The sequence below is a fragment of the Drosophila montana genome, unplaced genomic scaffold (assembly GCF_035044405.1).
Source record: "Drosophila montana isolate Dmon_TW-CO22-7 unplaced genomic scaffold, ASM3504440v1 contig_2081_1, whole genome shotgun sequence".
Taxonomy (NCBI): Eukaryota; Metazoa; Arthropoda; class Insecta; order Diptera; family Drosophilidae; genus Drosophila; species Drosophila montana.
In genome coordinates, this window is record NW_026996991.1 from 491,726 (window position 1) to 624,166 (window position 132,441).

General features: G+C 39.9%; 11 protein-coding genes across 16 annotated transcripts; 6 read left to right on the forward strand and 5 right to left on the reverse strand.

Moving 5' to 3' along the window:
• Positions 1–4,406: 4,406 nt before the first annotated feature.
• On the reverse strand, positions 4,407–5,558 carry LOC135426747 (uncharacterized). The gene has a single exon (XM_064680023.1). It carries the CDS (start codon positions 5,433–5,435, stop codon positions 4,482–4,484), a length of 954 nt encoding a protein of 317 aa, XP_064536093.1. The 5' UTR covers positions 5,436–5,558; the 3' UTR covers positions 4,407–4,481.
• A 24,054-nt stretch (positions 5,559–29,612) lies between these two features.
• Positions 29,613–30,986, forward strand: LS2 (Large Subunit 2). The gene has a single exon (XM_064679998.1). It carries the CDS (start codon positions 29,698–29,700, stop codon positions 30,982–30,984), a length of 1,287 nt encoding a protein of 428 aa, XP_064536068.1. The 5' UTR covers positions 29,613–29,697; the 3' UTR covers positions 30,985–30,986.
• Positions 30,987–52,551: 21,565 nt separating this feature from the next.
• On the forward strand, positions 52,552–84,132 carry side-V (sidestep V). 2 transcript variants are annotated; one of them, XM_064679900.1, is made up of 13 exons: positions 52,552–52,720; positions 70,015–70,150; positions 73,895–74,103; positions 74,170–74,414; positions 76,291–76,363; positions 77,091–77,242; positions 77,312–77,519; positions 77,579–77,709; positions 77,791–77,944; positions 78,057–78,809; positions 80,038–80,337; positions 80,472–80,869; positions 82,551–84,132. In XM_064679900.1, exons 1-13 carry the CDS (start codon positions 52,567–52,569, stop codon positions 83,124–83,126), a joined length of 3,489 nt encoding a protein of 1,162 aa, XP_064535970.1. In that variant the 5' UTR covers positions 52,552–52,566; the 3' UTR covers positions 83,127–84,132. The 2 variants fall into 2 exon arrangements, with proteins under 2 accessions (XP_064535970.1, XP_064535971.1); XM_064679901.1 differs by lacking the exons at positions 52,552–52,720; positions 70,015–70,150; positions 73,895–74,103; positions 74,170–74,414 and adding an exon at positions 75,220–75,380 and having other exon boundaries at positions 82,551–84,131.
• A 1,673-nt stretch (positions 84,133–85,805) lies between these two features.
• On the reverse strand, positions 85,806–90,052 carry LOC135426741 (RNA polymerase-associated protein CTR9 homolog). Its single transcript, XM_064680006.1, has 5 exons — positions 89,866–90,052; positions 88,228–89,795; positions 87,956–88,172; positions 87,399–87,856; positions 85,806–87,338 (listed from the first exon to the last, which is right to left on the reverse strand). The coding sequence occupies exons 1-5, from the start codon at positions 90,007–90,009 to the stop codon at positions 85,862–85,864; spliced, it is 3,864 nt and encodes a 1,287-aa protein (XP_064536076.1). The 5' UTR covers positions 90,010–90,052; the 3' UTR covers positions 85,806–85,861.
• A 1,047-nt stretch (positions 90,053–91,099) lies between these two features.
• On the forward strand, positions 91,100–91,543 carry LOC135426792 (cuticle protein 16.5). Its single transcript, XM_064680086.1, has 2 exons — positions 91,100–91,105; positions 91,165–91,543. The coding sequence occupies exons 1-2, from the start codon at positions 91,100–91,102 to the stop codon at positions 91,423–91,425; spliced, it is 267 nt and encodes an 88-aa protein (XP_064536156.1). The 3' UTR covers positions 91,426–91,543.
• A 5,680-nt stretch (positions 91,544–97,223) lies between these two features.
• Positions 97,224–98,012, reverse strand: LOC135426648 (uncharacterized). Its single transcript, XM_064679875.1, has 3 exons — positions 97,858–98,012; positions 97,708–97,803; positions 97,224–97,649 (listed from the first exon to the last, which is right to left on the reverse strand). The coding sequence occupies exons 1-3, from the start codon at positions 97,910–97,912 to the stop codon at positions 97,498–97,500; spliced, it is 303 nt and encodes a 100-aa protein (XP_064535945.1). The 5' UTR covers positions 97,913–98,012; the 3' UTR covers positions 97,224–97,497.
• A 10,288-nt stretch (positions 98,013–108,300) lies between these two features.
• LOC135426640 (mitochondrial cardiolipin hydrolase-like) lies at positions 108,301–109,254 on the forward strand. Its single transcript, XM_064679868.1, has 2 exons — positions 108,301–108,387; positions 108,444–109,254. The coding sequence occupies exons 1-2, from the start codon at positions 108,374–108,376 to the stop codon at positions 109,225–109,227; spliced, it is 798 nt and encodes a 265-aa protein (XP_064535938.1). The 5' UTR covers positions 108,301–108,373; the 3' UTR covers positions 109,228–109,254.
• Positions 109,255–113,135: 3,881 nt separating this feature from the next.
• LOC135426761 (uncharacterized) lies at positions 113,136–115,624 on the forward strand. 5 transcript variants are annotated; one of them, XM_064680046.1, is made up of 6 exons: positions 113,137–113,341; positions 113,400–113,465; positions 113,862–114,260; positions 114,325–114,632; positions 114,800–115,049; positions 115,143–115,624. In XM_064680046.1, exons 1-5 carry the CDS (start codon positions 113,271–113,273, stop codon positions 115,042–115,044), a joined length of 1,089 nt encoding a protein of 362 aa, XP_064536116.1. In that variant the 5' UTR covers positions 113,137–113,270; the 3' UTR covers positions 115,045–115,049; positions 115,143–115,624. The 5 variants fall into 5 exon arrangements, with proteins under 5 accessions (XP_064536119.1, XP_064536116.1, XP_064536115.1 ...); XM_064680049.1 differs by lacking the exon at positions 115,143–115,624 and having other exon boundaries at positions 113,136–113,341; positions 114,325–114,717; positions 114,800–114,941; XM_064680045.1 differs by lacking the exon at positions 115,143–115,624 and having other exon boundaries at positions 114,800–115,093.
• Positions 115,087–115,518, reverse strand: LOC135426763 (uncharacterized). Its single transcript, XM_064680050.1, has 3 exons — positions 115,376–115,518; positions 115,237–115,317; positions 115,087–115,176 (listed from the first exon to the last, which is right to left on the reverse strand). Exons 1-3 carry the CDS (start codon positions 115,458–115,460, stop codon positions 115,148–115,150), a joined length of 195 nt encoding a protein of 64 aa, XP_064536120.1. The 5' UTR covers positions 115,461–115,518; the 3' UTR covers positions 115,087–115,147.
• Positions 115,625–126,755: 11,131 nt separating the features above from the next.
• Positions 126,756–129,035, reverse strand: LOC135426742 (facilitated trehalose transporter Tret1-2 homolog). Its single transcript, XM_064680007.1, has 5 exons — positions 128,884–129,035; positions 127,911–128,819; positions 127,185–127,470; positions 126,938–127,130; positions 126,756–126,878 (listed from the first exon to the last, which is right to left on the reverse strand). The coding sequence occupies exons 1-4, from the start codon at positions 128,923–128,925 to the stop codon at positions 126,997–126,999; spliced, it is 1,371 nt and encodes a 456-aa protein (XP_064536077.1). The 5' UTR covers positions 128,926–129,035; the 3' UTR covers positions 126,756–126,878; positions 126,938–126,996.
• A 1,437-nt stretch (positions 129,036–130,472) lies between these two features.
• On the forward strand, positions 130,473–132,071 carry Gpdh2 (Glycerol-3-phosphate dehydrogenase 2). Its single transcript, XM_064680051.1, has 7 exons — positions 130,473–130,779; positions 130,831–131,037; positions 131,098–131,286; positions 131,346–131,529; positions 131,586–131,739; positions 131,806–131,898; positions 131,962–132,071. Exons 1-7 carry the CDS (start codon positions 130,558–130,560, stop codon positions 131,990–131,992), a joined length of 1,080 nt encoding a protein of 359 aa, XP_064536121.1. The 5' UTR covers positions 130,473–130,557; the 3' UTR covers positions 131,993–132,071.
• The last annotated feature ends 370 nt before the right edge of the window (positions 132,072–132,441 follow it).

Below are 132,441 nucleotides of genomic sequence, written 5' to 3' on the forward strand. Positions count from 1 at the left end.
ACTTTGCATACGTCCCTCTTTCTGTTGCACGCAGTACATATGGTATGTCGGAACCGGGTGGATCGGACCACTATATCATATAGCTGTCATAGGATCGATCGGTCGAAAATGAGGTTCTTGTATAAAAACCTTTTTTGTTTTTGCAGATATCTTAACCATACTCGGATTAACTATTTTCCCTGTACTTCTTGGATACGTTCGGTTTGCAAGGGTATTAAATCTTCCGCGTGCCGAAGATAGCACATATTACTCGTTTTTCTTTTTGCCAGTCGCAAGCAGCTTTTATGTGTGTTCCACACGGTTTCCGAATGCCGCAGTCTCGTGCTCTTTCATTGTCCCTTTGCTTCGAGCTTTTCGAGTTCATAAAATTTCAGATTTATTTATGTTTGAGTTTTGCTGTGGCTTCTTCCGTTCGCCCGAGCCGCCGCCCCCTTTTTCTGTGGTCTCCTTGCATATAAAATGTGTTTTAAATTAAAAATTTACTTGCAAAAAAAAATTTTAAATTTTTTTATTTTTTTTTTATTTTTGGTTTTTTTTTTTTTCGAAAACAAAATTTATGCAGATACTCTTAATGCTGACAGCAACAGAGTCGGCTGTCGGCCGGACAGTTTCAGAGTTTCCCCCAGTTCTGGGTAGCCCTCGTTTTGGGCGCCAAGTGGCAATTTAGCTGGTCAGCCAGTCGGCCAGTTCTTCAATACTTCTCGTACCGAGTGTATCATAAATATTGTGCCGGCTTGTCTCTCTCTGAAATTGTCGACATTTTTATGAGCGATGTCCAGAGTGGGGCGAGTTGAACATTTTAAATGCCAAAATGCAGCTTAAACGCTGTCCGAAGCATCGGAAATCTGAATGCAAATGACATTACAATTGGCTGGGAGCTCCAGCGAATCATTTAAACTGCAAAAAAATCGAAAATAAAAGATTTTTATTGCACAAAAGAATTCGACTTATTGCATTTCAAGTTGAAAGTTGCATGGTTTATATATTATTTATTTTAATTAGCTTCAATTTTAAGTCCTTTTGTTGGACATATGATCATTTGAACACATTTCTATACTCGTTCACAATGACTCCTCTCACGTGACTGCAACATTTTTAGTTTTTCTTTTCCACTTACTTTTAAATAATTCTATCATAACTCTACAAAGCACCACATTACTTATCATACATTGCCTTTCTACGAAGCCCTCAAGCTCTAATAACTATTGTACGTATAGTATGGCAGCAATTTACACACACACACCCGCTACTTGACTGTGATTATGCAATGAAAATGAAACGACCTTTTGATATACGATCGATATGCATTTTAAATGTTGTGCTAAATGGCGTATTTAGCTTGTTCGCGACTAAAATTATGGGACAACTCCATTTGAAGCTGCACAGGAGGTCGATGCGGCAACGGCACCGGCGACGATAAATATCCAAGTGTAAATGGATACGAGCGCCAACAAACCGGCAAGAGCCAAAGCAGCCAAGCAATGAACTAATAAAGGACAGTCATGACAACAACGCCGACGCCGACGCTTTATTAGCTACACCCTGTTGTAGTTGTTGTTGGCCAAGGCATTATGTCCGTAAGCGCGCGCCCGCTGCAAATGCGTTGCCATAAATTTCAAGCTTTAGAGCGACGCGGAGGCAACTCCAACAATGTCTATGAAGACGTCGGCGGCGCCGCTAATGAAGATCAACGATTGGCGCACGACGGCGACGACGACGATGACGACGGCGACGGCGACGTTGCCGAGATTCCAGACAAAACTGCGCGGCGCGATTCACCTTTCCGGTCCGTTGTGGGTGGCCGCATTTCTATGCGTTGCGCGCAAATAATTCATAAATTTCATTCAATTTTTATTAAACGCGCAAGATATACGAGCCGCACGGGGAGCTGCCCGTTTGGGCACGTTCCGGAAATCCGCTCATTACGCAAGGCTTGTAATTAATCTGTAAAAGGAAAAAAAAAAACAAAAATAAGGAAGAACTTCTGAAAAAACTCTTGAGCCCGACTTTGTGTCGGGGTTGCGCACCTGTTACACGTTTCGGATTCGGGATGCGCAACTGTTGCGAAAGGGTTCCTCGATTTGTGTGTAAATATTTGCAAATGAGTTTGAAATTAAGCCGGCTCTTTTTATTTATGGGAGGGGCTCACCCACTGCTGCAGCAGCCCTGCCAGCTTACGCCTTAGTCGTGGACATAAAATACAGGGTCGCACATTGGTTCGAGACGGCGGCAAGTAATTGAAAATATTGACAAACGGGTCTGTATATTGTTAAGTTGTTAATTGTTAAAATATATCAAAAAGGTATATCAGACCTACATTCTTCCATAAATCCCTATCGTTTTTTAAGCGGAGCTTAAAACATGCAAGGTTTTCGGAATGGCCAAGCTTTTTGCAACCCTTTGTTTTAGTATATATTTTGAAAAATTTCATTATTTTTTTAAAGAATCCCACACATTTATTGTTGTTTCAATTGTCAAATTAAAAAAAAAAAACCAATTCAAAAATTTAACAATATTGCTTTCAACCGGCGACCTTTCATTTTTAGTCCGGTGCACAAACACCTAAGCTAAGTATAGGACTGTGTTGCTGATGATGCCCAAAAGGAAGCTTCTTTTAAACATTTTGCTTCCAAGCTCTTTCGGTTTGGGCATTGCGTTGATAACACGTCAAACCCTTTTACATATATAGACATTTTGTGTTTAATTAATTTTTATATTAATAAAGCATGCTCTGTAATAGACACCAATGTGCTCCAACTAAGGAGAAGGCTAAGATAGAGAAGCCGACTGCACGCCGCAGATTGAACGGTCAGGCCAAAGAATAAAAATATACATAAATTATAATAATTCTGTTTTCTTTTTTATGCCGGCGTGTTTCGCATGTCAGCTCATGCCATGACAGTGGAGGAGCAGATCTGGCTGCCATTCCTCATCGTCCCCGGAGCTGGTACTCGGCCAGCAGCAGCAGGAGCAGCAGCAGCTGCGTCTTGCCTGTTCGCCTACTCCTTCGTTTGCTCTAAGCTGGGCGGGCGACACTTGACTGACGCCTCGCTGGCGCCATCTAGCGGCTGCCGACTGCGCGTGCATAACTTGCGTTTCATTATAATGAGATTATCCTTTTTGCTTGTAACTGTAACTGTGTGTTATTGTGTAAGGATTTGTGCGTATGTGTGTGTGTGTGTGTGTGTCTGGCACATTTTCATTCCCAGCCGGGCTCTGAACTGCAACAGCTGTTTGTGTTTTCTTATTTAAATTATTTCTCCCTTTTGACGTGTTGTTATTTTGTTCTTTTCGACTCTCGTCTTATTCTATGTTTCGCCATTAGCTGTTGGGATTTGGGTATTTAACTTTGCTCGTATTTAACTTGTGCAAATAGCTTTATAGAAAGCACAGTCAGCAAAACTTTTTACTTTCCGATAATGCAGCATACAAAACATTTCGAACATAATTGAGTTCAGCAGGGATTCGAGAAATAACAAATGTGCTTGGACAGAGAAAACGATTATTTAAAATTTAAACAGTTTTCAAATTAACAATTGTGTGACAATTTTTATTTATACAGTTGAACGAAAAGTAGAAAATAGAGATGAGATGGGCCGCGTTTTACACCATGGCACGATGGGCCCTTGCTGTAAAACTCTATTTCGTACGGATTTCGTGTGGATATCGTGCGGATTTCATGCGGATTCCGTGTGGATCCGTGCAACTAGAAGATCTCCCTTAGAAAATTCTAATTTTGTCCAAAAATATGAACTATATTATATTGAATGCTATCTTAAGCCCAATGTTTTCTTACTAAATTAGAAAAATTCTTCTCTAACCTTGGCCTGTGCCTTGCTATAGTTTTTCCGAACGTATTTTACAAAGTTACTTTCGTGTTTTTGGTTTACTTTCCCCATTTCTCAATAAAATCTTTATAATTCGATGGCTTTCGTCTCCTCAGACTTAAAGCAAGAATTTCAATTGAAACGAAAAAAGCGTGTAACATTTCAAGAGTCATGAGACCTCCAGCAGCCTTCATAATGTGGAAAAGGTGTTTAAATTATGCAAAAATGTGTAAAACATGGAGATAAATATAATGACATATGTTGTTTTTTTCTTTCAAACTCTTTCGGCTAACGGTGTGATATTGATTGGAACACGGCAAGGCCGAGCCCATGTTTGAAAACCAATTAGAGCCGTAACAACAAGATCAACCATGGTAACAGCTAACAATCTGAAATCGTGTAATGTGGCTCATTACAACATCATTTTGTACAAATATGTTTGCATCTACCTTAAATCAGATCTCTCGTCGTTGTTTTCATTGTGAGCACGCGACAACAACATGAAACTTAAGGCGTGAGCGCAATTCAAGGTAATAAATTTGAAGAAGCCCGCATAAAATATCAGATCGTTGGCAGGGGTTCCGTTTATATAAATATACGCAAAATTTTATTCAAAAATAAATTGGGCGTTCGCTACGCCTAAAGCAGAAATTGTCAAGAATCTGAGCGACGATTGGGCTGAGGATCAAAGTTGAGCACATCAAATGTGAGAATCTTGTAAAAAGACACCGACCAGCCAGGATCGTTTAAGCGCGACAAAACGCGTCCCATCATCAGGTTTTGCGTTGATGGTGAAGATGGTGATACCGGTGGGTCCAACGGATGAGCATCATCTTGCTTAATGTTGGAGGCGGTGGTGGGATTTTTAGAAGCTTCCTGCTTACGCCTCCATTCTGCAGTATAATCGCGACGAAACCGTATAAAAATCTCGGCAAAAACAATGCGATGTGGCACAGACACAACATCTGATGGCGTCTTCAGTTCGCTATCCATGCGTCGGAGGATCTCATTGATTTCCACCAGCTCGGTGGGCGAATCAAAATCCTTCGTATTGCGCAGACCGACAAATAACATATCTATGAAAGCATACTTTCGGCCAAAGTTCTGACGTGTTGCCACCTTCATAGGTATGGCCCGCCGCAGATGCTCCTTCTCGAAGCGTACCAGTTGAAGCCTTGAATCGTTGCGCGAGAGCAGCATATCCCTTGTGATCTGCTGGAAGCCCACTGGCGTCGTATACTCGCTAATTTTGTCGGCACTCTGCTGTCGTATGATGTCTGTCATCACAATGGCCGCCTGCTTGGAGCCCTCAATGAACTCGGTCTCATTAAAGCCATAATCCCACAGCCACTTAAGCTTCCACATATTGAACTTTGTAATTAGATATTTCCAAGGATTGTGCAGATACACCAGTTTCGGTATGACCTTTCGCCTCTGGTCGTTAAGGGCATTTTGGCGTTTCCATCTACTACCGTGCACCTGGCGGGTGTTCAAAGGTGACTCAGTTGCCTTTAAGTTAGGATGGCTTCGACATGAGAGGCAGGCGATGCAGCCATCCAGGGTGAATGTACGCACTGCGCCGTTGTTAAGAAATAAATTAATTAGCATATCGACTTCAGGTGTAAAGTCCTTTGCATTTTTCTGCAATTTGATTTGACCAAAAATCGTTTTAATATTTTATCCAATTTATTGATTGTGTGTGTAGAAACACAAGAAATTTTGACAAATAATTCGAATGAGTTAAATTTAAACAGAAACATATAGAGAGGCAGAGAAGGAGCGAAATATCTGTGGCTGAGATTCAACCCGCTGGGCAAGGCAAATGCTTTCCCAACAACGTGAAGATCGTTAAAAATTATTTGGCCGATACATAAATTATATTCGACTTGGGTTGAATGCGTGAGTGTCTGAGTATCTGAGCGCTGCGTGGGACAAGTGCTACGGGTTGCCTTTTTTTCAGCGTTCCGATCACACGCAAACGACACAAAAATGAACAACGATCAGCTGTAGAAATGAAATAAAAGAAATGGAAAAGCTTTAAATGCAATTGTTGCGCTTGCGAGATGTGTATTTAAATGGCGAGGCAAATTTAATTATGTGTAAGATATTTAATGGAAAATTAAAGAGAAGCTGTTTAAGACTTTTAAGGTAGCAACACACAAAGAGAAATGTTCGTAAAAGCTGAGAAATCAGAATAAAGTCTGTTTTTTTATTTCTTATAAATACTATCAGCATATGTTTTTAAATCAAATAGAATTTTTATATTCAAGATGGCATATAATAACAGTATACTAGAGGAAATTGCTCAGCATTGACCGGGTCAAATGAATAATGTTGAAAATCGAATTAAAAAATTCTTTTGACCTCAAAGGAAACATTTGTGATATGACAAATTTCTAGGCTATTCGTGCGTTACTCAAACCAAGAAAAACCTCAATTTACTGCCTCCAAATCACATTTCGTTTGCTATACCAACATTTCATTGCAGGTCTAATGCTCTGGAAATGGGCAACTATGGAAACTCGACTGTATATTTTTTCCACCAACAACTTAAGCTAACATTAGTTTATCAATTCCCAGCCCCGTTGACTGGTTGACACAAAATGCGTGGTCGTCATCAACGACGTCACATGACGGGGCAAGAAAAACGCCGCCAGAGTTTCAGTGCTACCAACGATAAGCATCTTTTATGAACCGCCGTGTTACAACTATACAATAGCAACACAACTAACAGATACTTATTTGAACGCTATGCACACTTGTGAGTGTGCCTGTGCCTTGAGATTCAAATTGAAATTCGAATGAAAATAAGTAATTCATTTCGCTGCGGTTAGCAGGCCAGCATCGGGCATCGGGCATCGGGCAACGGGCATCGTTTATCTTGTTGCTCATTAAATCATTCAACTGTCAATCAACTTCCCCTCACTCAACTCATTCGTCTCCCATTCGCTGTGCCACTCATGAGCTGCATCTATGATTCGAGTCGAGTCGGGCTTAGTTGAGTGGTGTGGAGTGGAGTCGCGTCGGGTCCAGCCTGCAGCTAAAGACAGTCGTCAATTGTCTTCGGCACATAGCCAAAGGAAATATCTTTCTTTTTCAAATCGTCATCATCGGCTAGCAGTCTAGCTGTCCAATATAATTACTCACATCCACTGTTTAAAACTGCACGCATTTCGTTCTTTTCATTGACTCAACAATGGATATAGCGGTAAAGTGATTCCTATATAAACTGGTCAACTATTTAGCTTTATGTGGATTGTTTGGCTGTTGTTCTATGCATGTCAAACATGGTTTCATGTATAAATTTTTATTAATGAGTGGAAATACCTAACAAAACTGAAATTTGATGTCATTCCTGGTTTCTCTTCTTTCCACACGCCCTGCTCAAAGTTTTATATTCTTTACGCTGAACAGGACGCCCGCCAGGGCAAATTCCTTGATACTTAAAACCGAGTTAGCACATAAAAATATTCTGTTGTAATTATAGATATACGATATAGAGCAGACAATGCGAACGATTTGAAGTATTTATGAATATGTACATATGTGGTTTCGTATACACTTTGCTCTGCATAACTCCGCAGTTCGTTTTGATTGTCGCACTTTTTTTTCTTCTGATCGACAGTTCGAGTTTTGAGTTTCAAAAATGGAAGTTGACATGTGTACCAGCATTCATGGATTTCCCTCCCAAGTGGTTGGACTGCGCTTAGCATAAGTATCCGTAGATTTCCATATCTAAAGCTGTTGTTGTGCGAGTATCTCGTATCTCGTGACATGGGCATGCCAAAATGCTCTCGTACCTGTCAGGCGATTCAGGTTAAATCAATCAAACGAGAGTTGGAAAAACGAAACCTGTCAACACGGTTCATTGTTTGCATGCGCCGCGTTTAATGAAAGAACCGCCCCGAAACCAAAAGCAAAACAAAACAAGTAAGAGACCTCTAGTCGGGAGTCCCCGACTAGGAGATACCTAAGCCCCGCGCCAAATGTTCTAGCTTCCTTCTACCAGAACATAAATGCAAAGTTTTGCTTCTAGTTTACTTGGCCCCACATTATGCTTAAATGTATTCTTGAATAGCTTCGGTGTTAATAGTCCGGTCTTTGTCAAATTTGAAGGGCATAAACACTTTTTATCGCCGAAGATAATTTTGTTCTGCATGTTACATACATTTGCACAAAACATGATACCCCTTTTAACACATTTGAAATGGGTTTGGGGTATAACAAAACGAATCGAAAGCGAACCCAACTAGGCTTTCGATGCGGGAGTGAGGGTCTGTAGGGGGGCGGCACTATTGTAGATTTATGCGCGTATTTCACAGATACACACACACACACATACTTGCACACAACTTGCTGCATTTGCCATTCGTGCAGTTATTTGCATTTTTAGTTATTTCCATCTGGTGAACTATTGTCTAGTTCATACGGGTGGTCATTTAGCATATTTTGATATTGAGATTTATTGACAAGATAGAAACGTGTGCGACGTGCTCCACTGTTGCTGTTGTTGTTGTTGTTGTTGCTGGTGCTTTGTCGGTAAATGCTGCAAAGGCCGGAAACGTTATGGAAACGCATATTATGTCAAATGTTACTTAGAGTTAAATTAATTGAGTTTTGAATCAAATTCGTATCGAATTTCAAGAGACCTGAAAAATGGTCAGAAGAAAGGGGCGCCCACTTAAACGAGGTTGACCACAGAAATCATGAGGCGCTCTGCGTGCCACAGTGGAACAATGCCAAGTGGAAATCCATATCAGAGTTTCTATGGAAACCCTGCAAAGCGCGGAATGTGGTCGTGCCATTGAAATGCGATACGCAAGGCGAGGGACTAAACGAACGAGTTGCGGGGATCATGAGGTGATCTTACTGTCAGCCGCAAATTGAGGAATTGCTCACGGTTGCCAACTTCTAGGGTTTCAGTTGTCAGCAATTGTCAGTTTCTTTGCGGTGGAGGTCGTGGCTGGTGCTCAATTTGTCATGCAAATTGATCGCCACTTGCAAAATTGATGCTCGCTGCGGAAGCAGCAGGTTCAACTAAGTCCCTTCAAATCCGGTCGGACAAATTGCAAAGACTCGGTTCAATGCACAGTTCGATGCAACTTGGATACCCCTGGTAATTGAATACTCTCACGCATGCGGTGATCCTGACGATTCGATTGTCATTCGCGGCGGCGTTGAGTCATTTAAAATTCCAGGGCGCGCTTTGGCTGCCAAGCTGTCAGTGCGACACCTAGCGACCAACACCTGCAACTGTCAGTGCCACACCACGTGATGTGCCTACTTTATGGCCACTTAAGTCCAGCCACTGACAGTTGACACTCGTCCACTGCACGCGGTCGGTGCTGGTGTTGGCGTGAAACCGTCTTGAGCTTCCAAGAAAATCGCCTGGGTGTGATATCAGCATAAACTAACCCCCGCCCAGCGGCCCCATCCATTCGAAACTGGGCGAATCGCCTAATTTATGGTATTAGAGTTTGAATGCACTTTTCCGCGGCATAACGAACTTTGCTTGACGTTTGGTTTACGTACGCATAAGAATTAATTTCAGTTGAGACGTGTTTTCCATGCATTTTTACAGCCTGAACCCATTTAAAATGGGCTAAGAAATAAAAAGGTTTGTGCAAATTTATTTAAAAGTCAGAATGAGGCTTTCCGACCCCATAAAGTATATATATTCTTGATCAGCATCAATACCCGAGTCGATCTTGTCATTTCCATCGAACTTGCTGACATAAGAGCAAGCACTCTTACTTGTTTTTTTTTGTCTTGCAAATTTCTTTTATTTATTTACATTTGGTTAGGCTAGAGCATTACCACGTCGTTGCTTCTAATATTTTGTGTTTTCTTGACCGTTTTCAATGCGGTTTGTGTGCCCGCGTCAGTTGTCAGCAAAAAGTGCCACCCAATAGATGTGGGGAACCTGTCAAGTAGCTTGTTTACGCGGCCATAATGCAAATGTGATCGACTTGGCCCGGCCAGCAACATCATTCATCAGCTGAGCTAGTTTTCTCGCTTGGTTACCCAAATGCATCAGTTGATACTGCATTACCCAGTAACCCAGATAGAATAACTGAGGCATCAAAGCAGAGCCAAGCAAAGTTCAGAAGAGTGCGGGATTTAGGTTGTTTTTTTCCAGGCACATGTGCAGTTGCCTTTCCGAGAGGTATAAGCATATATGCAGACATATATATATATATATACATATATATATATATATATAAATATATATAAGCTTACCTCTCGCTATCAACTTGCTTTCAAAGAGCGAAAATAAAATGCTCAACCAGAAGTAGTGGAACTGGAGCAGGATGCAAACAAACCCGGCAACTGCCAGAGCTGACAGTAGCCAAAAAATATGTCATAAAAAGATATGGTCTGCGTCAATATTGACACAAGCGCTGAGTGGGGCGAGGGGCAAGCTGCACAGGTACAACAAAGTAACGTATGTGCGGGTTGGGGAGAGGGGGTAAGGGGCAGCTGTTCACCTGTGTGGCTTAGAGATGGCTACGTTGTAGTCGTTGTCATCATCTCTGTAATTTTCATTGTTTTGCGGTAAAGGCCGCAGGCCAAGCAACGTGCCACACGCTGTTTGTCAGCAAACCAGCGTCAATTACTCACTGTGGCAACAAATAAGTTATAGCTAAAGTAATCCTATGTCAAGCAAGGCTAAAAAGTGGTTTTAAACTGAAACGTTTAAAGCTCAGAACTATTATTTGCTTTTACTATGAAGCGAACCTTAAACCAAACCAACTGCCCACCGAACCACATCTTCTTGGCTTGGCCTTAAAGTTGAAAGCTGTTCGAACAGTCAGCCCCAAATTACCATGAATCTATCTAACCATATTTGGACGATGCCAATTTTTTGTCAAGCCTTTTAGAAATCTTTCAAACAACATTTTAGCTTCGGGGTATTTTACAGATATTATTGCATACTTTCAAGCTTATATGAACATAAAAGCAAATTCTAGCACATCAAATTTTCCTATTAAATGAAATTATTTCCTAACCTGACTTTTTTGATATCGATCTGTCCACCCTATGCTAAGTTATACTATTTTAAGAACTTTCTTAGTTGCTAGGAATTCGAGCTAATGCTTACATGCATAACTCTTATGCGGGGACCCCCTTTATAGCTCTTTTGGCATTTGCACTCTATGCTAACGTATTCTATGCTTTCGCTACCGTGCCTCATTTCGAACTGGTTTAGGTTAACCAAGTTAAATTGTGCTATTTATATACCACGAAAATAACCCAAATTCTTTTATCGCTGGATAAATATTTATGTTCCCAATGGTACCGCAACTAACCCCAAAAATTCGATACGCTCGTAAACAATGAGGGGAGACTGCTAAGGCAATGCTCCCCCTTTAAAACATTTGCCACTGTCCACTGTGAATTACAGAATTGTCTCGTGTCGCATGTGGGGTAGAAAATTGTAGAAGGGACTGAAATTGGGGTTGGTTGAAAAATTTTTGTGTGAAGAGTGTTGAGCAGATGTGGCCTAGAACCAAATTGTTATATGCTAACTTAGTCGTCAGTCGTTGTATTTAACTACCTCAGTCCAGTTGTTGAATTATTCAAATTATAACGTTGGCAAAAATACTAGTAAAATGACTGCACACACGTGTATCAAAAGTTTTGGAAAGGCGAGTTAACAAATGGGTGGGGTAGGGTGCTTTCAGGTAGTTGTATATAGTTGTATATTTGTGACAATCTGTTGTAATTGCGCTAATTGCAATTTATTATTCAGAGTCGCACTTGTTTTATGCTCATCGTCATTATCACCAACACAATCATTATGTTGATGACGATGATGAGGCTGAGGATGATGGGTACAGATTGTGGATGCTAGTGAGTGACAACGTTTCCACTGAGAGCCGACAAAATGTTGGGCAAAATATCCGCAGGATATATGCTTGTTGATTTCGCTTGAGACTTTGACATTTTATCTGCATTGGCAGCAGGGGCGTGTCGGGCGGGGGTGATGGGGAGAGGTGGGTTGGTTAGGGTGTGAAACACGACTAAATACACAAACAAACAGAAACGATATGGCGTATAAAGATACAAATACAGATACAGATACAGATACTTATTATTAATAATGAAACCACGCATTTATTATGTCTGTTTGTACGCGCTGCTTGTTTATTTATTTTGTATTGTATTTGCACTGGCATATCACACATATAAACACACAATATATGCCTGCTACGCGAATATATTCATAAAAATTCGTAGCTAGACTCTATAGTGTGAGTCGATATGCGTAATATGTAATATTAAATTTCACATGCCAGATGAAATTCACGTGGCGATGCTCCTCGAATAGCTGTCGTTATTCAATCACTTAAATGAAGTGCGGCATTCCATATTTAATATGAAAATTATAACGCAAAATTTTAATTTGATTAAGTGGCCTGCATTCCTTTTTGGCGCTTCCTCTGCTCTGATCTCAGTTCACCCATTTCCAGAATTCACAATGTGCAATTCAATTTACATAAGAGCTGGCAACGATTATGGTTTGTGTCCTTATAATTGGCAACCATGTACATTATGATATTTAATTTCGAAATAAGCAATTCTCGCTTAAGCAGCAACTGCCTGGGTGTTTGCCAGTTGGCGTATTAAATATTCTCAATGTCTGGCCAACTGAAATTTGTGCAGTTAATCAGCTGAATATTAGTTGAGTAACTGATAAGTGCCCAGCAAAAATAATCTTTATATAAGCGACATCTTTAGTAGCTCTTTAAGGATTTTTCAGTTTAAGCTTGAATGTGTCTTATTGCCACGCCCTCGCCCAAATAAGTTTCAGTCAAACTTTTGTCGGCAGGTGTAACAGGTTTCTTTGTCAACTCTTAGAAAGCACTTGACCCAATTAGCGTTTGCATGGAAAATTTAACCCTACACACAAAAACACACACATACCAAGCAAGAACGTCTAGCCTCGGGATGCCTCAGATTAAATACCCTTTAAGACATGTCGCTTACCGTTAAGCTCGTGATTGCCGAACTTAGTTAAAAAATCTTGATATTCTAAATGATAGAGTAGTTCGATTTTGACAAGAATCCGTTCATACGTAAGGAGCATGGTAGAATTTGTAAATGCCAACGCAAAGATATCTTCAAAACAAAAAAAAATTCTTTATAGAGGAACCTAGTTTTCGACGAAACATTCCTATAGCAGCTTTATGATATAATGGTCCGATTAAGCCGATTCAGGTTTTATACGTTACACATTTAATGAAAAAATTATAATAACCTCTAACAATCTCAGCAAAAACTACAATAGAAAGAAAGCAGCGAGAGCAGGTGAAAAAGAGAGCGAGAGATAGAGAGAGAGAGAGGGTCGCAAGAACATGGGCTAAATAGTTGCAACACTAACTTAACCTCATTTAAATATTTTGCTGTAACCACTGCTGCTGCTGCCATTGTTGTTGTTGTTGTTGCGGTAGTTGTTATTGTTCTTACTGCTGCTCGGCATCATCTTGTTATTTTTGGGCTCCCCATGCCCCACCACAGGTGCATCAACACACACAAACACATTTTGCCTTCTCTTAATGCCTGCGCACTCGCATAAAGTAGCACACGAGACGTACGCCATGCGGGGCGGGCGGGAGGTATGTTGCATTTTGTATTCAAGTACAACGAAAATTGTTGTAAATTAGTAAAAATGTAAACACGCATACTCACACACAGACACACATGCATACACAAGCTGGAGAGAAGCAGCAGCGTCCACAAAAAGGTGTGTGAAGCAAAGATGAGCAGGCGGGTTTGAGACGGGGGCGAAGGCGAGCTTTGGAAGGTTAAGGTGCTTGGCTTGTTGAAGGCAAATGGGGGGCCTGGTCCAGAGGCTCGTTGAGTGCCCAGTGAAGTAGCTGCTGAAGAGCAGCGTCTCCACGGCTACCAACCTACGCAATTAAGTGACGACGATGATGTTGGCGATAGCAAAATAAGAACCTGCCACCAAGTGAAAGGCCTCACTCTATATAAATACTGAGCTGCCACCCCTCCACCCAACTAGCTCTACACCTCTGTGCAGCACTCTCACTCTTTCTTTCATTCTTTCTTTCTCTCGCTGACTACGCAGTTAACCTTTTTTGTTTGCATTAAAGTCGCAACAGAAGCAGCAGCTGCCCAACTCCCGACCCCCTCACAACAGAGCACTTGAACGGCTGCTTTAGCTTTCAAAAGGCTTTGAGTAACATTGTTTCCGACAGCGTTTGGTTTTTGAATACACTCACAAATTGTGCTTTTGATATGCCCGTTAGTTGTAAGCGAATTCTAGCTAAACACGTGTTACCATACCAATCGTACTATTCAATTAGATATTTTATTATGAGTATTATCAAGAAATTCTAGTATTTTTTATTCTTAGAAAGAGAGAGAAAAGATTATGTAACAGTTGTTATTCAATAATAAACAATTACGAATCTTGAAGTAATATCATTACTTTTCAATGGCCACTGTCTGTTTTATAGTAAACTAGTCTCTTTGTCATAAAATCTTCCATTGATTAGTCATTTCAGGGAATCAGATACGACCAGCTGTTAAATAAAATACTTGTATAAACTTTTTTTTTTGAAGATATCTTATTAATATCGGACTACTATATCATATAGTTATATTGTAAAAAGAATACGAAAATTATCAAAATCAACAATTACTTCACTAAAGTTGTTCTTTTTTGTTTTAACATTAGTTCTAACAACTTCTCTAGAGTATTACAGTTTCGGCTGACCATAGAGAATATGCTGTTGCTCTCTTTCTTGTAAGCTACCGCATGTTTGCATTTACCTTGGTGCTTGCTCCACAAGTGGGTTGTCAAGCGCTCTGCCGGATTTCAAGCAGCCAGTCGTTGTCAAGAGAAGTTGTAAAATGCGTTTCATACCCGCAATGACAACAAAAACACACAACAATAAACAACAACAACTACGACAACAATACAAATTGTAGATGCAAGTGGATTTGTTAAGTAAGAAAAGCTGCGTACAAGTAAAAATATTTTGTTTACCTTTATTTGATTATTTATTTAAATTTACAAACGTGAGCTCAGAAAAAAAATGCAGCAGCTTTGAGTAATTTCGTCATATGAACAACATAAATAAATGAAAACAATAAACTTAACAATAAACTTTAGCAAGAGGATTCTCATATGCTTTAGAATTTGATATTTGATTCTGGTTAGACTTTAATAAAACCCAGTTTGACTTTATAATAGTAGAAATGTTTGTGACAATTGCTAATCTTCAACTTACATCTTTCATTGTTATTTCCCAGTGCTAATCCTCTTAATTTTATGTGGAACTTATGCTTAGCTCTCTATTATGACGCATCATCTAAACCTAACCCCTTATAGACAGAAATCAAAAATTTATTTTATCATTTCACGCAGCTTACTGCAACTACACTGAATGCAAGCTTGGCCAGTAAAAAGATGGTCCATTCAGTAAGCCGTTTGTAGTGTTATTTTATCTATTCTTTTATTTATTCAACTTTATGATATCTTCGAAGCGAAGTCCACCAGTAATCCCAGCTGGCAAACAATTGGACTTCTGGAAATCAGAGTTAAGTCGTGTTATGCGCTGGGCTTTTGTCGGCTAATGCAGCTGATTAAACTGGCCCGAGAGCAAACCTAGGCTGAAAACGAAAGTATCTGCCTTATCTGCATGGAACTTTAGCTTGGACGTGTTTTTCATCTGTCCGATAAGCTGCAGCAACAACACCAGCGGCACTTATAAGGCCAAGCTGTGTAAATCGCGTGGTCGATTTATGACTGTATTTATGGCTGATCTCTACATAAGACTGAACTTTACATTGATCCAAAAAAAAGCCCGAAAATGCGTGGCGACAGCCAATAAACACCCACCCAACACCAGCATTTGGTGCGAGGTGTCAAAATGTATTTGGATTTGGTAATATAATCAGATAACATTTTTGATAACTCTGTTTAAAGTATTTTAATGCCATCTTGGGTAATTTTTGGCATATAAAGTGTTAAAAGTGGCTTTGATTAATGTGCATAATTATAGTTTGAGAATTTTTAAGCTATTGGTCCCAAACGTGCTCTTAGCACTAGAGGATGATCATCTTGGCTTTTCATCTGCGTTTTGTTTTTATTATAGGGCGTGTATGCTCTCCTAGGAATTTTCCACGATACTTGTAAGTCCAGACCGCCCAATTGCCATAAAAAAAAAACTGTCGAATTTATGCGATTTTAATTTTTGTGCACATTTTCGAATTTGGTCATAAAAGTTTTCACCCACCTCTTGACAGGTAGACCATAAAATGTTAAGAAACCGAATAAATAATTCAGATAGCTATAAATATCGTTGAATATACAAACAAACGTACCCAAGGACTGGGCAATCTTTTAATTAAGGCAATAAAACGGAAATCGACCACGTAACCTAAGGAATACATAAAGTTTACATTAAATCCACTTAATGTTCGAACAAAGTGCCATGAATGTCTTCTTTATCGCCACGTGTCCAGGCCAGGGACCTGAGAGAGACTTTAAAAGATGCAAGTCCTTGTCGTAACCTCAACGTTGTCAGAGGCCACTCATCGGAGTGAGACAGCTTCTAATTCAAAAGAGCTGCCCACCCAACTGAGCAGCAGCTGGGCAACATTCTTAGCCTGCACCTGCGCTGTTCCTCATATTTGATTTTTATTAGCCGCTGGTGGCAACGTGGACACCAGAGCGCGTCAGAAAGTGGCGCCTCTGGCGTTTGGTTTTTACCTGCCAAGTCGGCTGACCAGGCCAAACTCACATCAGCCCTGGCACATAAAAACACTTACAGATGAATGCTGGCCACGGCCTTTTTCACGTTTAGGTTTGGGTACTGCATAAGTACGTATAAATTAAATATCTTGTACATTAACGCTCGAGTGTTTATTTTAGCTCAGGGCCAAAGCTCAAAACGTTTGAGCGAGTAGAAAACTCATTTAATTAGCAATGTCGATTTTAATGTCCTCGACAAGGAATTTGAGCGCACTGAAATCATGAATCATTCAGGGCTGTCAACTCTCCGGATGCAGTTCGTTCTCGCATGATTGACATTTTATTTATATCGCATTTGTGCTCAATTAAAGAGAGGCCTTGTCGTCACGCACAGACCATCATGAAAGTCTATTCGAATAGTAGTGATATTTTACCCAGCTAATCTATGTACATAAAAGTGTTTGCTCTGACTGACTGGTTAACACACAGTCTAAGCCGTGTTCTTAGTTCGCAAGTAAGCTCTAAGACGAGGTCTTGCAATGTCATGAGCATATGTGACTTAGTTGTCTGAGCGTCGAACATGTACGAGGGACTTCGCCGGTTTAAAGCGAGCTGTTGGATGTTTTCCTATTCATTCAATTAAGTGCAGAGCATTCAGAGTTCGCTGCATTGGCTGGCATTTCCCAGCGGGCGCTGGGCAGCGCCTGCCACTGCCTCAGTCAGTGATTGTGACCGTTGTCTACCTGATGGTGGCCAGCGTTTCATCGTGACCCAATGACACTTTGACTAATTGAAAACTGTCAAATTGCAAGTAAAATGCTGCCGGGATCATGGTGGACCTTCCACCCTCTGGCTGTCTGCTGTGTGGTTTTCTTAATTGAATTAACTCATTAGCAGTAAATATCTGTACATTCATCTAACTGCGAGTACCTTTGCATCTGTGTTATGCACATCTCCAGCTATATTTGTGCCTGTGCATCTATGCAGCTGTCAGTCGGCCTGTCATACAAATATTTCGAGAATTTTTCATGTGTGTTTGGAAACATTTTGGGCAAATGTCATTTGTTTAACATTGGCACAAACACAAAATTTGCTCGTCTGGGATTTATTAATGACATTTCGAATCGAGGCTAACACTCATTTCATTTATTTGGCTAGGGCGAAATCTCTAATCTCTGCTCTGTCTCTGGCTCTGGCCATGCATTTTGAGTGCTTTCTAATTTTAAGTGGCAATAATTTGTGCATTTCATGTCCTGTGACAGCTGAGTATTTCAGCTTCAGATTGAATATCTTTGGTTGTTTGTGAATTGCCAGTGCGATAATTAATTTAGAGAGCCCATAGAGAATGTTACACTAATGCTGCTGTCAAACCAATTGAATTGAAATTGAGCACAGGCTGCAATTTAAATTATTTAGTTTAGGCAAACTTGGATAACTCGACATAAGCGAAAACTTGTTAGCAGAGCCGTGCACAAATCTATTTAAAACGGCAAAAGAGACATTCATAAATTCGTTTTGACCGCTCCGAAATTCTACTTGCTTAAACGAATATAACTAACTAAGCATCATACTGACACTTGCTTAGACCAGATGCATGCTTAGAATTTAAATTCCAGTTCGTACAGGTGTGTGTGTTGAACGAACAGAAATAAGTAGGCATTTGAAATGATTGCTTGTATCAAGAATTGTTTGTCGAATTGTTTTGTTCGTTTGTTTTGTTTCACTGTGGTCGATTTTTGTTGGAACAAAGATAGTATTTTGGAAGCAGTTGCTAGCAAATGTATTCGTTCTAGGCTCTACTTGTTAGTTACTAATATCTTAAGTTTGACTTAATTCACTTAAGCAGTAATCCAGTTAATCTGGAAAATCTGTTAGCACAGCCCTTTATGAAGCATATACTACATTCTATTGAATTTCAATGGTTGTCATAAAATCTGTGCACATTATTCACATAAATGAGCTTTTCTTTTATTGCCAGTTCGCAGCGGATATTCCACCCACTCAACCCCGAGAAAAATACTTACATATATGTATGTCTGTCGTTTGTCTGTCTCTCTGTCTGTTTGTCTGCCTGTAACTGCGGCTCATTCGAAATCCCTTTAGCTTCAGTTCAGTGTAGTTAAGTGCGTGTATTACGATGCTTGGAAAGGGAGCGATAACTGATGATGATGATTCCATTTGTGGTTTGAATAATTTTCATAATTTAAATAAGAGCCAAAACGGCTTCAATACTTTGCCGCAGTCTGACAGTCTGTCAGTCTGTCAGTTAGACAGTCAGACATACGCTAACCAAGGGCTCGACGAGAAAACGAGAGTGTAAATCACAGTCAGTAAGAGCAAGAAAGATAGATATATATGTATATATATATACTTAAAGAGCGGGAGAGCACACGGGCAAATGATAAATGGAGCAGCGACTTGTTACGCATAAATTTTGGCGGGTCCTGGCAAGTGCCAAGTGGGCATTCGGGCTCCTGAGTAACTAAGTAAATCCTTGACGTCATGTGCGAAAGTCGTCTCAATGCTGTCGCTGTTGTTGTGTCCTTTGCCAGCGAAAAACAATATTTCATTACATTTACATATTTTCACTCAATTTTCATATTTTCGCATTCGCGCCGTTGCAAAGAAGGGGTGCTGCAGCGGTCTGTATAAATTTTGTGGGGCTGTTGTTGCCCCGGCTCCAATTCGCGCCTTTTGTTTTTCATTTTATGGTAATTCGCTCGGTCCCACGGCTCGTCGCTTTCCCTAACTACACCACGTCCACACCCACACCCACGCCCGTTGCCATTCCGTGCATTGCACTATGGAGCCCTCAAGTGTTGGTCGGCTCAGTTCATTCGTTCGTTCGCATTTCGTATGTCAGCATTTTAAATAGGCTTTTCATGTTCGAATTTTATTGTATTTTTTTATGATTTGCCTTTAGCTTGGTTTTTTTTATTTTCACATTTTTTGTTGTTATTGTTGTGTCGAGGACCGAGCACCGTAGGCTACATTAAATTCCGCAAGTCGTATGCAAAGTGAAGCGACCCATCGCTGCCACTTGCCCTGGCTTTATTAAATACAAATATTTTGCTTTTGGTGGGGTTAACAGGCGGACACTTGGATACTGTTTGGTCTGCCTGCTGCCTTGGTGGTCTTTATTGAAAGACAACGGCAGAGCGTGTTGCTTAAGTCAAGGCCACTCGAAAAGGGCTTATCATTTGACAGGAAACGTGCAGCTGTAGTGTGTAAGAGGACACCTTACAGTCACAACAACAAGTAGTAACAGTTTGCATACGGACCACTTCAACTTAACATGCATGTTAAGCTAGCTGATAATATGACTATTTTACGAATAACATACCAATTAGAACCCACATTCAACCAGAGTTGCCAACTGTCGCTTCAAAAAAGTAGCTGACTACAATGTTAAAGTTAGCTTAGAAGTAAAGATTTAGCTTTCTGAGCTTAAGTCGGTTAATAAGCAAGGGAAATGCTAAAAAATAGTTAAAGCTTTTTAATATATTAACTTTAACTAAAAAATAGCTGAATTGGTATCACTGCATCTAAAAACATTCAATCTAGACATTCAATATAATAGTATAACATTCAATATCGTAACGTTTCCTTTGCCTGAAAGGGCATTGCTCTCGTGTATTTGCGAGTTTTATTTAAAAACAAATAAAATGCCCAAAGGCTTAAAAATTACCATGACATCAGGATGGCATCAGGGCAAACACAGTCGAGTACGACAACAATAATAATAACAAATACAACAACAACAACAAACACCATTGCGAACAATCTGAAAAAAAAAGGAAGCAGCAAAGCGGAAAGTGTGAGAGAAAAACAAAAAGCCGCATAAAAAGCGAACAAAAAAAAGAGAGCACTGAACAAATATTTCGCTCGTCATAAAAACATTGTGCAATAATTTTTGCATTTCAGGACCAGAGCCAGGATCGGCATGAAAATAATAAAAAAGTAAGGCGGAGTCAGTTTATAATGTACACAATATCGCAATGTTAAGTAAAAGTTGGAACGAGTACATGAACTGGAGTACCTCAACATTATAGAAGTTGGCCTCGTATTATTCCTATTGTTGTTGCTATCATATAATAAGCCGTTGCCCAGGCAATGCAATCCTTTATAAGCCGTGTCATCTGACATTATCCAGCCAATTGCCCCTTAACAAGTTACCTTGGTTCCGATTTTTTTGCTTCTGGACAGAATGCCTGTTGGGGGGTTTTTCTCGAGTGTCGCAACTTAAAACGCACTTCAGTTGGCATAACCCGAATAGCCCAACAGCCGGGCAACAATTTCATAAATCCAGTTTACTACTGTGCTGGCCCTTTGTCTTTGTGCCGTTAAGCATTTCATTTGTATTACAATATTTGCCTGTTGAGCCACAGCCAACAAATCAACCCGGCAATTAGTCCAATTGTGCCCTTTCATAGGATATTATTATTTTGTCACCGAGTAGGTGACGCATTATAAGAAAAAGATAAAATATTTTCCCTTTTTAAGGATATCTTGACAAAACCTTTTTTTTTAAATGTTATATAGATTTTTTTGCGATGTTAACAATAAATAATGAATGAAACATATGAATATTTAAAAATTGTTGCAGGACTTGAGCCAGCGACCTTCTGCATGGGACTCCGACGCTCATAAACCTATTCCAGGATGACTCATCACGCCACGTTAGCGGCTGATGATGTTTTCGTACCACCTCCCGTCTCAGTATATCAGTAAGAAATCTCTATATTCTACACGTTCAGATATGCGCTGATCAGCAATAGGTCAGTCAGTCCGTCGAAACAAGCTCTTAAATATATATAGATAGTGTATTTAATCCACGTTGCTCTGTAGATACCTTTTTAATTAGTTACTCTTAATTGGTACTCTGCCCCACTTCAAGTCTCTCTTCACGTAGCTCTCTGATTTCTATGCTAAAATTCTATGCCTTATTTTCTGTATGCATGAGAATTTTTGAAAAATATTTGTTTAGTGAATATAAAGTACTGCTCCTTAGCATTTATTTAACTACCAAACAACATAAACTTCAACTGCGAATTGGGCCACGCGTCTTTTGTTCGTCTGTCGTTTCCGAGCCATTGATTAGACTTTGCAGTCCCATTGAAAAGTCTGCCTCTAATCGAAACGGAAACCACAACGCAGGCAGCTCGTTAAATCTACCATTGACCGAACGGGATTTGGGATATCGAGTGAATGCGTCACTCGATGCGCCTAATGAGTCCGAATCCCAGCGAATAATAACGCAGACAAAGGTGTGTGTCCAGTGTCTAGGAACTGCCGCCAGTGTAATTTGGCTAGCCGATATGATCTCAATTGACACGGGGACAGCGAAAATGTTTTGCCTAATTGAGGGACGCTCACTGGACCACACCGGATGGTGCCAAGTGGTGCCTGTGTCTGTGCCACATGCCGGGCCTAAACAAAAGATTAGCAGCACTTTTTGCGAGCGCTGAAAACGACACGAACTGCAGTATGGAAACAGTGTGGCAGTATAGGATGAGGAGGATCTGTTGCCAGTTTGGAACCAGAGTTGGTCAGCATGTGCACACGCGTTTAATGGCAGCAAACAGCGCAAACGTTGCATGCTTCATTCAGGGGCAAAAACAATTGTCAACAGACGTGGAAACGTGACCAACGAATTTTACGCACAATTTCACTTTATGCGGCGACTGCAGCGGAACAAAGCGAACAGCGACCTGGAGAGCCATTGAACGAGCGCTATGAGTGTGGTGTGTGTGGTACTGTGTAGTCTGTACTAGAGATGGGCGCAGCCAGTGATTCATGGGTCACGAAGCTGGCACGACGAGCTCCTGCTATGAAATTCATCTCGTGCGTACACCAAAAACAAAGGCACGATAGAGCTGGGAAAGCCTACATCAAATATTAGCCAACATATGAATATCGCAGCTCATCGCAGCCGATGCTCGGAAAATCAAATTCATTAAACAAAAGCATAAATATATAAATCAAAAAATGTAAGAATACACTGGTCGCGAAAATTCAGAAAACAAACTTATATTAATTTTAGTGTGTTTTGGCCTTATGTCGAGCCGGGCTGGGCTGGTTCGTGCTCATGCCAGACCGGGACGGGCCTCGAAAATGAAGCACGCACCCATCTCTAGTCTGTACATTTGAGTCACATTTATTGTTTAGTGTTGCCTCCTGCTGGCTAGCCACCACCTACAACCCAATACATATGCTGACCAGTCTACAGTCAACAGTCGAGTCGAGTCGAGTGGGCAAAAATCCAATTAGGCGTCGCATGTGCGCCGTTTTGCGCCTTAAAATCATCGCTTTTTCTATTGTATATTCTTTGCTCCCTCCATTGGTTTCCTCTCACTCAGCATTGTCCCGGGCACCAAGGAAGTGCGTACTCATAAGTATTATGCGCGATTCACACAAACTCGATAAACAAATGAATCATGCGCACATTCAGTTGATTTATTCGACCGTTGCATTCTAATCATAAAAAATGATTGTCCAGGCGCTTAGACAATGACGACTTCGACGTCTGCTAAGAAATCAAATGGATACTTTGTTGTGGCGCTTGTTTATGTGCTAGGACTTCCGCAGTGTGTCTGTATGCCTGCCAGCTCAACGGATTTATAATTGTCATGGTCACGATCCATTGGAGCCAGGCGTAAATCATCAACAAAGGGGTCGCAGACGACATGGTCTAGCTCAGAGAATTCATTACCTTTAATAATGTTAATCACTACTGATTAAAGCTTCAAGCTGAGAAATCATCCATTCAATCTTTGGCCTTTGTGTCAGTTTGTTGACATCAAACAGACTATTTCAATATGCAACTAAAATAATGGGGAAGAATGTGAAAGCTACACTTAAATAACTACATTCTCATTACCCATTCATGCTTAGTATCAAGCCACTTCTTTGAGGAAGTATTCGTATATTTTCCAGTTCAAATAATATTTAAGAAATAATAGTTGTCTTTGAAGAACCGAAGGTTAAATACCCTTGCGCATATATATATATATTTTAAGTTGTATGTTCCTGTAAAAACTATATAAAATTAAGGTCAGATGTTGAAATGATTTCCCCATTATTTAAAATCATAATTTAAAATCCGATCCCACCCAAAAGTTTTTATCTGCCTGCTTAAGATAAAGATTCAAGTTGGCTTTAAAAATCACAGACTTGCTGTCACAAATTTCGCGACAAATGTATAGCACCCTCTGCAAGGGTAATGCAATCCGTAAGGATTTACTTTAGAGGTTTTTTGAAGCAGTTGATTCCATTATCATTGCAAATGTTCTCAAGTATTGTAATACATACATGTTTGTTTTTAGCAATTCCCATTGGCCAATAGAAAAGTTTCATTTGATGTCGTCGTATCTGAGATGAGTTTTTCCTCGTGTGTTGTTGCTGTGTTTGTTGTTTGGATGTGTTGTTGTTAATGATCATGTTGACACAAGTTGTTAACAAAATAATTTATGCGATTTGTGACGCTTTAAAAGTTGGAGAGAAGCGTGCAAAAAGCGAATTCTATTGCATATTTAATGACAGCCTGTGGTTGTCTCCTACTTAGTCCACTCCCCACCCTGTCCAACTGTTTTGATTCTTACACTGACTGAGCCTGCCCGGATGCGCGTGCTGGATAAAATTAAGAGCAGCTTGTATCCCAGCGGGCAGAGAAGCCCACAGCAGCATAAATGGACGGCGACGCAGTTTTTTGTCATTTGTCAACGTCGCCAGTTCCAAGATTTTTCCAGTTTCGGCGAGAGAGTAAAAAATGATAAACGCATTCGCTTATGATGTGTAGAGTTTCATAAATCATGTTGAAGCTTGAAGTTTGCGTGTATTTCCTTGTTGTTGTGCTGCTGGTGCATTGGTAAAGTTTTTGGGGGAGATCACGAGGTCGCTAGCTGGCATAGGTCTCCAGCCAGAGCCACTAAGGTCGCCACGCGACAGCGTTTAGACAAACAAGTGTCACTGAAGATGATGAAGAGCTGCCAGCAAAATGTGAGAGAAAAGAGAGAGAGCGACGCTGAGCGGGCGAGAGTTGTCGCTGCGATTTATGCAGCTATTTGCCAGCGCTGACCAAGTGCGTCAGCCTCTCTGGACATAAACTGTGCCACCAAGCGGCTAGAGTCAAGGCTGACATACAGCAGATGTGCCCAAATGGAGGTCAGAATGCAATCAGGGGGGCAAAAAACTCGTTTTTTTTTTACCCTGAACCCATGTAAATGTAAATTGGTAAAAAGGGTAAATTGGTTTTGTGCATATGTACGTACAAACAGCAGGAAACGTTTATGACTTAAAGTATTTCAATCTATATTTATGCCTGGCTATCTGTCTGTTATCTCGAAACCTACAAACGTTAAAGATTTGAAATTTTCAATATATATTCAACTATACTATACCGTTCTAAGTATTTTCATAATTTTTCATAATATAATCCGGATTGAAAGAATGCTTGTTACGGCAGCCCGGCGCGTGGTTATAGGGTATTTCCTAGCTGGGAACTCTGCATATTTAAGAGACTAAGGAAAACAACAACAAGTACTTCAAAAGAGCCTGTTCTCGTTGCACAGTAATTGCCCCTCAATAAATGCTCATTATTAATCAGCTTTCACTTACACAATTCCCAGACGCCACACAAAGCTATAAGCCCGGGGCTACCATTCATTTTTTTTTAAATGCCTGAACAAACTTGGAATCAATATCGTTAACTTGAAAGGGCGTCTAATAATGTGCTCAGCATGTCAACTGCTGTCGCCCCACTAGCTAATGCAAGGGGATGGGGCGTCAAAGCTCAGCTCAGCTCTGAGTCAACAATGGACAACAGTCGGTGCTCCTCTGGTTGGCCTCCCTAGTGCCACTTATGAAATTGAATGTAAACAAAATGAGCGTTCAGTCAAATGTCCCTCAGCGACACCCACTATTCAAGGCCCCCATGGGCACCGCAGCAACAGTGTTTGACTGACATATCGGCGCCAAGCAGGCAATTAACATGCAATTGTCATAAATTTACCCAGTGCACAGATTATTAAACATTCATAAAATAAATTACAAGCGAAATCGCATAAATTCTGAATTGATTTTAACGCATTCTGTGGAAGACCATGAAATGGGAATCAGAACAAAGCACATTGCAGGGGCAAGAGATTTCAGAGCCAAGAATCTTGTTATTGAATTATAACAATTTCTACCATAATGGCTAAAGGAAAAACATAAATTTTCCGTTAAAGTTTCTAAAGGGGGAGCAGCAACAACAATGCATAGAAATCAATTCATGAAGTGCTTTCAAGGGTTAAATTTTAGAGAGGGGAAGACCAGCAAATAAATAGAGAGTGAAAATGCAGCTAGAGAAACAAAACCCCAGTAAAGACCACAGAGGGTAACTGCTGCAGGGTGGATTGCTTTTGTGTGGGTGTGTGTGTGTGTGGAGACCAGGAAGGGTGTGTATTAGTTTGAGTACTTAGAGAACTTGTGGGTTTTCTTCTTCACATAGAAAAGTTTGTCCTACAGTTAGAAAGTCTTTGATATTGACAACTTTGAAGATGCAGTACACAAGGCCAAATCCTAGTCAGGTTTTGCCAGTCGTCATAGCCTCTCTTATGTTGAGGCTGAAACGAGCCTGCAAGCTTTGCAAATGCAATTACTAGCATGCAACTACAAGTAAGACACAAGTTCAAGATGCTGCCTTGAAGTCGTCTGTGAATATTATTGGATTACTGAGTGCTCTGATGGCATTTTGTCGCATTTCGCTGTCGGAAGGTTCAAAAGCTCTAAGCAGATAATTTTGTCGCGCTCCGAATATCATTAGAAATTCTCTCTAGAAGCGCTTTAGTTTTAATTTTTCGCAGCAAAAACTGAACAGAAACTGACAAAAAACTGAAATGAAATGATGATAAACTACAACAACAATAATAACAATGATGATGATGATGACGTCGACGTGGCTTGCCAAAAAATGAAAAAAGAATGCAAACAAAAAGAAAATATTTTATGACATTGCTGACAATTTATGATGCAAATTCCACGCAAAAAATATATATATACATGAAATGAAGGATGCAGGCAGCTTTTCGGGTGCAGCGACGACAAATTGTCGAGAAATTGCATAAAAATACATATCAAAATAAATTGTTATGCTGAAATCTGTAATCTGAAGTAGTTGCGGATGCACTCAAAAGATATTTACGAGTGCGCAGCCAAAGCAAAGCTGCAAATAAGAGCAAAGGGCAAGCCAACAAAAAAATAAAACAACTCAATGCGAATTGTTTTTCTGTTGATTCATCAGAAAATAAATTGAAATTTTCTTGTTGACATTCACCAAAAAAAAAAAGGAAAAAAAAAGAAAAAACAATACAACATGCAACAGCAGCAGAAGCAGCAAACTGCGTCCTGTGTCATGATTCAGCCAAGCTGTCGTTGGCTGTGTTTGCTCTGTTGATTTATTTAATTTACTAAAACTAACAGCATAAAATATTTGATAATAAAATCACGTTCACACGCCTATGGCCACAAATCAATTGAAACACGCATCAACCGATAGACCAACCGAACCAAAAAGCCCAACCAACTAACCAACCAATCGACCCATCGACCAATTGACCAGTCGACTAACCAACCAGTTCATTAAAACTTTTATTCATATATTTTTCGAAAAATGAGTCCCATTTTCGTGGAACACAGTAACCGCAACCAAATATCTTCAAATTCGTTGTGACGTTTTGGTTAGCCCCTTTCTATTCGGTTTGCCCCTGGGTACAAACAGACATTCATCTATCGTTCCCATAACCCCAATAAAAAACCTCTGTGTGCGGTCAAAAACTTTGCATTTCATGCGATAGTTAACCGTCGCCGAATAAAAAGCATTTATAGCATAATATTTATGAACATTTCAATATAAATACCCCTAAACGTTGGCAATTTCAACAACATCGATATGTGTACGTAATAAATTCTGGTGGCTAACCGACATGAAACCGTGAATAAATGTCAGCAACAACCAAACAACATTATTAGAAACCGAAACGTGAACATTTTAATCCTAAAATTAGCGCATCGGATTGGCAATGACTAATGTGATGCAATAGACTATGGGAACAGGAACACAAGCAAATACGAGGAGTTTCTTAGAATCTAGAGGATTCTACAACTTTATAAAACTTTATAGCTATGAAATTCCAAAGCGAATCATTGCTTAGCGAGAATGCAACTGAAATTAGAGTATTCAATTAAGAATTGCCCGTCCGACTGGAAATATTACAAGCCATAGATATTTTCATATAGAAACTACCTAAATTTACATCAGCCAAATATGGTCAGATAAATCTACTGACTGGGGCCTAAGTTATTTACGCTTCAGGTCTGAGTACCCCACTCAAAAGAATTTATTTTAAATCAAATCAGTTTTGAAAATAAATAAATAAAAAAAAAATATTGTAATTAGTTTTTTGTGCTCTTTTTTCTCGTTTCCATTCTGTGCACTTTATTATGAATTTTTATTGCGTCCTATCATATTATTATTATTTTCTTTTTTTGTTCAAAATTAATTTATCGCCTTCAAATAATAACGAACCGAAAACCATCGAAATCGAAGCGAGCGATCGAAAAATGTTTCGTTGGCTCCGTCATCGTCAATGTCTGCAGAAGCGTTGCCTGAATTTAAATGGACAAATTAATTGCGTTTGTCATGTGGCTGGGACGGGTTCTGGTTTTGCGTTCGCAGGTCATGAGACCTAAATAAAAACCAAACAGTTGAAAAAATAGGAATTAATTGGATTTTGAACAGCGCCGAAATGTATTTAATTTAGCATTAATGACAATACACAACAGAGATTTTGTCCTCTGCATTGCACTTAACAAGTGCCAATTGGCATTGAATTATTGGAATCTTTAAAATCGTTATAAATCTTCTTATCTGTGCGATCGGCGTCTGATCATCAAATGTCCATTAAACGGTTGCTAGCACGGCCATTATCCTTTTCTTTCTGCTCGTATACCAAGCGCATTAAGTGAGACCCAACAGAAAATCTCTTTTGGAACCCCCAGAACGCACAGTTGATGATGATCACGAACCCTGAAACTCAAGGGGATCCCAATTCTCTGGACATTAATAATCACACAGTTTGAGTTTTTCGATCGAATGCCTTTTTGATTCACGACCAAGTTGTCGTTGTTGTTGTTGCTACGGGCTCTCTTGTAGGAGGACCAATCGTGCGACCCTGCTACACAACTTGGACTCCTGCTCCTCCGCCTCCAAAGTCGTGTCAGTTGACATTTTGATTGTGTCGCCTTTGGTGAATTAATTGAGCCTCGCTTTTTTTGGTTGCCTTCAAAATGAAGTCGTTTCCGTGGAATGCTAAACACCTAAGCTACGTCCGTATCTATCAGGGACCACACATAGCGACCCACCACTCTCACAGTGGGACTCAATAAGATTCAAATTTTTGGGCCTGACACACGCAGCTTCATCGAAAATTTGAAAAAAATCTCGATTAGCGCGGCCTGCGGGCCACATTGCCAATTAATTATAATTGATTAGCGATATTAACGGATATTATTATGATGATGATTCGCATGAAATGATTGTGTTTGCAACCGCAGCTACATTTTTGTCTCTGTCGCTGGCCGAAACATTTCGAGTGTAGCCCATTATGTTAAATTCTCCATAAATGATAAATGACTTAATTGCGGCTTTCAACAAACTGTAAGACTTTCAAATTAACATTTCAACAAATATTTGATTTGATTAGAAATATTTAAATCAAATTAATGTTGCATATTTACGACGTCTGCTTGGAATGTTGATGCCAGAAAGGGCTATAAACAGAACGTGAAAGGAATTTTGAATTTATTTCATACTTAAACTTAAACGTGTGTTTAATTTTTGGTGTTATTACTATTAGAGCTAAAAGGATTTAGTGAAAATCCCCTTTCAAATCATTAACATTAAATTTCGATGAAGAAATTTGTGTACACTCACAATTAAAATACAACCCTGGGAGAATGCTTGACCAGATCCGTAAGTACAACATAGTCGCCTTTGTTCTCCAAAGAGCTGTCACAAAAAAGGAATTAAATATAAGCCAAAATCTAGTTTTATTTGTTTTTATCGCATTGTTACACCGTGCTGCGAGCTTTCAAATTTTTATTATGGGTCGTGGTCGCAAAGAAAAGCATCAATCACGTTGTCGCAATCGAAGATCTCGTTCCCGGTCACATTCCAAGCATCGTCCGACACGCTCCAGTTCCATAACAAGTCAATCGATCCAGGTAAAGCGCCGCAAGGAGCGCGTAAACTCCTCATGGGATATACCACCGATGGGTTATGAGCATCTCTCGCCCGTACAGTACAAGGCGATGCAGGCAAGTGGCCAGATTGCCTCCAGAATTGTGCCGGACGCACCGCCCACGGGTGAGTCGGCGGCCATTGCGACGGTCACGCGACAGGCCCGTCGGTTGTATGTGGGCAATATTCCCTTCAGCACTACCGACGAGGATATGATGGCGTTTTTTAATGAGCAGATCCACCGTTTAAATGGAACACAGGGTCACGATGGCAACGCTGTGCTCACCTGCCAGACGAATCTAGACAAGAATTTTGCGTTTCTCGAGTTCCGTTCCATGGATGAAGCAACCCAGGCCATTACCTTTGACGGTATCAGCTATCGTGGACAGACGCTCAAGATACGACGACCGCATGACTATCATCCGGTTGCCTCAATAACCACCGCGGAGATAGTTGAAATAGCTAAGGGAGCGGCGCAGATCCATGCCAGCAGTCTGCCCATTTCGCCAGTGGTGCCAGATTCGCCGCATAAAATTTACATTGGTGGTCTGCCCACCTGTTTGAACGAGGAGCAAGTGAAGGAGCTGCTGGTGACCTTTGGCCAGCTGCGGGGATTTAATCTGGTGAAGGATACCATCACGGGCCAGAGCAAGGGCTTTGCCTTTTGCGAATATCTAGATCCGTCTATTACGGAACAGGCCATTGCCGGTCTCAATGGCATGCAGCTCGGTGATCGAAAGCTTGTCGTGCAGCGCTCCATTGCCGGCGTACGGAACATGGTGGCCAGTCAGTTACCCGTGCTGCAGGTGCCTGGTTTTCCCATCGATGTCTCCACTTGCAAGGCCACTGAAGTGCTATGCCTGTTGAACATGGTCTTGCCCAGTGAGCTGCTGGACAATGATGAGTATGAGGACATACGCACGGATATTAAGCAGGAATGTGCCAAATATGGCAAGGTGAAAAGTCTAAAAATTCCACGTCCGATCGACGATCCACCCCAAACCGGCTGTGGTAAGGTTTTCGTGCGCTTCGAGTCGATCGAAGACTGTAAGAAGGCATTGAACGCATTGAGTGGCCGCAAGTTTAGCGGACGCATTGTGATGACATCCTTCTACGATCTAGACAAATACAAACGCAAAGATTTTCATTAATATTGTGGTTTTCTTCGATTTTAACAGTCGAGCCTCATCTTTTATTAGCGAATGCTGCGAAATGCTGAAAAAGATGTGAAAACTAGGTAGCTAACACAGCTTGCTTTAGACTTTGCTGGCTTCATAACAGATCAGCGTTAGAATCGAGACTGTAATTTTAGCCTGTGATGATCATCTCGTTCCCAAAGAGCTCAGGTTTCGCTAGTAGCCGAATGCAATTGAGCTGTGCACACAGAACAAGCATGGTCGAGAGTACTAAACTAGGCAATACTGTATATCCAGCCACAATGGGCTGCCATTCAATCGATACTTATTGATTTTGGGAACTCGAGCATTGTCGAAGATATGAAATATTGCTCAGTTAAGATCTTTACCTCTATTAATTCATAATAACAACAACTTTATACTACCCTTCATTATCAATCTACTATCAATTTTTCATACAAATTGCAGATACCCTAGAACTATGTCTGAAATATTATTGACCTGTTTATGCCTTTAACGGCATAGTAATGACCATCTTCCATCCATAATACCCTTTGTATTTTCAGTACAGGGCATGAGCACGTCAGACGCTGGTACGCTTCAACGCCTTGTTGTCATATCATCAGCAAAGCGCTTAAGATTTTTGCCTTGGTGGGCAAGCCAGGATACGCCTTCACTCAAATTGTAGGCTGATTCAATAAGGCAGGCGACTTAAAATGAAATCCTTAAAGTCTCAGAAGCTTAATTAAAATTTTTAGTGTCGCGCCTTATCGCGAGCATTTCTCACATATTCACACCTATACCCCGGCGAGGCTGCCTTCACAAGCTGTGAAATACCTTCAAGTTGAAGGCAAACAGGCGGGCAGCTCATTACAGCCAAGCAGCACATTGTTAATGCTTTTTCAATTTCCGAACCCAAAATGTGTGGACAGGCGGGAAGTTGAGGTAGCAGCGCTTATCGCGGCCAACGGTTGCATTTTCTCAGGTTCCAGAGCCAGGTTGGACCCAAGCTTATCTTTATTTTGGTCATTTGCCCGACAGCCGGTCATCAATAATGAAATGCAACTGGCGGGCAAAACTGCTGAAGGCGAAGCTTTAACAGACTTCGATTTATCAGTGGAGAGACGACTAAAACTAAACGCTTTATCGAAAAGCCTCGTCAAGAGATACGCGTAAATGTGGACTTCGGCTGCGATTCCCCTGGACACAAATTAATTCAACGCCTTGGATTTGTCATTTGGAGGCTTTTAGGTAGAGGCTCGTGATAAAAGCGCTGCCGCCGTCGCCGACATCGCGAGACTCCTCTGAAAATCAATGCCTCGATGGGTAATTAATAAACGCCCATAAAGATGCGGATACAATAAAAATTCCAAGCGAGAGGATTGAAACTGGAAAAATCGTTCGGCTTTGTTTCGGTCACTCAAAAAGGGTTTCTTTCATCGTGGTTTTTTTTATGAGATGCAGCTGCCATGTCGGGATTAACTGGATTGTGTGAGACTTTCCCCCTCCCCCCACCCCCACTCTCTCAACTCTGACCGGTTAGGCAACTTCTCTGATTGCTGACCAAGTGGTGTCTTAGGTTAGGGCTCTGTCGATTGTCGAACTCGGTTCTGAAATTCGAACCCGTTCGGATGTTAGGTAATCGACGCGATAAGAAATTAAGAAATCAAATCCATGACTCTGAATAGTTGAGTGAACTCGTCGCGAGCCGCTTTTACGGCATCTTTAATTGCATTCTCATCATTTATTGTTTTGGGGCGAGAATTTGAATATGATGTAGTAGATAATTATAGGCTACAGGATGGACTTGATGTTGAGGGCGTAATCTTGATGGTGGTCATTAAAAGCAGCTACCTACCAATATACTATGATTACAGCTAGGAAACCTTAAGTTAAATGCGACCACTTTTCGAATAGTCTAAAGCGCTTCATTGGACAATTCGTGCAGTAAAAACACAAGCAGACTTAATTAGCCTTCGGTTTGCTTCATTTGGAGATCACTTGCGTTTTGTTTGTCTTGAATATTTGTATTTTAAAACTTACTGTTTTTTAATAATACCTTTAGAGCACCCACAACAAGGTATTCATTTTAATGTCCACTAGATTCGTATCTATGCTAAATGTATCTTTTAGTCGCTCAAGCTGCCTTGCCTTGATAAACATATTAGGGAATCATAAAAATTTGTAGTTCTAATGATCAACAAATTTATCTGATGCTCAGATATCTGATCAATTTGTAAGGTCTTAATGAAGAAATATTAGACAATACCAACCGTAATAAAAACCAGTTTAGGCAAAATGTTAAGATTTTTTGTGGAAGTGATTTGAATACCGTAATGATACAATCTGCCAATGAACTTTGGCATTCTCTATTTCTATTTATGCAACGAAACTCTTTCTGACCTTTTCCGTCAATCCAATCAACTTTCTTCAATTAGAGCCTATTAAAAAATGGTTTTTGTGTTGTTTATACACCCAGAAGCGTAAATATTTTGATAATAAAAATAAACTTCGAGGGCCTCGAAAGTTTGCACAAATACGATGCAAAAGAAGAATATTCAATTAAATGAAACCTGTTGCTGTATGTGTAGCTTTACGATTGCTAACCCCAATTCAATTTTGCATTTCCTGTTGACTTCCCCCATGCTTAATAAAATCAAATAAACAAATATTGCACTGAAACAGAGAGAGCAAAAAAAAACGTTTTGTAATTTGCCTTTCTCTTGGTTCAGGCCGTGAACAAAGGCGAAAACAAATTACACACAAATACTCGTAATTTCGGCGAAAATGTTCGAGGGGTTGGGTGCCACAGGGGCAGAGTCAAGTGACGTTCCTGTCTCTGACTCAGTTCGTTAATGGCAGCGCAATTAATTCGAGCAAATCATCTGTGAACCCTTTTTATGACCCCCCTCGAGGGTGGGGTCGGCGACGGCCCAAGCGTCGCTCTCAGATAAAAATTCATTAAACGGTAAGCCCGTCAGTTTTGTTTGGCTTTTACGTTGGCTTTGAACTGTTTGCCACGAAAATAATAAACGCGAAATAGGCGCACAAAAATATAAAATTTGTTTAAATGCCAACCAAATTGATGCGCAATTTGTGAATGAATGAATAGGGTTGGCTCAAACCCAGGGACTGCAAGGGACCCCCGAAAACAATGGTCGGTGGTTCGGTTTTCCACAACCATAAACACTGGATGTGCTACAAGCCTTAGTTTCTGAAATATTTTAAAAATGTTAATAGAGCAATTTGCAGTTCTACTGAAAATATTGTAAAGCTTTTCATAGAGAGCTCACGGGCTAATTTTGATCTCTAGATAAATCAAATGCTTGAATTTTTTTTAAGACTTTGTTATTTCGGGCTTGGTTTTCGATTCAGCTGTTTCTTGAGCAACTGCTTTGGCTAAGGCTTCGGTTCATATTAAAAATAAAATATCCGGGTTCAAATCGGTTCGGTTGAAAACCGTTTGGCAACCTGCTTAATACCAAACTGGTTATTTTTGAAAACAATTTATGATAACTCTTCAATTCCACTTAAATCGCCTGCTGATATCTGAATAAATCAAACTCAATGGTTTACTTGGGTAAAGATTTTGTAAGAACTCTAAATTCCGGTATTCGCTCTCTGTGGAGCCCGTTCGTGACGCCCTATGAAGAAAAACGAATAAAATGAAAATGCTAAACTGAATGAATTTTCCGCATAAGAAATACCTGAGAGCGCAGCACAGCATTTAATGAGGGCCATAAAATCGAAGCGCCGGGCCAGTTTCGAGGGCCTTCAAAAAAGGCGAAATGCCCCAGAGAAGTGTAACAGGTGCGATAACAACAAAAACCGGTGAATGTCTGGACGGCAGCCAAAAGACAATGAAATTATAATGAAGATTATGTGTAAAACAAAGTGCGGCCTCTCGTTTAGGTAGCAGGCGAAGGACATTAGGTAACATGTTGAAAGCATTTTAAAGCTGCGACGACTTGAAAGCAAAACCATTCTCTAATTTCTGGTATTTGCTTTGATATTTTACCGACGCGACGGATACCCTTTTTAAATGGTTTGTTGTGCAAATGGAAATTGGTCTAAAAGAAACCGAAACCGAAAAGAAACAAAATCCCAGGCAAAGAATTGGTTCGCTCTATGCAAATGTCAAAAGGGTACTACCGACGACGGGGGCGTGCCAAGCTGAACTAAGTGAATGCATAACGCATAATCTTTTGAGAGAAACAAAAACCATAAGCCGAAGGATGCACACAAACAATAAGCGCTCAAAATACAATATGAAAACAATTTAAGCTGTTTGCTCAACTCGACTCGCAATCGTTATCCGAATTAAACTTGAATTGTTGTAAATACACAGTAAGAAAAGTTGAGCTTGATGTAAACTGATTGTTCTAATGATTGTTTTGTTCAGGTAGTTAAAAATTATATAAACTCGGTGCAACTAATTTGAAGTTATGAAAGCATGCAAAACTTGTAGTATTTCCACGGCCAGAGAGCTGTAAGTAGTTAGAGGGGATATTTCCACCTACTTGGTGAGCTTCCTTTTGGAGCGCTTGTCACTCCCATCATGACTGACAAGTTTATCCTTTCTGGCAGTTGCATCTTTTCATTATAGCGGAGCTACCAGGGCCTGGGCAAGGCCAAAATGCCACTTGCTGGCTATCTATGCGGCTGTCAGTTGCACACCAATTGGGTCAACGACCTGCTCTAGCTAGAGGAGCGGTCGGGAGTGGGGGGCAACCCTAGAGTTTTGTGCCATGTAACGCGCATTGTTGCTGCTGATGAATGCTTCATGGTCGTCATAGTCGTCATAGTCATCCTCATCTCTATACATTTTGCCTATTCATTTGTCCTGTTGTGTTGTGTGTCCGGCCCTGGACCCCTCGACCCTAGCCACCTATCCAAGAACTTCAACTTGTGATACCCATCTGAATTTGCATTATTTTCTTTCGCTCTTCATTTCTGCTGTTGCCGCTGTTTACTGTCATTCTGATTTTAATCTTTACTGCGATGCCTGCTGCTGCTGCCGGCTGCCTGCCCTCCGCCTGATGCTGCTTCTGCATTTGTATACCCTTCACGCACTGAATATGGGTATATTAGTTTTGAAAAAATTTATGTAACCAACGGAGCGAAGCATCTCCGAGCAATATAGATTTTTATACATCGTAATCCGAGTTTAGAGGAGCAACATTCGTCAAACCTGATTTAATAAATTTCACATTGTAAATACCTTCACCATTCTCTCTAAATTTTTGAAGGTAGAATCATGTCCTGTAAATCACATATATATCGGACTATAAGCTTTAAAGTAAATTAAGATTGTATTTCCAACACATGGTGTGAGACAAAGGGTTTGTGTGTGCGTAGATGCCAGCCATAACGTTTATACTGGCAGCTTAGCGCTGGATTCAGGTTACCCTCCAGTCGAGCACTCCCGGTTGAAGCACTCTTACTTGATATATTTAGTTTTTAATTTTTTCCACTGCCCTGCAGATTTGTTGTTGTTGTTATTCTTGTTGTGCCTTCGTACCTGCCGCGTGCCCAGGTGAACAGGTTCCATTTCTTTAGGTTTCCCACTGCACCTCTGTTGTTGTTGTAACTGTTGTTGTTGTTACTGGACGTACATTTCCTTCGCCGCCCTGGCCAACGTCCTCTTGACGTTTCATTCGCATTTCATTTGCTGTAACCCGATTTAAGTCTGAAAAAGTATCCTAATTGGTATTAAAATCGCTGTTATTTTTTCAACCTTTGTTGCCCTGTCTGGACGTGAATTTGTTGTATTCTGATACTTTAAAAGGCAGATTCCAACGCATTTGCTGCTTTATCCTTAGCCGTATTCAAATTGCATTCACCGCCTCAAAACAGAACTAAACAAAAATGAGAGGTTCAGGCTCGGTTGCGCATTTTCTGATTTAATCACTTACATTCTGATAAAAAATCAAAATAATATCGCTTCTGTTTTGCTTTGCCAGCGATTTAAGTGTCCGATTACTTTCCCGGTATTTGGTAAATAAGGTATTATAGGAAATTCTCATTGAAAATAAAAGTAAGCACACATTTAAATACGGCACGTGATTAACTCATGTCAAAAAATAGTTGAAAATAAGTATTCTATAAAGCTGCTTCCATTAACTCAATTATTTCAAATGTCAGTGCTCGACCCACAATAATTAAAATAAGTTATTTTAAGCCCGTTTATTAAGGGATCTAATTACCAAATTTTACACCTAAAATAGAGAATTAAAATGACTCTGACATCATAAAGCAAAATGAGGTTTGGTCTGTAAATAATACCCATCCGTTACATGATTTTCATTGTGTAGGTCAGTTTAAATGTAAGTTATGTTAACTATTGTAGTCTAACATTAGTCCGAAAATTAGCTCTACAAATTACTCTCTGTCATTAACAGCGCTAAAATCTCTTTGGTTACATGTGGATTTCATTGCTCCGAATTTTCATGATAATGAATAGCGGGTGAATTTATATAGTTCTTTTTAAAAACGATCCTCCAAAAGCTTTTATTTTGATTATCTATAATTTAATAGATAAAAAATTTGCCAAGGATTAGTATATATCCATTATTCTATATCTAATACTATGGATATCGGTAAACAATTTTGTTAACATTTAAAAATGCATTTCCAAAACTCCTAAAAATTCAGCCAATGCTGAACTAGACCGTTAGCATTAACAGTCACATATGATCCACAAAAAGAGATGGAAAGAACCTAATAGCAGAGTGGTAACACGAAGTGAGCGCCATGTTTATCCTGTGGACTGCATGCAAGAAAGTATGTCATGCTGTAAACTCCAAGACATATTGCCAAGACCCACAAAGTACTTCCATGTAAGTAGATAACAATTTAATCAAACTTTATGCAAACAACGGACACATTACGATTAATGGCAGCCAATTAGTCGAAAATATGAACCTGATGACATTGATTTATGATAATTATGATGATGATAATAATGACAGTTTTATTGACCCACTTGTTAATGACATGTATTAATTAAAAAGGACTAATGTGCATGCCTTTGTATAGTCGGCTGCATAATTTTGTCCAGCTCTGCACCACAAAGTTCTTTTGCCAGTTAACAGAATGAATTTACCGCTGCCGCATTAACAGCTCCTGCACTCAGCAGTTAACAGCCGCCGCGCTCAGCAGCGCATGCGAGCATACCACAATCCACATAACATGCTGAGAGAAATGCGTACCACACACACAAATTCTGTTAGTTAACATGCGTGCGTGTTGGTAAACTAAAAGTCCACTCAGTATTGCCGAGAGTTTCAAGCGTGCTGGTTGTGGACGCGGCTGGTGCTACGTTTAAAAACCGATTCGCGTTCGTTCGTTCGTGCGTACGTTCGTCGCTATCGTCGTCGTTATATCGTATTATCCGACTATATATTCGTCTGCCCAGATAGCGATTTAAAAGCCAAGATATTTTGCGGCAACCAGTTGACCAACGCGTGCATCAGTTAGCCCAGTCCTTTTGCGATCGTTTTAATTTTAAGCAAAAAACAAAACAAAAAGTAAACAAAAAAACTGTTCCTCGGGCCCTAAAACAACAATTGAGAAATATTCAAGATTTAAAGCCAACATCTTTATGACAACAAAGCAAGCAAATTGAGAGCGTGTCCTTTTTATGTGTTGCCTTTAAATTAAATGCAGCTAATAGACGCTGCAGCTGTGCTGCTTTCAAAAATTTTGTGTGGGTGTATGTGAGTGTGCGTGTGTGTGCAAAAGTGTAAATTATTAAATTAGCGCTCAGCAAGAGCGGGACAAGGAAAACAAAAACGAATTCTATAAAGCGAAAACGAAGCGAAAGAGGAAAACGAAATCGGGATAAAAGCGGATTACATCAAGGATTAAATAACAAAGTAATTTGCATATGTTGAAAATAAATTAACATTATGTATGCCCTCCACTTGCATAACACTAATTTTACATTAATTTATGCCACCCACCCCCCATTTCGCCCAACTGCCCACTCACGCACACACCCGCTGTGGGTCAGCCACAGGCGGATGTCCGTTCATGTCCATGTTTTGAGTCAATGAAAATTTTTAATTGTGCACGCGTGTCGCAAGTGACCCCCAAACGGCGCTACGCCCAAGTCAAGCTGGAAGGGGTGGTTAAAAAAAGAGGGGGCGTATCCTGTATGCCGTGCTTTTTACGCCCCCGTCCAGACTGCATGTTACCCGCATATTTATCATGCGTAATATATATACAATACCTGAGTAAACTTGCAACCGTTCCTGGTCAATCCCCAATCAACCCCCGTGCTCTCTGGTATCCACCCTTTTGAGTGCTTAGTTAAATGTGCAGCGCGATTAGAAATATAGTTCGCGAATGCGAACATTTTCTTTAAACATTTTCATTATTTTTATTCCTTTCAGGAGAGCTTCTCTTAAATAAGTTGATTCACAATTTTAGACAATCCTGTCTAATGATATTTTTATACTTTCCCTGGCCAGACACACTATGCAAAGTATTTAAGTAAATATTTTATTTAAATAATATAATATAATAATATAAAATTTAAAAAGTTTTTAGAACCATACCCAAGTTTATAAGTAATGTAGTGTAAGCTTTGGTATAAATAAATTGATTTACCACATATCCGTGCATAGGACGCTTTACCAGCTTTTTATTATTTCTTTACTCTTCCACTTTCAATTATCCCTAAAACTGTTTATAAATCTTTGTCGGACAACTTCATTTCTATCCCTAACAGCTCTTAAGCTATGCTTAACTCACATCTTAATTTCAATTGGAGCTTGCTGTTTTTTTTTCGTTCTGTCGTTTCATTTTGCCCCAGCTTAATTTCAAAATCCCCACACCAATTTTAGTATGTGCCACGCTTTGCTCCTTAGCCACCAATTTCCGAACCACTTGAACGCTTCAAGTTGGCTCCGTGCCATGCGTCTCTTTGGCATTGCTCTCCTTTTTTGTTGCGGTCAGTTTGCCGCGTGCCGATTTTTGGCGTGCACGTGAAAAGGACATCACCAACCCACACACACACGCGTGTATGAGCATAGAAAGCCAAGAACCAAACACAAAAACCACTAGGTTAGGTTTGGCGGTGCAGAGTGCTGGAAGGGAGGAACCACGGGAGCACAGCTCGTCCACGTTGACCTCGTGTCGCCTGCAGCGTTAATTTATAATTTACTGTGCTCACTGAAACCGTCAAAACCAACACCCACCACCACCTGCCACCCACTCGGCGGTGCTCTGCCCACTTTTATTATTATTATTTCTGTGCGTTCTACGCGCTTTTCCGAGCCGTGCGCGCTTTCCATGCGATTTCCCGAGTTTTGACTTTTTTACATTTGCCGACGGCGCGACGGACTCTTTGTCGCTGTCCTTGTTGTGGTTCTTCTTGTTGCTGTTGTTGTTGTTGTCCATGGTGTTGTTATTGTTGCGGTGTCCCTTCATTTACTGGTGCTTGGGGTTGGGGTCCTGGTCCTGGCTAGCGGCTCCTATTCCATGTTGTGTGCCACAGCCAGACGCTTGTGAAAATTGCCTTTTCAACTACTCACTGACATTTGCGCGCTGTTGTTGTTTGTTGTTGTTTTTAGTGCCTTAATTTTGTTTTCGTTTTATGAGTGTGTGTTTGTGTGATTTTGTGTGGCGTTGCTGTTGCTTTTGGTTTTGGTTTTGCTTTGCGGTTTTGGTTTTTTTGTCGGCACAGTTTTTTATTTGAAAATTTGTTACCTCTGGCCCATACCCCGCGGAATCGCGCGACTGTTGCTTGTCCTTTTTTGTCGCCGTTTTGTTTGTTGTTTTAATTAATTTGTAAATTTACTTGGCGAGATTAAAGTAAAAATATGGAAAAGGGGAAGCAGGAAACAAATTAGCTGTAGCCCAAATGGCAAATCACATGCATAAATTCAGTTCAAGTATTTTGTTGTGAATTTTATAGAAGTTTTTACTTTTGTTAGCTTTTTACATTTTTGCAGGCGTGCTAAGCCCGAGGATTACGATAGGATTTTCTTTAGTGTGAAATCGTACAGCAGTACAAAAAAAAAACAAAAATGTTAATAATATTTCAATTATGTATGTGATAAATAATAGGAGCAATAAAAATTGATTATTCATATAAATGGTACGCTCATCGGAAATATAATTTAAAATGTTTAATTTAATTATAAAATGTAAAATTGAAAAAAATACCGAAAATAATCATAAAATTCCATTTTAATGGGTATCATTTTTTTTCCAGATCCTCAAAAAATAAGCTTAATGCATCATGTAAACCCTAATTCATATTTTTACTCAGCAGTTTTTAAAGCCAGCGCAACCGCAAAAGTGTGCTAATAAATTCAATTTCCTTATTCACGCAGAAACAGCAACAGCAACAACGACAGCACAAACATAACCCAAGCAAGCACACACTCACAAGCAAATTGAGGAAAAGCCGGTGAAAAACATTTGCCTAAAGGCCATTAATCGCTCATTTTTCGCATAAACAAAAAACCGCCTGACGATGTTTGCCCAGTCAAAACAAAAGCAGCAACAAAGAAAACAACAACAAGCATTAACAACAGCTGCTTGTTGTTGTTGGAAGTGTTTAACTTTTGTTTCACTTTCGAGCACCACAAAAACAAAAAAAAAACTTTGTCATTGTCTCGTGACAAATTTGAATGGTAAATGTCGATGAAGTCGTTTTACTGCCGCCCGTCCGTAAAATGCGCTTAATGAAAACATGCCAAAAATACGGCAAGCATAGAAAGTACAAGAAAAACGTTAGCATCCCGTGCTTGAATTTAAAATTAAATAAACAAAGACAACAACAAAAAAAACTCCCAAATGTGCAATTAAAAAATTTTACAGTCATAACTTTTTATTATGGTACATAATTCAGTTGCCTCTTTTATGCACAATGCTGCGCGTGCTTTTCCTCGTTTCATTTCATTTTATTTCATTTCATTTCATATTCTCTTTCGTCCTTTTTTCCAATAAATTGGCTTCAGCCACCCAACTGCCAGCCCTCTCTCCCTCCTTTCTCACTCTCTAAGAAATTAATTTCATTTTCGCAAGTTGAATTTCATTACATTTAACCTGCTTTCTGTTTATTTCATATTATATAATCTTTTATTCATTTTTTTTTTATTTATATTTTTTTATCAGATTGCAAGCTAGTTATGCTATAACAGTTTCGTTTAATGGTTTTGCCAATTATAAACCTAAGTTAATGCTCTTTAGTTACGGATTTACGATTTTTACTTTTTTCTATTATAATTACATTCCCATTGGGTTCTTTATAAGAATTCACTTTTCTATACCCACAACCATGCTGGAATTATATTCAACTTAGCGTGTCAGTTGACTAATAATGTGTCTGACAAAAGGGTTAAAAGGCCACGCCTTTGACGGTCGGTCTGTTTGTCAGTCGGGGGTGTGTGCATCCTCGGGGACCCCTTGCATAAGTTATGCCCCACACATGTCTTACATTATCCTCTGGGCTCATAAAACTTCCTAACAACCAATAATTGTCGCTTCAACTAAATAATGCATAAATAATAAAAACTCTTTCGACAACAACAAAAACTAAACTGAAGCGCAACAACACCAGGCACAGACGTCGGCAACGGCGGCGGCGGGTGGTAAAACTCTCTAATGGGGATCGGGAACTGGCTGGGGATTTGTTGTTGGCCAACAAAGTGAGAAAAACCGCAACGTCGAGCATAAAAAATGCATAAAACGAGGACAAAATAAAGTCATAAAGTAAAAATTGCTGGCGTAATGTAGCCCCGTGAACCATAGAAAGAATAAAAGAGTGAGAGAATGAAAGGAGTAAATATGTTGCACAACAAATGACGGAATGAGTCAGGGCGCGTAGGTGTTGTAATGCTCTATGTGGTGCTCTCTCTTGTTGTTGTTGTGCGACTTGTTTGAGGTTTCAATAGGTCATAATTCACGCCTAGTCGCCCCTTTTGCCCAGACCTCAGTGGTGAGGCGCCAAAAGGGATTGCAATGGTTAAAGGGGACATGCCGACGAGAGATTCTAGCTAGGTGGCATGCACATGACGTTGGCGCCACACTCAAAGGCGCACAAAGCACACACACACAACAGATGTGTTGTGCGGCTACAACCAATATTATAAATGCAGAACAAGAACGAACTACTGTGGAATACTGTGACGCAACACTCAGCGCACAGTGGGGTAATGTTGAGAAAAAGGGGTGCGTGGTTATCATAGGAAAAAAATACAATTTTTCTACATAGCTGTTATCAGATTATGAAAACATAACAATTATATCTATCAAGATATTGAAGATTCGAGATAATTTTCCATGCTGACGAGATTTTCTTATCTATGAGGAGCACAAAGATTCTTGTATGTGATAAATTTATTGAACATATTTTGAAAATAAGTACAAGAAGTTAATTTTCGACCGATGACAGATATTATTTACTAGTTCCTTCTCTATATATACTCGTTCCATGCATTCATATAAGCTACCTAAGAAAAGAAAAACATATCTAATATATTATTAATCATAGCAGCAGACAGACAGAAAGTCGGACATGACTATATCGACTGTAAATACTAGAAGCACCTGCCCGAAATTGCCCGGGTTATATAAATAATGTTGAAAATGCAAGAGGTATGAATTTTCTTGTATTATTCACGCAAGGCAAATGCAAAGCCAACAAAAAATAATATTTACAAGAGAATTTTTTTTAAACCTTGCCCATTGTGGCTCCAATGACAGCTTTGTTTGTTCGCACAGTCTGCATAACAATTAAATTTTGCACTAAATTTTTGTAAATTATTTATAATATATGCAACCCTTTTTTAATTGTTGTCCGTTCAGCAACTTCGACAACAGCCACGAGGCACAAAGCGCCCAAAGCAGTTGCCGACAAAGGGGAGTACGTGGTTCTAAAAAGAAAAAACAGCAATCAAGTTTTGTTGTAGTTGTAGCTGTTGTTGTTGTTGTGGTTGGCAGTGTCGCTTGTTTTGTTATTAGCACCCGCTGCCTGTGTGGGTTATCTTGCATTAAATCTCTTCATCTCCCTTTACCCAATACTCTATGGCTCTCCGTCGGGCCACTGCGTCTCCTTTTTTGCAAGGTATGTGTGTGTTTGTGTGTGTGTGCATTGTGCAAATTTGTTTGGCCGCTGTGTTTGTTTTTGCATTAGCTGCGGTCTGGCCCTGTCCCTGCCCCACCCCTGTGGCAGACTCTGGATAGCCACTTGGCTGTTAGCAGCCACGTTGGTTTTTGCCTTCTTTATGGCTGTTAACGATGAAAAATTTGTGCCCTGTGCGTGACCCAGCGCCTGTGACTCCCGCCTCCAACATCAGCAAGTTAGCCCCATCTCGCCTAAGCGGATCCTCAGCCTCAGCTTTGGGCTGCGTGTTGCTGTTTCGTGTGCCTGTGCATATGTCAAAGTGAGCCGGAGACACAAAAACGCAATATAAACTGTGCATACCCTGTATATGTGGTAATAATGTGGGATATGATGTGCTTACCTAATTACCCTAATATTTTCCTAATAAATCGTATTCTTTAAACTTAAATAATTCACTGAATTTGTAATTTAAATGTTACTATTTAATTGATTAAGTTGATTGCTGAACTTAGCTTGAAAATTACTGTTATTAATAAAAATATACTTTGTTGATTAAGCGCTAATTAAAGGGTAACTCAGAGAAAAGCAAACCGAACACCCTAAACGGCGTATTTATATGTTGTCGTTGTTGTGGGTTAAGGTTAATCTCCATTAGAGAGAGTGTCCGGGGGCTTGGTTGGCGTCAGCTTTGGGGCAGAGCGTCTGGCCGGCGAATTAGGGAACTTTCCGTAATGTCCAAAGTGCCGTCGGCGGTTGCTTATGTGTGTATGTGTACGTGTGTTATTTACAGGTATTGTTCTAGTTGCTGTGGTGGTTGTAGCGTGCCATACGCATCATAATTCATAGTACATTACTGCATAAGGCGTGGCTGCAGGAGGGGGCATATGATAGTTAATGGTCGCCAGATAAAGTTGTTGCTGCTGTCCATTTACTTACAAGTGCGATAGGGAAAATCGATAACTAAATGCTCAATTAATGCAGTTTGTACCAGACAAAATGCTAAAAGTAAACAATTGTGTTACACTATCCATCCCATTCAACTGGGCACAGCAACTGGCTGTGTATATTGCTTACAGTAGCTGCGATTGTTAACTTGTGGGCGGTAATTAAAAACAAAGATAAAGTGCGTAAAAAACCAATTAATTTCACACCGCAGCCAATTAAGTTGACAGTCGGCAGAGACGCCCACTTGCTGCCATGAGTAGCAGATCCTGTTTGCCTGTACGCACACCCGTATACTTAGATATATATATATATATGCTATAGAAACCATCAATTAATACGCACACACACACATACACATGCAGGCGCAGCTAGCCAAACTTGCCTTCGGCACGTGCGTAGCCTATGAAAACCGCAAAACGCATTCACAGCCAGACAAAGAGCTGTAGGCAGTTGCCCCCTTGTACACATTTCCTTTTATACCACTCAGCAGCTTCCTCCTTACCCCCCAAAAGCAACACAGTCTTCACCCACACAAGCCGCACTGCTTCTAGTAAGTCACTTCCTTTGCCACGAAATAAATTTTTGAAAACATGCGAGTGAGCCAATAAAACATCTTTTAACCACCGTCGGAGCTATTGCAATCACCGCCCCCCGCGACTACCCCTCCATAACTCTTCCTCTTGCTGGCAACCACAGTTAACTGCTGAGTTAAAGGGCTGCAAAATGCTGAACCAGGCCACGAAAACTCTCTGGCGGCACATTCGAAAATACTTTTCCAAGCATTTTGTAATCCATTTGAAAAATGCCAAGGATCCCCAGAGTACCTACTCGAGTGTGTGTGTGTGTGTGTGTGTGTGTGTGTGTGTGTGTGTGTGTGTAGGTGGGCAGGTGTATAGGTGCAGGTGTAGGTGTCCTGGCACACTTCTCGGCTTGTTACACGGCATTTTTCGGTGAAAGCCCCATGAGCTTCGCTTTGGCTGCTCCGTTTTTTTCAACACTGCAGCGACAAAAATAAAAATCAGTTTCGTTTTTATAAGTAAACAAAGCGACAGCCAAACAGCGAGAGCGAGATAGAGCGAGAGAGAAAGGAAAAGATACATAAAAAAAATGCAACAGTTTTTGTGCCACATGAGCGAGAAGAAGTCGGCGAGGGCTCGATTCCATTTTTATAAACAATTTTTGTTATATTTATAGAGAATACAATTACATAGCAGCTATAAGCACATATGTATATGCATCTTTTATGGCTTTCAGCTGTTGCGGTACAGTATACCCTGTATTCCATAAAGAAAAATAGTAATCAGACCGCTGATGTATTGAGTTATTGTTTTTGCCCATATATTTTAGAAAATATCACATGCGGAATTGTAATGCTTAAATGCTTTATAATAATACTGTAATTATTGCAGGGTATAACTTAGTCAAACACAGCGACTCAACATTTCTTGTTATTTTTAATTCCTCCTTTTGTTGGCATTGACATTTTACGTGCTCTGTGGTCGCTCACTGTTTCGTGTCCTGTGTCCATGTCCTGCCAGCTGATCCCTCCAGGGGAAATGACCGACAATGCGCGCCGCGTTGACTTTTTGATATTAATTTAAAAAAACTCGTTGAAATAATAATAATATGTATGCCGTGCATATGTGTAAAAATAAAAATATACACAAACATTTGTTTTTTTATCAAAAAATATGCAACAAACGAAAAATGTTAAAAATTGTTATGTTTGCCATTGCATTTTCCATGGCAAATATTTTCACACCGAAAATTTTATGCAATTTGAACTTATTTGCTTTTCATTTTGCTAAATATACAATGCAACATATGAAACGCAATTTGGTTTATGCACTTTTCAAGTTTGTATTTTAGTGCAATAAATTGTTGTGGCCAACGGACAGAACAGACGCGGCAGGACATTTAACAGCTGCAGTTGGCAAAATGTAAGAACGTTTCGGAAATTCTTTTCGACTTTATGTGGCTTTTTGCCAAGCATTTTTGTGTCTAAAGCCAAGTGGCTTAGAAAGTTTATGCAAAAGTTCTACATTTTGTGATTTTCAGCATAAATTTATTAGCCAAAATATTTGCTTTGCTTAAAGGAATACCGAATATGTAAAGCAAAGATTCCTAAAAAGATTTAATTAATTATCTAATAATACACACATATCTTAAATTTTGTGGTAAAATGTACCCTTTATTTGATGTGGTGAAAAGTGTGCAGGAGCAAATTCAAAGAAATGAAACTCTGGAAAATACTTGCGTATTACCTAATAAATACAATTATCTAAATGACAAGCCGCTTCCCCAAAAAGATTCGCTAAACACTTGTGCCCATTACTCAGCTAGAAAAAAAACAGGGAATATAAATACATAAAAAAAGAAATTATAAAGAAAATACTTCCAAGTGGCAAAACAAAAGTTATGTGAAATGAAATGAAAAATCGCTGAAACTGAAACTGAAACAGAAGCAGAAACTGAAAGAGCAAAGTAACCTCTTTCAAAGGAAATTCCCTGCAGACTCAAGTGGAAACAAAATAAAGAATAAGTGTACTCCTTGTAGTTGTTGCTGCTGCTGCCAGTTTGTAACGCGAAACAAGCAGAAAAAATAGAAGATTCTATTATTAACAATGCGCCCGCTCTAAGGCGACGTGCAGATATCCTGGCACTTCATAAACAGCAGAAGGACGGCGAAGGATGTCGTCGTTGTCGCCGACGATGAGAAGAGCAATATGAAACAATGACAGCCAACAATGGACAGCATAGCAACAACAACGACAACGACGACGACGACGTCATCATCTTGAATAAAGTGTTGACATCTTTTTGCCCATTCATTGTGTGTGCCCAAGTCTGTCCTTTGTCTCTACTGTCTGGCACAGTCTCTGCCAACAATCCTTGACTAACGCTATGCGTCCTTTTTAATTAATTTTACGTACTGCAGCCAAACACCCTGCCCCCCACCAGCCCCCACACCAGTTAAACAATAGCTACAAGCTGCCAATGTGACATGGTCCAGTCTCAATCTCCCGGAGCAAGCCGGACCGGTGTCTCGAATTCGTTTTGCATGTAGAGTTTGTGTTCATAATTTTGTTGGCGTCACGTTGTCCCATTTTGACGCAGTTTACCTCAATGAAGGAAAGCAGCATTTTGATGCGCCGCAGGATGTGAATGAAGAGATCATGGGATGCGAACTAGAATCCAGTAGACATTACTCAGCTGTAGAAGAAGCAGCAGCATCAGCAGCAGCAAATCACTTATGCAAATTGGCTCGGCATGTAGAATTTCATGAGTCTGTGGGGGTTTGCGGGAAACTAAACAATGACTACCTCAAAAATCAACAAAATGAATTGAGCAGCTTAAATAACTGACAATTTAAAGGCAGACATACTCAGGAAAAACTTTTCTTTTAAAAAATGGTAGACAATAACTAGGAAATTTTACGGCAAAGCAAACCAAGAAAATATTTATTCGCAGCTAAGGAAGCAGTTAAAACCGAATGGAAAATGTTGGCAATATTTAAATGTTAGGTTTGGGCAATTTTTTTTCTGTGCATGCAAGACCTTGCATTACTTTAAAAGTTTTATACATCTACACTTCTCTATTGGAAAATAGAAAGAAAAAGGAAAACAGTGTATCTCCCTTTGCCAGATTCAAGCAGTATATACTGTACTCTCTAGAGGTTGCCTTTGCTCAATACGATTTCTATTCCAAGGCTGCACAAATCGACAATAGTAACATAAACAATTGGCCATCTCTCTTGGCTACTGCCCATACTATGGGTATATAGGATATATATAGCAAAGGAAATATATTTGGCCTCTGCGTCTGCCACTCTCACATACTCCTGCCACGGGCAATAGATGCGTAAACCCAAATTAAATACCCATGTGAAGGTTCGACTCTATGCCAACCGCCTGACTGGTGAGTTATATGCATGAGATGCTGCGTGGGTGTTTGAAGTGTGCGAGGAACCTGTCTCAGATCGGTGAATTTGTGTATATTTACACGTTGGGATTCATGGGGGCCTTTTGCCTTGGCCTCGTTGTCGGCTTCGAGGCGTGCATGAAAATTAGATTTTCAGCCAACAGGTTTCCATTATTTGGCAACGTCCCGAATATTCAACTCGATGTATACGACGAATTTTGCTTTGCATAATACATAAATATTTTCTATTTACGCTAGATTCTAATAGGGCAGACAGTCCTGGTATCCAGGTTTGGGGTCTGAGGTCTGAGGTCGGAGCTCTGGCCTCTCGGGTCTCAAGTGGAGCCAATAGGCGCAGCATAAATAAGCAGCGTGCTGCGAGGACTCCCTCGACACGAAGTGCGGCCCTCTCAGTTCTGTTATCCTTGCCAGCCTGCCAGCCTGCCTGCCACTCACACATTTACCATTCAGACATCATTCATGCGAATGTTGTGAGTGCTATACAGAGGGGAGCCGGTGGCAGGTGGCATGTGAAGGAGGTGACTGCGCCAGCAACTCTCATTTTTATTATTTATGTTACTCATTCGCCTCGTATCCTGCTTGTTGATTGCTTTGCGTACACGTGTAGTTTGTGGCACTCCTGCCCCCAGCTGCTGGCCTCTATATATATTTGCCAATGCGATGTTGAGCCCACAACATCGTCCTTGCACATGGCTCGAGCTTTTGTTTGTTCCAGCTTGTCTCCGTCCTCGTTGTCATCGTCATCGCCTCGACGCGCTAATATTATGAATGGCAACTCATGCATTGTAGCCAGTTGCCAGTTGGAAGTTGCTCTCCACTGCCAGCTGGCTGCTACTTTTCGTTGGCTCCAACAAGGCTCACCTTGGGCTCACCACTGCGAGCTAAGCACGCGAACAGGAGCGGTTCATGGGGCAAAACCCAGAAGGGCAGCCAGAATAGGCAAACTGCGTATCGTTTTTTTCATTTGAAAATTAACTCAAATCGCTTAAAAATAATTCATATTTTTTCACTTTGAGTAGTTTAAGAATAAAATAAATGTTATTTAGAGCAAAACATTTATTCTTGTATGGCATTTACTTTTCTTAACTTGTCCAGACGAGATTTTTATAAATTATTAAAATTTTTTATGCAAGAAAATGGATAAAACTAATGAAGAACTGGACTGTTGCGCCTTTTGCCTGATGTCAAAGAAAGATGAGGTAATCCTCCTGTGCAAGCATTCGTTTTGCTTTGATTGCATGGAGGCGTATTGCGAGATTGTGCGTTACAATCGACGATGTCCGGTGTGCCGAAAAAGCTTTTCATATTATGAGAAAATGTACGGAAAACCGTTGATTGTTATTGTAGACGAAGATGAGGACGAGTCTAATGATGATGATGAATCTGAATCCGAAAACAGTGATTATGATGATGAGCTAATGGTGGAAGAAGAGGAGGAGGAGGAGGAGGAAGAACAACTAGTAGAACTGGAAGAGCTACAATGATTATCACTAGAAAATGTCTATCTTTCAAAAAAAGTTAAATTTTTTAGTTATATGTTTATTTTTATAATGTTAATATATTTTCTAATTAACATTATTAGTGAATAGGTAACATTTTCTTCGGTAGCGCCCAATTTCACCGAGCACTGATGCCGACCCTGTTCCTATTCACGCACCCAAGTTCGTTCTCTTGGCCTGTTAAAGTGTCAATGCAGGTGTATGCGTATGTGTTTCTGTGGGTGTAAGTGTGAGCGTGTGTATTTGTGTTTGAATTAGAAGAATCACTGGAAGGCCCCTTGGCCAAAGAAAATCTTGCGAAATTGCTGAAAGCAGAATAAAGGAAATAAAGTAGAGCACATAGGTAACAAGTCGAGGGGAAACTTTGCTGCAGCCTGATTGCTACTTAAATCTTTGTATTTACTTCATATTAAGCAATATTTCACCTGCCCACACAACAAGACTTTCACTGTGAATGACAGCCCCCCCAATGCGGTCGTAACTGTGTGTGAGTAGTGAATAAGTTGTGCTTACCCGGTGAGTTTTTATTTGGTTACATTTGCAACCTTTTTGGCCGACTTTACGACAATCCTGAGTTATTTGTTGTAAGAAAAAAAAATCGAGGTCAATTTGTTTTGTCATGTTGAAAGCTTCACAAAATATTCGTTATATGTATGTTCAACCCCTAGCGACAGCTCAGCATTCTTGTTGTTGTTTAATATTAAAATAAATATTTATTTATTTATTATTTACTTTGCCTTCGGCGTTGACCAACAGTAACAATAACAACAACACCAAATACAACAAGAACGAAAGTAAATGCAACCTGGTCATTTGGCTGCTCAGGGCACGGCGGGAATATACTCCTATCAGATATATTGCTCCCAGGCTGTGCCTGTCGAGCATTGAGAACGCTTTCAGGCATTTTTAATATTTAAATAGTTGCCATCAAAAATGATTACTTCAGTCTTGGGCAGAGGCCATGCATTCCAAATGAGTTATTTTTCCTAAAGGGACCCCCATAAACTCTTGCTTCTGCTGGCTGCTATTGCTTAGCCAAAGGCATTTCGTCTTTTCTCAGTTGATGTGCGTGTCAAATTATTATTTCAACTCTTTGTTGATGCAATTTCAAGGAGGAATATTTAACCATATAAGCAGAATATTATATATTGAAGTTAAGGAAGTGAGCAAATGACGAGTAAAGTAAGAAAACTTTAAATATCTTAAAATTTGTATATTATTTTTTGAACTAATTGCAATTGATATGCATATTCCGTGGTGTCGGAAATTTATAACAGATATTTACTTACATTTCTTATGTTATTCAAATTTAAAGGGTCTTTTAAACAAAAGCTTATATCTATGAATACGTATTTATTATGATGATGACTCTATCAAATGCAACTTAAACCCTTTTATTTAAAATGTTGTGGCATCTACCTTAAAAGTGAAATGTTGGGATGGAATTTCGCAAATCGGATTGAATATAATCTCTAACAATAAACTAAAATTCGCAAGCAAATAATCCTCTCAAGTCGTGAGAACCACAGCCACAAAATGCTTTTACAAAAGAAGCAACTAAAATATGTGTTGCATGCCAAAACATCAAAATATAAATTTTACATACATTCTTTGATACAATCCAATTGCAATTCAATATTTTGCTGTCGTTGTTGTTTTTGTTATCGCTCTTGTTATGCATAAATGAAAACTAATTCGTGAAAATTCTCTATTTTCTATTTACAGTGGAGCATAGCAGTGGCAAAAACCAAAATCCAAATTAAATCAAATTGAAACAGCACGAAAAACCACATATTCAGAGCGAGAAAACAACTGTTGGTGAAGAGACAGAGAGGTAGTGTGAATAAATACGATGAGCATAAAACAAACTTCAACTGCAACAACTCTAGCGAACTCGGAAAAGCAGCCTGGCGAAATGAAAAACTTATGAAAAACGTTAAATTAACAAAAGTAGAGCGAACAACGTTAAACTCAGACAGCGCATACGGACTCGAAATTTGGGGCCAGGTTAGGGCCAGTACCCGCTAACCATCCTGCCAGCCAATAAATAAGTCAGCCACATTAAAGTCAAAATAATAGATAGAGCAACACAGCCTGCCCCTACTCAGTAAAAGCCGCAGCGCAGCCACGATGTGCACAAGTAACAGGAACAACAACAACAGCAGCAATCGCAGCAAGGAGCACTGTTTCTTGCCAATCTTATGGGTCTCCCTAGTTGGCGTTGTCCTGACGCTGAACCTCCCTGGCAGCTTCGGCGAACAGCACCCCGCGACGGCTGATGAAGGTGAGTGTAAGATACCATTTCACATATACCTAACCCGAACTGATAGGGTTGCAATGCATCGCATCGTTCTGTGCTGTAAGCCAAGCGCTGTTTAGGCAGGGGGCGGCATAAATAAAACATTGGGAGCCATTGACGAAATTGCGTCAAAACCTCAATTGAAAAATAAACAGCGTAACCACAAAAACACAAGTCGAAATGTTTGGAAATGGAAATGTTGAAAACTACGCAGGGTTACACAACAAAACCGTACCAAGCCAAACCGAACAATACAACAGCAACAAAAAAAAAAAAACAATTTAGACATTAACACTTTTGTGGGCAAGCGCAATGGAGGGGTTGTTGCTATATTGTTCGGAACTTCTATTGTATTTCGCTGTTGGCTAGAAAATGAGCGTTAAATTAAAAAGAGAAAATGGGCATAACATTTTGACAGGTTTTATTTTAAGGTTAGTTTGGGTGCAGCAGCCCATAATAGAGAACACCATGTGGTTCAATCAGGGGTGGCTATTGACTTGGAGCGGTAGGTGTAAGGGTCATATATGTGTAGGAACAAATGCTAAATTTGCAATTAAATACGGTTTAAAATTCAAAAGTAAATTTACTAATAAATGGAAATTATTCTTGTATTCTAAGAGAATCTTTTTAATTTAGTAGTACGTAGGGAGTTTGCTAGGACAAAACTATAATAAATAATAAAAATTATTTGATAAGAATTAAATATAGTCACAAATAAATAAATCGAATTTCTACCAAGTGCTCTACACCTCGATTATCAAGACTTAAAGTAGGCGCTGCAGTTTTTGATGCTTAATTAATAGTCCTTTTTTTGTTTTAATATTTTGTTCTATTTTGTTTTTTTTTTTTTTTATTGTTGTATGTATGTACATTTATAGGTATGTATTTATATAAATATATGTATGTACGTGTATACCTTTGTATGTATGTACGCGGGTACCTCTATATGTATGTATGAACGTGTGTACATTTATATGTATGTATGTACGTGTCTACATATGTATGCATGTACGCAAATACGTGTGTACGTATGTACATATGCATGTAATTATGTATGTAAGTACGTATTAATTCATGCATGCATGTATGTATGTATGTATGTATGTATGTATGTATATATGAATGTTATGTATGTGTGCATGTTTATGCGGCACAAACAATGAAACTTAAAAATTCGTCCAAAAAATCTTTGAATCGCATTTCTACCAAGACAGCTTGGATTCTGCGAAAAGTGTCTAATACCTACCAAATCCTTGACCCCCATTTCCACCAAGGAGGAATGCATTTTTCGAAAAGTGTAAAACACCCCTCAAATGAATTTGAACAAAGATCTTTGAAAATGAGTTTGAGGACGATTGCATACAATCGTTTTTCGCGATTTTCCAAACATACTACGAGTGGAACTTTCAGAAACCGCGTCTTAACGTTCAACTTGATTGCATAAGGTAACTACCCTACAGTATGGGTTATGCATTGATCACCAATCAGTCAGTTGTTTTTATATAAAGAGATAATAATTAGTAATAATAAAATAATATCTAATAACAATCGATAAATCTAATAGTTATCTCCCTGGGATCAAACTTTACCGAAGTACTTTCCGCCACATAACCTATGACTCTTTAATACAAAATGATTTTATCCCATTTGATTTCAATGTATTTCGTGCACATTAAATGAATTTCGAGAAAATGTCAATGGGTTCTTTAGGGTTTTTGGTTTTGTTGTTGTAAATTGTTATGATTATATAAGGTATGTCCGGTTGTGTGTTGACTTTATCGTTTGTGTACTTTCAAACGGAGGCGTAACCTTTCAGGTCAAACATCTGGCATCGAAATTCAACCATCGCACACACACATACGCACACTCACATTCAGCGTTAATTACTAGGGGATTTCAAATGGAAATGCACTTTTCGAGTTTGTAATGTTGTGCTTGGATGGAAAAGCGATTTGTTGTTGGTGACAACTGCAACTATGACCGGGATGTGACTTAGATGCAATTGCGGGGTGGGCTCTACATTTTCATACAAATCGCCTGTCGAATGCCCCTTCGAATCCGAGGGCGAATTGTGCCATGTGTAATTGGATTTATGCTGCTGCTGGTGACAAACTGTGACACTCGCTCACCCCAGCCTCAGTCCGCGCTCCATTGACAACAGTTGTCGTTGTTATCGATGCCGTCTACAGCTGATCATCATCAGCGTCAACCAAATGTGATTTAAATTCGATTATTCTCAATTATTTTGTAACATGCATTTCATTTCAATTTCATTTTAAGAATGCTCAAACTCGGTTCCACTTTCATTCTCAAGCAACCAACCCCTCGCCGTTTTCATTTTTTGACTTTTCCTGCTCGATTTTTTCATGTATTGTTTTTTTTTTTTGGTTTTTATATTGGTTCACTTGAGTGGATTCGATGCCTGAGCCGCTCCTCGGACGGTTGCATTTGTTTGATTGAAATTGATTTTTTGTCTCGCTGGGGATTTGATTTGACTCTCTCCTTGTTCTTCTTGTTGTTGTTTCTTTTTTTAAGAACCATAACCATATTGCAGTATTATTTTCAAGTGCCCAAGCTGACTTCGCTGCGGCTTAAGTGTTAAAATTATAAGCAGTATTTATACAAAAAGACGTCGCCCTTCAACTCCACTCTTTCCCGCCGTTCGTTATGTTTTTTGAGCTCTTCATGCCTGCTTTAGAAAAGATTAAGTTTTTGAGACTTATGAAGTACTTACTTTTATGTGTGGGAAGAGCGTTGCATATTTCCTCATTCATTACGCTGAATCGAATTGTCTTTATCTTAATTATAAGTGCATCTTCAGTCTACACTCATATCAAATAAAAAGTCCCCCAATCCGTTCCATTCCAAATATAGCCAAGTATCAACTTCAATTAGCAATCAGGCAGTCAAACAAACAACAAAATGCAAAAAGCTTGGACTACATTAAATGTAAAATAGAAAACACACTGTCCTTTTTTCCAGGTTCGGGGTCAACAGACAGCCAGCGGCCCCCCAATAGCTCCCAAACAGCTCGACGGCCTTGCTGTCTAATCAAATATTCAACCTTTTTTATTTCGCTGAACTGATTTCATGACTGCGATAAGCAAATATCTGCCATTGCCCGACAAATTACTTGTTAACAAGTGCATTTTAATGCGAACGGGGCAAAAAAAACTTTACAAGCGCCTCGATTTTCCTTTGGCCAATTTGTGGCATGTGTTTAGGTGCCCAGTTTAGCTGTTTGTGTGTGTGTGTGTGTGTGTGTGTGTGTGTGTGTGTGTATGTGTATGGTAGTGTGTGAGTAGCCGCAATTGGAATGAATGCGGCCAATAAAAATAAAAAGGGCCTACGAACTGTATTTGCCAGCCCATTCGTACCCCTGCCCGACCCTTTTGTATGTTTGGGCAATTGGAATAGAAAATTGACATGGCTTTTTGCGCTTTGCTCTGCTCAGCTGTGATTGTGGCCTTTTTTTGGCAAGCGCTGCTTTTTATTTTGAGGTTTTCCCCTTAATGTAATTTAAGCATGCAACAAACTATTTGGCAGCATTGCAGCTCAAAAGGGGCAACAATTATATCGTTGCTAACGATAAAAGCGAAAACAGGCTAGTTTCTAAAGAATAGCAAGGCATGTAAAAGTGAACACGAGAAACTTTCGAACTAGCAGCTATAAATAATTTACAAAACATAATACATTTCCAAGTGGAGTCAACTCTTGAAATGTGGGCATTAAAAATTAACAATGACCGTTAAGAATGTATCCTCAACGATTTGTTGCGTGGCGACACCCTCTTGTCAAGGTCCCTGCCAACGCTTTGTAATGAGCATTTAAGCTGCAATTGGATTCCAGGAATTCTTTGCAGATTTAATTGTTAATTTCTATGTAATTATTGACGCTAACTTAAATTTCAATTCCGAATACGAGAACAATTCCGAAAAGTATGTATATAAATAAAAAACTTAAACGCCCACCAAAAAAAGGAAAAACAAGTAAATAAATAAGCCAAAGGCCACTGTGTTTTGAATAAATAATAAAAATAAATATAAAAAACAACACAAATATAAATAAATATAAAATAATACGTGTAGAGAGCGCAGATGTTTTGACACAGAAATAATCCATTAATACAATAAATACATAGCGAGAATTTCGCTACTGTTTTTTTTTGTCCCTTCTGTTGGTCAGAGGTCCTCCCATTGTTTTCTTTAGCAGCCAACTTTGAAAGCCAAATATTTGTACAATAATTTGTATAAATGCTGGAATTTTTTGGGGTACCCGCAGCTGAGTAGCATCCTCTCTGATGAAATCAAAACCCTTGACAGCATTAAGCGCGAAGGCAAATAAGCAAAGTCCTTGCGGATGTTGCTCATTTTAATCCTTGATTTCGTGTCCCAATACATATTGGAAAAACCATAAAACACACACAGGGAACATCCCGACCCTTCTACCGCTGCTCTCGAGTCACAGAAGCTAAGCAAACAACACATTGGAACATGGCACCAAGTACTTGAAAAATTACCCACCCGCAACAACATCCTGCGAATGGATATGGGTATGTGAATGTATTTGGGAATGAATTGGTGTGCCTTTGACGCTGTGCGGCATGAATGAAAATGCGGAAAAGCCAGAAATATTTTTAAAACAAATACTCACACACACACACACACACGCACGACAGGGGAGCTCGGGCCAACAGAAGGATACGCTCAACTCAAAAATCAATGGGCTCAATTTTAAAGCGCTCGAATTTCATGTTTCGGGTTTGGCAAGCCACCTATCGATGTGCCAACCATGCCACGGTTGTGTCTGGAGTGTTAGCTCGTGTGTGTACGCTATGCATGTGTATTGATGCGGTCAAGGTAGGGGAGAGGGGTTCGGCTTTGACGATACCGCTTCATCCGCCTGTTGGCCATGGCCTGCGGCATGGGAATTGAGGATTGCGCAATGGCGTCGGTTGCCTTTTCGATTTGCAAATTGTAAATTGGCACTCGATGATTTTCGATTTTCGAAAACTGAATGATTGTCGATTCGGTCTTATGCAAGTCCTGGGCAGCTTGTAAAGTTCTACCGATGATGTTTATGTAATAAAAAAATATTTTATTAAAAATAAAAACACAATCAATACATAGGACAATGATCATCATAACATCTTCAAACTCAAACGGATCGTTAAAAATCGACTGAAAATACAAAACTTAATTCGTTTTTCTTTTAAACAAATATCAAAAGTATTTTAATTCAAAAAAATAAAAATATTTTAAATGCAGCATCTGTCTAAATTTGATTGATAAATTGATCATAAAAATCGCTTATGTTTTGACAAAATTATGAACAGGTAACACAAATTCTTAAACCGCCCGTAGACGTATATTTAGTCAGCTGTTAGACTTTTGTGTATTTTAAGGGCTTTTTGCATGTGCTTCACACATGTGTGCAGGGATTTTCAACAAATTTGGCATTCGTTTTTAATGTACTTGACCCGTCAGCGATAAATGCGAGCGAGCTATGCGCTTAGAAGCGGAGAACAGAGGCCACAGCCAGACGTTTGCCAGCAGCAATAAACTGGAAAAGTGCAGCTTGGTCCTTTGGCTCCTGGCGGCATGTGGCCGTGACTGCCGACTATGTGAGTGTTTATTTCTATGTGTGTGTGTGTGTGTCACTGGCATGCTCCATTTATGCGCTGATATACGGAATTATGCTGAAATCACGTTCCCACACAAACCAGCAGCACTCGCACATCGGGATAAAGAGCCCGCAGAGTTAGAGGATAAGAGCTCGGGCTCTTATCCTTTGCAGCAGTCGCTGCCGCCGCGTAGAAAATCTCAGCAGGAGCCCCTAAGAAAAGTGCTTCCTGCATAAGCGATTTTCTCTACTTATGTGAATGTGTGCTGGCGTGTGTGTCTGTGTGTATGTTTGTATGTGTATGTGTATGGTGCGTCCTTTGATGTCTGTTGCTCTTGTCCGTTGTTCTTGCCACTGCCTCGTACTATTTATTTTCACTTGAAATGCTTTTACTATCCTCATGCCAGTGTCCTTTGTCTCACCCTTTTTCTCTGTCTATGCACACAGCGAGTGGAAAACAAATTGTCTGTTTTGCTTACTTATAGCAATCGATATTATATCATTTCACCAAAAACAATTTGCCCCCTGGCACTCTCATATTTTAAAATAATTCCATTGAATAGAATAATAGGGATTTATTTATACATACAAGTTCGTGTGTACATGTATTTAATTAGCTGTATGAATAATTATCTGAATTTAAATAGTAATTTGAGGAGCTTGTTGAGTTGAATAATTGGAAATACCGCAACGAGAGAGCTGTGATTATAAATTGCATTTAAATTTTATATTCTGTGATATTTTAGTCAGTTAACCAAATGAATAACTTTCTCCCTTTCGGGCTTATCTATGAGTAGAAGATATTACCCGGAGAATAATGTGTGTTTCAAATTAAATTAATAAATATCCATATTTAACCTTTCTACTAAATTTGAACCAGCGTCCTGTTTATCCACGAAGGCTTATGACGGCACGTTCTCAAGTGCACTTTTTAATGATTTTTATTAACACTTTACCCACTGTTTGTCCAAATTCCAGGTCGACTTTTCCAAAACTACGTCCTATTGCTCACTTACGACCCAATAATATGCCTTTGTAAAGCGTTATGATTCCTAGCCCTAGTCAGTGAATTAGTGCCAGCTTTGCCATTTTTATATATATAGAATCTCTTAGTTATTTGTTATTATTGTTGTTTTAATAATGTGTCTCATAATGAGTTAATTTTTTTTGCAAGGACTTTGAGTTATTCAATGGTAACTCATTTCAGCTACTATCAAGCTGATATACATAAATCGATTTATGCTCCTAGTTTTATATGATGACAATTGGCCACAGACAGCTTCAGTCGATTGTAGATGAAACTTTATGACTTTGGTGGCCGGTTTAACGATGACACTTTGAGTTTTGCGGTCTGTCGCCCAGTAAAGTTGTCAGTCAGCCCATCTGAACTAGGTATCTGCTGTAAATGCGTCTGTGATTTGGTTAAAATATCATCATTGATGCCAATCAATCGACTATTTTATGGCTCCAGCATTTTTTCCTATTCTCAATCACTTTGTGCTTTCTGTGTGAGCCCATTCGATGTCTACCTTGTCTTCGGGTCATGACAAATGAAGAGGAAGTTGGCTTGGCAGTTTACCAATGGTTGGGCGTGTCCACAAATCACCTTGCTAAGGATGACAATGACACTGCCAAAATCGAATCATTGTCTCACTGCCTTGAAATTAACTCTCAACGGATGGCAGGCAGCAAAAGGATGCTACGTAATGGAGATATATCAGTCACATTATCTATCCATCAATCTTGTCAAAAACCTGTGTAGTCTTTAGATGAATGTGCGTGTGCGTTGAGTTTGATATTTATAAATTACAGAATTTCCACCAAATTTTGACAGATTTCCCATCAACATGCCGCCCATGCCGCCCCCGCAATTAAGTTGATAAAAAACAAAAATAAAATACAAATCAACTTGTTCCGGACACATGAAAGTGACGGCAAGGCAATAAAATAAATGTATACAAATTTAAATATCAGCTTGTGTGCAGCCAAAGGCGAATTTAATTTTCATGCATATTTAAAAGGCAGTGTCGGAAAATTTACGAGTTTCATCAAGTGTTTGGGTCCGTTGAATATTCATGAGCGTGCACCGAAAAAAAGACTTAATGCATATTTCACAATTTTCGAGAAGAACTAAAAACTGTTAAACTGACAAAAGTCTCAAAGGCCCATTTGATAATTAAGTTAACAGCGATTAAAGTGAGCACCCTCGCTTGACTTATATTTTTTCTTCTTCTTTTCACTATTCAATTTGCATATTTTGGTAGCTGCAGTCATCTTTTTCTGTCTGCTTTTAAATAAATGCTATGTCGTTTAGTTTATGTTTATAAGTCTGATAATCTGCTTTTATGGTTTGTTTACTCAATTTTGTCTAGCTTTTTGACATTTCTCGCTCCAAATTAAACGCAAACAAAGCAAAAGATGCACACGCCATATTTTATAGACCCCGCCAGAGAGCAACTTTTTTTTTGTGGGGGAGCGCTGACGTATAAATATTCCCTTTCCTATACCCTATGCTAGTTCGTATTCCCAATTGCAGTGTTCAAAAAAAAGCGTGGCCGTAGACAAAAACAAAGCCAAAACTTGGGGCGGAAGTGGCCGCGATGCCGAAAAAAAAGAAACCTCCCAACATAACAACACTAACAAAACACAAAGGCAAAACGAAATGCAGCGAGAACAAAAATAATAATAGAAAAAGGCGAATACGAAATTGGAAAATTGCTGTGCCAGTTTTGAATTGAGGGAGTAGGGCAGATTCAACGGAATACATAGTATGTGAAATGAAAAACCCAACAAAAATATGCACATGAATTCAGTTTCAATTCCATATAAATCGCAGAGGCTTAAAAATGCCATTGAGATACTATAAATAATTCAAAATACCAAAGAGATATTTGAGTTAACATTATAGCTCTATTCAGAGACGTTTAAAATAGAAAAGAACAAGTGCGAGAAATTATTTTTATTATATTAATTGTTTTTTATGATTGATCCCTGATTGAAGTGCAATGGAATTGATTGAGATTGTGAATGGCCTTTTGACCTATTTGATTGATAAGAATTTGATTGAGGATTCAGTTGTGATCGCTTGCAGACTATTAGGGAGTTAGGTAAAGGTGGATTTCAAGCTAGTTTAAATGCCAAAATTTTGATTGAGGATTTTAATTTTGTTGACAACAATTTATTGCTTGATCAATCAAACGTTTTTGATATATATAGTTTATTAAATCAACTATTAATAGTCGAAATTTTGATGAGTAACGCGCTTCTGATTGATAATCGTCACAACTTGTACATAACTTGCCTCATCAACTCAAACATATGCATATTTCCAAAATCAAATCTGGCTCTCGCACACTGGAACCACCCAAGGGAGTAAACAACAGCTGATCTCAGACATACTGTTAGCGTATTTATATACTGGAAGGTGTCTTGTAACCGGCAGCGATTGCATTTTTCATTCATTCCGACCGCTGTGATTAATTTTTGCCATTCCATTTTTATGCCACAACCGCTCGGGGTTCACCCCGGCATTTTTATTACGTATTTCTGCTGCTCCCTCAGAGTATTCGAGGGCCAACTGACAACTGGCGACTGCCGTGCGTCGCTGTCTCTAGACGTACGCCCATTCATGGCTCCTAAGTGGCCCAATGCGTTCTTTGTGTGTGCGTGTTTTTGTGTGTGTGTTTTTGTTGCTGTTTTGTATGCGACGTTATTAATGATCTACAAATTCCCCAGACATTTCATTTCATTTGAAGTTGACACACAAAACGCATGACAACGAACAAAGGCATTGGAACGTGTGTGTGTGGTGGAGAGGGGAAAACTGAAACCAAATTTTAAAACTGTCCAAACACACTATGCTGCCGTTTTCCGCCGCGATCTCCCAAAAACTATACAATGTCTATTCCAGTGAATTTTTGTTCTATCTGCTGTTCCATAGCGATAGTAAAATGATTTTGAGTAATTTATTTTATAGTAGCGCTGAAGTATTTATTATTTTGAAAAGCGCTGAACAATGCAGTGATTAATTTGACAAACCTCCAACTCCAGCTCCTCCTCAACGCTTGAGTTGAGCAAGTGGCGCACTAATCCCTAGAAAATTCCTTGTGGCCACGCCTGCAACTAAGCGCAGCCAAACCATCTCATTTCGTTCATTCTATATATACATATACTTTTTTTTGGCTTCGATAGCGCAACATATTTGATTTTATGTGGCCCGTGTTATTTATTCGAATCGGTTTTGCTTTGAGCCCCACAAACATATTGCGGCAAAGTGGCCTTTGAAGGCGGAACCTTAGTACCCCACCCAGCACGGAAGCGTCCCTTGCGCTGTGACTCCTGGCTATAATTCAGAATCAATCGTTATGGTTTTGGCAGCTTGCAAATTTTTCTTTATTATATCATATTAATTTTATGAGTGTTGTTTTTGCCGCTCTACACAGAGGCCGCTGCCTCGCAGCTACTTTATGGCATTTAAAAGATATTTTTCATATCAATGAAGCTTTATTTGGGCAGGCCCAACGAGCAGTGAGGACGAACTGGCAGGCATCGAGCCCAGAGGCAGCGCACACAAAAAAAAACAGAACTTTGCTAAATTTCCTAAAGTCATGCAAACATTTTTTACATATATCGATTTTTTGTGGGTTGTTTTTATTGTTGTTGCGATTTTTTTTTCATTCAGAAATTCTCTTGCGTGCCTCAACGGGATGTGGGGGGTTAGGTCGGTTTGGTTATACATATTCAGGACTTGTTTCAGCACATTTGTTATGACAGGCTCAAATTGGGTGCTATCAAAATTATATATTATTTTACATAATATCTTCTTTCTGGCTCAAATTGTGCGCTCCGTGCCTGTCAACGACGTGGCTAGAAGAGCTAATTCTATGCGGCATGAATTTCATGTTACCCAACGATTAGTCTCCATAAGCGGGTGTACTAGACAGCCACGCGTAAGATGCGTCGAAAAAAGACACAGTCTTAGTTTTGCTATCACCTTTTAGCTCTGAAGACGGACACAGCTTAACGAGTTTACCCGACAACAATACACGCAGCACTTAGACATTTTATTGCAACTATTTGTCAAAAGGTGTCAGTCCACGTTCAAAGCAAACTTCCATTTGCAACTGCTTTTTAGCACTGCCATCAATGGCAACCCGGACAGAAGGAGGCCAAGACTTGGCAAAGATCTTAATGTGCAATGTCTCGGGACAGCCTTTGTACCTGGAGATTTGAGCCAACAATAACGTAAATTTGCAACTTACTTAACACTTACCGCCGGCCTGGACTGAACTAAACTGGAAACTGCGACCCGTTGAACTTCCCTGTGGGGCGAAGCAAACCCATTTATGAGCTGCCATAAACACGTGTAAATCCCGTTCATAATGAAAAAGTCACGATTTCTAGTGTCAATATCGTAAAAGGAATGGGCAAACTGGCTAAATAGGGAAAGAAGTCGTTGCCATAACCATATCATTCCATTCTCATGCCCATTTGGGCAATAAAATCGAAACTAATTGAAGCTCCCACATATTAGAACTTGCGCATACTTCTATGGAGCCCGCCCCTAACAGCGGCTTAACTTATCTATCCATCCGCCATTCGGGCCTGCCCTTTGGCATGATCTAATCACTTTGAGTGATGCCTCTAACCATTGAGACCTCGGTTCGTGTCCATATCCGCGTCCGTATCCGTGTCCATACGCGAGGTTATCTATCGCCTCTGCGTGTTCTGTTTGCATTTTACAAATGTCAACAAAAGAAAATGCACTTTGAGGTTTCTATTAGCGCAAAGGAGGTGGAGAGGCAGTCACACATTCGTCGCGGACGCTAGGAGTACATGTGTGTATGTGTGCATGTGTGCATGTGATAAGCGTGGCAAGCCTCACGCTGCGCTGCATTTGATGGACAGCAAAGCGAGCACGATAAGTGCAACCTAGTGGAACCACCTGAAAACTGGCGACCGACCACTGGCAAACATTCAGTATCTGAGTTTTTCGATTGATATTCCCTTGCGTTCGGGGGTAGCCTCAGGTAATCCATCATAAAATTAGTTTTGCTGCGCTTGCACAAAGATTTTTCATAAAAGATTAACGCAGCGAGCTGCTTGTTATAAATAAAATTCGAAATAACTGTACACGACTATAAAAATACTAGCTGGTATTTCCCGGCTTTGCTCGGTCCAAGTTTTTTGCCTCGAACTTAAGACTTGACAGGAAACTCAATTGTTAAATGTTGGTAATATCAAAATATTTTCATAATGCAGTTTATTTAATAAAAGTCAAATTTACCCAACGCCTTTAAGCTTTGATCCAACCATTTACTTATTTAATTTTCGCCAGGAAAAGCTTTAACAGATAATATCAATTTAAAATTCTATCTAATGGAACCTTCTTTGCACAAAAACCTAGCATGATAATTTTCATTGGCCAACTCAATCTAATGAAAATCCAATCAAATTGCCAAAGCCTGCCACACACATGCGTATATTTTTCATATTTTATAACTTCCTATGCCGGCATATAACAAAGGCCAGTTTATTGAAAGCCCAGGCATTTCTGGTAAATTCAGAAAATCTCTTAAAGGCCCAAAATGGCTGGCAATCAAAGCACTTGGCTAATTCTGGAGTTAATTTAGGTGAGATTGTCACTGGAACGGCATTTGGCCATAAGCAATCGGAATCGTATTATGACTACGCTGGAGCTCTCGGGGCTCGTCAGCTCCAACAAGTGAATGGGCTGCCAGAGCAATTTGAACTTCCGCCAACGCTTTGATGTTGGGGCAGACCCTAAAACTCGACAAATGTGCCTGCAGGAAATATTAAAGCTCAAATGGACGACAACGAGTAAACTTCTTGACTGTGTGCGGCGGTGGGTAGGTGGCCAGGCCATTTGGCCCAGAGTCAAATAAACGGCAACGAAATAAAATACAAAAAAACAAATACACTCAGTTGGCTGCAGGTTGGGGACGACCAGGACGGAACAGGGGCGGGTCATAAATGGCCAACAACTTGGATCGCAAATTGTCAATGGTCACGTGCAGAGCTGTGAGCATTGCTGTCGCTGCTGTTGCTATTGTTGTTGTTGCTGTTTGAAAATATAGAAATAAAGGAAAAATCAAAGACACATTTACTGCACAGCCATTGTCGAGTGGCGCCTATTGAATGGATGGAGACGTTCTCTTGAGTCATTGCCAATTTGTCGCCAGATACTGTCGATGTTACTGAATTGTGCTGACATGTGGCTCAAAGACAATATAAAATCTTGGCTAAAGTTCAATTGGCTTAGGTGTTTGAGCGCCAAAGTAGCAAGTGGGAGGTCGTTGGTTCAAATTTAGCTTTTATTTAAATTTTTCGCTTGTTTATCAAATTTATTAATATTATTATTTACAATTTTAACGGATTAAGTTATGCCTGAAGTTGGTGCCAATTACTGTTGTGTTTTTACACAATCTATTTTGGTACGAATATTATTCATTTGAATAATGCGATGCCGGTGGTCATTAAAGGGAACATTTAATGTTTTTTTTTAAATCAAATAATGAATTTCAATCATGTTGCTATTAATATGTTAATTATTCCCCCAAAAAGAAATAATCCTTTTTATATCAAAGTACAATTCTTAAATTTATATGAAGAAACGGAAAAGATATCTAAAGAACGATTTAATAAATTAAAAGCTTGCATTTTGAATATATTCTTAAGCAAATGTTGCTTAAAACGCATTAATCATAATGGCAAGAGCAGCTTTTGTTTCTCCCATTAATTGTCAATACCTTATATTTATCTTAGCCATATATCACTTACAGATCTCGGTATACACTCAAGCTTTAGGTTAAAATAAAAATTCCATTTACAAGCTCTTACCTAGTTTCATGTCCCTGTGCCACAATCTATTTCCTTTCCCTTTTTTTTATAAAATACAAACATTCTATTTGATTTATTTGGTGATCTGTTTGGATCGTTGCTGTTGCTGCTGGTGTTTGTTTTACGAGAGGCGCCAAGTTGTTGTTTTTTATTTATGAATGCGGCGAAAAGCTCTCGAGGCCAGTCGCCTCTGCTGCTTTCTCATTTCCCATTGCCAGTGGGGCCCCCGAGGGCGTAGAGCAACAAATGATCTAAATAATTACCTCCAAGTGTACATGGAGTTTTAGGCATAACTCGCCACATGCAGCTGATTGTCAAAATATTTTCATTTCAATTTCAAGCTGCAGGCAAAATAAATAAATAAAATGCTCGTTTACGTTAGCAACGGGGAGAAATTGACTGAATGACTGATTGACTGAATAATTGGACTGCACTCAACATTGATTGTTTTGCCAAGTGGTGTAAATGAGCTGAGGATTTTGGATGCAGCGTTGCTCCAAAGATCAAAATGTGGCTATTGGGCAATGGGTGGATATATGGGAAAAGGAAATAGCTGGTGAGAAGTAGCATATGTTATATGGAAATCCAATCTAAAATTTAGACGATATATAAGTTTAATATATTGGAAAGATGTGAGAGCTATTCTACAACATAAGCTCATAATAGAAACCCATATACGATAGATTAATATATTGGAAAGCTTTCAGAGTTCTTTTATAATATAAACTCATTGAAAAACCGTCGCCCTTAATGCTATACGACAAATTTCAGTTACCAAATTCTAAGAATCGCATGCAATTGACATGCATATTGATGTTCGGAGTTCATAAACTGAGTTTCTGGAACCCTATAGTAGTATCAAAGTGTTCTTCGCCCTCATATTGAATAGTATACAATATTATTATTGTTCATGTTTTACATATAAAAGCAGCTCTGTAAATGCCTAGGAGAGAGGCAAAGGGAATTGAAAACAACTTGGATGCGTCATGTTGACGCCCACATTAAGTGGCACTATTATGAGGCGACAACATCGGACCAAGAAACTTTTCTGGCCCCCAAAGACTGGGGCAAAGACTGAGATCCATGTCGCTGCTTAATTATAGAATACATCATGCAAGAAATTTGTTGCATGCGCCATTAGCAGCATAGTGTCCGTCAGCGAGAAGGGTGTGGTGGGGTGGTGTGGGACTGACAATGGGACAGGCGCAGGCGGAGACCAAGAAATTTGTCAAAATATTGTTGACTAATAAAAATAGGCCCTATGTCTGGACTAGAGCAGATCAAAACAGATCAGAGATGAACCCATTACGATGCGACACAACATTGAAACGCACTTTCAGCTGAAACTCATGCATTCATTCATTCAATCAATGCGTCCAATTCAGAGCGTGTGACAATAAATCTTCTCGTTTGGTTGTTGGGTATGGAGAGGATTCCCCCGTCACCTAATTTCCGCTACGTATCAAAGCCAAATTGATCGGTTGACCTACCCGACAAATGACAGTTGCAAAAGCTCGCAACGGATCATTTGAATGCCCATTCGATTCGATTTCATTTCGATTTCGATTTCGGAATGTTATAGAGTGTGTGAACATTTGTTGTTCGACTGCAATTAACAATTGAACACTTTGCTTGGAGCCTTAGCCCCAACTTTTACAGATGGCTGACCCGTCTTCATCCGTAACTCATTTAGATGCGGCACCAATTGTATCGCTTTGATCTGTTGACCTCATTTCGCTTTAATTCTGAAGACAAACAAATTGCATTTGCCCTCAATGAATTAAATCATTCGTTCAATCCCAATTGCGGTCATATTTTTGGCGCCTCCAACCCGTGGCGCATTGGTTAAGTGGACTTATGTATATAAATTTTTAGACAAGTAGAGGCTTTCGATTTGTTACACTGATTTGACACATCTTTCTCGATTCGTCTATGGCTATAACTAATGGCCATGCCCATTTCTCATGTTCTAGTAATGGCGCCCCAAATCGGGTTCTCTGCTGCAATTTGTTAGTGGAACTTTGAATGAATGTGAAGCAGATGGTAGGGACGGAAGATGGTTCCGTTTGTGTTTCATCAACTCGAAATAAATCGATAGATAGGAGATGTGTGCATATAGAATAAATTGCATTCCAATTTGGGTTTATTATAAGCTAGAAAAAATTATATGGCGTCGTCCTGCAGAGACTGTAGGCAGTCAAATGCCAACATGCTATGCACGCCCTTGTGATTTGTTTATTTGTGAGTAAAAACAAATTCCATAAGTAAATATAACTACTACTAATTGCTGCGGGATTTAAGCCAGCGACCTACGGGTTGTTAGTCCAGAACAAATATCTCTCATTCTTCCATTTATGCTTAGATTTTCCTAAAATGTTGAGCTGGAATTCCAATTCTCTTCGCCATGGTTTTATTTATAAGTATATTGCCATTTTTTGCCACAGCATTTTAAATTTAAATTGCTTCACTTAAACTTTGGAGCTTTTACTGTGCCATTATTCAGTTAATGTCTCAACCGAAACTCATCATATTATTAAAACCACAACAATTTATGCCACAACATTCCATTCACTGCACGAATATTCATTAGCTAATAATAATTCACTTCCAAACGTTCCGCCCTGCCCCGCCCACTGTAGCTTCTCCCTTGACATATTCATTTCATATGCAAAGCGTGTGGTGCTTATTACAACAATTAATCGGGCATGGATATAAGTTTGTTAGTTGGTTTACTTTTGCATGGGGCGGGGCTGAAAAGTTTACAGTTATATTACGAATATAGCGCCAATTAAGAGAAATAAAAATGCATTAAGTTAATTAAATTGCAGTAACGAAGAAGGCGGAAAAGCTACGTTTTCATAATCTACTTAATAGATAAATATTGACTAATATTTTTAAAAGCTTAACAGCAAAGCAAACAATAACAAAAAAAATAACTATTTACATTGCCGAGGCACTAAAAAATTTGATAAGCTTGCCATAGTGGAGCAAAGGAAAGAGTGGGGCTTCAGACATACATACACATATAGGCACGTACGACACGCCCATTGCCTTTGGAAATATGGGAAATATAATTTGTATAATTACAATGCTTTGATAATACCAAATACCAATCAACAAGAAAAGCAACAATAACAATATCGCTTCAATTGTCAAATGGCCTGAGCTACACCCAGTTGCCCCGAACCGCCTGGGAGGAGGGCCACAACTAATTGCCCGCCAGCCGAGCGGCTCATTGAGCTCCACAGCGGGCGGCACGCACAGCGCGTCGCCATCGTAGAAGCCATCGATGTCGACACCACGTCGCGAGCTGCGAGTTTTGAGGCGCCACACGACACTCCGAGGCTACGCACTCGCTGTGCATTGACACTACCACGTAGTAGATGCATAGATGATGACGATGATGACGACTCCATATCTGAATCCCAATCCGCACAATGGGCCCGCCCGGCCAGACCGGTCCGTGCTGTGCGCCCTTCGCTTACCCTTTCAGCGCCAGCTTATCATAAAAGGAAATCAAGCTGTCAGTCAATTTATAGTTATTGCAGAGTATACAAAGCAAGTTACAGATACGCACGCACCACTGCCACGAAGCGCTGCCAGCGGCAGAGCGCCTCACGCACAATGTCAAAGTTCACATATATTTCAATTAAGTGCAATCCCAAACAATAGCTAACATTACACTAGCCTAGAAGTCACAATTTCCCTTGAATAACATACGTCATTTGCATTTAATTTCGTGTAATATTTATAATTGATATCCATGCTCATTCCCAAATTATTTTCTTGCCTTTCAGGACCTCTATCGGAGGTACTCACAGCCGTGGGCTCGGAGGTGGCGCTGCCATGTGATCTAATGCCCGGCACAATGATCGCTGATAAGGTCCAACTGGTCATTTGGTATCGTCAGGGAAACGTTAAACCCATCTATACGTAAGTACCTTGATTATAATCTTAATTATAATTGTAAGTAACAAGAAGCCTATTTTCTATAATACTATCCCAAAACTTCCCGGCCTTGCCCGGTGCACATATTTTGCTATACATTTTAGAAATCATTTTTGTATCCATTTCCCGCCCGTGGGTTTTTATTTATAGATTTTTAGCTTTTTACACACATGTTATTACATCAGTTAATTAAGGGATTTTTTACCATTCTATAAAATGTTTGCCATCTTCTCAAGTACGTTAAGACGCCTGGAAGCCTCTTAAATATAATTTGATTATAAGGCGTTCAAATCTCTCAAATAAGTTGCCATTAAAGTAACACCCCCTTAAAAGTTAACTGGCAAAATTGCCAAATATATTTTGATATTTTCGATGTTAAAAACGGCGACATATTTAAGAACTCACCCCAAACGAGTGTATGTCAACTGTTTTGGTTTGATTCCCAGGTCTCTGGGCCAATTATGAAAATCTGAAGACGACGACACTCGCGACTAGGTGCGCTCATTATAAATTCTATTAACGTTGGGCATTTATGTTGAATTTGACGATATAAACATTACTTACGAACACACATTCATAATCGTATATAAAAAGCGCCATGTACACGTGAGTACGTGCATCTGTTGGCCTGATATTTTGTTGTTTTCGTGTTGTTTTGTGGGTGGACAGGGGCAGGTGTATGTAGCTGCAAGCTTCAAGCCAAATGGTTTTTAACAAGCAAGGCAATCAGAAGTATGTACCGCGGTATGCCAAATGTTGGCAGGTGGGCACAAGATGGGTGGCATGGGCTAATACATATGAATATCGTATATATATAAAGGTTTATCTACATGTCGTGTGATGTTAACCAACCAGAAAGTCGCTGAAAATGCTTTACCTTGAGCTCAAAGGCACACAGCGTCGCTTTAGGAGGGTAAAAGCTGATGGACTGAGGCGCACTAGACCAGAAATTGATTTTGCATACGATGGTAACCTTGGCACAGCCACACACCTCCCTCGCATCTCAAAGACTCGCAACCAGAATCGATTATGCCCAAGTCAAAGTGTCAAAGTTAAATGTGCATTCATGTGGTTCGATTGATTTTACAGTATAGACTCGCTGCGGTGACTGCAATTACAGTTGCCAGTGCCGCTTTTATGGCCACATAAATTTTACGGCCCTGCCCATCGAAATGCACTCATCACACCTCGCGTCTCTACAAAAGATCTGGAGTGCTACCAAATAAAGCGTTTTTCTCTCGTGCCCGCATTCATTTTATTGTTTTCCATCAATTTTAATTTGCTTTTTCTACACTTCATAAATTTTCGTTGGGACTGTTGTTCTAGAGCTTTTACAGCACGAATGAAATTTCCATATGCCAAGAAGGTCGGAAGATTAATTACATGAGAAGTTTGTTGCCCAATTGCAGGGCACCCAGGTACAACTGTCTGAAGGCCCTAGCCCCAATCAATGACCTTTGGCTGCCCAGGGCGCATGTACTTATGAATTAGGCATGGTGGCAATATATGTACATCGAGTCCGACTGTTGTGGGTGAAGCAGGGCAGCTCACATTTTTGGCTGTTGAACCTAATTTAATTATCTTAAAATCCATTAACAAATAACCATCCATCATGCGGCACTTACTCGTACTCCTGTTATTGTTTCTGCTACACATTGCAGTCGCTTTGGATTTTTTTCCTCTTTTTTTTGGGAGTCTGGGTTACTTATGGGTGCATTTGAATTTTTCTAGTGATAAATCAACAGCGACATGAGGGCTGAGAACGTAGCTGATATGCATAAGCTTTTGATATATTCAAGATGTGCGATAATCTAGGGGAATGCTTTGATAACAAGCGATCATAAATAATGTGCCATGAAAATGGGATAAAGTGTGGCTGGGCAGCCCAGCGTCTGACCTCTATGAGGCTTAGATAGAACGCAGCATTCAATAGCAATTGTAGCATTTAAATAGCCTAGTCAATTGAGTAAAGTAGTGGTAGTTAAGTATTGATAAATAAAAGAAACGCAAAGACGCATTCGGCAACAAACTCCTTATAAGGTATTTAATAATATAAATTATAGGGTATATAAAAAATAAAAAATATTTTAAGCAAATCTTTACTTTTAATTATAAAAGCACCTAAATTGTTCCGGCACTTATAATATACATTTATTCCGTTTATGAAAACGTTTTTTTCCATAATTTCCACAAGCGCATTAATTGGAGCGACTCCAGAATATCGCATACTAAATAATATATCCACGCAAATGTAAATATTTTGCATTTTACCTTTCCAGAAAAAAATGTAAATGGATGCTTCTGTTTTTTATGATAAGAGCCAACAGTAAAATGTATTTTAATGCCAGTGCGTTTCCCTATTTAAAGCTGCTTAAATGTTGGCACAGGGAACGCAAAATTAAATGCAGCTATAGGCAAATAAAGTGGCATACAAAAAACTAAAATTCAAATGGAAGCGGCTTAAAAGATGCACACACAAAAAGCAAGCGCTAAATTGATCAATTAATGAATTGAAGCAAACTATAAAATGAAAAAATTAAAAAAAAAAAGCACACAGGGCTGGCCAATGCATTAACATAAACAGCCAAATTTATTTTGTTTGCCCGCATTTAGGGGGAAAACCAGCAACAACAGCAATGGGCGGGTCTTAGGGGGCGAACACACAAAAAGGGCAACGCAAATTCGGGGACAAAAAAACACAAAGCAAATTAAAAATTTACAAGTGTCATCAAATTAAGTGCCACACACATAAAAAGCCAAACTAATGTGCCTGGGGAAAAAGTAAAAAAATTAGGTAAAAGAGAGAGAGAGATGTAAAAAGGGCACAGAGTGAGATGGAAAACCAGAAAACTATTTAAATGTAACCATTTGAAATGTTTAGAAAAAATGAATGCCCCCAAGAACTAAATAAAATTTTATAAAAATCGAAAGATCCGAATGCACTTTGGATTATTTACGATTTGTTGTTGCTTCTGTTTGCTAGCTGTAGCTTTGGGGCGTTGACATTTAATGCGGCATTTTGTCAAAATGCAGAGGGACACCTATAAACCAAAAAAAAAAGACAAAAAACGTTTGGCAATAACAATAAAAACTGCTTGGCCGTTTGTATATTTTTTCTGTTTTCAATTTTCATTGTTTGCAGTTGGTTCTGATTGGACTGCTGTTCTGATTGCTGGGGAAAGTTAATGAGACATTCTATTTTTACGGCGATTACGAGTGGATTTTGTTGCATTTTCAGCAATTTTTATTTCCATTTAATTTCTGATTTGACACACATTTTTCTATATATATGCATTTTAGTTTGCCTCTCTTAATTGCTGCCAAATAAAATCGATTGATGACCATAAAACTATACCCAGGTGAATGTCTGGCATGTGCACTAATCTCTAGGGTGTGCCATCGCAGAGACTTTGTGATTTTTATAGATATTCGTATAGACATTTATATGGTCAGTGGCACCAGACATGATTCAGATTTGATTAAGAGACAACATCATTAGACGCTAGACTCAATTTAACACAATTAACTTTTCTTAAATATTTATGCAACTTAGCATTCCCAGTATATCTTGTACATTCAAAATCTACAAGATTTCATTTGTATAAATATATAAAATCCACTTGCTAAATTCAATTACAATTCAAAATCCCTTTAGTGACATTTGAAATATGCTAATTTTACGATAATATAATTGAATATTTCACGTTTGTTTCGCCGCCTACCCCACAGTTTTGATGCCAGGGGTCGACCGCTGCATCAGGCAATACCCTGGGCCGATGAGAACGTCTTCAACAAGAAGGCCCACTTCTACTATGACACAAATCCACCAGCTTTACGCATCAAGAACATTCAGACCACAGATGCTGGGCTCTACAAATGTCGCGTTGATTTCCATAAATCACCAACTCGCAATTGGCGCATTAATGTGACAGTCCTGGGTGAGTGGAAGTCCTTATACTCTAGTTGACTATTTGATTATATTTATTTTACATTTTCATTTGCAGTGCCACCCACGCAGTTGACCATATTGGACCACCATGGAGCAGCAGTGCGCGACCAGACCGCTGGCCCCTATCTGGAGGGAGATAGCATCAATTTGACTTGCCTATCCAGCGGTGGGGTGCCACCACCTCGTGTTTCCTGGTGGCGCGAACATGCCCTCGTCGATGACTCGTTTCAGATGCTGCCCGACGGTTCGGTGCGCAACACGCTGCACCTGAAGAATATTCAGCGCAAGGATCTGCTAACGGTAAGTGGCCAGATGACATCCGAAAATTCTTAAGCCTTATTTATGAGCCAAGTCAACAAAGACGCTCGCTTCGACGGCCGCTTCTAAAACCCATGCACAATAGCCAATGCTGCCCATTTATTTCGGTTAGCCACAAAAGCAGCGCATCATTAATGACAGCGCTCGGTGTGGCCAAGTCCCCAGCCCCATCCCTATTCCCATCTGCGTCCGCACAATGGCTAATAGAAATCAAAGCGCCTGGGAAATGAATGCAGCCGCGACTGCATTGGGAATTGTTCAGTCCGAGGCTGTCGGCTGCCAGTTGCCAGTTGGCAGTTGATTCTAAGCCGATTTAACTTTGCTTGGTGTAATGAACAATATTGTTAGACCGCTAATCCAGCGATTCAGCGCTCGTACACAACAGCACCTCTGCCCCTCTCCAGCCCACCTATCTCGTGCGGCCCACTTGTACAAATTGTGCGCTATTGTGAATGGGTAGTCTTTGTGCTCGGTGAGCATTGTGAACCAAACCGAATTAATGCTGGTCTAGAAATCACTTGAAACTTGTGCGGTGTAAATCCCAGAATTATTAGTCCACAACAAAGATGGTTCTTGAATAATTTCCAGCTGGCTTGCAGGCCTATGACAAATATGTATATACCTTGGACGGAGAGAAATAAGAACTAAGCTCCTGGTTCTGAGACACGTGACCGCAAGCTATTTATAGCTTGGTGTTTGAGCGTCGCACTGACAAGAGAGAAATCGCCGTTTCCAATCTAGCAGCCGTTTTCAGTTTAAATATTTGTTTATTGAATTTGTTATCATGCATCAAGAAAAGAGTAAAAATAAGTTTGAATTAATAAAATTGGAGCGGAAATTTGAGCTGATTGAAACAGCCTTAAGTTGCTGTATTTTTTAACCACGGTGACAAAAGTTAATGTTCTCTAGTATCCGTAGATCATTTTTAAAACACAAGAAGTTCGTGAGGTTAGTAAACCAATACATTCAAAGGAAAAATGCAATTAAAATGATTAGCTATTTAGCAACATATTTTCTCTGGCATGAAAATCGCCGCGCACAGTACTAGTTTGGCTTGGGAAACTGCATACCCCAAACCCAAGCTAAACATCATTAACAGCTCAACAAAAGCCAAACTCGATTGATGTTTAAAAGCGACATAGTTTAGAGATATAACAGATGAAAAGCAACACCGTTAAATGGAAAACAGACAATACGAAAATACATTGTACGTTAGCAATAAACACATCGGGACAACGATGACCTACTGCGACCCCACCTGGTGAGCGGTCGATGCGACAGAAATATTGTATAACCCAATGAAATTTATGACCTAATTTCCTAGCCAAAAACGACACTTTGACAGACTGCGCAGCAGCAAGCAGGCGAACAAGAAACATAACGAAACGAGGCCGTTTTAATTTTCCCCGAGTTATGCAAATATTTTTATTAGACATCGTTACAATTTTCGTGCCTCAATAAAATGCCCGAATTGGAAACGTATATATGGCCAGAAAGTATCGCATTACCAACAACAACAACAACTACAATTCAGCTACAAAATTTATGATATTAATACAACAGAGCGAGCCTTTGAGCTGCCGTTTGACTACGACGGAACGTAACATAATTGATTAACATTTTCTGAGTGGTAGGTGGGGGCGTTGTTTCTGTGGAGCTGTGTGCGTGTTCGTGCAGCATTTCAAGCAATTAAAATTAAATGTTCACCTCTTGGTCAGGTTGATTTATCATCTCTCAGACGTTCTCCCATTATCGCCAATATTTTATCGCATATTATAGTATATTGTATTCATAGTAGGCCAATTATCGTATTATGCATAAATCAATTTATTTATTTTGCTCTCTTTCCACCATGCAGATGTACACCTGCCAGGCCACCAATGGCCATGTCGTTCCGGCGCTGACCAAAAAAGTTATCCTGGACATGAACCGTAAGTTGAGGCAATCATCTTTAATATGCATGTCCCGTTTCATATTACAATTTTATTCAAATAATATATGCTGAAAATTTTCCGCTTCTGTTTGTCAGTTTTCGTTACGTTTATGGTTCGACGTGGGCGTTTGCGGAATGTCAACAGTTCAAGGCCGCACAGGGGAGTGGGGTTGTTTGAGGTTGCGCACAGTGCACCACTGACGGCTATTGCATGAAAATTAATGTAATTAAAGTTTTTGTCATTGTGGTTGGCTCTAATGGGCGTCCAATGTTTATGCATTTATGGCATCAAACCTACTAAAATGTTGGGTTGAGCTACTCTGCGAATATGCTAATCGCAATGTGGATACCATGGGTGCAGGCAGTACAATGATAATAAGCTTGTATATCGTTATAGTATGTTAGTGGTAAAGTGGTTTCAAGTACATAGACAACAGCGTTTTAGGCATAATTAAAATACCTTTTATTCCATAAAGATAATATAACTGGGAAAATAGTACCAAAAATTATAATTCAATGACTGACATAAAGCCCGTATATATTCTACATTTTAGCTTTCATTCCTAATTTTAGTCCTTTTCGTAATTTTAGATCAAATTTTCAGAAATGTAATGCTTTAGGAATAGTTTTTATTGTATGATGTGAAAAAATTATTCTTAATAATTTAAAACATTTTTGGTAAATTTTACTTAATATACCCATCTCTTCTCTCGTGTTCTACTCAGTGCCTCCACTAAGTTTGCTGCTTCAGGGACTCAATCACGCTGTAGTCGCCGGCACACGCACCCATGTAACCTGCACGGCAGTCGGTGCTCGTCCGCCGCCACACATCATCTGGTCCAAAGCTGGTCAGATACTGAAGGGTTCTTCACAGTCGGTAAGTCAGAAGCTAGCACTAATCATGCACGTCATCAATCAAACAACTTTACTTAACTTCAACGCATAGACTGCCTCCGATGGCAATACGACCATATCTGAGCTGATGCTCATACCCGTGCCGGAGGACAATGAGCGTCAAGTGGTATGCTCCATTGCTCTCAACTCTGGCATAACATCTCAGCAACTGCACGAAGGTGATACCACGGTGATGACAACCATGGGCAATGGCAACATGGGCCTCTACCTGAAGGATTCTCGTGTGCTCAATGTGACGCGTAGGTTGACATTAACTCTAAAGTGAGTACGAACTATAGCTCTTCACTATTCCTTGCAGATGCACCAATTGTTAATCTGAATTTGGGCGCGCCACTCGATCCCAATAACCTGCTCAAGGGTTCCGATGTCTATCTGGAGTGCGATGTGCGTGCTAATCCTGCTATTACCCGTGTCGAATGGTATCACAATGTATGTGGCATTTTTGAAATAAACATTTTTAAGTTGTATTAAACCTCGTATCGTAATTGAAATATTAAAATACTTATGTAGGATAAACAACTGCACTCATCACGTGGCATAATCATATCCAATCAAACGCTGGTACTCCAGGGTATCTCCAAGTCGTCACATGGCCAGTACTTTTGCCGTGCTACCAATCTGCAGGGCAGCGTGTCTAGCAACGAAGTTTACCTGGATGTCAAATGTAAGTGACCGACAAGCGACCAGTACTTGACCTGAGCATTCGTCTTTATCCTGCACTCCTGCACTCGTGGCACTTGTCCTGCTCTTGTTCTTCTTTTCTATCTGCCCCACAGATCCGCCTGTGTGCAAGTCAGACTCGACGATTATACGCGCCGCACTCAAGCAGACAATCAACATTACCTGTGAGGTGGACGCCAATCCACTCGATAATCTAAATTACAAGTGGCACTTCAACAACTCGCTGGAAAGTCTCATCGAGCTGCCGGTGCTGGCGCAGCTAGTGCCCGCCACGCTGCCACTGCCGCTGCAAGTGCCATCCGGCGGATATTATCAGCGCAGCAAACGGAAGCACACACATGGCGCCCAGCGTCTGCTGCACGGTCGCCATGGGCGCGTGGCTAGCATTGTGGACATGACAGATGCTGGTGCCGTACGCTTCGAGGATGACTACGAGCTGGAGCACGAGGAGCAAGAGCTCGACAGCTATACGGATTATGTGGAGCAGCCCTACACGCAAATGGTCTACTCGAACATGATGCACAAGAACCATGTAGAAAACAAGCAGCCTCCTCGCAAGCAGCAAACACAGCAGCAGCAGCTCCCCCAACCCGGCAGCGACTCAGCTTCGCATCACAGCAATGCGGCCAGCAGTGGCCAGCTGGCAGAGCGCAAGCGGTTGGCGGCGCTGCACAAACAGCAGCACCATCGCCAGTTGCTGGCCACGCCTGCGACTACAGCTGCGCCCCCCTTGAACAATGTTTACAGCTACCATGTGGAAAGCTATGAGAGCTTTGGCGCCATCTCCTGCGTGGCCAACAGCCCCATGGGCCACAGCCAGCCCTGTTGGTATCACATACAGCCGGCAGGTGAGTGCGTTTGCTGACTTACCTGGCCAGTCAATGGGTCGTCAGTTAGTTGAAAATTGAAAAAACAACAAATATATATTTTAATTAATTGCACATCGAACATTTCCAACACGCTGACGTGCAACATGTTTACTCAATTCCGGCTGCTGCTGATGCTGCTGCGGTTTGCCGTGAGGCTAGGGTTGGACTCGATTGCGGCCGCAGTGGCCAGCAGATAATTGTTGCACGTAACGCGGCCAAGTGGCAGCCATTTGGTGCGTGAATCTCTGCGCGCGTTATTTACATTTCGCTGCTGGGAAATATTGCAGCGATGTGGCAATTTTACGCGTCGCAATTGTTTGTCGTTTGGCGCAGCAGCACCAGCGGACCGTCCGGCTGTCCAGTTGTCCGTGTTGCCATTGTCCCTGGCAGCAATAAAAGCTACGTTTACCAACAGTCATGTTGTTGCTGTTGTTGGTGTTGATGCAGCCAGCTTCAATCTGTGTCGCCAATAATCTGATAATCAAATGCAATAAATTGCAAGGCACATCATTTATTTACCTATCGCCCAATGGCTGTTGCCGTTAAATTAAAATACACAACGACCCTGGCCTGAAATGCCAAAAGGATAATGGAACAGCAGCGCAATAACCCTGAAACATAGTATACACAAATTGCATTTAAATCAATGCATTTTAAAGCTGATTGTTTTTGAATCAATTTATTTGTTCAACGATTTTTCAAAGAAAATGTACTTAAATTGTTTTATTTGAACGTATTGACAGCTAATCTGGTTGCAAAATGAAAGTCTATTTTTAAGCCTTTCAATTACTTTTCGTAACGGATTCTATTAGATATTTGCTATCTATCAGACATTTAATTATAATACATACAGCAAAATGCAATGAATGAATTGCTTAATTCATGTAAACTCGGGCGCTTTTCGTAATCTTTTGATTTTTATAGATGCTGGCAGAATTCGGTCCTATAATCTGTTACGTATCGTATTCCCACGAAAGCTTATACATCTTAGAAGCTGATTTTCGACAGGTTTTTACTTTTCTGTTTAAAATAGTGCTAACAATTTAATAGTTATTGCAATTTAATTTTCAACAATGCAAGTGCAAATTGATTTTGATATTTTCGCCAGCTTTAGACAAATCCACAAATTACCACCAAGCAACACGAATATTTCTGTTGAATTTGAACCAGCTTAACGCTACATTATTATTGTTATTTTAATTCACAGATCTACCCGAGCCGGTAAAAAACTGTACGACGTATAATGCCACGGCCAACTCGTTGCAGATACAATGCATACCCGGCTACGATGGCGGCATTCCACAGCATTTTCATGCCCAGGTCTACGATGAGCTCACCCGCCAGATACTTTACAATGCCTCCTATAAGTATCCGGACTTTACAGTGAAGCGTCTGCCTAGCGATTCGGCTTTCAACATACGTGTAACAGCAGTCAATGCACAGGGAGCCAGCAAGGTGGCATATCGCGTTCGTGGACGCACACTCTCCGCTCCCCTTCTGCGAACAGGTAAGACACAATGAATAAGCCGACTGTTTAGCCACCAGCTTCTGCTTTTGGCATTTTCCGTATTCTCTCATTTGCAACATTTACTCATGCACTCTTTCTGCCCCTTGTTGCTGTTGTTGTTGTTGTTGTTGCAGCATCCTCGACCGCGGTGCTAGTGCAATTGACACCGCTGCTGGGCGCGCTAGTTGGCGTCATTGCGACACTCTTTTTGGTGGCCATTTGCGTTGTGATCTTTATTAAATTCCGCAGCAAACAGAGCCGCCGGCATGTAAATGGTGATGCCACCACAACGGAGGCGGACAAAGGCAGCGCTGAGCCGCTGTCGCGCAACATGGGCAGCCATTCAAGTTTGGAGGACAAAAACCCGGATGTGGTGCCGCAGGAGGCCAACAGCGAGGATGAGTTCCATCTGGAGGAGAAGGCTTTCGACCGCTTGAATATGGAATCACAGCGCATTCTGTACACACCACCCACGCGCATTAACACCGCTTCGCCGCCGCCGCCTTCGCTCTCGCCCACCTTTGGCAAACAGGTGAGTCGCTAGAGAATAGGGAAGGATTGCCGATGTCGTCCCCGCCGGCAATTTATGCTACAGTGGTTACTCTAAAATTAAAAGCAAAAAATATTTCAGGCCTACAGTTGGGAAAGCAAAATATTATTAATGAGTCCACGCACTTTTATAGCGCCTCATTTGGGGATGTTTGTTTAAATTGTTCCGTTCTCGAAACTTTTTGTATTAGTAATTTTAAAACATGTTGCATACCTTCAGGCTTGTTCGTGGTGTTGTTTATTTTGCTGCATATTTGATTGGGCCCAATTCAAATATATTTTTGTCTAAAATTTCAATTCCTATTTTTAAAGAACTTCAAATAGTCGTAAATATATTGAAGTAGTCCAAATATGTATTCCTTATAATTTTCTTATAAAAATGTCCCATAAAACAATTTAAATCGATTTTTGTGGCAAGATACACAACACAGTCAAGACAAGCGCTTCACAAATTTCTCAAAGTTTGGCTTACTTTTTTGTCTGGCTACATAAGAAGCCATTTAACTTGAGTATTTTCTTGGCTGCCACACACTGGGTTCAGCTGAAAGCTCTCAACTTTAGTCTAAATTTAGCCAATGCCACCCCATGTCCTGATTATCACAAGCCGCAGATACAAATTCATGGTTAGCCAATGCATATGAAAATTAATTTTGATATGCGAGGATGGCCTACCCGGCTTCGTCTCTAAAACCAACAATATCCTCAAATATAGCAGGCAGATATTGGGTAATACGATTATTTTGTATGGACAATATGAAATTTCTCGGCTTATGCCCATAGAACACACAAGTTATTGTTACACATTATTGACACAAATTAATTTGGGAGGCTGTTGGCAAAGTGTGGTCGTGGCATTATATGTACCGATAACCATTGCAAACCGAAGGAAAACTTGCCCACATTTTAAAGCAATTAGTCAAAGATCGCAAATAAATAAAACATAATTGTGGTCTCGTTTATGCCCAAATCGTAATATTTTATTGTCTATTCTAAGGATAAACTTTAAACTAAAAATAGTAAAACCCATATTGTTAATAGATAATGCTGTCAAGCTATGTCATAAAGGCCGGTCTTCGTGCTCAAATCTTTAGTTTTGGTTAGGGATATCGTGATGCGTAAGCCTTAGGGCACAGTAGACAGTTTTATTTATAGTTTCGATGGATAATTTATAAACATAACCTACATGTAATAAAACTAATTAAGACGAAAAAGTGTGCTTAAGGCTCTACACAGTTTTACTCGAATTTCGGAACACCCACTTTCTATACACATGATAAAAATTATCATTGTTGTCGCTCTTTCAGCCAAGAGCCGACATTAAATTTTGATGAGCTAAAAATGGTTTTTGCTTTGACTGGCCAACCAACTGGCCAAATTTTAAGTTACTTTTGTTTGGCTTTTAGTTTGTGTTGTATTACCTCCCGCCCCCAATGCCCTGTGCCGTTGGCTAACAAGCTCATTAGCAGTTAAAGTTGTTTTTGCTACTAACTACTACCACTAACTTTTTAGCAAATATGCAACAAATTTGTTATCTAAATTTAAATATGCAGCCCAAATATAAATAAAAGTTGCACTTTGGATTTTTAATTAATTATGAGTACTTTCTAAACCAACCTCCCTACTGCCCCACCCCAATCTCCACCCACTCTCTTTCTCTTTTGCAGTATGGCGAACTGTCGCTGACCACCAATCCCGCCTTTAGCTTGTACAACACACCACAGAGGGCGCCAGCTGCACAGCGTCCAGTATACACGGCTCCACCGCCGCTCTTGTCGACACGAACACCACCAAACATCTATACGAGAATACCGGGACGTGGCAGCAGTGGTCCCAATGGCGGAGCCACCACCTATCTGCCCGCCTACGAAACCCGCACATCTCCCACCTCGCCCTACGGCTCGACTACCACCTGCACGATGCCGCTGCTGAACGGCCAGTCGAATGGCTCCCTGCAAACGAACAGCAGCAGCATTGGAGGTGGAATCACGTGCAATACATTGCCGCATCCAGGCAGCCTGCACTTGGGCGGCGTTTCGGCAGCGATGACCAGTTCAGTGACCAGCGGTAATATAACCATTGGAGCTGCCCAATCGCTGCTCACCTCACCACGTGCCCAAACAGCCTACAGCACACTGGGAAGCGTTGCTGGCACGCAATCGCCGCTGCTCAGCGTGGGCAGCTCCCTGATGGGGGTCGTCGGTGGCGGTGTGGGCGGTAACTATGAGACGGTGAGCTCCTGAGAGTTAGCCAAAGATGACATTAAATGTCAGATCGTGTGCATTGGGGGGAGCAGTACGTGCACCACGTCAGGCGCTGAGCGCACCACCATCGTCTAGAGAACCTGCCCCAAAAACAGAACTGTAATCCCATATTGTATTATAGTTATGTAGTTTAGCTGCCTAGCTGTCCAGACATGCACTTTCGTCTAGCTTTTCGGAATAACACCCAGCTGAAAATGGCATAAAGCGAAGCGAACAAAAAAAATTAATAAGACTTCCAAAATGGCAGAGCGATCATAGAATGTTATATGGGTAAGTGAGAGATCTTGAAGCGACTAAACTTAACTGTAAACCACAAGAGAACAAAGCATTTATAGTTTACTTGTACCAGGAAAACAGTTTGCATAGCGTTGTTTATATGTATGTATATGTGTGTGCAGAAATGATGATATATATTCCATATATATATTTCGGTGAAACCAGGCAATACTAATAGTTGTAGCTTTTATTTATGTACCAAGAATCAGTTAAATACTGAGCCACATAAACTACATATACTTGACATACTTTGTGCGCAAAAAATACTTCAGTGAAAATAATGAGCTATGCTTGTGAATTCATCAAGAAACTAGTTTAAACAAATACTTAACAACTAAATGGAAATACACCATGGTAAAAATTAAAAAATATATATATATATATATATGTATATCTAAAAATCCCTTGAGAATTTAGATGTAGCAAGAGTTGTATATATTAACTAGGCTAAGACCAAGTAAACCATAAAATATAGCATTAATTGTAGCCATTTAACTCATGTAGTCTAAACTAAATTAGTTAGTCACATTGAATCTACGAAAAGACTATCCCCCTTTCAAAAATGAACAAATCCTGAGTATATTACTGACTTATATGGCATAAATAACATAATATAGGCATATATGTATATATTATATATACTATATACATGCATATAGATAATATATATATACGAATACACATAGCACAACATTAAAGGAATCTGACTAGGCGCAAATGATATGTATGTGTATGCATACAATCTATATATATATATATATATATATAATTATATATATGTATTTCGTATATCAACGATAATATTTTTGTTAAATGTGAAAGAACTTTATAAGCATCTGTTGTCGAAACTTTATCAAATATGTAAGTATATATGTAATTAAAATCCAAAATGCCCGCGCCAATGTTCAATGTGTATGTAAACATTTTGCCACCCGCCCAATATTCAAATTAAAAACTCTTTAAGATAAACAAAACACACACACAAACTACAAGTTTTGCCAGTGTTCGAATTTCTTTGGAACCACATCTAAATAAATAAATTGCAAGTGCTTTTTAAATGGACAGAATCAAATAATATTGTGACTCGAATTGTAATTTAACATAAAAAAAAAAATAAATTGAAAATAAATATATTGTATAGTTATCTATATAACTTCCCAAAAATATATATTTTTAAAAAAAAACTTTTGTTTGAAATTGTCACTAAACTTAGGTTTACATTTTCAACATTTCTGTCAATTATATAAGTTGTAAGCAAAATCTTTAATATTTATTTGGATTTTCATTTAATAATATTTCCAAAGCGTTTTTAACGTCAAATACAAATAAATCTTAATATTTAAAACAATGAAGAAAACAAATCTGAAATATGTGCAAGAATAAATAAAGAACTAAATCAGAAAATGAATGTAAAAATGTAATTTTTTGCTGATATATTTAACTGAAAAACCTTTAATGCATTTATTACAAATGCCAAACTATAGCGTTGCGGTTGAATATGGAAAATTTGGCAACAAAAATAATTTACAATTAACAAATAAAAACAAAGATGGAGGAGCCTTTAATTAACCTAAAGAATACATGCCACCTGTCAGAATCTGACTGCTGGCAGTTGACGTTGATTTGATTTGTCGTAGGCTAAAGAAATTTTTCATAATTTAAAGAGTAAGCAAGCCCTCGAGTCGCTGCTAATGACAACAGCGGCACACACACACACACCCAACGGGACACACATGACATGATTTCGTGTGCGCATATTTGTCCATTTGGCAGGACACGCAATACATTTGGAATTAATTAACGCAACAGAACAGAACCCCAGACTCAACCCACAAAAGCACCCAAAAGTGAGCAACCACAAGCATATATCCCTTTAGATGCCTGTGTGTGCTTGTGTGTTCAAGCAGTCCACATCCTGCGGCGAAACTTGTCACAGACTAATTTCGTGTCTCAGCTCATAAATTGATATTAATGAGCGAACGTATTTTTTCGCGTTTGAATTTGACTTCGGTTCGTTTGACTCTGACAGTTACAAAGTGGCTTCAAGTATGCGTAATTTGAGTCGGCGACCAATGTCCTGCGGTTATTTAACATGACTCGACATTCAAATGAACAAACACGTATGTACGCATACATACATAAACGCATGCATATGTGTAACAGACCCAAGTCCCGGCGGGGCTAGTCCCTCACACCTGACGACTGGCCCCGCTGTGGGCGCTCGCTCACATTGTGTTTCGGAAAATAAATTGTATGAGAAATTTCTGTTTGCACATTTTACCTCGAGGGAATTAAAAAATAACCTGATGTTGAGTGCAAACGACAACATTTACACAACATTTATTGTCATTCCTCAAATTACGACAACTGATCAGTTTAGTAAACAACAAACAGTTTTTTCCATAATTCAAACGGGTTGTCGCACCGCTTTATCCGATCTAGGGAAGTTCGTCAGATAACACAATCTTCTGGCAATCACTTTTATTCTTCTTTTCCTTAGACTTTTTGTGCTTCTTCTCTGGCTTAGATTCTTCCTCGCATTCAAACTCTTTATATTTGTGCTTTCTTTTACGCGATTTGATTTTTTCCTCATTGCGTGTGTCTTCCAGCTTGGATACTTCTCTTGCCATTGTCATCTCAGTTGTTGTGTTTTTAGTAGGATCCTCCATAATAAGTTTTTGCCTTGGTTTAACTTTATCCAACTCCTGGTCCGTGATCTCAATTTTGGCGGGGCTTATGAATTTCTCCTCAATATGCAGTTTCTCTGGCTCAACCATCTGGAGCTCGTGTCTATCACTTGGCTTCTCATGATGCTTCTTTGAGGATTCTTTTTTTCGGGAACGCTCCTTACTTTTCGGTTCCTCTTTCTCAATATTCTGGGGATCGTCACCATCAGTTGCCCTTTGATGCTTTTTCGCGTGTTCTCTTTTAAGGGAATTGTTATTGAGTACATCACTTATTGGGCTTCCTTGCTCAACTTTCAGGAGCTCGTTAGTGTCATATGGCTTCCCTACGCTCTGCTCCGGGTATTCTCTATTTCCGGATTCATCCTCATGCTTTAATTTTTCTTGTTCAATCTTAAGGTGCTCAGCATCACTTGACCTCTCTTGGCGCTTTTTCGAGTGTTCTCTTTTCCGGTCATGAGCATTAATTACATCACTTACTAGTTTCTCTGGCTCAACTTTCTGGAGTTCGTGGCTGTCAGTTGGCTTCTCTTCGCTCTTTTTTGAGTGTTCTTTTTTTCGGGAACGCTCCTTACTTAACGGTTCGTCGGTCTCAATCTTTTGCCGATCGCCAGATTCACTTGCCTTCTCCTTACGCTTCTTCGAGTGTTCTTTTTTACTAGAATAAGTAGAGAGTACATCACTCAATGGATTCTCTAGCTCATCATTCTCGAGCTCGTTATAGTGAGTGGGTTTCTCTTGACTCTGCTTCGGGTTATCTTTTTTGCGAGACTTTTCACCATTCTTAGACTTTTCTTGTTCATAAGCCTTCCCTTGACGCTTGTTTAAGTGCTCTTTTTTTCGAAAACCTTCCATACACATTGGACTCTCTTGCTCAACCTTTGATTGCTCATCCGCAGAACTTATTTTTTCTTGGCTCTTTTTCGAGTGATCTTTTTTTCGGGAACGCTCCTTACTCATCGGTTCGTCTTTCTCACTCTTCTGAGGCTCTTCGATCTCAGTTCCTCTCTGTTCACGTTTTTTCGAGTATTCTTTTTTTCGTGAGCTTTCTTTAGCTTTTGCCTTATCTTTCTTCGCTTTTTGACGCTCTTCAGTCTTTTTCTCCACTTCATCTAGTTCTCTCAGGTTCTTAACATCTTCCAGCACATTTGCAAGCAATTTGCTGCACTTATTGGCCTGTTTGTTAGCCGTCTGTAGTGACTCTTCTTTATCTCCCAGGTATTGAAAGAAGCTGCGGAAACAAGTTCAGGAAACATTCAAAGTACCTAGTAAAAACAATGTTTCAACTCACCTCTGAGCAATTTTGAGCTCCTGCTCGGCGTGCTGCAGCTGTGTCCTATCGGTTCGCTGCTTGCCATATGTTGCTCTGATGTCCTGCTTTATAACTATTCCCATATTATAGAGTATCATCAGATCTTGGGGCGCAACATGACGAGCTTTTTGCAGCAATTGCTTGGCTTCCTCGAACTGGCCGGTTTGATAGAGAGCTTTCGCTAGCAAGTGCATCTCTTTCACACTGTTGGCAGGCAGAAACTCCTTCAAACATTGTTTATATATGTCTATTGCTTCTATATAATGCTCCTGTTCCATGGCAATGTGTGCTGTGTTTAAAATAGCCTCAGTACAGCGCTTGCTAGACTCAACTATCTGCTTGAAGATCGACTCTCCATCTGCCAGATGTCCGTGATTACTCAAGGCAACACCAATGCCATTAGCGGCCCACAAATTACGTTGATTTTGTTCAAGGGCCTGAAATGTAATAAATCGATTGAGTATCCGAGATTGATGCAAATGAATTAACCGATGCAGAGCACTAGTGCATAGGCATACGAATTTCCTGCCGCTTACCTTTCTAAATAGCTGCAGTGCATTCTCCTGATATTGCTTTGCCATCTCTAGTTGGCCATTGGCCGTGGTCCTTTGTACTTTTACCAAGCACACATTGCCCACGGCGACAAGCATATACGAGTCCCCTAAGCTGCCCGGACGCCGCATGATCACATTATAGTTGCACATGGCTTGAGAAAGTGCGCCTTGCTTGGCATACAAATTGCCCAGATATGTTCTACAAAGCCAGTTAAAGTAAGAGTATATCTAAGAGTATTATCTTTTACTTTTACCTGGCTGCCACGTTGTCGTTTTCCAGCTGTAGCACAGCCTTAAAGTACTCCATGGCCATGATAATTTGATTGCGGTCCTGGGCCATAATGCCCAATCTTAGATAGCTGTCGTAATAATTTGGATATTCGGCAATTAACTGTTTGTAGCTGTCCTCCGCCTGATCAGCCAAGTGCAGTTCCTCCAGCACGCGCGCCCTATTGAATCTCAGCGTGAGAATGTTGCACTCAAAGTGCTCCTGAGTGGCACTTTTCGGATTCGTAGACAATGCCTTGTCCAGCGTTTGCAGTGCCGCTTCCGGCTGCCCGGCATGCAACTGCAGAGCTGCCACATTATTAAGCCAAGCTATAGGTGCCTCCTTGGTTGTCTTTTGCAAACGTAAATAGATGCTTACGGCCTGCTCGTAGGCGTCGATGGCTTGCTCCCAAAGCTGCAGGCGCTCGTAGGTGCCGGCCAGACCCAGCCATGTGTCGTAATCATCCCGCGCACCTGGTCGCTCCAAAGCACTTTTAAACAACTGTATCGCTTTGTCTAGCTTGCCGGGTGAGTCCGCCTGCGCATATAGCGTGGCGAGCATGCGCAGGCCGTGAGGATTATCTGGCAACAGTTTGAGCAGGGAGCGCAGCGAGTGCTCCGCCAGATCGAGCTGTCCGCGACGCACATACATCTGGGCGATGCCCAGATAAGGGGGCGCATATTCCGACAGACACTTCAAGGCCTTGCCATAGAAATCAAAGGCACGATCGAAGTTGTTTTGCGCGTGGAAGCTGCGAGCAATCAGAAAGCAGTTCTGAGCCTTCAGCAGTGGATTATCTGTGATTAAATATGCATTCCCAGCGGCCGTTTGCATTTTGCCGTAGTTGCGTGAATAGTAAAGGTAGCACGCAAGCCAGCTGAGCACCACTGGATGACGATGGTTCAGCTCAAAGGCGGCGCATAGTAAATTTGTGGCCTCCATATTGGCTGCACGCTGGCGCTCGTTAAGCTTCAGTTGTGCGATGCCCAGCAGCGCATTTATGCAGCGCCCATTGCGTTGTACGGCCATCTCGAAGGCGCGTCGAGCGCTGTCCAAATCGCCCATCTGGAGGAAACAGTGGGCAATGCCCACGCGCACATCGGCCGGTCCGTGCGGATGATGCTGTAGCACGCTCTTAAAGTAGCCCAACGCCACACGATACTCCTGACGATTGTAGGCTAGGCAGGCGCGTCCCAGCAGGGCAGGCACACTGTACGGCATCTGTCGCAGCACAGAAACAAAATGGTTATCTGCGTCCTGTAGACGCGCCTCCGTAAGCATCAGCGCAAAGCCACGACACAAGAGATGCGGCAAGTCATTGGAAACCAGCTGCATGTTGTCCATTATCTGCAATTGTTGCGATACCTTCTCTTGCCACATGGCACGACGATTGCCATGCTCGCTGCAGGCCAGACGAAAGAAGTGCGCTGCCAACAGAGTGTGGATCTTCAGTAAATCTTCCTTGTAGCCCGGATAGGTCTTGAAGCCACGCGTAATGGCATTCTCCAACAGCAGCACGAAACCTTCAAACTGATTTTGGTGATAGTACGCCCACTAGCAATGGGAGCAATGAGCACAATGGCAGTGGACTACATTATCTTGAATGGTTCTCTATGATACTTACAGCTTTTTGTATCCATTCGCGCAGTTTGACCCGTTTGGAACAGAGTGCGTTAAGCACCTCCTGCACATCACAAAGTGGTTCCATTACTTGCCCACTGTTTCGCGATTGTGGAGCTGCTTCAATTTTTCCAACTTTATTAGCCATACTTGCAACCAGAAAAATGTTCTTCTCTCGACTCTCACTTTCTTGTAGCTTTATCTTCTTGGAAGACAAAAAAGAAGCATGCAGGCATGCCTGTCAAATTTCTATCGATAGCTACATAAATACTATAAATCGATACACATCTGCCAGAACGATAATTTCATTAAGTACAGTTAAGTATGAAAATGCTAGCTACGATTTATTAGAAGCTACGTGTTTATACATATTATAGGAAGCAAGTGCCTCCTAACAATTTACTATCCTGGTCATAAGATTATTCGTTTCACTCCAGCGATCCGATTGTTTAAAAAGTAGCTAAGTCTAATGCTTAAAATAGCTGAAACATTTTTCGGAGTGCTGCTAAAACTAGCTAAATAAGTTATAATCAAAATGTAGCTAAAAAAGGCTGAATTGGCAACACTGTAAATTCTCTTATAGCTAAAATATGTAGCTTATCATGTTCCCGTACACGTATGAATTCCATTTTAAAAATAGCTTTATTAAAAGAATAAAACCTAGAAATAACCACTGCAAAAAGCACTCGTTAAGTGGATTTCAACACCTTCCATTCGCCTCGAACCATATCAATGCCAAACTCACAATTGTTTGTAAACATATAGTTATGACGTGAATTACATGACGTCTTTGAATTGTGCAGAGACACACAAGCCCATAATTACTATATTGTATTGTGAGTCGCCTTTATGCTGTGATTCGTGTTTAGTAATGTTGCTTGTCACCGCTCAGGTGCGACCCGGCGCAATGAAATCGAAAACAATAAGCCTAAGCCCAAACTGTAGTTTCCATTCCTCTCTTCCTGAACGACCCACACAATTTCTGTACGCTGTCAATCAAGATCCATTAGGTAGTGAGCATACGAATGAAGTACGAGACCTAGGTGACCGCAGCTAATCCGTTCGATATGGCAGATTAGTGTCCACCGTGCTACCAATTCACATCCGTGTCAGTCGAACTTGTTCTTGTGCCTCGATTGCGAGTATAAATGGAGCAGACTGTCTGTGAACCAGCATCAGTCAACGCACTCCAGTCTCTGAGAACGTTCGTCGTACACATACAAACCCAAACAATCAACATGAAAGTGAGTTAGCTGAAGCAACATTTGCTTAGAAGATATTCCAATATTGTCTTCCTTTGTAGTTCCTCATTTGCTTGGCTCTCTTTGTCGCCGTGGCCCAGGCCCATGTTGTGGCACCAGTTGCCACCTATGCCGCTGCACCTGCCCTCACCTATGCCGCACCTACGGTCTACTCGGCTGCTATTCCACGTGCCTACACCGCATACGCTGCCGCTCCTTCCGTCTACTCCGCTTCATATGTGCCATCGGTCTACTCATCCTATGCTGCTCCAGTTGCCACATATGCCGCCCCCGCTCTTGTCTCTACGCTGCTAAAGAAGTAAATCAATCAAAAAAGCCACTACATCACATGCAAATTTAGTTAAGTCAGAATATCAAAATAAATTGAGCTGAAATGAAGATTGACAAAAGGTCCCATTTGATTTGAGCTAATTGCCAATTTTTTGAGGGATTACCCTTTTTCTTATTCACAAGAGCGGAATCGTTCGTGCATCCGGACAGCCGTTTATGTTATGCAAATGAATTATGACCGGACTGTGTGGAGCGGCAGCCGGACTGTGCAACCAACTGTGGCACGTGTTTGTCCGCGGCACATACTCACGTGAAATGGTAACCGTCAGTCGGCACATAATCCGCCCGTTAACGCTCCACAAACACACATAAAGCGTTGAATAACTAATCAGCTGGGTAAACAAACGCCTATTGATTTTACTTGACTCGAATGGTGTTAACTGTTCGCAAAATGGCACAGAATTATGCAGAATTTTAGACGCCGGCTAATGCAAAGCCCAATTCTTTAAGAGGCCAAGTAGGAAGATTTGAAAAATTCATTCTGTCAAACAGAGTTTTTAAACTGTTTCCTTTGATCCGCTTCCGCCGGGACGAGCAACGATTATGCACAACAAAACTTTTGCTCTCGCTCAGCGATACATTTCCGCACTTTTTAGGGGGGCGGAGCAAAAAGTTGTACCTAAATCACTTAGACCAAGAACAAGTGTCGGCATGTCGAAAATTCACGCCAAACAGACAGCGACTGCAGCGAGTCGTCCGGGATGACTGCGAAACTTTGGCTGGAAAACTTTGGAAACAGCTGCCAACGCTTCATCAGCCTACAAATATGATGTTTTATATAAGTAGTTAGAAGTTGTTATTGTTGTATATCTTATGCCCCACACACATTGAAAATGGATAAAAAGGGTTTATAGTTTGGTAAAAATGTATGTAACAGGCAGATGGACTGTGTCCGCGTGTATCAAGGCGTGGAAAATACTACGGCCAACGACTTAAAATTTAAAGTAAATATTCTCGTATACCATGCACAGTCCGATTTCATATAATCGATAAATAGCGATTTTGAGACAAGGCTTTTTAATCATAACTCAAAATCTATAAGAGAATGTATTTCTTTTTGGATGCCTCTGCCATTCTTTCTAAATTTAATAGATGAAGGCCCTAAATTTGGGGTATCGTCTAGTTGGGTACTCCTGACTAAAGTAGTCTTAGTTTTAACTTTCCCAAAAATATAATACCGAGCGACAAGTGGCATTTGATTTGTTGAGAAATTTTAAGTTTAAGACCATTTCTCTTACTATGTTATTATCAGAGCAGCTTATTAGGGAGGAAACCAATTCACCCATTTTTCGCATGCACTCTACGTTCGGCTCAATTGTGGCGCAAGGAAGTGCGCAGTAATAATGCATAGGCAACTGGGATATCCTTAAGGACTTGTCTTCCTAAGCCTGCTTGCTGCATAAAAGTCTATTGCAAATGGAATGAAAACAACAAGAAACACAACAAACCTAATGACAATTGAGTGGAAGGCAACAGCTCAGAACTAATCCGATATTCATTTCTCATTCCACCAGTGTTGGCGTTGCCGCGCATAAATTGACAACATCCTCTCAAGTATTTATTTCTGCTGTTCCGTGATTATATTTTGTGGGAGTTCCACCACCTTTGACTTATTCTAGTTTAAACTGGGGACTCAGACAGTTCAAAAACAAAATGCTTTCTTTATTTGTTTTATTTGTTTTATTTCATTAAATTTTGTAATTTGTTGTTTGTTCATTTGTAAGCCAGAGCAAGGCTAGCTTCTTTCCGGCCCAATAATTAAGCCTATGCCAAGTGAAGTGCATATCAAACACGTTCGCGCGCATTTGGCTTTGTCTCAAGAGCGGAATCGCCCAACCCGCATCCCTTCGCTCAGCCCCTTCAAGCAGAGAAAAACCCTTCTACACGTTCGCTCTTTTGTTGATTTTCTTGTTTGTTTATTTGTTTGTTTGTTGCATGACGCCTTGACAATGGCGAGTCCGTCACGGCCACGTCCTCAGCCAGCCATGCCCACCAGGTAGCAGTACGTGTATGCCAGATACAAAGCCAAATGACAAATGACTCTGAAGTGCAGCTGTGCAGAAAGTCAAAAGATGTTACGTAAAGGTAATGCGAAAGCTAGTACCACCTGAAGTTAGAAACAAATATCAAAATATTGACTACATATAATCCCCACTTCATGGCATTTTATGACGACCAGCATTTTCTTGAATGCTAATAAAAATATTGGCTTAGAAGTCTAAGAATTCATAATTTAAACCGTTTTCCCCAAACTCCTCATATATCTGGGCATTATTTATCTTGATAAATAAAGCTGTTTGTCTTGACTGAGTGATTGCTGATTAAAAGCGCAGCCTAATTCGTAAGAGCTAGGAAGCTGAAATTTTTACTTTAGTTCCCTTATATGATGGAGTCGCACGTTAAGGTACAAGATATATATATATTTATATATGTATGTAAGTTATGAATGTATGATGTATGTATGTCTATATTATGTAGTATGTATGTACATGTGTATGTATGTGTGTATGTATGTATGTATGTATGTATCTATATATGTATGTATGTATGTATGTATGTATGTATCTATATATGTATGTAAGTATGCATGTATGTATGTACGTATTTATGTATATATGTATGTATGTATGTATATCTGCATGTATGTATGTATGTATGTATGTATGTATGTATGTATGTATGCAAGTAATTACGTATGTAGATGTGTATGTATGTAAATAGGTTCTTAACTTAACTCCTTCTAAGCGATTCTCATGAATTCAAGTTAGGTTCATAGGCTTCACTTTAAGTGAAGGAGTCGGCTTCGACTATGGAGGAGACGCCTTCAAATATGGAGGAGGCAGCTTGAGCAAAGCAGGACAAGGCGGCTTGAATAGTTGAGGAGGCGGATACAAATATGGAGGAGGCGACGCTTTTAATATTGGAGGAAACGGTGGCTATGGCTTTGGCGGACGAGGCGTCATCTGATAGATGGCAATAAAATAACCGAGCATGTGAATTTACAGGTGTGCACCCAATTACAAATATACATTTTAATGCCAATATATATTTCATCATATATATGCGAGTGTATGCGTATGCATATACAAGGTACACATATGTTTGTGTGCATGTATATTTTTTTATGCCAAAAACAGAGCTTTCTTCCCGCTGTGCTGCACATATAAATAAAACTTATTTTTAATGAGTGTCATACTACCCGATTCTCCTGAATTCTACTAGGCTTAGAAAGTCTTCATGCTTTCATAAGTAGTAAGTGTAGTGGTGCTGTCAAGTAAAAAAATTTTTTTTTGTGGGTAAGTATTTATATATATATCAATATATATTTTTATATACGAATGTACTTATATATATATATGTATGTATATATGTATACATTTAAATTTAAATATGTTCACACATGTTTACTAACCGCTGCGCTGCAAATTAAATGATATCCATTGACTAAAGTTATTTAAGTAACAAGTTGTGTTGGCAAACAAAAAAGTTTATTTCTGCTCATACTCTGTGTTTAATATACTCTTTCAAACTTTCCCTAATTCCTATAGTGATGTGTGTATAAAAAAGTCTGTCTGCCTCGTACTACTAGGGAGCAAAAACATAATCGTGTATGCGTATGTACATTTTAATTTATTTATTTACACTGTTGCTTAATTATTGATATTATTCCGTTGACCAAATCGGTCGTGTTTGACTATTTTTCAAGTACCAATGAAACAAATGCAAAAGGTAAATAAATAATTTATTGCACTTAAATGAATGCTAAATAATTTGAATTGTTTTATTAAAGAAAAATTGTGGAAAGATTTTTGTCTGTGCGCTTGTATTTGTCACGAATTTTGAACCTTCGTCGATATCTAAAGCCTCACTTAAGCCCTTTGGAAATCCCTTCACGAACTACCCAAGTCCCCAATGAAAGTTTCTGCCGCACCAAATCAAATGTCGATTATCGCCTAGTTAGTTGCACTCCCGGGGAACTGTAAGGCGCAGTTTCCAGTGCCCTAAACTCTTCACATTAGCAGCGAGGGGCAATTGGCGCCTGGCACCGACTGTGCGCTTCCGCCTTCGATAACATCTGCCACTTGCGAAGGTACCGTATCCAGGCCCCTTTTCGCCTCACCCCGCTGCGATGGCGCTGGGCGTCATTTCGACTGACTCTTATTATCGGCGTGTTTGTTTTATGAAGGTCGTTTCCAACAGCCCCCTATCGCACGGAACAAAAGGATTCAATGCACGCACGCACAGACCCAGCTCAGCACCCCTTAACCGAACCCACGCCCACTGCTCACTCTTTCTTGTCGTTGTCATCATTGTCGTCATCATTCTCACCAGTTTCGCCATTGTTATCCTGCTCCCGATTGAGCTCCATCTGCTTATGTGTTCTTGCTTTATGACATTTTCCCCAAATCGACGCTATCTCCAGTGAAGTTCCTTGTCCGTCTCGGCGATATCTGTTGAAAATCAAACATTTCGCTTGTCCAGCAAACCAAAAATTTGTCTGTGCTTTACAAAGTGCTAATAGGGCAGTTGTCAGAGGATATGGATGAGCCCCAAGTTCATCATAATTGCGTATGACAAGAGTCAAAACGAATCTGAAAACAACTTCTGGGTTGTTTCCGCCTGGCTGGGGTGGTTTGGTGGTAGGTGTCTTGAGAGAGCACATTAAATTATGGCACATTATTGACAGTTTATCAAATTGATTTAACAAAGCGTATTGTTGTTGCTGCTTGTTGGTTACTTTGTACGTCAGCCCACGCACCCGCTTTCCCTCAGCCCAGACCTCCGCCCCTAAACGTTAGACGCGTGCTTTGCTTGTGTATTTTAAGCATCCTTAAGTGGTCATGATAAATGTTATGGCTCTTTCTCTAGTTTGTGCCACTCCTCAGTCCCTGCATTCACTCTTTTACCCAACCTTTGTTCGCTTAGCTTTTGTATGAGTGTGTGTGTGAATTTATGTAATGTGCAAAGTTAAAGCATACTTTTCGGCTGTTTGCTTAATGTTTTGCTGCTGTTGCTCTAAGAAAATTTAGTTAATTTTAGTTTGTTTGTACGACAAAGTACGTTAAATTGTCTGTTGTTTTATTAATTTAAACAAAAGCTGCCAGAAAAAGTTGACCAACTTTCAGGCATTACACAAACATAGCCAGCAGCCATGTGCTTTTACGGCCTGAACTGATGGGTTGGCATGTTCTGGGACAAAAATAAAATAATTGGTCAGGTCAAGGCTGAAATACAAGTTTTTCGTGCCCAAGTAAAAGGGATAATGGACCATGTCCACCATGAAAAGCCTATATTATATTCGAAAATTTGGCATTGCATTAAATATTAATATAGCACACTTATTGAAAAGTACCCTTCACAAATTTCTAACGAGCCCAACGAATTAAAGCCTTTCACTCAGCTCATACCTCACACAAAAGACTTAAAAAGACTTTAACTCCTTGCTGTTTGTGGCTCTTTCTTGAATTTGTACCTTTTTCGGGTTGCTTTTAATTTTTGTTATTCTGCGCTTTCCTCTCCAAATTAAGCCAGTTACGTAGCGGAAGTCATGTTGGCTCCGGCACGCTCCCCCACGCTCTCAGCTGGCATTGTAAATTTGCATAAAAGACGCTATTTTAGTGCTAGCAAAGGAACGAAAGACCAACCCGAAAATATACACTTCACTTGAGCTGCAGCTGTAATAAAATATTTTTTGGGCCAAACGTAAAAAGCGAGAAAAAGTGAAAAATGAAAAACTAAACAGTGTGCAAAACGCAAAGGCGAAAACACAGAAAGGAAAACAGCAGCATATGCTGATTTTTTACTCTCCGCTTGTGTGTGTGTGTTTGTGTGTGGAATTAAGTTTACGGAAACGGAAATGGAAGCTGCACGCCGCCATATTGCTCTTCTGCAGCTGATCGCCGGCAGCTGCTGCTCTTCCTCTTGCCTTGTATAGCTCACTCCTTTTACTTTGTTCAGTCCATGTCTGGCTTATTTATTTCGTTTCTGCTTTGTTCTGCCGCTGCTGTGACCTTCCTGGCGCTTTCGTGCTATAATCCCAATCCTCAGGTGCTGCTCACCTCACTGACCTGTGTAAGCAGCATGCTCTGTTGCTCCATTTCTGACTGCTCCGATTGGTCCGACTGCTCCTCGGTAGCAGCTCTTCTCGACGAAGGTTTAAACAGCTCCCAGTAATTGCAGCAGTAAATGAAAGCACCTGCAATGAGATTCTATTTTTTTGTGGGTTTCTCTTTATAATTCGGCATATAACTTACTTATGCAGCTGAGCAGCAGCCACGTGATAGTGGCAATGACAATCATGAAAGTATACTTGGAATGTTCTTCCAAGGCAGACTTGCCTGTGGTGTTAACTGTAAAGCTTATAAGTAAGTTTTCAGTTTTTTTATGTTGATTATAGTTACAACCTTTGATTTGTTCTGTAAGATACTCATAATCGTACATTGTTGTTTGATTAGCCATAGCTTTTATTTGACTATCGGACGAGACACCTCTTACCGCCTTGAAATGCCTGAGGCCACTGTAAGGTCCAGTCAGATTGCGAGTGCCAACTTATTGGGCTTAGAAACAGCTGGTGAACACTGGCACTACCATGCAATATGTCGTAAGTTGTATGGGCGGAATCAGAAACATATGTTGCATTTAGCAAAAAAAACACCTAACAGCTGGTTCTCCGCCGTTATATGCGTAAGTCATTTAAGTGCAAATCATAAGATGTAGTTCCCAAACATATATGACTGGGCAGTCAATGTTTCTATTCTTTTTTGAAAAGAATAAGGTTGAAAATTCAAGTTTGATCGAATTCCTCACACGCCAACCTGGCACATATACAGATCCACTCAAATAATTATTAATAAATATATAATGTTCGATTTGGCGACCTTTCCATTTAATAATTATTTGTTTGGCTGGCTCGGGGTCCGTGGCTTTTTAGGGCAATTGTTTTACACGTCTGCGATCTTTGACGTGAAGGTTGAGGTCAGTTTCAGACAAACAAATAATTATTAATAATTATGAATAATTGTGAATATAAATAAATTACATAAATATATATACCATTTGAATATTGTTGCCGGATTTAAATCAGCGACTTCTCCCTTATTTGCAATACAATATACATAGGATGTATAACTGAGTATTGTTGAAAAATCATAGATAAAGCCACCAAAGTTTCGTTATTTAAAATATTCATATCGTACGGAAGCTCTACACCTTTCATTCTCTTATACACTAGTCGGCATAATTATTTTGACGAAACTTACTTGCCACTATCGGGGTTCACTTTGATTAGTACCGTTATGGAACGGTGCAAAAATGAATAGAAAACGAAAGAGCGTAATTATAGCTATGTGCAAGCAAAATTATTTGTGGATTATCTTTTGCATTCTCTTTCTGCTGATAAGAATGCACTCAGAAAACAATTTTTTTCAAATTCAAAAGACATAATACTGTTAACAACTTGCCAAGATTGGGTGCCAAACGCAAAACAACGACGATTGAAGACAGAATCCTTCTGCGCGCATTCAAGAAAAACATTCATTTAAAGCCTCAATCTGCTGCAAATGAATGGAATGAGAAAGCCAATAAAACAATCAGTGAACGTAATGTTCGAAGACGTTTAAAGGAAGCAGATATCAAGACTTACCGAGCAAAGGAAATACCGTACATCTCTAAAGTAAACAAGGCGAAAAGATTTGCTTTCGCAAAGAAGCATCAGCATAAGCCAAAAGAGTTTTGGAGGAGCGTTCTTTGGACAGACGAAAGATCCTTCGAGTATAATTCAGCAAGTCAAAAGATTTTTGTAAGGCTGCCACTGGCACAACGACAAAAAAATAGGCCCGTTTGCAAAACAGTGAGTCATGGCGGAGGCTCTCTCATGTTCTGGGGATGCATTTCTTACAATGGGTTGGGTGACTTCGTTGCCATTGAAGGCTTGATGAACCAAGGGCAATATTTGACAGTGCTGAATGATAACGCTTTCCCTTCCGGAGACAAGCTTATCGGTGCAACAGTAATGCCCCATGCCACAAAAGCAGAATGATCACAAAGTTTTTACAAGATGTTGGTGCCAATACTCTCGATTGGCCACCACAAAGTCCTGACTTGAATGTAATTGAAAACGTGTGGTCCCTCATAAAGCGGAAGCGAATTGCTTCTTTGCATAAAAGCAAAGAAGAAACAATTTGCGAGGCTACTTCCCTTTGGAACGAGGTGACCACGGATATCCTCAAAGCTTTAGTGGACTCAGTGCCAAAACGCCTTCAAAAAGTGATTGAAGCTAAAGGGGACTATACACTTTATTAATCGAAATTATATTTTGAAGACTTTTTATGATTAAATTGTAATTTCATTTATTAAAATCACTGGTCAAAATACTTATGCCAACGGCTGAAAATCAATTTATATCATATATTTTTAGGTTTCCATGAAATAATTTTTGTTTGTTTTATTTTTAAGTTTGTATGACCAAGATGTAAAAAAGAAAAAAAAATTGTTAAGTTCTATAAAGCCAATAAAAAGTTATAAGCAAAAACACATCGCTTTCATTTCGTCAAAATATTTATGCCGACTAGTGTATATTGCTGGCACAACCCTCAATTGTTTTGTACCTTTTATTGAAGGCGTTGCTGTTTATCATTTACAGCATTGCATGACTTGTGCTCATATATCAATATCGTTGGTTATATACTAACCCACTTGGAAATCGTATTTATAGAGAAACCCAAACAATAACATTGACGAAATTATTGCCGGCGCCCCAAAGAATTTGGTACAACAAAATCGAGACGAATTTGCAATTTTTCGTGTCCTGTGGCTTGCGTGTGAGTTCTATTTGGGGAGATGGAAGGAGTAGAGGCTGCCTCTGCACAACCAAAACTAATTACGAGTACAAGCAGTTGGGGTTCGGGTTCGTTTGGGGGCAATCCATTGCTGTGCATCTTACAGCTACTCTAATTGAATTCAACAAATATCCGACAGGTCGCGTAGGAGCAGGAGTAGCAGATTTTATGCTTCACATATGTCGGCATCAGCCGTTTAAAAGCAGCTCGCAATATCCTGCGGATGTGGTTGTTCTGTCTGTGAGGCTATGTCAGCTAGAGCTAAGGCTTATGCGAAGCCTTTAAAAGCCAACTCAATAGAAGAAAATCTAAAGTAGGAATGCAATTGCTTTGCAAAGAAAGTGGTTTTAATGATTATTTAGTTGTGAGTAAAGTATTCTGTAAACTGTATTTAAAGTGCTTTAAGCTGCATCAACAAAATGAATATGCTTAGTAATTCGTTTGACTATTACACATATACTAGCTGGTTCCTAATTATGCTGGCAACTTTCAGTTTGCTGTTGCTCACTTCTGAGTGCCACTTGCAGCTTGAAAGCACCTGGCAGACTTCCAATGTAGAGGGCATTCGTCAGTCAGCACATATACGAAATTAAAGAAGCTTTCAATGGGGCATGTATAAATCCTTATAGGCGCATTCTTTTCAAAGTCCCTTTGGACTGCTCTGAGTTCTGCGGGTTGATCTCTTCTCAGTAAGCATTTATCTGTTTGAATCCGCTGCGCTCGCCTTCTGACGTAATAAAATTAAATATTTAAGCTTACAACAGCTGAATGGACCACTCCACACAGAGAGCATTCACATCAAGGCAGTAGGGACAGAGCACAGGATTTGGTGTTGGTTTATATGTGAAAGCGCAACATGCACAGAGACAAAAACCAGTTGGAATGCTTTGTACTCACCCTTGGCTGTGCTTTGAACTATCCTGTACTCACAAATGGTATATGCTTTTGCGAACCAGAACGGACCAAACCCCCTCCCACACTTACGTTTGCCTAATTCATAATCGGACTAGTTGTTTTATTTAAAATTGGCAACAAACACATTTGTAGATACCCTTTAGCCACTTTATGCACAGGGTATAGAAAAGAGAACCTAACTTTGTGCCATGTTTCATAACACAATACGGCAGTCCATGCCGCTGTTGCCACTTTTGCAGCTGTTGTAACTGCGCCAGTGGCCATCCATTGCGTGCACTAGGATTAGGATTAGTCCTGTCTCTCCTGGCCAGGGCACAGCTTGCAGCTGTGGCGGACTTTTGGTTGCTACTGGCCTGAACATTTAACACTGGCAGCGGCATCAACATCAGCGACAGCGAGAGAAACGGGTTAGCGGCTCGCTAACAACTTCGTCATCAGACACACAGCTTTTGTGCTCCTCCACCTGCACGTGCCGCTCTCTATCCAATGCAGCACCAGAAACGTGCTGACGCCTCACAAAAGTTGGCATTTTTCTCGAAAATTGCTGTCAAAATCAAAATTTATTTGGCAGTGCATTCGATTTTGGCAATTTAGTTGGAAAAGAAAATCGACAACAGAGACGGAAGTGTCAAGCTCTACGTGAGAGGGTTTGGTTAGTTGGCCGTCCTCTAGCCTCTGGCGAGTCTTTTTTATCTCGAATATTGAAAATAAAGTAAGCGGTTTGCTGTTGCTTTTGTGGAGTATTTGATGAAGATTGCATATTTTATAGGACGCAGCTTTAAGCTGGGATCAAATATGGAATTTAAACTAAAAACTGAAGATAGAATTTTATTTGCTTTTAATCATCTCAGCAATATTCATTGAACAGCAGCAATTAAAAACTTTAAGTAGTTTCCATTAAGCCAGTTTTAAGCTGAAGTGCTTCTTATTAATAAAACGTTGTAACTCGTTGTAGCTTGTGTTCTCTGCTTTGACTTTTCTATACTCTATTTAATTGAGATTTCATAAAAACCTGCATCGGAAAACCTCTTTACCGTCAGCTAGTAAAATTAAATTTTTCGCTAGTAAAACGAAAAAAAAATATGAGATCAAATAAGTAAAAAAGAGAAAATAACAAAAGCGCCAAACTACATAAATATCAGACGCATTCGAGCGGCAATGCAACAATTTTTAATTACCATTTAGGCGCTTGAACGAGCACAACAGAACCAGGGAGAAGCAGAAAAGAATTCCAAGGAAAAATACTGAAAATCGCCAAAATCGCTCGAAGCTCTTTACAGACCCATTTGGCTCAATGTTGCTGCTGTATTTTTTAGGCATTAAAAAATTAAAAAGCGCACAGAAAAACAGACAGAGGCAGGCTGAAATAAGGGCAGGCAGCGAATGAAAAAAGATGGGGTGGAAAAAAAACGCTGGGGAAATTAAGTCAATGTCCTGCGGGGTCAGTTGCGTTTGGATAAATGTAATTAACCTTCAGGATAAGCATTGAGTTGGGTCTTTGATAATGAACGGCAAATGGCGAGTGTGAACTGAGAGAAAGAGAAAAAGAAAAGAGCGAGAGAGCAAGAGAAACAGAGAGACAGAGAAAAAGTCAGTAAGTACGTTTTAAAATACTTCAAACGGTTGGCAAATTTTCACAAACATTTTGGCAAGCTTCGAAACGTATAAGCTTAATGAGAAATTTGAAAATATTTGTTGTTACAATAATTATTAACTTCAGACCCGAGATTGACGGATGCTTAATAAGTAATGTAAGCCATTAAATATTATTATTTCTCGATAACATTTCAAACAAGGTGCTTTCAGGAGGCGGTCGTTACCGTTTCCTATATCGTTATATAACATAGCTCAAGACGATATGAAACTGGACTTTATATGGTTTTTAAGCAGTCTAGAAAGCCTTGTAACACTCGTATATATGTATGTACATATACCTAGAGACATAGTGACTGATGAATTCGCAAATGCTTCGTACTTAATCTGATGGGCGGCTCGAAGGCGGGTTTTGTGTGCAGTCTTGCTTAGATATTCATCACCGTAAATAGACCAAACCACATCATTAGGGCAGTCGCCTTGCGAATTAATTACAATGAGGCGAAGGTGTAAAACTCGATGGAGAACAGAGAACATCATTGACAACCTACCGAAGCTGGCTAACAATGGAAGCGTAGCTGTAATTACCTTTGGTTACAAGCACACACACACACACACACACACGTACACACACACAAAGACAGTAGAAGCTCTCTCACATACGTACATAATTAACTCGATAATGAGGGCAAACTCGTACTCGAAGCCGGACCCAAGCCAAGTTGTCGCAAAGGCGCAAAATGTTGTATGTAATGGTGTGTTTGAGTTCTTGTTATTGTTGTTGTAGCTGTGGTTGGCTGTGGGCACCGTCTCTGTTGCGCTTTGTTTGCCATGATAATGACTTCCGGTTCGCCGGCAAAATGACAGCCGGAATTCGTAATTGCTTTTAAGCGTTTCAGGCCTGCTCTCAATTGGGGACCCTTTGATTTGCAATTTGCAATTTGCTCAAAGAGAAAAATAGAAGAAATAAAACCTAGTGTCTGGCTTATGGTTAAAAGTTGCCTACGGTATTTAGTCTAACGTAACGTACAAAAATTTGCCGTAATTCTTACGCATTTGACCCAATTGACGCTTTGCAAATGCCAAAGAAACAGCAAAAGGTGTGAAAAACTTGAAAGCTATGCGGCAAATTGCATTTGCGTTGCAATGAGGACAACAACTACGAGCTAAAGGTGTTATTATGCAAATGTAACCAAAGCTGGGGTAGAACAACAAGAATGTTGAGGCTGTGTTTCGATATAGGTGGCACATGCTGGCAACATTTCCTTGGCAATTCCGAAGTATGTGCTGAAAAAGTGGGCAATGGAAATTTATTCATTCCTCCTCATAGTTACACCAAGGCTGGGCTCCGTATTGAAGACGTAGTAGTGAATAGGTTTCATAGAGTTTTATGTTCGCCAAAATTAGAAACTTCACCCTCAAATTTGTTTGCCAAACTTGCATTGTAATTGAAACCTTGGGAGTTTGCTCACTGGAACAATCGTGCGTTTGTTTATATTTAATTTTAAGTAGCACACCTTTGGCCAATTCCCATTCATAGAATAAACATTTCAGTGGAGAGCGAATAAAACGCGTTGGATTGCGGTTAAATGCTAATTAATAGGGGTTCCTATTGCCACAGTGGCACTGGAGTTTCGAAGAACTTTTAACGCTGACAAATGAGTCCAACCCTGGGACGGGATATAGGATTGCAAACGGACTGTTTAGCGCTTTAAGACGCAGCTGAAAGTTCTTTAACGTGGCTTAAATATTAATAGCAGATTACGTATATGCCGCGTTTTAAGCTTTCAGTTGAGTCAGTTTGACTGCCCCTGGGAATTTAGTGGTCTCAAATTTATATAAAATATATTGAATATGCTTTTGCATTGGGGTCCCTTTTGAAGCGTTGGCCTAATATTTATAGCATATTCCCAAGGGTCACTGGCTTCAGTGTCTATTTGAAAATTGAAGCACGCAAAAGGTTCGCATATTAAATTGTAATTTATCTTGGCACTTTAATTTATAAGGAACATGCAACGGCGCCAAAGACATGACAAATCTAGTACAAGTATTAGTTTTAAATACCCAATTCAACTCAGCAACTGGAAGGGAATTCGACTAGTGTTCAATTAATACAGTCCTATTAAATCGTTTTTCTTCTTCTGTACTAACCTACATGATTCGTTCCATTTAATCCGGCTTTTTCTTTTTTTTCTTTTTTATATTGAATTCATAAATCTCTTTGACATAGCAACTACTTTCCCTGCTCCTATTTATACTGCACTTTTCACACACATTTTTTCATTGCTTATTGCAAATTAATTACATCCCCTTTCATTTTTTATGCACACTCGATAACCGCATCTCAATGCAATTCATCCTGATCCCAACATGTGTGCAGTTTGCAATTACAACAAGCCACCTCTGGATTGAAGAGGGGGCGGCTGGGTGACTAGGCTGACAGGTTTGCATATTTCATAGTAGCAAGGCATAAGTGACACTTGTCAAAACACATTTTCCACACCTACCACACGTTGTCGTTGCCGCCGTCTCGCCCCTCTCTCCATCCGATGGTATTTCTGGGGGCACAAAAGCATATTTCAAGTGCGGCACTTCATGTGCGTCAAACAGAGAGCCGTGTGTGTGTGATACAGTTAGACAGAGAGGCCTGGGGTTGAAAGAGAGAGCCCCATCAAAAGCGAACCGAACAGAAAAAGTGCTCAAGTCGAAAGCCCTTGAGTTGTTTTGCAACATTTGAACACGTCAAGTTTTTAAGGTCAACATGTCGCTGGCAGGCAGACAGTCCTAGACTAATACCAGACCGCGATATTAGTCGGGCAGTGTGCAGTTTTTCCCCCGTTTTTTGTGCGCACAGATTTTTGGGATTAAAATCGTTTACCTATCAGTGGGATAGTTCGATGACTCCTCCACTTGGAACTCGCTTTTCAATTCCCAGCCACGGCTACTTAAAGCTGTTCAAAGTTTCACTTTGAGTGCTCATTTGGCCAAAGTAATTCATTACAATTGCATTTTCGGCCAGTGGAAAAGTTCTATGCGCGGTTTCGAAGTGCACTTCAATTGCTTTTCGCATCCGGAAACCTCAAAGTTGGGCTACAGTGGTGGTTTTTAGTTCATGAAATGGATATTGGATAAATATACTAAACTTATGTATTTACTCTGGGAACAACGATAACAGCTGATAACAATTACAAACTTGATTAAGTTTTCACTAATTCCGATAAGTTTTGAATTTTAAACATTTATCAGTTCCCCCTTGAAATGTTGTCTTCAAATCTACTCTTGCCATTGTCACTGCTCCAGACCACTAATTTTAGAACCCTGTTTTACTAGTTAAGCTACCTTTTTAATATACATATATTTTCTATATTATATATAATTACATTCGTGTTTTATTTCCACTGTTCCATACCATTCCTTAATTTGAAACCCCCTTATAACTAGTTAAGCTACGTTTCTGCACTTTTCTTGTTGCGCTTATTGTTACTGTACCCTGCTTATCTGGGCTGCTCCCTCGGTTTTAGTTAGGGGCCATGTTTACTCTTTGGGCGCAAACTGCTTTGTGCGTGTATTTTTGTAGGTGTGTGTGTATTTTGTTGGTACTAAACACTTTTTCGTAAAATTTTCTCGAAAGAATGTTAGACAAACCGCTTTGTTGGCAACAATTTGGGTTAAAACTTAAGTGTTTTGCTTCGAGTTGCCGCATGGCCCCTCCAGCGTCCACAGCTAGCCTAGCTCTTAAATTCTTTGCCACTGCAGCGCTTTGTCGGGCTAAAACCTTCTAACCAAGCGAGAGTAGGAAGAAAAGGTTAAAGGCGAAATGAAGCAAAGGGGCTAACAACCGACACGAAAAAAATAACAACGAGTACAACAGCAAAGTTTACGTGGAAATTTTGTTGTGAAAGCCAAAGCTGCTTGCTTGAATTTAGTTGATTTTTTTGTGCTTTTCCTTTCCATTCACATACCCAACCGAACGAAAGGACACAAATTGTCCTTTGCTCCTTTGGCTTTTTGTGTTGCGCAAAATTGGTAATATGTACTTTCACTTGTGCCCCTAAGTAGTAACCTACTAAATGAAATGTTTTGTATTTTAAAGAGTAAATCAGTTAAGAAGCTTCGCTTCTAAAAATAATTAACATCTATTAGAGAATGTTTCTCGCAAGTTTTTCGTATGAAGTCTAGAACAACGTGTCTGCTAATTTGATTGAAAGTTTGATCAAGTTTAACAGAAACTTTGATATGCCGCAATGCCGAGCCCACATCAAAGCGTGAAAGCAACCAAAGTTGATCCAATTACATTCAACCAAACCTAACCCAGCCAAAAACATATAAGTGTAAGCACTGAGCAAGAGAGCTGGAGAATGAGAGAAAGAGACAGGGAGTGTAAGAAATATAGAGACAGTATCTTCAACCATAAGTAGATAAATTTGTTTGTTCACATTTGGGGCAGCTTTATTGGTATCTGCTGAGCGTAACTTAACTAATTTTAAAGTTTTTGAAATGAGATCTGCAAGTGTGAATGTGTGTGCGTGTGTGTGTGTGCGTGTCTGCATAAAGTTTACAGCACAACTGATTTGGCTCTGGCTTCGCATGAAATTAGTTGCAATTTTCGGCATCTGGGGAACATTTTACCATTTGGCTGCAGCAGCAATGCCAACGAGTGGAAAAGCAGGAAATTGTCTACAGCAGCTTGCAGTTTAGAGCCATCATCATCATCATCATTATCATCATCACCAAAGATGACACTTTGGAAGTTTGAAGAGGTTTTCGCAAAGCAAGTGCACTGCTTCCTAAATATTTTGTAAGCACTTCTAACTTATGCGCATTCTCTGAAAATTGATAGTTAATGCGTTTCCAAAGTTGCAAAATCAATCTAATGTCTGTTCTCTCTCTTTTGCGTTTCATTCTGTCGTTCCAATAGTTTGACATGCAGCTCTGCAGTCTGCAAAATACAGCCCTGTCATTAGATTATGTATCGAGTATCGAAGAGTGATTAGATGTGATGTTTAAACAATTTCATTGAGAAGTTCAGCAATTTTATAAGCAAGGACAAAATCGAGAGCTACTACCAAAATGGATGTAGTTGATATTGAAGAGCGTCCCCGAATCGTGAACTCTGGAGTTCTGGAAATCACTGGCAACTCAAATATGATCAAAATACAGCGCCATTCAGGCCACATCGTATACAATGGCAACGATGCATGCATTTATTTGGGATGCGAGCCCGAGCAGCAGACCGTCGACCACATTAAAATCGTTGACCTACTGCACGACGCAATTGAAGTTGTGCAGCTGCTGATAATACTGCTAATTTTCGTTATTATACTAAAAATAGCTGATATGTATTATTAAATAAGAAAGTGTAATAAGATTTAATATAAAAATTGGTCCATTTTAAAAAATTTAACTATGCTAAGGGAGTCTGATGGGTTTACAAGTAAATCTTAGCGATGCAATAAATTGCAGAACAGATATTATTCACAAAAGTAGTATGTGTATCGATAGACACCATTTTTCGATAATTTCTGAGGATTTTTGCCGTCAAGCAAAGTTTTCGCCATTTGCTACTGCTTTCAAAATGGTTTTAGTTTTGTAAGTTTGCATAAGATAAGACCTTCAGATCTGTTTTAAAAGTTTTTTTACTACAGATGTGTTTGGATAATAAACAAATTCATAAGCTTTTTGAAGCTCCAGTGGGGGCGATTAAGTATAGAGGCAATTGTCGAGCTGCTTTATGGCTTTGACTATAGTCTATACCGGCTATGGCTGCAGATCTACGGTGAGCCAGATGAAACGGATGCCGTTATCTTCAACGAGCTTCCGCGGAGATGTCGATTTCGTCATGTATCGGCAAACTGCCCAAAGAAATACTGCGAGACCTGCCGTGTGGACAGAGTCATTATGTACATCAACAGGGCCAAGGTCTCCATTGACATTGCCCACTTGACGTTCTCGCATACCACGTTCTACTACGCCATCGCATCTGCCTGGCTAAGAGGCGTTAATATACGGTTGGTGACCGACTCCCAGATGATCTACGCCCGGGGCTCGCTGGTGCAGCGTCTGATCGCGGCAGAAATGCCAGCGCGTTGTTCTCCGGTCCATGTGATGATGCATCACAAATTCTGCATTATCGATGGGGACGACCGCGTTCTACAACTTGATAGAGAGGAGCACCGCGTTCACAGTCGCCTTTGGCGGCGTAAGGGTTACGTGATGACAGGTTCGCTTAACTGGACCAAACTGGGCACTGGCAGCAATTACGAGAACGTTGTGGTCACCTCAAATCGTGTGGTCAACGAACTTTATCAGAAGCTTTTTGATGATATGTGGGAATATTTTCCGGTTCTCAATATGACCAGCTTTAGAACTAAGACGCACGCAAATAATGCGCCTGACATCGTTTGTATGCCTTGGAAATTCTGGCAATAAGATTTTTGTACATAACAAAAAATGTATAAATACTAACATTTCATTTTAATGCATGCTTAAGGGCATTTAATACTTTTTCGCCCACCCCACCACGTTTATTGCAGCAAAGTTTTTCTCACAACTTTTCTGGCTGCCTCGTCTACTTGTTACACATGATGAGGGAATTTCAGCAGTTAACCAAGTTAAGAAATCCACCACGTTTTCTTTTTTTTCCATTGTTTCAGTCTTGATTACACTTTGGTTGCTCATAAATTTGTATCCGAGCGGGAAAAAAACTCGGTGCAAGTTGCTTACTTTTACAGAATGGCCAATATAAAGGGCAAAAAGTTTATTATTTTACCTGGGCGATTTGAAGTGAAACTAGAGCGCCACAATGTGAAAAAGCATAGCTGGAAAAACTCGAAAGTATAAACATTATTTTTCACTTTTTTTATCATCAACTGCGTTTCATCAAATTTCAATTTTGCTTAATATAAATTTAAGTTTTACGAAGAGTACAAAAACAAATAATGTGTAATTATGTGCGATGTGTCTAGGGCAGTAGGTCGCAGTGTAGAAAAATATTAATAAGCAAAAAGAAAGCACTGGACTTTGTCTTTTTAATAACAATTTTTAAATCTCAACAGAAAAAATCAACGTTCCTCCAAACTCAAATCTATTTCAATATTTTCCAGATCAGAAAGACTATACATTTCTTCATTTAGTTGTGTTTCAGACACTTTTAGTAGTTCGTCATTAACCTGAGTGCGCTCCATTAGGTGTGGATTGAGAGCCACTATTGAGCTCCAGGGTATTTCCTTGCCCATCATCTTTGAGCCCTCGGTCCATGCGACTGTAATCGACTGCACTTCATCCTGCTTGGAGTCAACTACTGCGGTATGCACTCGACCGTCGGTTCGACTAATACTGATTTTCTCGCCAATTAAAAGATATTCCATTGTGCAGATACTTGCCAATATCCGAAACTCTCGATATTCCAGTGTGTCTGTTGTGTTCGTGCTGACTTGTTGATTTGTAAACGAAATTGAATTATTTCTTCTAATGTCTACAGGCAGTAAAGCCAATGAAAACATGATCATTTTTTAGATCTTAGAAGGAAAGACCATTTGTATACTAATTGGATAGACTGGTTGGTGAATAAAGCCTGACCAACCGTCTGCTAAAATCTATACGATGCATTTAGGTGCATAATCGGTAATAAAACTGACAGACCTTAGGCACAGGATTTGCTTACAAATTAAACTTTCTGCCTTTATGACCACTTCTTAGTCAATAAATTGTCAATAAGTTCTGATCAATTATCGGCCGAAGCGAGTTCATTAATCAAAAAGCGCAGCCGGTGACAAATTCGAAAGACAGGTGCACCAAGTGGCTGTCGCTTTAATTTATCCACCCCACGCGCCAGTTGACTTTGGACGTTTATGTTCACATGGCTGAAGAACACAACAAAATACGAGCACACCTGGAAAGCTCAGATGCAGCTTCCGACTGCTATCCACAATATGGTCACCCATGTGCCCAGACAAATTTTATGGCCAACATTTTTTGGGAGAGTCGCTCGTAAATTCGCACGGTAAACTCAGAGAGGGAGGGTGTTGTGTGTGTAGAGCTCGCTTTTGATATATGGCCATTGCTACGTTGCGGGTTAGTACTTTTCAAATTAGATTTAGGAACGGTCGTAGCCCGTGAAAACGTCCAAGCTCTCGTTGTGGCCCTTTTCCTGTCACCTCCTGGACTGGCTGCCATAAAATGTGAGGTGAACCCAAAACGTTGCAATATTTACACAACACAATTTAAAGTGGTCGACGGGGCAACACAACATTGTAAGTTACGTGAGGTGTATAGTCGAAATAATTCGTTGACGAGGCATACTGCCTGCAAGTCTAGACCTGATGCAGCAGCACCGATTGATTTCCAATTCAATTTAATTAAAACAAAAATCAACCAATTAAATAAAGTTTACGCATCGAGGGATCAAACAACATGTGTCCCAAGCTGAAGGCAATGACCTACACGCAGAGACACACAGACACCGACAGCGACTTGTATAAACTATATACGTATGTACTGCGCTCAGTCAGGTGTATAAACTAATTTACAGAAAATTCTATAAGGGCACAATGGTCACGGCAAAACCGCAAACACATTGGGACCAAGGACTCGAGACCATTTATGTACGTGGCTATTAATGCAAATGTATGGCCCAAAAGTTTTCGATGCGTGGGTGAATAACCTTGCCCTAGGCGTCGTTTTCTGTATAAATTTGGTGCCTCGTCGCAGTTGAAAGGCTAAATGGAAAATTGGTTGGATAGAATTTGATATATATCTCTTTACAGACTGCTTTTGATGGTTGCCTTTTCTTTTGTTCTGGTGTCAAACATGTTTTTTCCTTAAACGTAACTTAAAGCGCTGAAAATCTCTCATCTTGTTAAGTTAGCGAATTTAAGGTATTCGCGCTCTGGGCCATATTCGCAATTTCAGTTACTGGGTCATTGAAAGAGATGGGCGCGGGCCTCATTGTCGAGGCTCGGCCCGGCACGAGCACGAAACTTGCACCAGAACTTTTTTTAAAAAGCCTGGTACGGCACGAACTCCAGAAAAGTGCCACATTTTTGTTGGTCAAAACCGACAGGACAATTTTTTGTCAATGCATTTTATTTAATAATTGCGATCTATTTTTATTGGGTTAGATAGGGGTAAAATTATCAGTGGTATTCAGATATTGGCCAGTATTTGGCATGCCTTATATTTCGTGCTTTTGAGGCCAGGCCTGGGACCGTACGAAAATAAATTTCGATGCCCAAGCTTGTTTGCCCGCGCCCATCTCTAGTCACAATGCTTACAATGAGATTGACCAGCGACCGCAAAATCAACAAGAGGAGAAGCACCAGCCACAGCCGCATCATCATCGTCAATATTACGAGAGCACATAAATCTCATGGCTGCAGCAATCAGATGCGGAATCGGGAACAGAATCTGAAACAGAAACCAGTGCCAACTTGTCAGCTGCCTAGGCAGTCATGCGGTGGCTGTCGGAGGCAGTCCGGCAATAGATAGGATAGTGGAAATAGCGAATGGCGTCAAGGGCGCCATAAATGAGAATTTCCGACTCATTTCCGTTGTTTGCGTGTGTGAGATTGTGTGGTTCATTTGTGGCGCATAATGAGCATTGTGGGTTGAGAGTTTTGAAAACGTAACAGGAAGACCAAAAAAAATAAACCGGAACGGCCTGACAATGTAGGTTAAACACGTATTGATTTTCATTTAAAGCAGCCGCTTTACCGTGAATCTATCTAATGGCATTTGGCCTGACAAAATAAATTAAAAATTTTATGGTCCACCCACAACTGCATCTGCAATGCTTAGTACCGTGCACAACTTGACCTCCATCCCACCTGCAGTGGGGCAGTTGCCATTTGTCAGCATTAGCACAATTAGAGCCGGCGCAACTGTGTCAAGGGCATCATAAATGGGAAATCTCAGCTGTGCGCCTGCGGGCATGTGGTCCATATTGATTGCCAGGTTGGCACTGGGAGCGGCCAACTGGTCGCGTGTTGGGACCAGCAGAAATACAATTCAATTTAATGCAACTCTGGCTGCTGGCAAAGAATATTTATTATGGTATACCCGCAGGCGCAGCGTTTTCCAAGATATATAAGCTCGTAAATTTTGCAATATGCTCCTAGAAGTTGATGGCGATAAGCGCGCAACATGTTGATACAACGGGTAACTAAATAAAATACGAGAATTTCTTTTAAAAGACAGAGAGCAGGACAGGGGAAATGGTGATATTCTGCAAAGATTTATGCAAATATAATGGCATATACAGATTATCTTTGCAAAGCATACTGAAAACTGTTCGACTCCTGAGTTGATAAAATCAAAAGAAGAAAAATGCTGAAATAAATCAGTAACATAAAATCCATAGACGTACATGAACGTTCGACCAAAATTAAAATAAAAAAAAATTAGAAACAGACAATACATACAAAGACAAGTGCATTCTAAGTTACAAAAAATACATTAGTTTTAAACTTATAAAAATGGCTCTTTTTCGCGAGCGGGCCGAGCAGGTTAGTCGACGCTGTACGCACACAACCAATTCTTTGTTGCCGTAAGTGTTCAGATAGCTGTACAGCAAATTTAATTAAAATACTACTCAAAATACTCAGCAGTAGTAACGATGAAGAAGATGACAACGAAAGTAGACATCAGCTAGCGAATTCTATGCTGTCGCGGTAAGTGTCTGGCATGAAGTCAATTACAGTTTTGCATAGCTTCGTTGTTTATAGTACGATCCTTAAATCCTTAAATTTTCCGGGCTTAAATATGACATACAACTGTATGCATATACCAAAGCGCAAGGCTCTTGTAATTTTCTAGTTGTGCTTAACTGATTTAATCGATATTATGGAAATGAGATGAGAGGTGGTATACGCAGAAGGCTTTTCTTTTCATTAAGTCCCTAGCCTTTGTAATTTTTGAACTCGATGTGTTCTTACAGACGTACAGAGGGACATGGCTAGATTGCCGTCCTGATTAGGAATATTTATAGTATATTGGTCGGACATGCTTCCTTCTGCCAGTTAAAATTCTTTACAGCACCATGATAACCAACTGCATTTTACTCACAGAACCCCGTTGCTTATCATGGATTACGTTCAATTCTTGGCCTCTCGCAAAATACAAAAGTACTGGCGCGGATATCACATTCGTCGTTCAGTTGAGAAAAACCATTGGGCAGCCATTGTCATACAGCGTTGGTGGCGTGGCTTTTACGTGCGCAGGAACTACATGACGTTTATAGAAGAGAAGTTACAAAATGTATTGATTCAACACTACAATAAGGCGGCAACGAAGATACAAGCGCTTTTCCGTGGTTGGTGGCTGCGTCAGACGGTGCACGATATGAACGGGCTGCACAAAATGCAGACTACAGCTGCCGAGGATCTGCTCAATTGCGTGGCCTTTAAGCTCCATTATCTGTTGCGCACCTATTCCATACCAGGCGTATACTCGCTACGCAACTCACAGTAAGTAACTAGTTAGGTTAGCACTCGCATATTGGATAAACATCGACTTCGATCGATCTTGCAGCTGTTTGTCTCGCGTGGAAAAGCTGATGATCAGCATGAACTATCGTTTCCATAACGGACGCGTGCATGCCAGCATCATGAATCGAAAGGCTGTACTGGAGGGGCAACGAACGAATTTTAAAAATGCCAAACATTATACGAATGTGCCGTTTTCGGGACCCAATTACAAGGGCACTTGTAAGCCCAATTGCGAAGAAATTATGGCCAGTACAAAGGATATGGACAGGCGAATGTATAAAATCATAGAGGCTTATGACGAATCGCAGCGAGAAGCCAAATTGAAAATGTCCCATTTTAACGTGGCTGAAAGTACGTTTTTGCCTGTTCAAATCCAAACATTTTGTTTCTTCGGCTTCTTCCACTTCTACTAACCCAAGTTTTGTTCAAAGCCTCGGTTTGTCGTATATTTTGAATTTACCAAAATTTTATCTATCGATAATTGTGTAGAGGATTTTAATTTTATAAATCGATTGCAGGGAGGCGACGCTGGCGTATACAGAAGATTCTTGAACAAAAAGAGAAATGTAAACGTGATTTTTGTGGTGACGTCATTGCCAGCATGCGACGATGGAGCATATGGGACGGCAAAAAAATTGAGAAGGATATATTTCGAAATCCCGAAAATCTAGAAAATTTTCTTAATGACGCCTTTGACATTATGATGGATCTTCCCAATTGCCATTGCAAAACACCCGTACACGACGTAATTGTTTGTCATTGATTCAGGTGAAATTACAGGGCCACAAATAAACTATTTCAATACTTAACAATTTCTAGTATATTTATTTGCCAACATTTTAATTTCTGTACACATCTTAGATTTTTTAAGCAAATATGGCTCTGAAGCAATCCACTGCAATAACAAATCAGAGTTATTAAATATCTTAACCGCATACAACGATGTTTTGCTTACCGAAGATGTTGCCGAAGAAGCGCAACAGCACCGTAATAAAGGAGGGTCTATTTGGATCCATCCACCTTTCGGTTAGCTCGTCTGTTACAAGAAATTTTGTTGAAATATGTCCCAATTATTCACATATTTCTGATCTTACCAAGATGCTCGCAGTCTAAGCGCTCATTGTCCAAGTCTACTGTATGAGCTTCGCCGATCGCCTGAGTGGTTTGTTCTGGGTCCATTTTAACGTGCTAGGAATTTTCACCAAAATTTTACTGTAAATTTCAATTAAGCAAATATTTTTTTCTATACAACTATTTATTCTCTTATACTAAGTTGAAAACAACTGACATTTTATTTTTTTTCCCTTTATATATATAAATATATGTGTGATTCTTTTAACATAGACTACTGTGTTTTTAACAAGGTAAACACAACCGTAGTTAATATTTGTTTATTTTTGTGCTAATTTTGGCAAAAAATAAATGCTACATAAATCAACTGGATAGAGCTTGGCCGGATATGCTTTTAATTAGATACTTAAACTTGGCATTCATTCTGTATGTGATCTGGGGACGACATCAAAAGGCGCACAGCTGGAGAGAGACACATAATTGTAATATGCCGTCCGAGCCAGTATCAGCGATGCCTTCAAAAACATCATCATCATCACCATTATTATTCTTATTCCAGCAGTAGCCTTAAATATGTGATTACTGAATGACGAAAAATGTGATTTGGTCAGTATCGTCGAGGGAAAAATATATTTACATACATACATGAATATATGTACATGTATACCTCTGTTTATATAGAGTCTACCGCCTTGTGACGTCAAATATTGATCGTATTCATCATTTGGGGCAATGCCAGACGAAAACAAGAACAACAAAACGAACGGCACGCCGAAAATTAAATACCCTTGTGATTGTTGAGCTTGGCCAAATGTGATGGCATATATCCGTTCAGGAATACATATACATCGAGGGGTCGGACATTTCTTGGCAAAATTATATTACCTACCTCTACAAAGGTATAAAAGTGCAAAATATGTGCAGCTTATAACAAAGGCAAAGGCAATATAGTTGCCTTGAAGTAATTTTCAGCAGTATTTTAATAACTCACACCGCACACCGTAAGCAACCTCTTAACCATTAGGTTAATATCGTATACATATACACATATATATACGCAGATGACGAATGGGTGCCGACTGGTTGGGATTGTGGAATGCTTGAGGTCACAGCCATTGGCCAGCGACCACGTTTTAGCCGCAATGAGTACTGCAAGTTTTTTGCCAATTAATTTGTAACGCGGTTTCCTTTCGTTTTTGTGACATATTTCTGGCTAATGCTTAATTATGCCCGTAAAAATAAAGCGTCATTGCCAGAACTGGGCAACTAGCTAGCAACTGAAGCCCTAAAAACTTGGTTAGAGTGGAAGTGCTGTGCGCGTTTACAATTGAAAGCTATTTAAGCCCCGAAAATCGGGCTAAAATTTAAATTCTGTCCTTGAACAAATTTTGTTGCTGTTTAGATACAATGCAGGGGCAAATGATGGGTATATTTCAAATTTATGACCATGTGGCACAACAATTTTAAACATTTATTTGTTAAAAAGTCGTGCAGAAGTTTATTTTCGTTTGAAATCTGTTTCGGAGTGAATTGGCCCAACAGCAAGTGTTGAACGACTAGCTTTCAGTCGTGCAAATTAAATGAAGTTTCAAATTTTACAAGTGTCGGGCACAGTTCTGGCAATTACACTTGCCGTTAACGGTCTAGGAACACATTTTCTCACACACCGGAAGCTATTAACACAACCAAACACAATTCGCAACCAGAATCAAGCCTGAAGGATGCCCCCTCCCGTTATCATTAGGTTAATTATATGTCTGCGGGTGCCAAGAGGTAATTACAACTCGGATTTCAAGTATTTCACATGTCGATGATAATGTCCTAGAATGACTTTGGGTCGTCCATAGTCAAGTTGTAATTAATTTGAAAGCAAACATTGCCCGGCGCCATCTGATGTGGCTAAGTTGATTACCTCTTCCTACTTTTGGGTCTCTGTACGCCTCAGCTGTCTAACGTATGTATGTGTGTGGAAATCCTTAGAAAACTTATTAGTGGTAGACATTAAATGGACTAGGAGAAAGCCCCACCCTTTTTCGTTTTTCCTGCAATTTTCTTATGGGCCGCATATTTAAAAAATATGCAAAGCTGGCGTGAAACTCTTTAAAACTGTCAAAAATTGTCTTTGGCAAGTAGTTTGGATGGGTCGTGGCTGTAGGCGGCTTTTGGCCAAACTGAGTGCAAACTTTACTCTTAACACATTTAATTAAAAAGCGTGAAAAGTGCACATTGAACAATCCATTAAAAACTGACCAAATGAGTTTGATGCAACTTTTCATCTCATTTCAGTAATGTTGCCGAATTTTTTCTCGTCCTTTTTGTTTTTAGTAAATTGTTTGCAATTCTGCTTGAGATTTTTCAGAGCTTACAGAGCTTATTCCGCAATATTTTTGCATAAAACTTTCTGTTTTATGATTTTTTTAGTTGCCAAATTTTTTTTTTAATATTCGTGTTTTTATTTGAACAGTTTGGCAGAAAGTTTTTAATAAGCTTAATTTAATTTTTTTATATGTTATATTTTTCTCTTCTCAATAAAGGCATTATAACTTTGCTGATGACATTCAAAATGTGTTTATCTGTGCTACATATGTGAAAAGAATGTGCAGTAACAACCTTTTTTAAATTGAAGCTTTGCTTCCAGAAATATTGCAATAACTTAAGATATCCTAACAAAGATATATGTATATCTAAATATATATAAAACTGCTTGTCCTGTCTGAACGAATGGTTTCTTTCACGGGACGAAAATGGGCAGAAAATATGAATTCCAAATTACATTTTCAAAAATCTATCCAAAATGGAACATAATTCTATTATGTTTGCGGGCGGGAAATTGGGAGAAAATTGATGAAATATGGAGCAAAGATATGGGACTTGGCAAGGCCAGTAAATACCAGCTAGTTATATAAATAAAGCATTTAAATGTTAACTTTCAGTTAGATACTTTGCCTTTTTTAATTAAAGCTAGAGCTTGATTCAAATTCGACTTTAATCTGGGTTTGGTTACTGCTGGTTGACTTTTACTTGCACCTTTTAGACGGGCTCTTTTGACATTCGAACCGATGCTCAGATTTATGGCCTGACAGTGTCGATTACTTGGCCATAAATCTTGTCATTTGTGGTCAGCATCTTGCGCTGGACCACATCTGGGCCAAGTTAGACATGTGTTGCTCCCTGAACTGTGATTGGGTGTGTGTGGTCGTGGTCGCATTATGTTTTCCTGAACGCATTTATTGTGTTCTGTTAACCCACGTGTATCTCTGGCTGACATCAGACTTAACGCTTGCTGAATTTGTGCTTTTGGCATTTTGTTTTCTCCATTATTGTGCCATTAACGGCTTAACTCATTTTAAATGGAATGTCCGCTGAGCGTGAAATAAATATGAAAATGTTGCCTTGGCTTCTAATTCACAAAGTTTTTTCGTTGGCTGAACTTTAACCTGCCGCAGGTGTTAAAAATGATTTGTAAAATGTAAAACTTTTTGTTATAAATTCAGTAAAGAAAGCAGCGCAACGAAAACGTTGCCAAAGAAGTTGAAATTGCTCAAGTTTATTGTAGTGAAATATGCGAAAAGTTGAATAAATTTGCGAATCGCATTGCAAATAAATTTTCATATACTACTTGCATTCGTATTGTATTCTAGTTTTGCTGTCGCCCACTGTTGCTATTTTCTGCAAATTGCAATATAAACATAAAGAATCTGCAAATGGTGCCAACCGAAAAGGTGATAAATGGACACATCCTGCACTTTTACCAAAATAAATGAGAATTTGCAACAAGCTTAAAATGATTTCGGTAAGACATTAAATTAAATGCCTCCACGCTTGATGAAGCTCATCATAAGTAAAGAAAAGAAAAAAATTAAAATGAAATGTTAATGGCTGCGAAAAAGGCGTTTCTTTGATATTAAGACTCTTGATAAAAATAGCTCCAAAGTGCCAAAAATATGTACAGCCCGTAGCTGAATCTAAGATGTGCTGGGATAATTTTGACAGCTCTTGGATGAAAAGTATCGTGGGCGGCATTGAACAGTAAACGAGGTATGATGGACGTATGATGTTTTCACCTAAAAAGAGCAATTTTTTCGAAAAGAGGGCTGCAAGCACAAAACATGTTGTTGATTTTGTTTTCGATTCGAACCAATTTACTTTGTCCTCTATTTGAGAACCTAATCTAACACATCTTTGAAAAATTGAAATTAAACAATTAAATGTTATTTTATAATTGTCCCTTCTACTGAAAATATTCCATGGCGTAGATATTTTCATAGAGGAGTTATGAGCTAAATTTGATCTCTACTCTAAATTGATTCTACCCAATTGCTACGATAAATCAAAATAAATTGAAAATTTTGGGATGCTGCCTTTATTTATTTAATTTATTTATTGTATTGTTTAATGTGGAGCGATTTTAAAGAACATAATTTATTTCATAAAAATTTCCTAGTAACTGTCAAGCAGAAAGCGTTTGCATCTCTCTGATAATGTGCCACCTAAATGTCGAAGATATGATTCGTGTCAGTCGTATAATACTATGCCACAAATGAAAAATGCACATATGAAAATGGACTTTATTTTTTTGTGCATTTCAGTTCAGTTCATCGTGGTCTCTTCCATTGTGGCACGGAGCACCGCAGGTGCTTTGTCATAAATCTTATCTCTGGCCATGCGAATGTGTGAACGCCCCAAACAGTCAGATAAATTTAGTGCAAAAATACTTAAATGTCTATTTGTTGTGTGTGCTGGCATTAAATAACCAAAAACAATGAAGCCTTGTATGAAAAACGGCACAAACAAATCACTAAAAAAAAAGAAAGGAAAACTGAAATTGAAAAAGAATAAAGAGCAGAGCTAAAACCCGCATAGTAAATCTATGTGCACGTGTGTGGCAGTGCAAACAGCAGAACTCGCCAACAATTTAACAACTGACTTCATGTGAGCTGAGCAAATATAAACCTACACACACATTACTACACACAAGCACACAGGTACAACAAGTGAGATAGAATTGAATGTAAAGCTTATAATTTTTTTATGACGATATGGTTTACGAAATCATTTGCTATTTGTGTGAAATTAAAAATCAAAACGACGGAAAAGAGCCAAAAACGCAGAAGTAAAAAGGTTCATTCCAGCAAAGGTAAAAAACTATGCCCAAAATAAACGAGAAAGAAGTGCTATCTTCGGCACACCGAAGATTTAATACCCTTGCAGACCCAACCTTTTCAAAATGCTCATAGTGCTTTGCCCGTATTTAAGAAGCACAGGGAAAATAGTTAATGCCGAGTATGGTTAAGATATCTTGAAAAACAAAACAGGTTTCCATACAACAACTTAATTTTCGACCGATCGTTCCTATGGCAGCTATATGATATAGTTGCCCGATGTGAATAAGATTTTGCATAAGTGGAGGGAGCATAGTAAAACTAATAAATGCCGAGTTTGGTCAAGATATCTTGAAAAACAAAAAAATTCCATACAACAGCATAATTTTCGACTGATCGTTCCTATGGCAGCTATATGATATAGTTGTCCGATCTTAATAGAATTTTGCATATATATGGGGACCGTAGTAAAACTAATAAATACCGAGTTTGGTTAAGATATCTTGAAACACATAAAAATTTTCTATACAAAAACTTAATTTTCGACCGATCTTTCCTATGGCAGCCATATGATATAGTGGTCCGATCTTAATAGGATTTTGCATATATATGGGGAGCCTAGTAAAACTAATAAATACCGAGTTTGGTCAAGATATTTTGAAAAACATAAAAATGTTCCATACAAAAACTTAATTTTCGACCGATCGTTCCTATGGCAGCTATATGATATAGTTGCCCGATCTTAATAGGATTTTGCATATATATGGGGAGCGTAGTAAAACTAATAAATACAAAGTTTAGTCAAGATAACTTTATAAACAAAAATGTTTTTCATACAAGAACCTACTTTTCGACCGATCGTTCCTATGGCAGCTATATGATATAGTGGTCCGATCCAGCTGGTTTTGACATATGAGCTGCGTGCAACAGAAAGAGGGAATTCTGCAAAGTTTCATAAAGATAGCTTTAAAACTGAGAGACTAGTTCGCATAGAAACAGACAGACGGACAGACGGACAGACGGACAGACGGACATGGCTATATCAACTCGGCTGTTGATACTGATCAAGAATATATATACTTTATGGGGTCGGAGATGTCTCCTTCTATGCGTTACACATTTCACGACAAAATTATAATACCCTCTGCAAGGGTATAAAAAGGTCTTTAGCATCTGCGTATTGGCTCATTGCAACAATTTGTGTCGTTTTCCTTTGCGATTTTTTGCTGCGCCAAGTTAATTAAGTGGCTCGCGCAACTTTGACAGCATTCGCTTTACATTGTGTGCCTTTTCAAAGGCTTTCAATGCAATGGAATTTTTTCTTTTTCCATGAATTTTCACTTCATGTCCGTATTCATATATACTTACATACATATACGCATGTGTCCCTTTCAAACACGCAGTTCAAAGCGCAAAAAAATGTGGGCAGCAAACATATGCAAGACACGTTTCGGAATTATGTGCCGTGACCAGGACGAGAAGAAGAACATGGACACACATGCCACATCCAGGCGACTCACTCGCAAAATAAATAAAATATCCGCCAACACGCACACACACCCACACACAAGCACGCACACACGCACACGCACGCACACACACGCACACTCACGCAGACAAACACACACACATACCACGTGCATATTTCAATATAAGCTGCGGGCATTTTAACTGAAGCGTCAGCGAACCCAGTTGCAAGGATCTTTTGCGCGGCAACTACTCGCGATGCATGCTTAAATTGTATCTGCCACGCCCACCTAAGCTAATCGTCACTTAGCGCCTCCGCACGGAAATTGTGCACCGATTAAATTGGCAATCAACTCTAACGCAAAAGCTGCGTGAAAAATGTCACAGTCTGTTGATTCGGCAACGCACGACACGACGGCCATGGAAATTGGCCAAAAGCTCATCATATGCCGGGCTACACCAGCACCCCTCGAACACCTTCTACCCATATACCACCCTGCCCATAAACATTACACACTTCGCCGGGCACGGGCTATAATTACATGAAACTAGCCGAAAAAGTTTACATTTATGAACAACGCGGCTGTTACCTACAAATGAGTATACGGCTAGGGGCAGGCAGCTCGTCATCTACTTAGCTGCACATATAGACATACATGTTTATGCCACCATCAGCGGCAACAGTAGCCGAGTGGTGCAAAAAATTGTTGTAAGTAGGCAGCCGTTTGGAGCAAATAGCTCCGTTGACACAGTTTCAGCGCCAGAGCAGCTGCTTCAACAGACGCCGCTGGCAACAGGGCTTTAAAGAGGCCCGAAGGCGGCCCCAGAAAGAGCGGAGAGAGGAACTATTTAAATACTGACATTTTTGTACAGAACTAAATTTTAATCAGGGCTGCAAACCACATAAAAAACGTCGCTGACTCAGTTCACGATTTAAACCGAGTTCCTGACTGTTCGGCTGGTTATCCACAACCATAAGCCAAGGTTTGTCGTTTTTATACCCTTGCAGAGGGTGTTATAATTTTTCTCGAAATGTGTAACGCATAGAAGGAGACATCTCCAACCCCATAGAGAAGTTGTAGGCTTAATTTGATATTTCCTCTATCAAATATGGTTACCAAATATGGTTAGATCCAACACTTTGGAGCTGGTTTCTCCATAAAAATTCTTTATTTAGAAATAATAATTAGTGGTAATATATAAATTAAGGCAAAATATGACAAAACTTTTGATATAGAATGTTTCCGTGTACAAATTGGTTTTAAAGGTGCTTAAGTTTTCTTTTTATTACATTTATTTTCTTTAGCATTTCAGTTCAGTTGAGCTCAACATCTGGTAAACAAGTTCAGTTTCTGCTCATCCAATTAAAATTCTCTTTCCACACCCCTTGCCAGCTCCTCAAAGATTATTCAGACAGCGTTGAAGTGGGAGAAAGATCAGATATAAAAGAGCTTTTCACACTTTGCCATTAGATGACGGTTTTGCACCACAAGAGCGCACTTTCATTGCATTTGACCTCGGACCGTCTGAATCACTCGGCATATTTTAATTACCATTTAGGGAAAAGCAAAATAAAAAAAGCAAAAATAAAATAAATAAAGAGCAAGAAACATTAAAGCGAGCTGCAGACGTGTCTCGTTTGCATTTTTTAGACTCTCAGTCTCAGCTACAAAATTAGCTGAAAAGGGAAAGGCAGACAACAAAATGTGAAAAATGTTGTCTGAATATTAATTTTGGCTGGCGAGACGTTAAATATCCAGGGCAGGGATTGCAGTTCGCATATGTTTACCTAAACTAACTAAGATGTGGCCCCGTCATAATCAAGGGCCAATCGATGTGTCAAAAACAAAAGTTGTTTTTTCACGCCGCCTCTTTGCCATTTGTTTATTCTTTGAACTTCTCCAATTAAAAGTAAATATTGTGAGTAGTTTATCTTGATTTCATTTCATTGCCAGCCACACGCTATGCCGTGCAGTCTGAGTTTGCATAGTAGCCAGGAGTTGGCCTGGCCGCCTGCCCGCCTGCCCAACTCAATTTTGCATTCGTATTTCTATATTCCCAGGCGTAGCAGTCCCGAGCAGCGTGCGCTTTGTATCCGCATCTGTATCTGATTTCCACTCGGAGTCTTAAACTTTTGTCAAACTTTGCTTGCCGCGTAATTTAATGCCATTTAAAGAAGACGGGGCCAAAGTTTTCAGCTATCTAATGGCAACCGTAAATAGCAAAATACAACAACACGCTTTCTTTACTTAGCTATTTTTTGGCTACGCGAGTCTCATAGCGGTGGGCTACTCGTTAAAGCCATGTTCCCTTCATATCCGACTAGAATGTGTTAACCGGCCTTGCCCGGTTATTTTATTAAAATTTAACACTACGTTGATCATCATGCAGTCAGTCTGTCAGTCCGGTTAGACATTTTTATTTATAGAGATTAGTATATTTTCGATAAGGAGAAAACTGCAGGATGTGGGGTCATACAACATGTTGTGCATAGTTGATCTAGTATTGTGCAACTCAGCTGCAGATCGCACACATGTCAGTGCTAAAAATGACACATAAAGTGCCAAGTGCTCTTTGGCACAATGCCACAGTGCCACAAATTTCTCCACACACAACTAGCCACAGCGATTCTCATGCGCAGCGAGCATAAAAACACAATTTCTTAGTTATTCTGCTTCTATTTTTCCATTTTATTGAACGTCGTTTTCTAGAATTATGATTTTAGTTTGGACTTCCTCTATTCCATTCCCGTTGACGCAGACAAAATCACGTTCTCGCATACAAAACACAGGCATAAATTTATTTACGATTCAACTTTGTACTACAAAACATCATCTTCCGTCTCGAACGGCAATGCTCTTCCTCCAATCTCTCTACCAGGTTTTTGAAGCAACTTGGCGAATTCGGTGCGTGCGCTTAGCTACAGACTAAGAAACAAGTCTGAAAGAGAAATGGCAAGGTGGAAGGTGGCAAGTTTTATTAGCCCTAAATGTAATAAAATGCAAACAGTAGCACATGCGAGGAATGGCAAGGAATATGGAGCTGACAGAATTGCAAAAAAAACTGATAAATCGAGTGTGCTCGGCTTAAAGCTACCAAGCATTATATTACTAAATCAGATTTTTAAGATTTGAGGACTTTTTTTATAGCAATTTTGCCTTTCTATTTCTCTTTAGAATAGATGCCCACTCAATTGTACTTCTTCTTTTACCTAAATATCAGTTATGACAGAGTCTTATTTTAGCGATAAACACAATTTACTTAAATATCATAACGTTTTATGTTTCATTCATATTAAAATTTTTATTTTACAGGGTATTTTAAATTGAAATGAAGATAATAAAATTGCTTGCCAAATTTGTGGGGTTCGTTCGGCTGGCTCCTCATCCTCATTCAAACATTTTATTATGTCGATCCTTAATACAAATTCAAAATGAAACCTTCGTAAAAGGATCCACATGGATAGAGGTGTTCCCATGGTAAAGTCGTAGGGCGAATTGCCTCAGTATGTTTTGGTGAGAAAGACCCTAGCTCTTCTTACAGCGTATTAACTGTATACATAAACATATTGTTGAAGCTTATTACAACTAAGCAACTGACTGATATTCGCAGGATCTTAGATGGAGGCTGATCCTGGCGTTCTTTTACCCATGTCAGCTCTCTCATGCCAGCTTAAGAGAGAATCCCTAAAATAGACTAATCTACAACATTAGCTCACTATGCCTCCCCATGTCAGCTCTCTCATGCCAGCTTAAGAGAGAATCCCTAAAATAGACTAATCTACAACATTAGCTCACTATGCCTCCCCCATTAACGACAACTTAAACTTTTATTTTGAATTACAACAATATATATACCTCATTTATTCTTTCTTCTGTTTTTATACCCTGAACTCATTAAAAATGGGTAAAAAGGTATAATGTATCGATCTAGCAATGTCCGTCCGTCCGTCTGTCCGTCTGTCTGTATGTATGAACGCAAGGATCTTAGAACCTATAAGAGCTAGAGACTTGGAATTTTAGTTGTAGGTCCTCCTAGTGCCCGCGCAGATCGAGTTTGTTTCCGATATTCGATAACTTGCCCCGTTTCCAAGAAATCGATATAAATCGATATCGAAATCCTTTTTTTTTTTTTAGCTGTTTTGGTAAATAATAAGAGCTAGAGTCAGTAGAGTATATACATATATATCAAGTATCTTTCATTTTATAGCTATCACCACCTCCCCGCTACTACCTCACAGCTCTAAATCAAGTAAGCCACAATTTAAATGGAATTGAATTTTTGATAATACACGCATATTCTATAGTACAATAATATGTAGAAAATTTCATCGGTTAAGAAACACAGAAGTTATTAAATAAAACATGTTTTTGCTGGCCTCGAGTTTGGGGCAGCAGGCGCAAATTCCAAGAATTTCTGTATACATGTATACACACATCATTGCAAATGTGATTGTATTGTTTCTGTGCTGCTATTTTAATTTGTTTTTTCTCATTAAGACTCAATTATTATTATTATTAGCAACGCGGCCAGTTGCGAGTTCGCACTCTGCCAAGCGGACTTTTATTTTTTTAAATTTATTTATTACTACAAACGAGCGCGTAGCGCGACCTGCATTTGGTGTTGGAATAAGAGGGTTCAGGGTATCCCCTAGTCGGGAGCTCCTGACTAGATCCTCTTGTTTAATTCTAAACATTCTTTGTAATTTTTAACATTCATTATATCTGCAACCGAATTAGTTGTTTCATACATATTTAGTTATATACTTCATTTCCTTATTTGTTTGTTTCTCTAAGCCAGGTTATAATACAAAAAAAACTAACTTTCTGTATAGTTTCTTAGTTGAAGCTAATTTTATTATTGTCATAAGTCGTGCCAGTTGTATAATTTATAAAATTTATAAATTGATAAAAAAAAATAAGTATATATATTCACTAAGCATATTTTTGTTAAATTCCTAAAAAATAAAGAAAATGTTATATTAAGTGCAGCGGAAATTATAAGGCAAATACATACATGGTTAAGGTTATAGGGATGGAACTGGGAGAATAATTTATTCCTAAGGCATTCTATTTTTAAGCTGTCAGCTCTGCTTCAATTTCTTCAAGCGTTTTGTTTTTCGTTTCAGGCACAAAAAATATAACAAACAGTAAGGCGAGGATGCATACACTACCAAAAACTCCAAATGCACCATGGCTGCCTATTGAATCTGCACAGCAAGTATTAAATTAAAATGATCGCAGGTACGTCATCTCGATGTTACCAATCATATCTTGAAACGTTTTTGTCACTATAAAGGCGCAGGTCCAGTTAAAGCCGACGACAATAGATGCGGCCAGGCCACGAATGCGCGCTGGTAGAATTTCGCCCATCATTAGCCAGGGTATGGGACCAAATCCCACGGAGAAGCCCATCACATAGACTACACAACACATCAGCGGTATCCAGCCGTAGTCTGAAGTTTTCATGCCCTTATACTTACAAAAGAAAAATGCGGCCAGTAAAAAAAGTGTAAGTATCATTGCGACAGCTGAGATGTAAAGCAGTATCTGCATAGAAATTTGTAATTAATAAAAAAAAATGGTTAGTCATCTTTTCGGGTGGACCCGACTAAAAGAGACCCTCAAAACCGCGCTGAGCTTAAAGCTTCCTTCTGTGCCTCTTCGCTTAGCTTCACTGGAAATCTATTCTTGAATTCGCATTTTCAGGGCATAAATATGGCTCCTTAACGTATGTAAATACCAAAAGGATGGCTCTAGTTTTATGCTATTATATGCTACTCAAGAGCTTGGTGCGTACCAAGCATAGGAGGCTTAGCTCGAAACAATTTTGCTCACATGTTCACTCAGATGGACAGATAGACGGATGGACAGACTGGTCGGGTCAGTTCGTCTTCATTTTTAAGTGGTCAGAGATACTTCATTCTGCCTGTTACATTTGTACTGTTCAGGGTTTAAACCACATGAATAAGATTTAAGCCAGTTCCCACCTTTCTGCCCACGCGATCTATAATTAATGTTGCTATCAAAGTGGCCGCAAAGTTTACCAGCCCAACAATAATAGTACTCAGATTGCTGTCAATAGTTGAGCCGGCATCGGTAAAGATTTTGACGGTATAGAATATGACTGCATTGATGCCGCTGAACTGTTGAAACAACATCAGGAAGAGGGATATTAAAATAGGTCTTCTATTCTTTTTGCTGCACAATTCCCGGCAAGTTTCCTTAATGTTTTGTGAATCCTCGCTCTTGGCGGCTGCCATTCCTTGCAACTCAGCATTCACATCCGCATTCTTGCGCCGCAGCCACTGTAGCGATTTCTGGGCCTTTTCTTGTTTGTCACGCGAAAGATACCAACGTGGACTCTCTGGCACAAATAACATTAAAATGAGAAAGGGCAGACAACATCCGGCTCCCACAAAAGCAAGCTGAGACCATGTGATGAATGTGCCAAATGTGTAGACCGCAACCAATCCAAAATTGCCAAGCAACGTGGGCATCAAACCCAGTGTTCCGCGCACCAACGGATGCAGCGCCTCACCCAGATAGACGGGCAATGCTAGTGAGGACACTCCCACGGCTAGGCCGGCTATCAAGCGACCAGTGAGCACAAACCACACCGAAGTGGCGAATCCGATGAGCAGCCAAGCAAGTATAAAGGGCACCGCTGTCAGCAGAATCGTTAACCTTCTGCCCACATACACAATTAGCGGTCCCCCACAAACGCCACCTACTAAGCCAGCAAGAGGCATTATGCCGCCTATCCACGAAGCAGCCTGTTTGGTAACTTCAAAGTCTGTCTTAGATCGATCTTCCATCAAGGGCAGCGCAGGTGAGGTGTACCCGTTCGTAAAGCCAACACAGAAAGAGCACAAGCCAACAGCAATGGCTGCCAAAAACTGATCACATTTGGTAGAATGCTTTAGTTGAAGATCTATTTTAGTCCAAGTGGCATTCGCTTACCTGGGTCAGGCTTATCACAGACATTTGAGAGTCTTCAGCCATTCTTAAAAATTGTAAATTTTGTTAGTAGTAAATAAAAATAAGTTCAAAACGGATTTAATTGTTTTCGACGAATGGCAGCCTACTTTGGGGCAATTTAAGGCCTCGTGAGGATGTTTTCAAGCCCTGAACGCATTGGAAATGGATAAAGAGGATATTACAAAGTATATATTAGTTATTGATCTGCAATACGAGTTGAGTTGGGAAGCTATGTTTCAGATTTTAAATTATGTATTTTCCCTTACTAGGGGACAGAAAGAGGCATTAGGGTGGTTCGAAAAATTATATTTATCTTAAAAGGTCTAACATCTTTAGGTTGGTTGTGATACCTTTAAAAACTATACATTTTTAGATAACTATAATTGCTTTTAAAATATGCTTTTGTTTAATATTTAAGCCGCGGATAGTTTACATACCTATATCTCACTTTGCCTTCAAGCATCGTGTCAGTCAGTCAGCCGGCAGCCACGCCCATTTAACTGCAGCTGCCTCCCACGTAGGCAGCGTCGCCATTGTTTTGCTTGTTCGTTTGGCCTTTGCCTGCGCCAACTCATTAAAAATTCCATTTTCATTTCGCCCATCATCCATTTTGATTTCATAGTCGACTGGTTGTCGTAGGGCAGTGGGGCGTACGTGTGCTATTTGGAGCTGTGGGCCATTGGGATTTTTGGTGGTTTTGAGTGTGTATGCAATTCGTTACGTTCTGCAGCGCCGTCACCGTTGCAGTCGCTGTCGCTGTCGCTGTCGTCGTTGCGTCGCCGTCGTCGTCGCCGTCGCCGTCGCTGTCGGTGTACAATTTCAAAGTGTTTACTTTCTGGCCACATTGATTTCGCTGGAAAAACTTTCACTTTGGCTTTTGGTCTGCAAAATTGTAACTTGCGCAATTAAATATATTTTATTTATTCTGCTGTCATCTTTCCTACCCCCGGCTGCTCATACATTAATGAACACTTGTGCAGTGAACCTTAAACGGGTTCGTAATTAAAAAAAAATAACAATAATGTACATACAAAATGCTGCTTCATATTTAACACGGTAAACATTATTGAATGGATATCCAATGAATTCGCATACACAATAAAATTTGGCCTGAACGGACCAGCGAGCTGGCCACAGTTAATTATTTGCCAGGCAGTTTGGCGAACGTGACGTATGCGTAATTTTTCATCCATCGCATATGCTTATCTGCCGCCTGGCTGGGTGGGTTTGCGAATACATAAAATACATATGCACATGTATGTACGCATGTAATGTGTGCATTCACTGATGAATTATTTGCCCGGCACTCAATCAATAAGTATGCATAGTATGTATGTATGCATGCGTGGCATTTTATGTGCGCCTGGCAGACGGAATCATATACATAAATGAATATATGTAAATATAAATATGCATAAATAAGTAATTTACATTACCCCACTTAAAGCCCACTCGCTGACCGTGAGACCGTGGCTGCTACAGTTGAATCGCAAATTTAACCCAATATTAACCCCCATGCAGAAAAAGGGCATAGGCTGAGGCCAAGTTGGCATAGTTGAATTAATCAACAACTTTATACTGCTCTACTAACTGCTATTGCTCTAGAACTCGTTATATTTCGTTTTTAAAAAAGATAAACACAATTTTTGAGAAGCTATGACTGATCGATTAAACGTGTGCATTATTGGCTCTGGCAACTGGGCCACGACTATTGCACGGAATGTGGGCCTCAATGTGGCCAATTCTCATTTGATGGAGCCCAAGGTAAATATGTACGTATACGAGGAGTACATCGATGGCCGGAAGTTAACAGAGATTATTAATACCACGCATATCAATGTCAAATATATGCCAGACTATGTGCTGCCGCCGAATGTGGTAAGTTATTCGCCAGCTGCTCCTTACTAACAGCTAACCCAACCCATCAAGTTTGCAGTGGATGATGTGGTAACAACAGCACGTGATGCGGACATTCTGATCTTTGCCATACCACCAACATTTGTGAGCAGCTGCTGCAAAACTCTGTTGGGCAAGGTGAAGCCCCTGGCTCATGCAGTCTCGCTTATAAAGGGATTTGAGCGCGGTGACGACGGTCAAATCCTTTTGATATCTCATCTCATAATGCGACAGTTAAAGGTGAGTATAATATTTAGAGTGAGCGAGAGAGAGGATATTTATTAATTTTTTATATTTTAGATACCCTGCTCGGTGCTAGTAGGCTGCAATCTGGCTCATGAGATTTCCAATGGCAATTTTGCAGAGGGCACGATCGGCTGCCGGGATCAGAAATATATGCGCATACTGCAGGATATATTCAAATCGGCTACTTTTCGTGTGGTCGTCACAGATGATGCTGACTGTGTCGAAATCTGTTCCACTCTAAGGGTAAGCATGTTGTCTGGTCCTCATACATAACTGAGCCCATTCGATTTTCCTGCACTTAGAATATTATTGCTTTTGGCGCTGGCTGTGCAGATGGGATGGATTTGAATGAGAACACCAAGGCTGGTATAATAAGACGTGGGTTTCTGGAGATTTTACAATTTGTGGATGTGTTTTATCCAGGCAGTCGCTTGGCCACTTTCTTTGAATCATGCGGCTTGTCGGATCTGGTTACCAGCTGCTACGGTAGACTTTATAATAATTGACATATTCTCTTCGGTATTCATGTCTAATTTTTGTAGCCAATCGCAATCGCAAACTGGCTGAGGCTTTTGTCAAAACCGGACAACCATTAAGCGAACTGGAGCACATTCTCGTTCCAGGACATGAACCGTTGGGTCCCATTACCTCCGAGCTGGTGCATATTATGCTTAAAAAGAAAGGACTTGAAGACAAGTAGGCGGCAGTAGAGTGTAGCAAAAAACAGTTCTTAGCTAATCATATTTATTGTTTTTTTTATAGATTTCCACTTTTCACCACTATTTATCGCATATGCACAGGCGTTTATCCACTTTCTCGCTTGGTGGAAACTCTGCGCTTTGCGCGCGAGGACATGTGAGTACAAATGCAAACTAGCGTTAAGTAATATCTATAAATGTAACCCCCACATTCCTTTAGCTATCATCCCAATCACATTTTCCAGCTGTAAAATTTAAGCTTATCCGATGAAAATTCACGTGTATATTTTTTGTTAATGACAAGCGTCAATAAAACAGAAATTCACTTCATTTGATAGATGATATCCATACAATAGCGGAATTCAGCCCATATTTTAGAGCAATTGCTGGGGATATTCGTACTCTGTATGCAAACTGAGGAACAATGCCAATGAACTGACAAATATGTATGCAACGCTTCCTGGCAAGACTGAATGCATAACTCGGTGCGAGTATTCCAAACAAAAGCCATGTACTACATTTTATTGTTGTGCGTCTTTTCTTTGGGGTTCAAGTATTCCTTGCGGAAAGTGCACTCCATTGAATGCACAGGCGCTCGAAGCACTTGCAGGCAACTCTCTGAGCACGACTGCTGAACTACAACGGAAATCACTTCACTCATAAATGGGTAAAGCAAAATGGTTAAAAGGGGGTGAAGAAC

What these genes read in the sequence shown, in the direction of transcription:
- side-V (XM_064679900.1), top strand. Translation starts at nt 52,567, where the DNA reads ATGTGCACAAGTAACAGGAACAACAACAACAGCAGCAATCGCAGCAAG. An exon ending in AGTTTACCTGGATGTCAAAT is followed by an intron (nt 77,945 to 78,056) that starts GTAAGTGACCGA and finishes TCTGCCCCACAG; the next exon opens with ATCCGCCTGTGTGCAAGTCA. An exon ending in GTATCACATACAGCCGGCAG is followed by an intron (nt 78,810 to 80,037) that starts GTGAGTGCGTTT and finishes TTTAATTCACAG; the next exon opens with ATCTACCCGAGCCGGTAAAA.
- LS2 (XM_064679998.1), top strand. Translation starts at nt 29,698, where the DNA reads ATGGGTCGTGGTCGCAAAGAAAAGCATCAATCACGTTGTCGCAATCGA.
- LOC135426747 (XM_064680023.1), bottom strand. Translation starts at nt 5,435, where the DNA reads ATGCTAATTAATTTATTTCTTAACAACGGCGCAGTGCGTACATTCACC.
- LOC135426763 (XM_064680050.1), bottom strand. Translation starts at nt 115,460, where the DNA reads ATGGACCCAGAACAAACCACTCAGGCGATCGGCGAAGCTCATACAGTA. An exon ending in CTTAGACTGCGAGCATCTTG is followed by an intron (nt 115,318 to 115,375) that starts GTAAGATCAGAA and finishes TTCTTGTAACAG; the next exon opens with ACGAGCTAACCGAAAGGTGG. An exon ending in CTTCTTCGGCAACATCTTCG is followed by an intron (nt 115,177 to 115,236) that starts GTAAGCAAAACA and finishes TTGTTATTGCAG; the next exon opens with TGGATTGCTTCAGAGCCATA.
- LOC135426648 (XM_064679875.1), bottom strand. Translation starts at nt 97,912, where the DNA reads ATGGCTAATCAAACAACAATGTACGATTATGAGTATCTTACAGAACAA. An exon ending in TCTTACAGAACAAATCAAAG is followed by an intron (nt 97,804 to 97,857) that starts GTTGTAACTATA and finishes TAAGCTTTACAG; the next exon opens with TTAACACCACAGGCAAGTCT. An exon ending in GCTGCTGCTCAGCTGCATAA is followed by an intron (nt 97,650 to 97,707) that starts GTAAGTTATATG and finishes ATCTCATTGCAG; the next exon opens with GTGCTTTCATTTACTGCTGC.
- Gpdh2 (XM_064680051.1), top strand. Translation starts at nt 130,558, where the DNA reads ATGACTGATCGATTAAACGTGTGCATTATTGGCTCTGGCAACTGGGCC. An exon ending in ATGTGCTGCCGCCGAATGTG is followed by an intron (nt 130,780 to 130,830) that starts GTAAGTTATTCG and finishes CAACCCATCAAG; the next exon opens with TTTGCAGTGGATGATGTGGT. An exon ending in TCATAATGCGACAGTTAAAG is followed by an intron (nt 131,038 to 131,097) that starts GTGAGTATAATA and finishes TTTATATTTTAG; the next exon opens with ATACCCTGCTCGGTGCTAGT.
- LOC135426741 (XM_064680006.1), bottom strand. Translation starts at nt 90,009, where the DNA reads ATGGCTAATAAAGTTGGAAAAATTGAAGCAGCTCCACAATCGCGAAAC. An exon ending in AACGACAACGTGGCAGCCAG is followed by an intron (nt 88,173 to 88,227) that starts GTAAAAGTAAAA and finishes CTGGCTTTGTAG; the next exon opens with AACATATCTGGGCAATTTGT. An exon ending in GAGCTCAAAATTGCTCAGAG is followed by an intron (nt 87,339 to 87,398) that starts GTGAGTTGAAAC and finishes TTGTTTCCGCAG; the next exon opens with CTTCTTTCAATACCTGGGAG.
- LOC135426761 (XM_064680046.1), top strand. Translation starts at nt 113,271, where the DNA reads ATGGCTCTTTTTCGCGAGCGGGCCGAGCAGGTTAGTCGACGCTGTACG. An exon ending in ACAACCAATTCTTTGTTGCC is followed by an intron (nt 113,342 to 113,399) that starts GTAAGTGTTCAG and finishes CAAAATACTCAG; the next exon opens with CAGTAGTAACGATGAAGAAG. An exon ending in TACTCGCTACGCAACTCACA is followed by an intron (nt 114,261 to 114,324) that starts GTAAGTAACTAG and finishes TCGATCTTGCAG; the next exon opens with CTGTTTGTCTCGCGTGGAAA.
- LOC135426742 (XM_064680007.1), bottom strand. Translation starts at nt 128,925, where the DNA reads ATGGCTGAAGACTCTCAAATGTCTGTGATAAGCCTGACCCAG. An exon ending in CTGTGATAAGCCTGACCCAG is followed by an intron (nt 128,820 to 128,883) that starts GTAAGCGAATGC and finishes AAATGTGATCAG; the next exon opens with TTTTTGGCAGCCATTGCTGT. An exon ending in AACGTTTCAAGATATGATTG is followed by an intron (nt 127,131 to 127,184) that starts GTAACATCGAGA and finishes CTTGCTGTGCAG; the next exon opens with ATTCAATAGGCAGCCATGGT.